At 41.3% G+C, this 143888-nt stretch overlaps 5 protein-coding genes and 1 long non-coding RNA gene across 19 annotated transcripts in view; 2 read left to right on the top strand and 4 right to left on the bottom strand.

Annotated features, from left to right (window-relative positions):
• The first annotated feature begins 38078 nt into the window (after positions 1-38078).
• SEPTIN8 (septin 8) lies at positions 38079-62644 on the top strand. 11 transcript variants are annotated; one of them, XM_081292372.1, is made up of 10 exons: positions 38079-38324; positions 48937-49057; positions 50353-50548; positions 50903-51083; positions 52064-52225; positions 52793-52889; positions 53046-53214; positions 53419-53551; positions 53669-53859; positions 62344-62644. In XM_081292372.1, exons 1-10 carry the CDS (start codon positions 38295-38297, stop codon positions 62507-62509), a joined length of 1446 nt encoding a protein of 481 aa, XP_081148498.1. In that variant the 5' UTR covers positions 38079-38294; the 3' UTR covers positions 62510-62644. The 11 variants fall into 11 exon arrangements, with proteins under 11 accessions (XP_081148498.1, XP_081148497.1, XP_081148496.1 ...); XM_081292371.1 differs by having other exon boundaries at positions 48934-49057; XM_081292370.1 differs by having other exon boundaries at positions 48934-49057; positions 50897-51083; positions 62347-62644.
• Positions 57711-62318, bottom strand: LOC308647962. Its single transcript, XR_014021746.1, has 2 exons — positions 62102-62318; positions 57711-61747 (listed from the first exon to the last, which is right to left on the bottom strand). It is a non-coding gene; the product is annotated as an uncharacterized lncRNA (long non-coding RNA).
• Positions 62645-62700: 56 nt separating the features above from the next.
• On the bottom strand, positions 62701-66837 carry CCNI2 (cyclin I family member 2). Of its 2 annotated transcripts, none has more exons than XM_081292501.1 (4): positions 66382-66837; positions 65879-66007; positions 65120-65194; positions 62701-63643 (listed from the first exon to the last, which is right to left on the bottom strand). In XM_081292501.1, the coding sequence occupies exons 1-4, from the start codon at positions 66793-66795 to the stop codon at positions 63383-63385; spliced, it is 879 nt and encodes a 292-aa protein (XP_081148627.1). In that variant the 5' UTR covers positions 66796-66837; the 3' UTR covers positions 62701-63382. The 2 variants fall into 2 exon arrangements, with proteins under 2 accessions (XP_081148627.1, XP_081148628.1); XM_081292502.1 differs by having other exon boundaries at positions 63501-63775.
• A 7566-nt stretch (positions 66838-74403) lies between these two features.
• On the top strand, positions 74404-119029 carry KIF3A (kinesin family member 3A; the record flags this gene model as incomplete). Of its 3 annotated transcripts, XM_081304296.1 has the most annotated exons (18): positions 74404-74649; positions 78241-78514; positions 90216-90360; positions 90496-90580; positions 93461-93566; positions 96508-96647; positions 97048-97245; positions 97679-97853; positions 102049-102147; positions 103788-103859; positions 109718-109874; positions 110266-110446; positions 110808-110918; positions 111396-111521; positions 112714-112767; positions 113112-113180; positions 113757-113881; positions 115710-119029. In XM_081304296.1, 18 exons carry the CDS (start codon positions 74404-74406, stop codon positions 115756-115758), a joined length of 2412 nt encoding a protein of 803 aa, XP_081160422.1. In that variant the 3' UTR covers positions 115759-119029. The 3 variants fall into 3 exon arrangements, with proteins under 3 accessions (XP_081160422.1, XP_081160424.1, XP_081160423.1); XM_081304298.1 differs by lacking the exon at positions 103788-103859 and having other exon boundaries at positions 74518-74649; XM_081304297.1 differs by lacking the exon at positions 103788-103859 and having other exon boundaries at positions 74518-74649; positions 102049-102156.
• Positions 119030-124403: 5374 nt separating this feature from the next.
• Positions 124404-131952, bottom strand: IL4 (interleukin 4; the record flags this gene model as incomplete). Its single annotated transcript, XM_081302650.1, has 4 exons — positions 124404-124514; positions 126760-126918; positions 131503-131550; positions 131824-131952. 4 exons carry the CDS (start codon positions 131950-131952, stop codon positions 124404-124406), a joined length of 447 nt encoding a protein of 148 aa, XP_081158776.1.
• An 11707-nt stretch (positions 131953-143659) lies between these two features.
• IL13 (interleukin 13) overlaps positions 143660-143888 on the bottom strand; it is a gene marked incomplete at its 3' end in the record, with an annotated part of 1904 nt that continues 1675 nt past the window's right edge. The window contains exon 4 of the mRNA XM_081298408.1: positions 143660-143767. Within this exon, the coding sequence (XP_081154534.1) occupies positions 143660-143767 (108 nt within the window). The remainder of the gene's footprint in view (positions 143768-143888) is intronic.

Raw genomic sequence — 143888 nt, 5'->3', positions numbered from 1 at the left:
AGTGCCAAAATTCCACACTTGATGGACTGGGATTGTGGCTCAGTGAGTAGAGTGCTTGCCTAGCATGTGTGAGGTGCTGGGTTCCATCCTCAGCACCACATATACATAAATAAAATAAAGTTCCATTGACAACTTAAAAACATTTTTAAAAAATTCCACACTTGAATCCTAGAAAACCCTAGACCTCTCTATGCCTCAGTTTTCATACCTGTAAAGAGGGTGTATGAGAATAGTACTTACCTTGAGATTATTGTGAGGATTAGGTGAGATATAAGTACTTAGAACAATGTTTGACATGAAGTAATCATTCAAATTATCATTAGTAGTGTAGCCAGTACTATTACTTACTGAAAAGAGAGAACAGTAAAATGTGCGGAGTCCCCCACTTTCTCCAGTCCTTGTCCCAGAGGCAATTTTCTGTCTTCAGCATGCATAAAATTTAAACTTTTCTTCCCAGCTTATATTGTATTTTAAGCATTTCTCCCAATGACAATAGCCTTCAAAAATATATGATTTTAGGGGCTGGGGGGTAGCTTAGTGGTAGAGAGGAATTTGGCATACCCAAGGCCCAGGAGTCAATCCCCATCACCTACCTATATATGGAGGTAGATATAGATATTTAAACATGATTTTAATGATAGCATTATATATATATATTTGGTTTTTTGTATATAGTTGATTTTAACGATCAAGGAGGTGGTATAGTATTATACTTTTTAGAATTATTTTTAAAAAAATATTTATGTATTTCTTTATAGTTGGACACAATACCTTTTATTTTATTTATTTATTTTTATGCAGTGCTGAGGATCAAACCCAGGGCCTCACACATGCTAGGTGAGCACTCTACCACTAAGTCACAACCCCAGCCCCTACTTTTTAGAATTCTTGATTGTCTATATTGTTTCTCTTTTAAAGTTTTATGATTGTGCTTCTTTTTAAAAATTTTTCAATTCTACATGGCAGTAGAATGCATTTTGACACATTGTACACAAATATCACACAACTTCTCATTCCTCTGACTGTACATGGTGTAGAGGCACACTAGGAGTATAATTGTACATGTATATAGGGTAATAATGTCTACCTCATTCTACCATCCTTCCATCTCCACAGCCCCACCCCTTTCTTGACTCCCCTCTGCACAATCAAAGGTTCCTTCATTCTTCCCTCCCATCCTCCACTATGGATCAGCATCTGCTTATCAGAGAAAACATTTGGCCTTTGGTTTTGAGGGGGATTGCATTATTTCACTTAGGCTGATATTCTCTAGTTTCATCCATTTACCTGAAAATACCATCATTTTATTCTTCTTTAAGGCTGAGTAATATTCCATTGTGTATATATACCACAGTTTTTTTGTCCGATCATCTGTTGAAGGGCACCTAGGTTGGTTCCATGAGTAGCTATAAACATTATTGTGGCTGCGTCACTGTAGTATGCTGGTTTTAAGTCCTTTGGGTATAAACCAAGGAGTGGGATAGCTGGGTCAAATGGTGGTTGCATTCCAAGTTTTCTGAGGAATTTTTATACTGCTAAAGTATGCTTCTTATATATAAAAATTGTTCACCTTTCTGATGAACTCCTGAACTTAGAACTATGAGTTGAACTACTAGGTCAAAGGAAATTGTTTCAACTTATTGCTAAATTGTTTCCCAGAAAAGCTACTGCTGAGGGCCACTGCCAAGTAGATATGATGCATCGATATTTCCTTGCCAGCGTACCCCATGTTAAATGGACTTGCCTTGGAAATTTGCTGTGACCTTGCATGTGTGTTTGAGAAAGGTGACCCTGCTCAATGACCAGGGTGGATCCAGGATTAGGGTGTATCCTGCAGTTTGAGGAAGTATCCCGCTCCTTGGGTTAAGGGTGTTCCCAGTTTAAGACCTTGGATTTTAGGGAAGTTCAATGTTGAGGATTATTGCTGCTGGAATTAGGGCGTTCCTGCTGCCTGAGCTCCCGTTGAGTTCTCGTGAGATTCAGAGAGCATTTTGGGAAAAAAGCCTCGTGGAGGAGGTGAATTGGGTGGCAGCAGAACTGGGATTGTCCCAGAACGTGTGTGGAGGCCTGTGTGAGTTCGGGAATAAAGAATTGCTGTTTGAATCTACAAAGCTGTGTGGTGGCTCGTGATTCTGTGCCCAGCCAAGACTGCGGCATTTGGTGGCCCGTACGCGGAACGTCTGAAACTTGGAGGTAAGTGAAATTGCTCGCCCCTGAGGGAAGGCGAGAGAATGGATGACCATTTCAAAAAGCAATGTGTTCTTGTTTTGATTTATTTCGTTTTTGTTTCAAGCTGCCTGTCCCTAGAAATATCTCAGGCAAACTGGGAAAAATGGATGGCTCAAGGTTTGAAGTTTGTCAGCCCGGAGAAAGAGAAAATTGATACAGCGAATTTTTATCCAGTTTTTGTTTCATTCAGTTGCGGTTTTGTTTTGTGTTATCTTATTGGGTTGCATTATTTTTATAGAAGATTAGAAATTAGTAAAAAAGAAACCGAAAAGGTGTTAAGCAAAGTGTTAGAGATTCAGACCATGGAGAAAGACATTTTAGATCAAGCAAAAGAGAAGGTCTCTCGAGCTAGTCAGACAGAGGAAGAAAATTTAAAGGAAAAGGGGTTATTAGGAAAAAGGCCACAACAAGAGGCTGTTACTAACTCCGTTTTATTACCAGAGGGCGTAATTCAACCAACAGCCCCACCGATGGAAACAGCTGAGTGGCCCTCAAACCCCGTAGTTGATAAGTGGGATCCTGAGACAGGACCTCAAAGATTAGCATGCCCTGTACTTGAACAGGTAGGAGGGCAGCGAATTCACCGTGCTTTAGATTTTAAAACAGTGAAGCAGTTAAAGGAGGCTGTAACAACCTACGGTCCCCAAGCTCCCTTCACGGTAAGCAAGGTCGAATCCATTACTAACTTGGACATGACGCCAGCAGATTGGGCTAGCATGTGTAAATCTGTGCTAAATGGAGGACAATATTTGTTATGGAAAGTTGCCAATGAGGAATTTTGCACGGAGGCAGCTAGGCGAAATGCAGCAGCCGGTTACCCTCAAAGAAATCTAGATATGCTTTTAGGAAAAGGACCTTATGAGGGTCAACGGCAACAAATTGAATATGATCCTGCTATATATGCACAAATTGCTGCAGACGCAGTTAGGGCATGGAAGACTTTACAAGGACATGGAGATTCACAAGGTCAGCTATCTAAGGTAATACAGAGACCTAATGAACCTTACGCTGACTTTGTAGATAGGCTTATTCAAACAGCCGCCAAAATTTTTGGGGATACAGATCAAGCAATGCCATTAATAAAACAACTTGCTTATGACCAAGCGAATCGTTGCTGCAGAGAGGTTATTAGACCATGGAGACATGAAGACTTAAATACATATATTAAACTATGTAGAGATATTAATGAACAAGGGCAAGTCTTGGCAGCTGCAGTACAACAGGCTTTAGATGCCAGGCCAGAAACATGCTATAATTGCGAACAAACAGGACATTTTAAAAGGAGTTGCCCTATAAGAGGAGGTTTTAACAAAACTAGAAATCAAAGGAATAGAATACCGGGTATTTGCCCACGATGCCGTAGAGGGAGACATTGGGCTAATGAATGCCGTTCTCAAACCACCATAGAAGGTACTCCGTTATCAAAAAATGGACAAGGATCAGGTATTTACCCACGATATCGTGGAGAAAGGCATCAGGCTTCATTGCCAAAAAACAGACTGAGGGGCCCAATGCTCCGGGGCCCACAACCACAAATATACGGGGCAGTGGAGGAACCCAGCAACACCATCAGGGTGGTGCCCAGGACACATTGTCCATTAAATCCCTCATCAGACAAACCCAAGGGAGCGCAGGGTTGGACATCTGCGCCTCTGCCAGGGCAGTATTAACTCCAGAGATGGGAGTTCAAATCATTCCTACAGGAGTAAAAGGACCTCTTCCCCAAGGAACAGTAGGCTTATTATTGGGACGTAGTTCATCTACATTAAAAGGACTTATGATAAGTCCTGGGGTAATTGATCCCGATTATGTAGGTGAAATAAAAATTATAGCTAGTTCTCCAGGAGGTATATCAGTAATTTCACCTGGAGATAGAATAGCACAGTTGTTAATAATACCCAGCCTACATAATAAGTTCTCTAGTCATAATGTAGAAAGAGGTTCTAAGGGATTAGGCTCCACAGGTGTAGATTGGGCTATGTTGTCTTTAAATTTAGATTCTCGCCCGATGCTAAAACTAAATATTCAAGGTCACGAGTTTAATGGGCTACTGGACACAGGTGCTGACCTTAGCATCATATCTCGTCGAGAATGGCCAAAACATTGGCCATTACAACAAGCCACTCAAACGCTTCGAGGCCTAGGAGTGGCGACTAATCCCCATAGAAGTTCTATGGTATTAGATTGGAAGGATCCTGAAGGATGTGAAGGAACTATACAACCATATGTTTTGGATCACCTTCCTATTAATTTATGGGGACGAGATGTCCTGGATCAACTAGGTTTGATGTTAACAAATAACATCAATTCTAATGTGCCCACTACTAGGGCTAGACAAGGTGTTAAGAAAGAAAAAAGATTAGGAAAACAAGAACAAGGTTTAGTAGCACCAATTCAATTAGATCAAGGAACAGACAGACATGGGTCGGATTTTCAGAAAGGGCCACTGAGACAATCAAAATTACTTGGAAATCAGAAAGACCAGTGTGGGTTCCTCAGTGGCCCTTGACTAAAGAAAAGATACAAGTAGCCCACGATCTGGTCAAACAACAATTAGCGGAAGGACATTTACAACCTTCCGTATCTCCCCATAACACTCCCATTTTTGTCATCAAAAAGTAAATGGAGATTATTGCAAGATTTAAGAGCCATTAATAATGAGATGGTTATTATGGGACCTGCTCAATCAGGGATTCCTCAATTGTCTGCTTTACCAAAAACGTGGCATGTTTTATCTATAGATATTAAAGATTGTTTTTTTTCGATTCCAATTCATCCCGAGGATAGTCCACGTTTTGCATTTACTATCCCTGCATTAAATCATGAAGGTCCTGATGAGAGATATGAGTGGAAAGTACTCCCTCAAGGTATGGCTAACAGTCCAACTATGTGTCAAATCTATGTAAATAAAGCAATCCAGCCACTTAGAAATCAAAATCCTGAACTAAAAATATTTCACTATATGGATGATGTATTATTAGCACATAAAGATAAAAACATATTGCTGGAATATTATGCCACACTTACGAACTTATTAAAAAATTATAATCTAGAAATAGGAATAGATAAAGTACAATTAAATTTTCCAATTAATTATTTAGGAGTTCTATTATCCTCAACCATGGTCCGTCCGCCGAAAATTCAAATATGAGTAGATCAACTCAAATCACTCAATGATTTTCAAAAGTTATTGGGAGACATAAATTGGATAAGGCCTTATCTAGGCATACCAACAGGAGAGTTGGGACCTTTATTTGATATTCTAAAGGGTCCATCAGATCCAAATTCACCCCGAATGTTAACTCCTAAAGCTAGAAAGGCATTAAAAATTATTGAAACATATATGGAAAATATGCATCTAGATAGAATTGATATAAGTTTGCCTTTATTATTTATTGTACTACCAACAAAAAATATTCCTACAGGAGTATTTTGGCAAGAAGGTCCATTATTGTGGATACATTTATCTTATACTCCTAACACTATTCTTACTAGGTATCCTGAAGCTGTAGGACAATTAATACTCAAAGGAATAAGAGCAGCAAAGGGAGTGTTTGGAATTTCTCCCAATAAAATTATTACTCCATATACTATGGATCAAATTGATGAGTTAGCTAATGAGTTAAATACTTGGGCAATAATCATGTGTAAATCTAATGTTTCATTTGATAATCATTTGCCACCGAATCCTTTGTTGTCTTTTTGGTCTAAGCATCCTGTAGTTTTTCCTAAAATGACAAGGAAAACACCTATCATGAATGCTCCAAATATATTCACTGATGGGTCTAATAATGGTACAGCAGCTGTAGTTACCCCTGATCAAACTTTTACATTTTTAGTACCCAAACAATCAGCTCAAAAGGTAGAGCTTAATGCAGTTTTACAAGCTTTTGTGATGTTCAAAGATTCTGTATTTAATTTATTTTCCGATAGTCAATATATAGTTAATGCTATTAATTCCCTTGAAGATGCTGGTAGGATTTCCCCTTCCTCTACTGTTTTTTCTTTGTTTTCCACTATACAAAGTCTAATATGGGACAGAAAAGATCCATTCTTTATAGGACATATTAGGGCACATACAGGATTGCCTGGAGCCCTTAGTTTGGGCAATGATTTAGCAGATAAAACTACACATGACGTACATATTTTCTCTACATTAGAAGAAGCTACAAATTTTCATAAAAGGTTTCATGTTAATGCTAATACTTTACAAAAGCGTTTTAAAATAACTAAGGAACAAGCCAGGCATATAATAAAACAATGTCAAAATTGTGTGACCTTTTTACCACAAGTTAATCTTGGAGTCAATCCTAGAGGACTGATACCTAACCATATTTGGCAGATGGACGTCACACACTTGCCAGAATTTGGAAAATTAAAATATTTACATGTTACAGTTGATACTTCTTCTGGATTTTTGATGGGCTCCCTTCATGCCGGAGAAAAAACTAAAGATGTTATAGCTCATTGCTTACAAAATTTTGCCACTGTGGGTGTTCCTAAACAGTTAAAAACTGATAATGGTCCTGGTTATACATCTGCCTCTTTTAAACAATTTTGCTCATCATTTGGTATTACTCATATAACAGGAATCCCATACAGTCCACAGGGACAAGGCATAGTTGAAAGAGCTCATCAAACTATTAAAACGTACCTATTAAAGCAAAAAGAGGGAATTGGTAAGGGGTATATATCCCCCAAAGATAAACTTAAAATAACCCTTTTTACTCTAAACTTTTTAAATTTGGATTCATTCTGACTTAGTGCTGCGGAAAGACATATGTACCCGAAAAATATTCGTAAGCCTAAGGTACTTTGGAAAGATATTCTAACAGGACAATGGAAAGGTCCCGACCCAGTTATTGTCTGGAATCGGGGTTCCGTTTGTGTGTTTCCACAGGGAGAACAGCAGCCGATTTGGATTCCAGAGAGATTAACTAAAGCAATTTCTACAGAAAAAGAAGATGATTTGACTCAAATCCATAACAGCTGATATCCAGAGCTCCAGCTTGGCTATTCTTACATCTGCGACAGTGATTAACCACGGTGCTTTTTTCAATATCTATTTTATTATTGCACTTTTCCCACATCGTAAAGTTCTATTTTATTTTTTGAGCTCATACAAACCTAGGTTAATGTTTTTCTGATCAGTTTTATTTTTTGACTATGTTTTATTTTTTGACTGTGGAGTTTTTAAACATTGCAATGGAGATTTCACCTAGGTATAGCTACAAGGCCTTTATTTACTATTGTCTTATGTGTTGTATGTTGTGTGCACATTTCTGTTTTGTGTTGTATGTCTGTATGTGTGTATGTCCATATTTCATTTATGAGGAGCGCTCATGAAAAAATGGATCCGAATTTTTTTTTATTCACGTGATTTAAATGGTTTAATTTAAATTAGGTAAACAGCTGTTAATGATTATCTTTAAAGGTGGTTAACAGATCTGTTTGTTTACTAATTTAAATTAGGTAAACAGCTGTTAAGGATTGTTTTTTAAGGAGGTTAACAGATCTGTTTGTTTACTTTCACCTTTCCTTTTCATTATATTTAATAATTCTGTTCAGGATAATGTCTCTTTAGCGTCATTGCCAGAATTCCCATCTCCATCCCAGTGCCGGTGAAGACTAAGATAAAACCAAACTACAGCTTCTATGATAGTCATCACAGTAAACTGTATAAACTGATGCATCAATGAATATAACTCAACAAGTAATGCTCAATCAAGGACTCGATTTACTTCGGGAATAAATGGACATATTGATAGACTCTTCCACTTTGAACTGCTTGCAGAACTTGCCTGGACTATATATCAGTTGCATGCATTGTGAAATATCATCTGATGCAGCGAATTGTGGTACTGCTGGCATATCTTTGCTGATGGTGTCGCCAGTGATGCAATTTCCTTGCCAGCGCACCCCATGTTAATTGTGGTAATGCTGGCATATCTTTGCTGATGGTGTCACCAGTGACGCAATTTTTCCAAAGGAGCCGTCAATTGGCTTGGTGTCTTGGCATTTCTGTATCCTCCTCCCTTCTACTAGTGATGGTCTAAAATTTGGGGGCCAACAGAGGTGAGGCAAAGAACCTCACCCCCCCACGGGCACCAAGGCTAAATTTGGGGGCCAACAGAGGTGAGGCAAGAACCTCACCCCCCCACTGGTGCATAGGCCTATCCACAAGCATGGCTGAATGCTGGACCGGTAGTCAGTGACGGGTTGATCTGATTGCAGTGGATTCAACCTAAGACAGGAGGCTGACGCCTAAAGGTCAGTTTTCCCATGACGGGTAAGAACCATATGTTGAATTGGACAACCTACCAGGCACGGTCCTTAAGCCACATTGCTTGTTGTTTAATTAATCAGAAGGGGGGAGATGCTGAGGGCCACTGCCAAGTAGATATGACGCATCGATATTTCCTTGCCATCGTACCCCATGTTAAATGGACTTGCCTTGGAAATTTGCTGTGACCTTGCATGTGTTTGAGAAAGGTGATCCTGCTCAATGACCAGGGTGGATCCAGGATTAGGGTGTATCCTGCAGTTTGAGGAAGTATCCCGCTCCTTGGGTTAAGGGCGTTCCCAGTTTAAGACCTTGGATTTTAGGGAAGTTCAATGTTGAGGATTATTGCTGCTGGAATTAGGGCGTTCCTGCTGCCTGAGCTCCCGTTGAGTTCTCGTGAGATTCAGAGAGCATTTTGGGAAAAAAGCCTCGTGGAGGAGGTGAATTGGGTGGCAGCAGAACTGGGATTGTCCCAGAACGTGTGTGGAGGCCGGTGTGAGTTCGGGAATAAAGAATTGCTGTTTGAATCTACAAAGCTGTGTGGTGGCTCGTGATTCTGTGCCCAGCCAAGACTGCGGCAAGCTACCCTCCCAGTTTTTCTCTCCTTGGTATTGAGTAGTATCTTTTAGGTTGTTGATTACAATGTTATTACCCTGTGTGCATATGTGAACACACTACTGGTGTGATTCTACATTATGTTCCACCCGAAGAATTGGAAGTTTATGTACAATGAGTCAAAGTACATTCTACTGTCAGGTGTAACAAATTAGAATAAATAAAAAATGTATTATGCTCTAATTTGCATTTATTTTATTATTGTGATATTGAATATTCCCTGTCTTATTTATTGTCTATTTGTTGTTGTTATTTTGTGAATTACCTTTCCCATTTTATCCATTTGTTAAAATTGTTCTTGTTGATATGTAGCAATTTACTCTTTACTATGTTGTATTTTCTCAGCTTGTCATTTGTCTTTTAATTTTGTTTTCTGATGACATATTCTTTTTTTTTTTTTTTTTTTTTTGAGCCACATCCCCAGAAATTGTTTTTGGAGACAGGATCTCACTAGTTACTTTGAGTCTTGCTAAGTTGCTAAGGCTGATATGGAATTTGTGATCCTCCTGCCTCAGCCTCCCAGCTCGCTGGGATTACAGGTGTGCACCCCTGTACCTGGCACTTTCATTTTCATTTTATTTTTTAATATTTATTTTTTAGTTTTAGGTGGACACTGTGGGAAGCCATTCTGACGCGTGATTGGGTGACTCCCGTTAAGGGCCTGAGGCGCTTTGGCTGTGTCAAAGCTTTCCCGACCCTTTCCTGATGAGAGAGCCCATCCGTGTGGGGGTGTGCCTGACCACTGACCCTGGGGACCCAATCACTGACCCTGACCTTGGAGTGCAGTCCCCCCTCAACCTTCATTGGATGGAATTCTCCCCTGAATCTCTTGTTCCCCAAATAAAAGGCTACTCCCCTGCGTGTTCACTCTCTCTCTCTCCTGCTAGCCCTGAGTAATCCTCGCTGCCCTGCTGGGCGGCTAGAGGTGGGAACCAGAGAGGGGAGCCGTCTCCGACCTAGCAATAGAAATAAGGTACTGTCTGTGTGTTTTATTTCGATCTCTTCTAACTAACTTTATGCCTAGAACCTCATTAATGAAACCACTGCGCAGGCCGCAATATTTTTGTGTGGTGCTAAGAATCGAACCCAGTGCCTCACACATGCTAGGCGAGCGCTCTTACCACTTGAGCCACATCCCCAGCCCCTGGCACTTTCATTTTTAAACAACTTGTTTGTTTCAGTGTTGGATTGAGCCCAGGGCTTGCACATGTTAAGCAAGCTCTGTACCACTGAGCAACATCTCAAGCCCTTTTCTAAAATTTAATTTTGAGACAAGATCTTGCTAAATTGCCCAGGCTAGCCTTGAACTTGTAATCCTCTTGTCTCATCCTCCTGGGTTGCTGGGATTACAGGTGTGCACCACTGTACCTGGTGACAACTAGATTTTAGTTGTAAATATTCTCTTCTTTTCACTTAGGAAGTAAATGCAAAATAAGAAGGCATTTTTCTCATTTAAAGAAGAACTTTAAGGATCAGTATACCCTGTAGTATTAAGCAGTTAACATCAAAGTGATGTTGGGAGGAGTCTGTGTGTGTGTGTGTATGTGTGTGTGTGTATGTGTGTGTGTATGTGTGTGTTTACATTTTTAAAAATTTTTTGATAGATCTTTATTTTATTTATTTATATGTGGTGCTGAGAATTGAACTCAGTACCTCACACATGCCAGGCAAGTGCGCTACCACTGAGCCCCAGCCCCAGCCCCTGAGTCTTCATGTTTTATCATACAGTGATACCATGATCAGTCATCATTTCTGTCTAAATATTACCCACTTCAAGTCCCACCTCTGTAAACCCTGCAGCTGTATCATGCTCTGCCCTTCTATAATTGATGTCAGCAAACATCTATTGGGTGCAAGGCTGTGAGCCAGGTACTCCGTGAAGGAGACATGAGCTGCCTTTGAAGAACTTACCACTCAGTAGAGGAGAGAAAAACAGCCACCTAATTATGTTCCCTAGCCCTGGGAAATGGAGGCTGCAGGAACTTAGCAGAGGGTTGGTTCTAGGGCAGGGGTTTGGGGGAACCAGGGAAGTCCTCAAGAAGCAGCTCTAAGAACAAGCTAGGCCAAGGCTTGGAAGTGGGACTGGGAAGGCTGAATCAGGGCAGAGTGTCTCGTTGTTTGTAGTTTAGGGTGTGTGCCAGGAATATAGAAGAAGATAAAGTTGGTCATGGGTGGAGGACCTTAAATGCTGGTTTGGACTTTTATCCTATTTGCAGTAGAATTCCATGGAAAGCTTTCTTCCTTTAAGAAGTAGCTTTAATTATTTTGTGATTATACAATTAATAACAATATTTCCCCAATCCTCAGTAGTGTCCAAAAATATAATAAGAGTAGATCACATGTTAGAGAGCCACTTTTAATCTTTTTTGTGTTTTTCTATATATATCTGTGAGTGTCTCCATAGCCCTGTACGTGCCATTCTATGCAGGTGGAACTAGACCACCATGCATCATCTCATAACCCACATTTCTCCCCTGACTGCCATGACCAGTGTTGGTGTTACAACTGAATGGAGGAAGTGAACTTAGGTGACGGCAGGGCCCCTGTGAGAGATGCCTTTGGTCATGGACCAGGGCAGTGGGATGGGTGCCAAAGATATTTTTAGAAGCAGAATTACATTGCCTTACTTTCATTTTTTTTAAGTCACAATCACGTTGTTGTGATTTTCATTTCAAAAGCTACTTTCTGTATTTTATTTGGCCTTTTCAGGACAAATTTGCTGGGGCCCTTGAAATTTCTTTCCATGACCTCATGGGTACAGGAACCCATGGGTACTGGAGTCTCCATCAGTGTGGACCCTAGCTCCAGGGGAAGGAGAGTGAGGACTCCCCTGTAAAAGAGCATCACTGATTTCTATGGTTTGAAATCATTTTGACTGTGATCACCAAGAACAGACAGGATTAAATTCTGATTGAACAGGAATTGCTGGTACAAGCAAAGTTTATTGACAATGCTTAACAGGCTTCAGGCTCTGGGCTATACAAAGAAACTTGCCCAAGGTCACAGTTAATAATTGGCTGAGCTCAGAGTCGCCTGGGTTCATTTATTATGCAAAGTTAGATCACCAATTATTCAAAGTCAACGTTCCGCATGTTAATAAAGTATAGAAAATGCCTTATAAAAATCAGACTTAAACCTTTTTGATTATGCATCTGAATATACTTGACTTTAATATTTTCAAGTGATTAGTTTCTAGTTTGCGCAAACATCAGGGCAAGGATGCCAATGACATCCTGTTCCCCACACTGCTCTGTAATTTTGGTGCCCTGCTGCCAGTGAGGCCGCTGAATCAATTCTTCCAGTGACCCAGCAGTCTGCCCTTAAACATTAGGAAAATCAAATGCAAAATGTATATTTATAGCAATGGTAAAATTCCATAATGCGTCTTGAATATAGAGAAGGCAGCAGGAAGGCCATTTGTTTTTAACTCAGTATGTCAAACTTGGAGGTCAGGTTGGAAGGCCTCTTGTAATTGTTAAAGCCACATTATTAAATAAATGCAAAATAAAAACCTGTTCGTAATCATATTATATAATATCAGATTAGCTATTTCAACCCAAACTATCCTCTGATCTTCTTGCCTGGGTCCACTGAAGCACAGTGGATGCTTTATGTTTGTGACGGTCTTGTCCCCTGTCATGGTAGTGCAAACCAGCCCCTTCGGTGTTCAGACCATCACATCAGCCTCTTCTGCTTCATCCACAGAGGAAGAGGAGTATCTGAGGCCCTGGGAGGCAGGAGCTAAGGGACTCAGGGGGATGGGCTGCCCCACAGTGGTTGTAAAGGGACTTTGCCCAGATAGCAAGCTTTTGTACTCATGATTTCCTTCCGGAACAAATCATGTTTTGTTCTTGCTTACCAGCCCAGGGGAAGCAAGAGGGGCCTCTTCTTTCTCATGCCTGCAGCTCGTTAAGCCAGGTCCTCTCTGAGGTCAAGGAGACTTTATTTCCAAGTCTTAGTGACAAATGTCAGATCCAGTGCCTGTGTTATAAACTGAGTTTTAGTAGCTGTGATTCATTTCTCAGGCTGCTTTTCTGATTGTTGAGACTGTTGCTTGGTTGCTAGGTAGGGAGCTGGCAGACCTGGTCCATGGAGACTTGCAGAGCTGTGTCCTGGTTAGGTAAATCTTGAGCAGACATTGTCCTTTGCTACCCTTCTTTAGTCATCCCTTCTTGGCCTGTTTTATTCTAATATGTGAGGTTTTTGTTTGTTTGTTTGGTACTAGGGATTGGACTCAGGGGCACTTTACCACTGAGCCACATCCCCAGCCCTGTTTTGTATTTTATTTAGAGACAGGGTCTCACTGAGTTGCTTAGTGCCTCACTAAGTTGCTGAGGCTGGCATTGAACTTGTGATCCTCCTGCCTCAGCCTCCCCCAGCTGCTGGGATTACAGTTAAGTGCCACAGTGTCCGGCCTAATATGTGAGCTTGGATTGAAAAGTTTCCACCTGCCTCTGCTCTCCACAGAGGCTCATTTTTGGGCTTCCTTTTTTTTTTTTTTTCACATGGGTCAAGTGTCTGAATTAGGAAGGGGCTAATTTGAGAAGCTGAAAATTGCCATTTAGCCACACCCTTAATTATAGAGTCCCTGTTTGAATGAATCAACAATTAAGGGGCCAGCTTTCCATCCCATGGTGGCTACTCACTCAGATAGGCTTGGAGATTACAGCACCCAAAGGTTAGAAATGTGGAACCCACCAAGAGCATTCAGCCGTGGGACAAAATGTGTTCTGGCTTTGAAGATGGACAGGGAGAAATAGTTACCATGTTTAACATTCCTTCCATTTAGCAATTTAGTTAAAGGTAGAAAGATTTCAGAGTTATCAGCTTATCTAGCTTCCTGTTCAGTAATTCTTAGAGCTCATTAACAGAAAGCTCAAAATAATTTGCAGTGGTAGTAAGAGACTGAAAGTCAGCTGTTGTTTGGGGGTCAAGCTAGGCTCTGGGTGGTGATGGCGGGTAGGACATGAGCTGGATGGTGGGATAGGCAGGCAGCCAATCTAGTTCCAGGTCTAGTTCCAGGTCCTCGGAAGATCTACTTGCTTGCCACTTTGAGACCATAAGCTAAGCAAATATTGAACAGTTTCATTAACAGTCCTCAGAGTAATAATTTGTGACATTGAACAATGAGCAAGAAATAGAAAGATGAACTCTACCTCTGAGGCTATGTGGTCTGGAAATGAAGTCATTAATAGCACTGGTTTTATTTATCCAACGAACTGACTATGAAATACTAGCAGTGCTAAAAGAAAATAAGGATGAGCCTAGGTCTCTTCAGTTACCTATGCCCAACATGGCTTAAGTTGCCAGAAGAAAGATGCTGTGCTGTGTCTTCATGTTGAATTTTGGCTCTAAATATGGGATAAATATTGAAAATGATAAAATGGCAATAATTTGTCACCTAATAGTGACTGTCATCACTTTGACTTTTCGTTTTCCAAATGGGATCAGAGGGTGTGTCTACATACCTTGCTATAGCTTGGGTATGGATTGTCCCCAAAGGGTCATGTGCTGGAAGCTTGGTCCCCAGTGTGGGGAATGTTGAGAGATGGTGGACCTTTAAGAGGTGGGGCCTAGTGAGAGTGTTCTGGGTTAAGGGGGAACCACTGTTAGTGGGAATTAATACTCTTTCAAGAAAGTGGGTTAGGTCCCTCAGGATTGGATTAGTTATTACAAGGGTAGATTGTTATAAAGGGAGTCCAGCCCATATGCTTGGTCTTTTTTACATAAAGCTATTTTTCCCTTCTGGTTCTCTGTCATGTTGCAATGCAGTCAGGAACCCTCACCAGATGCCAACACCATGCATTTTGGACCCTCCAGTCATCAGAATCATGAGCCAAATAAACCTCTTTATTTTTTTTTACCTCTTTTTAAATAAAGTAACCAGTCTCAGGTATTTTGTGATAGCAATATTTCTATGGACTTAGACATACCTTACATTGAATAACTACTGATAATGACAAAATAATAACAATTTGTCACATGGTAGTGACTCCCATCATTTTGATTTTTCTTTTTCAAAATGGGACTGGAGGTTATTGTCTGTGTCCCTGACTTTCATCCTGGACAGAAGGTTAGTAAACAACTTTGATATATTACAATAGGTTAAAATGATTCAATCCCCATAACTTCAGAGCCCAGGAGTGGGGTCATAGAGAGGGATGCTTTTTCTGGACCTTTTCTGAATGTAAACTTCTGGTTACCTTGTCAGATATCAACTGAATGGGCATGAACATAGAATAGTTATCCACCCAGAATAGAATCCACACTAGTTCTGTAGGGCTTCAATTCCAAATAGAGCCAGAGCAAGGAACAACAACAACAATAACAATAACAACTCAGATGGGGCTTGAGGTGTTTGGCATGAGGAAAGGCTCCATTTGCCCCATCCAGTCTCTGAAACGCACATTCTTGAAGGTTTATCTCTTAGTAGAAAGAGGCTAGAGGCTGTGCTTGGTTATTTAGCTGTGGCACTGAGCTTCTTCCTCTCTTCTTCCTGCTCCGATCTTTTTTCTTCATTAGCAATGATCATAGAATTTCCTGGGCAAAAGAATCCTTTCTTTTTTTTAACTGGAAAATTTTGGCAAAATGTCACAATGTTCTAGTGTCCTAAGAGCTCAACATACTGGGCCTTAGAAACTTTCCAGGAGAGAGACAATAAGACCACAGTCTGTACAGAGCCTTCTGTGTGGCTGGGACTGTGAAGACAAAAACAATCACGTTAATGTTGTTTGCTAGGATTGGGGCTTTTTTGCTACTGCTTCTTCGTGGTAGTTTTTGACTACAGTATTAAACCTAAATTTTTAGGGAGTATTATTTACATTTCCATAAAGAGGAATTGCTTACATCTCACAGAAAACACATCCTGTCTTGTCGTTTTTTTCCATTCAGAAGGTATAGCAAGTTGAATGGTGGCCCCCAAAAGGTATGTCCATGTCCCAGAACCTGTGAATGTGACCTTATTTGGGAAAAGGATCTTTTCAGATGCAGTTAAATTAAGGACCTAAGAAGTGAACATCTTGGATTATTCAGGTGGGCCCTAAGTCCAATGACAAGCGTCCTTAAAAGAGACAGGAGCAAAGACATAGTAAGAGAAAATGTGGCCCAAATGAAGAGGCGAAGACTGAAGTAATGCTTCCAAGGCACACCTGGAGCCACTAAAAGCTGGAGATTTGAGAGGGATCAAGTCCCTGCTGACACCTTGATCCCCACTTCCAGTCTCCAGAAACATAGGAGAATACATTTCTGTTGTTTTAAGCTACGGAGCTTGTGGCAGTTTGTTATGGCAGCGACAGGAGACTAATATAAATGATGTATTTACCTAAACCTTGCTGAAATGGATGATTCCATCTTGAAACAGTAGCAGTATACCTCCCCCTGAGAAATTCAGATGATGACCCAACATTATGCAAGATCTGGCCCCTGCATCTCTCAAGGAGAAGCCACGGCCTTGGCTGCGTGTTGGAGAGTCCTGATGTGTGCATTGAATTTTAGGAGCAAAAATTTCCCTTCAGTATAAAGGTATCTAGATGCCAAGAAAAGGTTCTTATTATAAGAGGGTTTTGTTTTTGTTGGTGTGATGAGATAGTAAGCCAGCAGGGCTTCTTACAGCCCTTGAGAAGAATTTTCACTGAACTCCTGGTCCCTGTCCTCTTCTCTATTTGTGACATTCATTTTCCAAGCACCCCACCACCACCTGGCACTGCTTGCATCCCTCTGGAAACATCCATAACATAGCGTTCCAGGTAGTTGTCAGCAAGCTGGTAGCATCCACAAACGAGACGGAAAGCCTTCAGACTTCTTTAAGAGATAAACACACAAAGGATATAAGTGCTGATTCCTGTCCTCTGCAAAGTAATCTCCCTGTGGGGAAGTTAGATATGTAAACAGATCTATGGGAGTCTGAGCTCAGGGATAGAGAGCAACCTGTGTACAGGCTGGGCACCCAGAGGAGGGAGGGCTTCTCCTTGGGAGAGTCTGAAAGTCTTCTAAGGAGATATGACATTGGAGCTGGGTCATGACCAAGAACTCTGCAGGCTGAGAAAGGAGAAGAGAGCATTCCGGCAGAGGCATCAGCATAAGCAATGACTGTTTGTGGGACAATCAGAGGCTTAGGTGACAGAGAACCTGGTGAGGAGGATAGTAGTGGAGTGTAGAAACAGGTTGGAGATAGTGGCGGGTGCCAGACCATCCAGGGCCTCAGAAGTTGTCAGGGACTCCAACTGAACTTGTCCAAGATGAACAGCTCTTCTTCCATACCCCTGCTGCCCCTCCTCCAGGGCTCTCCAGCTCCCACCCAGATGACAGAGACCTGAGCATCTGCCATGATTGTATCCTATGCTTTTTGCATCTCCTGAATCCACTTGTCCCCTCTATTTCCTGTGCAGGCCATCACTACCTCCAGCCTGACACCTGCGATGGTCCTCCCTCTCCTCCACCCCTTGCACCCTAGCTCTTGGCTTCCAGTCTGGCTCACTTTTGCTCCATCTTCTCCCTAAAGCCCAAATGTTCCGTTTAGAAAACACAACTAATCCTATCATCTGGATGGCTGTGTAAAACCATAAACTATCTTAAATTGCTTACAAGTTTCTCTACGCTATACCTTCTGATCAAAACCCTACAATGCACAGAGGAACTCATAACAGAGAGCACTAGTGTTCCCTGGGGCAGCAGGGTGCTTTCTCCCCACAGAGCTTCTTTCAAACCAGTTCTAGGTTGTAGCACTTCTGGTGCTTATTTCTATATCCATTCTAAAAGAAGAAGAAAAAAGTCAGCCGGGAAAAGGAAAGATACAGCATTCAGAAACAGTGCCTCCAACCCTGGAGGGCAGTAAAGGGAAGCCCAGGATGAGCTGAGCTCTGCAGCAAGCGAGGACAACATCCAGGTCAGATGGTCCATCCCCCCCCCCCCAACCAGAGCTCTTGGTGGGGGGTTGGGGAGGAGGAGGAGGAAGGCAGGCAATTACACTCCCCCAAAACAACAAAACAAAACAAAACAAAAAAAGTAAACAAGAAAATCTGGTGGCACATGCAGATAATCCCAGGGAGGTTGAAACAAGAGGGTTACAAGTTCAAGGCCAGCCCTGGCAACTTGTCAAGACCCTGTCTCAAAATAAAATATAAAAAGGGCCGGGAACATGGCTCAGGGGCTAGAGTGCACCTGGGTTCAATATATATATAAAATAAAACAGCACAGAGATGTCTGCAGTGAACATGGTCTTTCATAACTGTTATAAAGTCAGCTTTTTTTCCCTCCCTTTTAGAATCAATGTAGAAGGAATTAATGGAAGATTCCACTAAGGTTAAGTAGAATATAATGTTATCAAACTGCTTAATGCATGTCAAGGTTAAGGCAAGAAATAGCATAGAAGGTGGGTAGTGGGACATCTAAGGTATCCATTTTTGTTGTTTTGTTATTGTTTTCTTGTTTGTTTGTTTTGTTTTGTTTCAGTACTGAGGACAGAATCCAGGGATGTTCTACCACTGAGCTACATCCCTAGCCCTTTTTATTTTTTTATTTTGAGATAGGGTCTTGCTAAGTTGCTTAGATCCTCACTAAATTGCTGAGACTGGTCTCAAACTTGCAATTCTCCTGCCTCAGCCTCCCAAGTAACTGAGATTACAGGTGTGAGCCACCCTGCCCAGTGCTTGCTTTACCTGGTCTTCTGACCCATTGGTGGTAGATTGAGTTTCGCACAAACCTTTCCTTAGGTTTGATTAATTTTCTTGAGTGGTTCACAGAACCCAGGGAAACACTTATATTTATCAATTTATTATGAAGGATATTATTGATGAAGAGAAACATAGGGAGAGGTAGAAGAGAAGGGACCCAGAGTCTCTATGCCCTCTTCCTGTACTTTTGGGCTTTCATGGAGACTTACTTGGTTGCATAGGCATGATTGAAGTATAGACACAGTGTTGAAATGTGATTGGACAAAAAAAGTATGATCTACTATTAATTGACTGGGCCAGAAAACCCATCAAGACTTGTCTGTTGATTCTTTGGTATTCCTTCCTCCCAGATATGGGGCAGGTACCTTGTGAAACTGGAGTCCTGCCATCTACTATCAGAAAAGGTAAGTCAGAAGGAAGAGACATTCTAGTTTTTATATCCTGCCTTTGGAGGGAGTTTTGAGCCAGGAGCCATAGATGAAAACCAGAAGTTAGCTGAGGTGGTGGCTCAGTGGTAGAGTGCTTGCCTGGCATGTGTGAGGCACTGGGTTTGATGCTCAACATCACATAAAATAAACAAATAAAAATAAAATAAAGGTATCATGTCCACCTACAACTAACTAAAAATAAATGAATAAATAAACCCAGAATTTATATATTGTAGTATCATGTAAATTTGTTTACCTTTTTATTATGGAAAACTTCACACATATATAAAACAATAAAATGAATACTCATATATCCACCAACCAACCCTAGAGATTGTGGACTGTTGACCAACCTTATTTCTCCTACTCTCCTATCCATGACTTACCACTCTCAGGTTACTTTGAAGCAAATTCCAGATATCATATCATGAGAAAATATTTAAGAATATATCTGGAAAAGATAAGGGTTTTTAAAAATATATAATAATTATATATTTTTATTAGCAATAACTTCTTTTTAAAGAATTTTTAAATTTGTTTTAATTAGTTATATATGTCAGTAGAATGCATTTTGATACATCATATATAATGGAGTATAATTTCTCACTAATGTCATCTGTTGGTATTCAAATTTTTCATATATATATATATATATATATATATATATATATATATATATATATAAATGTTTGCTTGTTTGAATTGGATCCAACTACAGTTGTTTGTTACATGTGTCTGTGTTTTGCTGAGTGCATTGCTATTGTGACATTTGACATGGTCCTTTATCCCCTGTAATTCCTATGCATTAAATCTGCAGTCTTCATCAGATTCACATTGGATTCCTCCCCACCCCACTCCCTGGCACTGGGAATAGAACACAGGGCCTCATGCATGTTAGCCAAGCAGCCTACTACTGAGTCCTTTTTTATTTTCTCTTGAGACAGGGACTCACTAAGTTGCCCCGACTGGTCTCAAACTTGTGATCCTCCTGCCTCAGCCTCCCAAGTAACTGGGATTCAGGAACATACCAGCAAACCTGGCCCAGATTGGATCATTTTGGAGGTACCTTCATAGTTGAGATTGTATAGTTCCAAAAAGAGGCACAACATGTCTGCTATTGGAGGTCTTTGTGTAGATCTATTATTTTATTAGGTGTTACAACATAATGATACTGTATTCTAATTCTATCAACCCTAACTTATTAGCTGGAAGATTTCTATGGTAGAGAGAAATTTCCTCTCATCTACTACTTAGTCACCCTGAGGTTCCTATGCCAAAGGTAAGTTAAATTCTGGCTTTCTCTCTTTTATTTAAACATTTTTCAAAATAATGAGTTCTTTCTTGGCAACTTCCAAAGCCAAACTGTGAGGGTTTTAAAATTTTTTCCCCATGATACATCAAATGTGTTTCAATTCATTGCACTTATAATCCTTAACAATGCTCCCACTTTCCCTTCTATTACCAGTGGAAGCGTCTTTCAGTTAGCTCTGAGCCTCCTGCCTTGATTCGTCCTTGATATCTGGAATCATTCAATGTTCTGGTTCATTATTTCCTGCGCGTTACCTGGAATGAACTCTTTCTCTAATTTTTTCCCCCTTTGGTACTGGGGACTGAACCAGGGGCACTCAACCTCTGAGCCATATCCTAGTCCTACTATTTCTCATTGTTACTGGATTGGTCATTTTTTTCTAGGCCTTTTCAGTAGAAAGAGCTAGAAATGCAATTCTTTAAAGATATATCATCAATTCATACTCAAAATTCTAAATCCAATAGAAAACTAAAGATTTTTTTTTTTTTACTCCACTGGATCTTATTTCTCCTTTCTTCTCATAAACTTTATATCTTTGAAACTGTTTTTTTTTTTTTTTTCAGTTTTCGGCGGACACAACATCTTTGTTGGTATGTGGTGCTGAGGATCGAACCCGGGCTGCACGCATGCCAGGTGAGTACGCTACCGCTTGAGCCATATCCCCAGTCCTATGAAACTGTTTGAACATACTTTATTCTCCTTCATGGTGAATTGATAGCCTGACTTACTATAGAACTGGGTTGAAAATCAAACTTTGATGACATTGCTCCATTTTCTTCCAAGTAACCAATGTTGCTAATGAGAAATCGAAGGCCATTCTGAGTTCCTTTTCTCATATGTGTCCTACTTTTCTTTTAATTTAAGGGACCCTTTAGGGTCTTACATAGTTATCCTTGTGGTTCTGCAATATCACCATGCCATGTGAAGGTTTGGGCCTTTAAAAATTGACCTGGATCCACACTTGTCCGGGGGAGATGAGTGTTGCAAAAAATATGCAATCTGCAGGTGGTCACTCAGCCTCTGGCTTTTAGCTCCTCCCTCTTCCAATGCCCTCCATGTCATCTATGGCTTCTGAGTCTCGAGTCTGGGAGGGTCAACTGGGCAGGTGGATGCAGCCTACGTCTGTGAGGGTCACCCACTCTGCTTCATCCCTGAATACACATCCTTCCAATTTTCTGTCATCTAGAAAATTGTTGAAATCCTTTATCTGCAAATATCTCCTCCTGCTCTTTTCTGCACTAGAAAGAACAGGAATAGGGCAGGGATGTAGCTCAGTTGGTAGAGTGCTTGCTTAGTATTTGCAAGGCGCTGGGATTGATCCCCAGCACCATCTCTCTCTCTCTCTCTCTCTCTCTCTCTCTCTCTCTCTCTCTCTCACACACACACACACACACACACACACACACACACACACACACAAATAATTGTTAAGTTTCTTTCCTTGTAATTATTATAATGGAGAAGTACAGGGACTTGGAAGCCCCAGCCTTGTCTCTCACCATCTTGCCTCTGACCTGGATCTTCTCATTTCCGAAAGGGGTTTCAGCCTCTCTTACTTTTGGATATTTGCAAACTCTTCCTTCATCTGGGAATATTTCTCCTTCTCTGCCTCCTGCCCTAGCACCTACTTTGGATCTGGTTAATTCTTGCTCACCCTCTAGGCTGTGCCTCTGTCTCCTCTGACCCTCCACTAGATCAAGTCCCCTTATTTATGCTCTCATCACAGTCTGTACTTTCTCATCACATTTCTAGACCATTCTATAACAATGTCTCCCCCTATTGCAATTACTTCTTCAGTATCTGTTTCTGACTCTGGGCCCCTCGAAGGCAAGAGTTCATCTGTCTTGTTCCAGATCTCATTTACCTGCTTAGAGAAGTTCCATATGATCAGCCAGGAGTCAGTGCATGGCCACCCCAGCCTCTAGGAAGCTACCTGGAGGTAAGGAGGTGATGAGCTACAGAGATGCCTACCAGAGAGGTGGACCAGGAAGTTATCTCTAGAATCTACCAAGGGTTGAAGAAGCCCTGGACTAGGGGTGAAGAGAGAAGGGAGCCTGGTTCAGAAGATGTGTCGGAGACTATAATCAGAATTTGGTGTCCCTTCACAGAGAAACGAAGGAAAATAAGCATTCAAAGATGAATCCCCGTTTCTTTCTTTTTTTAAAAAATATTTTTTAGTTGTAGATGGACACAATACCTTTATTTTATTATTTATTTTTATGTGCTGAACCCAGGGCCTCATATGTGTGAGGCAAGCACTGGACCACTGAGCCACAATCCCAGCCCTGAATCCCCCATTTCTATCCTGCGAGAAGAGGAAAATTGTAGTTGTTTGCTAACATAAGAAAGATCAACAGGAGGCAAGATACAAAGTGAGTTTGTATAAGAAAGGTTCTAAGTTAAGAGGTGTTTGTGGGTCACCTGGGAGGGAGGTGCAAATGAGAATCTACAGCTCAGGAGAGACTTCTAGGCTGGGATGTGGGAGTCCTGAGCTTCCAGATGGTGAACCCATTTAAGGAGAAGGTTGGTGAGAAGGAAGGAACAGGTGGAACCCCTAGTCCCAAAAGGGCTGTGGAAGAACACCCATGAAGGGGAAGAGGAAGAGATGGACAGACAGGAGAGGCAGGAATACCAAGGGGAAGGAATTTCAAGAAACAGAAGACCTGGGGAAATGGCTCATTTGTGACATGACCATCCCCTTGGAACAAGCAGCAAAGTATGTACTTGAGAAATGAAGCCAGCAACTTATTAAATTTTACCAGTATTTCTTTTTTTTTTAAAAAAAATATTTTTTAGGTGTAGATGGACACAACACAATGCCTTTATTTTTATGTGGTGCTGAGGATCGAATCCAGGTCCCGCCCGTGCTAGGCGAGCGCTCTACCGCTGAGCCACAATCCCAGCCCACCAGTATTTCTTAAGGATCTATTAAGTACCAGGCCCTGGGGATTATTAAATAAACAAAACAGACAAAAATCCCTGTCTTCATGGAGGAAGACAGATGATGAATAAGATAAATAAATGAAACATACCGTATGTTAGAAGATGGTGAGTGCTAAGGAGAGAAAAAAAAGGTCTCTGAACAAGGGTATGAGATATAGGGAGGGTTGGGATTTTATAGCTTGGCCAGGGGAGCCCTTACTGAGAATGTGACTTTTGAGAAAAGGCTCAAAGAGTAAGCACATAAGCTACCTGGATGTCTAGGTAGGCCCATGCCAGGTAGGGCTAGGAGTGCTCAGGGGATAGCAGAGTCTAGTGTGGCTGGAACAGAGAAAGCAAAGTATCAGTGAAGTATTGAGGGAGCTCAGATCATATATAACTATATAACTTTGCAGGCCATAGATCTGACTTATGCTTTAATAGAATCTCTTACTGAGCTAAAACATTGACATTGAAAGTTCATTTTTTTTTGTCTCAAGGTAAAGATAGATAAGCAAAGAAAGAGAGAATTCAGAAGTTAGAGGTATACTCAAACTAGATAAAACTTTCCATGGTCCATAAAGAGATTACAAACCCAGAAACTTAGGTTAAAGTTTTGATGGGTGCAGAGTCTAGATGTGATGGAGATATCCAGGTCAGTGGCTCTTGAGAGCTTCCTATAGCTAACAATTCTCCTTACAAAGTGGGGGGCTAGAACCAGGCCCACTGTGGGGAGTTGGGTATTGAGATAGAGCTTGTAAAACCACAGGTATAGCTTTCATGTTTTAAAAATAACCCAAACTGTGCTGGGGATGTGGCTCAGTGGGTAAGTACTTCTGGGTTCAATCCTCAGTACAAAAAGAAAAAAAGAAAGAAAAAATCCAAACTAACTGGGTGTGGTGGTATATGCTGTAATTCCAGTGACTTGGGAATCTGAGCAGGAGAATTCTAGGCCAGCCTCTGCAACTTAGCAAGACCTGTATCAAAATAAAAAGGGTTGGGGATATAGCTCAGTGGTAGGACACCCCTGGATTTAATCCCCAGCACTGGAAAAAAACCAACAACACTAAATGTATATAAATTCTACTTTTCTTATGCATGGACAAATGTCTAAAAAGATGAGTTAACACAGGAAATGGTGTAGGGGGCAGGGACAGGGATCTCCTGGTTTTTCCTTTGTATATACTTATAGATTTGGCTTTTTCCCTCTCAATGAGTATATACAATGTCACAGAGAAAGTAACAGGGACTGAGTCCAGTGTGAAAGAAATAACATGAGAATTGAGCCAGGTACAGCAGAGTAGGCCTGTAATCCCAGCTACTTTGGAGACTGAGGCAGGAGGATTGTAAGTTCCAGGCCAGCCTCAGCAACATAGCAAGACTCTGTCTCCAAATAAAAAATAAAAAGGACCTGGGATGGAGCTCAGTGGTAGAACATCCCGGGTTCCAATCCCTAGTACAAGAAAAAGAAGGAGAAGGAGAAGGAGAATATGCCACTCGATTTGGTCAATAACAGGACATTGGTGGCCTCAGCAAGAACAATTTCTTCAGAGGTATGAAGACAAAAGACACAAGTCACATGAGTGAGTTGAAGAGTGGATCTCTCTTTCAAGAGGTTGCACAGGAAAGAGAAAGAGAAGTCCTGATGGAGACAGGGTCAGACACAAGCCTTCTTAGGTAGAGGAGACTTGAGGGTGTTGGCTTGATAAGAACTCAGGAAAGAGAGAGTTTAGATGTGGGGAAAAGAAGGAACAACGGAGCCTATAGGAGGGAACTACCTCCACAGAAGAGCTGGGCCACGTCTTCCTTGGGGTCCAGGCAGCTATATCTCACAAGTCTTGGGCTGGGTGAGAGGAGGGAGGTGGCCTCAGGAAGGGCTCGAAACTGTGCCTGGCAGTTCAGATATAGCACAGCATGCCCATTTTTACTTTTCTGACCCCCATTGTACTATGAGGGCAAGAACCAGGCCTGCTTTGTCCCCGTGACTCCAGTGCACACAGTAGGCCTTTAGTTAATGTTTGTTGACTAGGTGGATTTTTCTCCATAAAAATGAGGCCACCATATCAGCTGAGTGTGAAGGGGGACGAAAGAGGGATTAATATTTGGGTCAACAGCCATAGGGGGTGACTAGGAATGCAGGCAAGATTTCCAGGCAACTCCAGGAGCTCTGCTGAGCATGGCGCTGTCAGGATAGAGTGCTGTCAGGCTGCAGGGCTGTGAGACTTTTTTTTTTTTTTTTCCCCTCATGCAACTCTGGGCAGCTCAGGAACATGCCGAGAAAGCAGATGGGTTGTTTGTAATGTGAGTTGGCCTGCTGTCATTCTCTCAGTGGTGGCTTGGAAGGGTTTGTGTAGCTCCCTGAGGCTCTGGCTTCATTCCTGGAGGGTGTTTATGCCTTGGGTGGGCTCTTCCTTTGTGTCTGAAGCTGCTGCTGACCAGAACAAATTAGCATGTAAGCCTCAGTCCAAATGTCATACCCAGGGACACCTTCTCCTCCCCTCCATCACTCCTCCCATCCTCCTCTGGGTGCCTGGCAGCGGGTACCATGTCTGTGAACTTCCTGATTTGTGTTTGGCCCATCAGAACATCCTGTGCAGGGAGTGTGGATTCCCTAGCGCAGAGCCCACCCTGGGAGGGCAAGAGTCAGGCTGAGCCATCAGGTATCCTCAGCAGGACTTCAGTAGGAGGTTGTGCCCAGGGAAGCAGAAGCAATGGTGTTGCTTATGGGGTTCTCGAGGCCATTCGAAAACTGCAGTAATATCACATGAGGCAGGCTGGAAGACAGAGCCAAGGGAGAATAAGGCGAAGACAGTGAAAGATGTGAGCAGGTTGCTGGAGTAGGGCAGCTCAGGATTTGGGCTTTATAATGCTGGGGTTTGCACTCTGTTATCTGACTCATTTTGCTTTGCTGAGGGCAGACTCTTAAAGGGATGTCTAGGTGGAGCTGTATGTATTATAATTAATAATTATTATGTTTGCTCTCCTGTTGAACTCTGAACTCTGGTATCCATCCTCATGCCCAAGTACTCAGTAAACCTTTGTTGTGTAAATGACTAAATAACCTCAGTGTTCAGCCAGTCATTGTTATAATTTGAATCTAGAATGTCTCCCAAAGACCCATGTGTTAAAGACTTGGTCACCAGTCTGTGGTGCTTAGAAAGTGGGGCCTACTGTAAGGAATTTAGGTCACTGGGTTTGTGTCTGTGAATGGGGTATTAGGACCTGAGCCCATTTCTGTCTCTATTTGCTTCCTGGTGGTCTTGAGGTGAATAGGGCTCCTTCATCCAATGCTCCCACCATGATATACAGGGACAGGTAATCATGGACTGAGACCATGAGCCAAAACAACCTTTTTCTCCTCATAAGTTGATTATCTCAGCTGTTTTCATCACAGTTATGAAAAGCTGATTAACACAGTCCAGAAACTTCTACAGTCATAATAGCCTGGGCTAACAGGGTGCTGAGAAGTGAGCCAAACAATCCCCTTCCAAGAGGAATGTCACAGATAATAACAAATTCTAAAGGCCCCAATCTGTGATTTATCAGAACAAAACAACTCTTTCCTTTATTAAAATGAATGAGGCCCAGGAGTGGTGGTGCACACACCTGTAATCCTAGCAACTCAGGAGGCTGAGGCAGGAGGATGGTGAGTTCAAAGCCAGGCTCAGCAACTTAGTGAGGCCCAAACAACTTAGTGAGGCCCTGTGTATAAATTAAAAATATAAATAATAAAAGGGTAGGGGATGTGGCTCAGTGATTAAGCATCCTTGGGTTCAATCCCTGGTATGAATGAATGAATGAATGAATGAATGAATGAATGAATAAATAAATAAAAAAGAATTCAGTGAACCGGACCTGGAGTCAGAAGACTAGATGAAGTGAGCTCTTGTGCCTTCAATCTCCTACCTAACAGCCATTCTCCGTGTCTCCTGTTGAACATTAAGGACTACAGTTTTGTTAAGATAGCAATGTGCCCAGCCCCAGAGAACAGAGCTTTATCTTCATGTGTGGAATTATCTTGTTACAATGTAACCTTCAAGTTCTCCATCAGGCAAGTGTCTGGAGGTCATGAATAGACAGACTTGTGGACCAGTTTAAGATGCTTACATCACTCAATTTATTGATTCCATTTCAAATTTACAGCGAGACTAGGGGACAGGGATGGAGCAGATTAACCTAGTCAGGACATGGTATAAGTAGGGTGTAAGGAACACACTGCCTGAATCCTATGTTCACCTGCTGCTGCCCTAAGTCCCTCTTCCACATCATCTGTCCCCACCAACAATGTGGTTTTGAAAACAAAAGTCAACATTGAACAAAGTGGCTGAACAGTCAGAAGTTGCCTAGAGCTGACACGTGCTCTGTCAGAGAAACTGGTACAAATATGCCTGGCTGTAGCTAAAACATACCACTGACCACCACACAGCTAGGAAAGAGCACAGGAGGGGCCAGAAAGGGATCATAGTGTGTGGGGGAGTGTCATTGTGACAGCTGTCAATGTGACATGATCTTTACCTTGGGGTTTCAATCCCTATCTACAAGTAACCCTTGTGTGTTCTACCTTTTTTTTTAAATCATTTTTTTAGTTGTAATTGGACACAATACCTTTATTTTATTTATTTTTACATGGTGCTGAGGATTGAACCCAGGGCCTCATGTGTGTTAGGTAAGTGCTCTACTGCTGAGCCACAACCCCAGCCTTCTACTTTTTTTTTTTTAATCTATGTTTAACACCCATATGTTTCATTCATTCTGTGTCTAGCATATCTCACAAGTTAATAATTTAATATCTATACTTAACACATCTTCTGAATTTTGCCTACTACTTTGTTGTTTTTCTTGCCTTCTAGCAGATTTAAATATTCTCACTATGCAGGCAACACACATTGCATCAGTCTGGGCATACCTCTGGAGATCTTGAAACTTCTGTGCAGTCAATGAGACCCCAGGGGAAACGTTTAGGGAGGTATCTGGAAAAGCTTTTCTTCCTTGACAAATGGCTAGAGTAATCCGAGGAGGAAGTCCTTCAACACCTTTCCTCTCTTCCCTTGTCTTCAGCATCTGAAACGGTGGTTGCTACATAATAGCCGCTTGCTATGGTTGGGATGTGGTTTGTCCCCCAAAGGTTCATGTGCTGGATGGAAGTGTGGCTCCCTAGTGTAGCAAAGTGGAGGTGCTAGAATCTTTAAGAGGTGGGACCTAGCTGGGCACGGTGGCAAGTGCCTGTAATCCCAGTGGTTGGGGGGATGGTTGAGGCAGAAAGATTGTAAGTTCAAAGCCAGCCTCAGCAATTTAGCAAGACTCTAAGCAATTTAGTGAGACCCTGTCTCTAAATAAAATACAAAAAGGACGGAGATATGGCTCTGTGGTTAAGTGCCTCTAGGTTCAATCCCTTGTACAAAAAAAAAAAAAAAAGAAATGAGGTCTAGTGGAAGGTCATGGAGGCTTCCTCGCAAATGGATTAATCCTATTTTGCAAGAGTGGGTCAAGCCTCTTGTGACTGGATTAATTCTCCTTAGAGCAGGTTGTTATAAGGGGAGGCTACTCCAGGTAGCCCACAACCAGTATCTGCATCTCTACTGTGTTGTAATACATCCAGGGGGCCCTGGCCAAGATGCTAATGTCATGCTCTTTGGACCCTGCAGCCACCAGAATCATGAGCAACATAAACCAATTTTTTTTTTGAGGGTGAGTACTGGGGGTTTAACTCAGGGGCACTTGGCTACTGAGCCACTTCCCCAGCCCTATTTTATATTTTATTTAGAGACAGGGTTTCACTGTGTTGCTTAGTGCCTCACTTTTGCTGAGGTTAGCGTTGAATTCGCGATCCTCCTGCCTTAGCCTCCCAAGCCTCTGGGATTATAGGTCTGTGTCACCGCACCTGGCCCACAAACCACTTTTTAAAATACATTGCATAGTGTCAAGTATCTTGTGGTAGCAATTACAAAAAGGACCAAAGCACCCCTCAAAAAAAATGTGGCATTTATACACCATGGAGTATTATGCAGCACTAAAAAACGACAAAATCATGGAATTTGCAGGGAAATGGATGGCATTAGAGCAGATTATGCTTAGTGAAGCTAGCCAATCCCTAAAAAACAAATACCAAATGTCTTCTTTGATATAATGAGAGCAACTATGAACAGAGCAGGGAGGAAGAGTAGGAAGAAAAGATTAACATTAAACAGAGACATGAGGTGGGAGGGAAAGGGAGAAAAAAGGGAAATTGCATGGAAATGGAGGGAGACCCTCATTGTTATACAAAATTACATATAAGAGGTTGTGAGGGGAATGGGATAATAAACAAGGAGGGAAATGAATTACAGTAGATGGGGTAGAGAGAGAAGATGGGAGGGGAGGGGGGATAGTAGAGGATAGGAAAGGTAGCAGAATACAATAGTCACTAATATGGCATTATGTAAAAATGTGGATGTGTAACCGATGTGATTCTGCAATCTGTATTTGGGGTAAAAATGGGAGTTCATAACCCACTTGATTCTAATGTATGAAATATGATATGTCAAGAGCTTTGTAATGTTGTGAACAACCAATAAAAAAAAAATTAAAAAAAAGTAAAAAAAAAAAAAGCACCCCTCAACAAATACTTCATCGAATGAGTGAATGAGTGGTGTTTGCATTCAGTCTTAACCTCTGTGTCACTGAAATCAGTCTTTGTCTTATAACTGAGTTTCATTTCTGAGTCCAGGGTTGGAAAATATGAAAGCAGGGTGGCAAAAGTAAGTTTGTGATGATAATTTAAAATAACACTAATGTTAATAACAGCTAACATTTATTGGAAAGCGTATGCTGTCAGAAAGGGTTCTAAGCACTTCATGTTTAACCTTATAATAACCATATAAGGTGGCAATTATTATTATACTGACTTTGTACATGAGGAAACTGAGGCACAGAATGTAAGATAACTCTGCCAGCTAGTGGTGACCCTGGCATTAAAATTCTGACAACTTGGGTTCAGAGAGCACATGGTGCCATCTGTATTCGTTTCCTCTTGCTGCTATAACAACTTACCACAAGGCCTGTGGCTTTAGACCACCACAAACTAGTTGTCTTACAGTTCTGGAGAATTTTACACTGCTAACTGCTTACCAGGCCAAAATCAAGGTGTTGGCAGGGCTGTGTTCCTGGGAGCTCTAGGGCAGAACCCATTTCCTTGCCTTTTTCAGTTGTAGAAGCTGCTCAAGTTTCTCGACCTGCCTCTGTTTCCATCAGTGCATCCCCCTGTGATGCTCCTGTTTCCCTCCTATGCGGACCCCTGTGGTGATATCATGTCCACTCAGATGATCCAGGATAATCTCCCCATCTCAAATTCCTTAACTTAATCCCATTTGCAGAATCCCTTTTGCCACGCAAAGTAAGATACTCTCAAGTTTTGGGGATTAGGAGGTGGACATTTGGGGGGCAGCCATTATTCTACCATCCTGCCCATGGGGGGCCTATAACCCATCTGCAGCAGTAGTTCTGCCACATGTCAAGGAATAGAGGAGTATTCCCTGGAACCTTCTCCATGTTCCCAAAGGCTTCTTGTTACCCCTCCCTCACAAGCCTCTCACTGCAGCAGGCATCCTAGGAACTCTTAGAAATCCAGGAGTGTGAACCAAATGAAGAGAAAGTTCATCATCATCCATATGGCTTTCTATACATTATTCAGGTCCTTTGCTTTGTCTGGTTTTGTCCCCCAGCCCGTTGGCCCTATCCTTGTGTATGTGAGTTCTCCTTCTTGCTTATTTGCTGTTATTTCTACTCCTACTTCAAGTTAGAATAATTGCTCTTGGTTCCCTTGAATTTTCTTCCAATCGCCCCAGCCGACCCCTCGGAGCCAGGGGAAACTTGATCTCTGTCTCCTAACTCCCTCTTAGTGGTTTCCCCGTTTCCTCCTAGCAGCAGCCTTTTCCAGACCCCTTTTGTCTGTCTGAATAAATTCTCCCTAGAGACATAGTTTTCAGACATATTTTTAGCTGCCGAAGAACGTTTGTTGAAATGAGACCCTAATTTATAAAGCAGATGGAGTGGAGCTGTTTGGGGAGGGGGGTAGAGTCCCTCCCACTGGGCTCTTTCTCTGTCTCCCACAGCTCATCTGGGCCCAGTTAGAAAACCATTGCTCTGCAGGGTTTTGAGTCTTGCCTCTTGTTAGTTAAGTGACTCCTTCCTTAATGGCTTTCTTTAGTGCCTTGTACAATCTGAAGCATTCTTTCTCTCTCTCCACTTCTCATGCTCTTTGAAGGTCACATTTTCCCAAGAAAGTGAGAGATTTTAACTTTCTCATCTCTGCCCAGCAATGTCACCATGTGGGGCTTCCTCTTACCTGCATGTATCCTGCCTATTCAAGGCTGCCAGGATGGAGGCCACACTGTTGGGCTGGCCAGCCAGCTGTGCATCACCTGGTCACCTCCACAATGTGAGTATCATACAGTCCTGTATATAAATTGTGGTTGCTAGACAATTGACATATCTCCTTACCCCCCTGCCCAGGAAAGTTCTTTTTGGCTATGACTAACTTGAAAGAGAAGAAGTCTCCTACCTTAGTGAGGCCCAGAATTCCAGTGGGACAGGTCCCTGGAAAGATTCTCTGGACGATTGTGTGGAACTCCTCCTTATGAAGTTGATGTCAATCCTGTCCCGTTTCTCCAAGCCTAGCTTGGAGTGGGGTTTCTGGTCCAGAGTGGCAGCTCTGGACCGTGGAGTTGCTTCAGGGATCCTTGTAGCTTCTGGGACTGGGGATCCTTGGGTGTCTGTGTGGCTTATTTACTGAGGGTGGCTTGCACCATGAAACTTACATTTCCAGGGCTCTCACTTGCAAGCATCCCTTCCTTTCCTCGGTCTAAATAAGTAACTACTTCTATATCTGCTTTGTTTTTATAACTGTGCTTTTTTTAAACCTTCTAAATTCTATTAGATTTAAGCTCCTTAAAACTTGGATGCATCCTTGGAACCGTGGATGCATCAAGTCTCGCTCAGGGGACCCAGGGATCCATGTACAAGGAGATCCTCTTCTGTGAAAAGAGGCAGAGATTCTCATTTCCAGGGCTTTCCAAGAAATCCCTAGTATTATCTTCAGGGTCTCCATGCCAAATTCTCTGGTGGAAAGCAGGAAGGCATGCAGTCTCTCCCAGTTACATCAGGGTACACCCTGGCACTCTGAGGCAGAGGACAAATAGAAAGCCATGTGGCTAGGGAAGGGCTGTTTGCTACTGGCTACCCCGCCCCCCCCCCACACACACCTGGTGCTACACAGCTCCCACACCAAATCTTGGTGCAAATTCTGGCGATTTTCCTGGCAAAAGGTGTCAGAACATGGTCTTTTACCTCGGGCCAGCTTTCCATCAGGCCAGGACTTCTGGTCTAGGCCTCAACCTGGCAGTACTGCCATCTGACTGTAATCCCTAAATATGGGTTCTAAGAACCATATTTTGCAAAATGGGAAAGTTTGCCCATCTGGGAGGCCGTGTGGACTTGTGAACTCAGTGCCTAGGACCTAGCAGGTTCTTCAGGTCTCCCCTTGCTTTGTATTATTTTTGCAACTGTTGACACAAGTCAGACCTGGAAGTCGGAGACAGCAAATGTTGCTTTAAAAAAGTGTAGGCACTTCCAGAATAGGTAGTGGATTAGGGCCTCCCCTTAGTTCTCGTTCTCAATTCCTAACGAAATAAAAGCATATAAAGCTAAGGGGGAGATTTACTATTACTGACCAATATAGTACGCCTCAAAAATAGCATCCAAACAAAGATATGGAGGATCCCCGAGTGACCAGATGTCGCAGAGAACATCTCTCTGTGCTCCCTACCCTGTCCTCAATGCCCAGAAATTGACAAACTCCTGTGTTCTATCTACTGCTCCTGAACCTAAAAAAGAAGCAGGGATGAATCATGCTCTTATTCTTCCTTTTCTGGAAGAGTTTGGGAGACTGGATAGACAAGAGCTTGATCTACCCAGCTGTCTTGGCTAATAGAAATACAGGCTCCAGAACAATACTCCAGATAGAACAGTGATCTAAGGCCTGGGTAATCCCCCTTTTGGGGGAAAATTATAGTGTCCTCCTCTCTATCCCCAATCAGGTAGCATGAGCCTTGTACAGGACTTTAAACAGAACTTCAGGACAGGAGCATGCCTAGGTATTCCAACAAAGTCTGTACTCTGCTTTGACCAAACTCTTCCAAAGTCTTCCTTCCCTTCAGAATACTTAAAAGTGTACAGAATCCAAAGACCCAGCCTTGCACTTAGCTCAGAGGGAAAACCAAACTGGTCTCAAACAGTGGGGTGATAGTCACTAAACCCCTTTCTCTTATCACTCTGTTTCAGCAGTATAAAAAAACTCTGAACAGAGCCACACCAAAACAAATGACAAGAAAATGATTCAAACAAATGGGAACAAAATATAATGATCAATAAAAGGGAAACAGAGGACAAAAGAAGAAAAAAGTTCCTTCCTCCTACACCTGCCAAAATAAATGTGTGTGTGTGTGTGTGTGTGTGTGTGTGTGTGTGTATGTGTATGTGTTGAGGAGGTTGGTTTGACTTCTTCCTAGAAGAGAAAGGAGCAAAATCCACCATCTTTTATAATATTCTTGCAAAATGGGAAAGGTCTGCCCATCAAAAATATTATATCCAGCTAAGATATGCTTCCTGCAAAGAGGCAATAGGTAGACATTCTTAAACATACTTAATTCTTCTTGGAAAAAATAGCTAAACAATGAAATTCAGGCCATTAAGAGATTAATTGAGGGGCTGGGGTTGTGGCTCAGTGGTAGAGCGCTTGCCTCGAACATGTGAGACCCTGGGTTTGATCCTCAGCACCACATTAAAAAAATAAATAAGTGAAATAAAGGTGTTGTTTACAACTACAACTAAAAAATAAATATTTTTTTAAAAAGAGATTAATTGAAATAGAGAACTTGCAACTGAAAAAGGTTTTGTAAAAAGACCAGCAATAAATGTCTGCTAAGTAACTATAAAATAGTGTTTAACAGAGCAAAATATGATTGTTGTAAGCCTGGATATTGTAATAATAACAAATAACAAAGCCAGGAGGCAGGAGCAGGATAGATGGGAAGAATCACAAAAACTAATTTTCCAGAGCAATGAACACACACACATACACACATACACATGATTTAAATGTCTAACATAAAAACAACGTGTAACATTGTTTTTCACAATTTTTGTTTAACCTCAGAGGTATCTTTTTGGAAGTAATATTTCTTTTTTAATTTATTTTTTAGTTGTAGATGGATATAATATCTTCATTTATTTCTATGTGGTGCTGAGGATCAAAGCCAGTGCCTCACATGTGTGAGGCAAGTGCTCCACTGCTGAGCTATAGCCCCACTCTCTTAGAAAGTAATATTTCTTGTGGTCAAGAAACATTCTTTGAAGTTCAACTCCTCCTTCAGTTTCACTTCAACTTCAAGTAAAATTAAATGTAATACATTTATTTAAATAGCATCTGTATTATGGCCCACATTTCTTTAAAATATCTATTATCTTTCCTCTGGCATGTAAATATTCTCAGAAAGCTTTCTGAAATGTATTGTTCATGATGGGCATTTCTGTATGATGGCATTGGAACAATTCAAACTTTTCTGTATTGTTAAAATTATTTAAAGTGTCCATATATCATTTTTATAAAATCATGTAATTTTTATTAAAAAGGAAAGCATAGGATAAGAAATTATCTCTGATTAATTCTGAATTAATTATTTTCTTGCTTGTCATTTTTTTTGTTTTAATTCTCCAATAAATAAACAAATAAAAATTTTAAAGTGTCAGGAAAAATTTTTCAGACATCTCACCATCCAGAACCAGATATGGCAGATATTGCTTCTGTCTTCCAATATCTCCTCTCCTTTTCTAATATTTAAGGAAGTTCTAGCTGTGCATGCAATGAGCAGCAAAGAACCCTATTTCTTAGTTCTCATGAATGGGATGTAAACAGAAGCACCATGTGGCAGCTTCTGGAAAGATTTGAGAATGTTTGCTCATTTTCTCTGTATTACTTTCATTTCCTTTTGCTGCCTGGAATGCAGGTTCAGTAACACTACACTAGACCATAATAATCAAGCCATTCAAAGTCAAGCAAAAGGGCTGGGGATGTAACTTGATGGTACAGCACTTGCCTAGCATGTGTGAAGTCCTGGGTTTGATACCCAGCATCAAAGGAAAAAGAGAGAAAAGCTGGGGAAGAGAAGAATGAGGAGGAGGAGGAGGAGGAGGAGGAGGAGGAGGAGGAGGAGGAGGGGGAGAGGAGGAGGGGGAAGAGGAGGAGGAGGAGAGGGAGGAGGAGGAGGAAAGGAGAAAAGAAAAAAAGGAGGGAAAGTCTTTTATGAACTTGAGTTAGGGAAGTTTTCCACAGAAACTTTATTCTTGTATGGAACTCAATATTCCCCAAGGTTATTTGACAATGGAATCAATCTTTCCTGTTAAACTTCCCCTTGGAGTACAAGAAACACTTGGAAATGCTATTATAAGAAATAACACTTTGCAATGTGAGACATGATCGTTATACTCACCTTTGAGTCCCTATAGATAATTCTCACTCCTTCATAAGTTCTGACCAGCAGCAGCATACAAAGAGAAAGAAATCTGGGGTTTGGAAAATAGGAGTAAATTCTCCCAGTAAATTGAACATATACCAAGAAGGAAATCAGCTGGAGTCTGGGTTTTTCCTTCTCATAGCCACTGGCTGTAACTTCAAGGAGTAGGTATTTTGAGATATGCCCAAGTAGGGATAATGACCATTTTAAAAACAATTTAGGGCAGATCCCAAGAGTTGTGATGCAGAAAATGGTAGCCGGGAGTGCCTTCTTGGCACTTAAGAGGAAACAGCAAAAAAGGTCTAGGATGATCAAATCAATATTGATCGGCCACTCATTCATTCATTCTCCTTCCTTCCTTCCTTCCTTCCTTCCTTCCTTCTCTCTCTCTCCCTCCCTTCCACTTCTGAGCTTACAGAGATATATTATTAAACCCTATATTTCAACTACAGTTTACAGCCCTTTACTTTTTTTTAAAAAAATCATTTATAACATCATGGCACACAGTGACAAAACATTTGAAGAAAAATAGACTAAAAGGTCAGTGAATAAGAGAGTAGTGCCATGTTGGTGACAGGTTCTGCCAGTTCATAAGGGCTCACTAGAACGTTTTTAGGAAACTCAGAAACCAGATATAAAAATACAGCCATTATCAAAAATTAAATTGTATAAAACTACAAGTAAGTACATTATGTTAAAAACATAACAAATGCCTCAAATTCACCATTTTTACAGCCCTTTACTTATTTTACCTTATTTAATCCTGTGATATAGATATTATGGATAGTATCTTTACTTTTAGGGCAAGGCAAGGGAAGCAAAGTTAAGTAACTTGCCTAAGTAAGATTAAAAAACTCGCAAGGGGTGAAGGCAGGATTCCAACTAGGAAGGTTTGCCACAGATTCACCTCACCTAACCACTACTTATACACAAAACTGTCCAAGAAACAGCCACACAGCAAGATAGAGAGAGGAACCAAGTGAATATATGTCAGGAAAGTCCAGCAGGATGGGATGTCAGTTCACCTGGGTGATAAGCTACTGTTTTCTAGGGAGAGAAAGGAAGGGGAAGTCACCTCAGGGTGAGAAGGTCTAGGGCAGGGAGGCAACTCCTCTTAAAGAGGGGTGTGCCAAGTCCAGATTGGGATGGAAGGTTGTTTCTTAAGGGATTAGAAGGTGGACACACCTGGGATGAGGCAAATGGAGGATCAAGAAACAAACCTTGCCATGTTACCAAAGAGAAACCAGAGTAATGAAGAAAGAACGGAAAGAAAAGGAGAGTTTCAGGGGTTTTGGAGTTGTATTTAGTACGGATAGTGAGAAGAACACAGAGCCCCTTGAGGCCTCTGGCTTGGGCATAGGTGCTAGTTTTCTGAGTTTTGTGCACGTTTTGAGTGGGGAGCTTAGCAGAGAAAATGTTCATACATTGGGAGTGGTGGTCTTCTGCAAAGATCCAGAATGCCATTAATATGCTATTCCAAACTCTTGGGACAGTAGGTGATGGTCAGTAGCAACATGATGCTTTTACCGTTGAGCTCTGTTTTCTGGTCCGAACTGCGCATCCTGCGCATACATTGCGCAAGAAGCCAGAGGCTGGTCCCTTGCCTGGGAAGGCCGCCCGGCCGGCTGCGCCGGTCCTGCCCGGGTTCCCGCCCTAGCTCTGGCGCGAGCATCAGGTGGGACCCAAGATGCTGGCAGACGAGGCTGAAGCGGCCCCTCCAAGACCTAGGCGGCCGCTTGCAGCCCGTCTGCACTCTGGTGGATGGTTCCAGTACATTTGCAGGTCCAGCGTGCCTAGGCAGCTTGGAACGGGGAGCCCCCAGGAAGCGCACAATACTCCTCTCTACTCCCCACACTCCCGGCTTCCTAGCGCGGGGGCCAAGACACTTCCCACCGCGGCTCGACCCCAGGCTCCCAGGGACACGCGGCAGGCCGCTGGACACCCGCCCCAGCCCCCCAGACAGACGTCCGGGCCCCCCAAATCGCGGACTACAAGTCCCAGCAGCCCCCGCAGTTGGCACCTCCCGCCTCGTCGCGGAGACCCCCGGCGGTCCCAGCTACAGGGCTCCGCTGCGCTCGTGGCCGGGCCGGGCGGAGAGGCCGGTCCCGCGGGCGGGGGCGGGGGCGGCTCCGCGGCTTCTCCCGCCGCCGCCGCCAAGGGGAGTTTCCAGGAAGTGGCCATATTGGATCCATTCAGCCGCAGCCGCCCGGGCGGAGCGCGTCCCTCAGCCGGCTTGTCCCCGTCGCGGCCCCGGCGCTCTCTGCAGCCCGCCCGCCCGGTGCGGAGCTCACCATGGCGGCCACTGACCTGGAACGCTTCTCGGTGAGGGCCCTGGTGGCAGCGGCGCGCGCGGGAGGCGCTGAAGGGGGCCGCCCTGCAGCTGACCGGGGGGCGCAAGGCGGGCTGTCAGCGCCGCGCGGCCGGGCCTCGACGCCCAGCGGGCTCGGGAACACTGGAGCCGGCTCTCGGCCGCGCTAGCCCGGGGTCTCGGGGAGTCGGGAGGGGGCGATTCGCCCGGTGGCTGGCGAGGCAAACCCCCTTCTTGGGAAGAAGCAAGGACCCGCTTGGCTCTGGGCAGGTGTGAAGATAGACCTGGATCCCGGAGGCCAGAGGAAAGGATCCGGGGTACTCTCTGCCCCCATCTCGCAGGGTGTTTCTTTCTGCACAACTGGGGAAGATTCCTAGCCGCGCAGGTGCTGTTGGATGGACACAAACGGTGGGGATGAAGCCCTAAGGATCCAGGGAGTCCCCCCAAAGCGCTCAGGGTAGTTGCACACTTGGATCCTGAAGACCCTGCGCCCACTTTTCTTCCTCTTCTCCCCTCCACTTTCCTCCCCGCGTCGGGATCCTGGATGCGACCCCGACAGGTCAGGCCTCAGTGGTCGGGTCTGCGGCAGCCATTCCCCTGGAACGGGAGTGATTCCAGATTCAGCCCATTGGGTGTTTGGGCTCAGTCTGGGTCTGCCTTCTCTTGGGCTAACATTTTTGGTGGTCCCTGCAGGGGTCTCTCTGGACCTGAGTCAGGCCAGAGTCAACTTCCTAAAGGTTTTTATAATTCATCTGGGGGAGGGAGGCCTTTTGGGGGTTGTGTCTGTACGTCCCTTGGTGTCTAAGGCTGGATCAGGGTGTGTCTGAGAGGCTAGGCTGTGACAGTGAAGGGAGCTGTGTCCTCTTGGCCAGCAAGTGAGGCCCTGGTCGGCTGGAACGGGAGGAGGGAGATGAGAGGAAAGGGAGGGAGAGGAGGGCGGGGGGAATTCTGACTATGTGACCGATAACGAATTGGTTCTGGGGCTAAATAAGGGAGCCAGGACTTATGTAATTAATGCTATAAATACTGTCATCTGAATTTATATATGTAAATTTCCCCTTTAATCTGAAAATACATTTGTTGGTCTACTTTGGAAATATGCATAACTAAGCAGGAGCTCATGATTTCATAATTTATAGACTGGGTGTTTTATTTCCCTTGGTGGGGGGGAGGCATGTATCAGTTAAGTAAATTTAACTAGATGAGTAAAGATTCAGAGGCTGGGTGAATCTGAAATCCACTTCACCCCTGTGTAGTGAATTGGAATTTATATACTGGAGGAAGGCAGTTCCTGAATCCTGATAGACCCACTGGAGGCTGAGACCAATGTGTGCTTGTACGTGTCTGTGTGCATTTTCTGTGCCCAGCTGACCAGAAAGTTATGTCTGGTTCTTGTCTGTTGCTAGAGGTTGCTCTAGCAGTTGATCTTGTAGGTGGGAGTGGTATGTAGGGTAACCAGAATCAGACTGGCCTGATTTGAATCTTATATGCTACTTGTTGGTCATCTGACCTTGAGGAAGTTATTAACCCCTTGTTGATCTTAGCTGTATAAAAGGCTAAAAGACATTATTTCTTATTGGGCTATAGTGAGGATTCAGTGAGAGAATTCAGATGAAGAACTTGAGCAGTTTTGGGTACATGGTAAGGACACAATAAATGACACATGGTACTTACTATTTATGTAGACATAAAGACTGATCCTCTGTGTGAGAAGGCAGCAGAGAACATGTTTGCCCCATGTTGCACTTTCTGGAAGGGCTTCCTTCCATTGATGTTTGTCCAGAGATAGTTCTTAGAGGATCAACTGAGAGGCCTGCCTGCACAGCAGTGGTCTGGAAGGGCCTCTTTATGTTTGCTCTTGGACCATTCCTGTAAGGAGTTTGGGTGTTGTTATCTCTCAGTGCACGAGGCACTGGGAGTGCACTGTGAGCTAAGAGCATGGAGCCTACTGTGCCAGGCTGAACTGGAGGGATGGCTGCCTACCACACTCTCTGCTCTGGGTCATCAGCTTCTTGGGAAGACTTGGACAGGGTTGAATTTGGGTGGAGATCTTGGGTGGAGTTTGGCCTGAATTTTGGAGCCTGGACTCCATTCTCCCCTCATGTCTTGTCATTCTGGGAAAATAATCTCTTATCTTGCTTTTTCCTTATCCTGCTGCAAATTGGGCACCACCACACTGACTCTTCAAAGAGTTTGTGGAAGGTTAATTGTAGTCTTGGTGTGTTTGGAGATGTCTCAGGTGTCTTACCAGCTCCAGGGTCTGGATGTGGCTGTGGTAGGTCTGCACTGCCCCTCTGGTTAGTACAGTGGTTAGACCAGCCCTGAAGGGCTTGGGCACTGTCTTGACCTGGAGCTCAGAAGAGCATACAGAATTGTGCTTTGAGATCAAGGTGTGCTGGGTTCCTTTGAGATCAAGATGTAGCAGGATTGTGTGTCCCACATCCCCAGCAGCCTTTACCCTTGACTGGGCCCTGCTCAGCTCTAGATCAGCCATGGGGTTTGGGTTGATGCCTGAAGTATGTGCATGTCGGGGGCAGGAAACACCTCAGGAGTTTCTGTTGCCTCTTTCTCCTTGTGCATCAGACTCCTGTCCACTCTTGCTTGGTCTCTTTTCCTTACTGGTCCCTGACTCTGAAGCTAACCTCTTCCTGCCCTGAGGGCCATTTCCTGTTTAATCCTATCAGAACCTCATGATGCAAGATTCAGACTCCATGGTGAGGGACTTTATCAGGCCTGGGGAAAGTGAGATGTGGGGGGGGAGGAAGAAACGTGAGGCAGCCTCATGCTTGGCATTCTTCCCAGCCAATCACCCCCCCCCCATCTCGGCTTTATCCCCAGCACCATCTGTTGCTTCCGTTGTCACCCCTGTAATCTTGACACTTCCCCAAGAAGCAGACTATCTGAGAGTGCCTATTCTTCCCTGAAGCGAGGGATGTGGGAAGCAGCCCTCTCACCCAGGTGGTGTTTCAAGGCCTCTGTTACTGTGTTGTATCTCCCTGTCCGGTAAACATGGCCGTTGACCTCCTTGCCAAGCCTTTCTGAGGGAGAAATGAGAGCCGAGCAAGAGATGTCTCTGCAACTCTCAGTGCCTGATGACTTTGAGGGGTCACATGTGAGCACCCTGGGCAAAGCCGCAGCTCTTTATAGTGGGTCTTCCCTAGCAGTGGGTCTGCCCTGCCCTTCTCTCTCATTGCATCATGCCATGCTATGGTGCCTGCCCTAGGAGGGTCTGTGTGGGATCTTGGTTGGAATGGTTGAGGGCTGTGAGGCTGGTCGGGGAGGCAGTGACAGTTCAAGGGTGCACTCCATAAGGGACTGACCAGGGTAAGAACAGAAAGGGTGGTGAGAAGAGACTGATCTCAGTGCCAAGGAGAATGGATGGAAGCTGAGCACCCAAGGATTGGACCTGTGTCTGAAACTGGAGAAAGGGACAGCACTGGATGCTTTGTGTCCATCATCTTTTTGATACTAACAGGTGAGGAAGCCAACTTTGGTCATTGGCCAGTGAAGGGAGGGCTCAAAGCCCAGACTAGCAACTAAGGACCCCTTGAGATGACCAAGAGGGCAGCCCTCTGTGTTTTGAGTTCTAGGATTGACCAGGTGGAGGAGCATATTTAGTGCAGTGACTACTACAAGTGTCCCTGTGACTCCAGTCCAGCTACCCTGAGGCAAGGCGAGCAGCTGTAGGATGACAGAGCAAAGGACCTAAGGGACAGCTGGTCTCCATGCGTTCCTGTCTTTCTACCTCTGTGCTGCTGCTTGGGTCTGGGGATTCCCAGACACAGCCCCCAAGGCACAAGCTTTGCCAGACAATGGGATGTGGAGCTATGCAGGCAGGAGGGAGACACCTCTGCCTGGCAAAAGGATGCCTCCCAAGGTCAGAATGCCTTCATAGTAGAGCTGGGTGCTCTTGACTGGGTGCCTTAGGAGCTGTCACCTCATGGCTCTTGAGGAACCGTGGCTGGGCAGAGGCATTGGAAGACAGGGCAGGGGGCATCTTGTCAGTGATTGCAATTGCCCTGAAGGTCTTGGGACAAGTTAGATATTCTCATACTCAGAACATAGCTTCTAGGTGCTTCTTAGCCCCATCTTAGAGACTTCACAGGGTTAGAACAAGGAGAAGCGGGAGTAAGGGTCCATTTCTGATTGTAGCAGTTGGCTGTTCTCTGAGGGACCTTCTGGGCCACCAGGGAAGTTCAGGAGGAGCAGTGGTTATGGACCTAAGTTTACTCCCCAGACATGGCTATGGGGTTGATCACAAGCCTGACCCTCTGCCTGGTGCTGGGGTGAATGAACAAGCAGCAGAGGCATGTAGCAGTGCCACCCACACTTCCATTCTCCATGTTGGTGCTCATGAATTCCTCTGTTCCTTGCCAGCACTGGCATCTGTCCTGGGGTGAGAGGAAAGAAGAGGCACCTTTGCTACCCACGTTCCACCTTCCAAGTCTAGGGTCTCATTTTCTGTCGAGCAAAGACTGCCCCCTCCTTCCAGCATTGTCAGACCCCTCATGACTTTCCCTGTTGTAAGTGACATCTGCCCTGAGCCAAGTGAATAAATGGGAACACCTGAGTTTCAGTGCTTTCTGTAGCCCAGAGAGCCTTTCCCATCTGCACAGCTGTAGGACAGACAACCTCTTAGCACATCGAAGCCCAAGAATGGGGCTGTGTCCTAGGCCTGGGCACTGAAGGTGACAGGCATGGGCCCAGGAATCAGCAAGTATGCCCTTGGTTCCTGGAAACCTGATTTTGATAGGAAATCAAATCATTCCAGTTAATAAGCTGCCACCTGACTGATGTGCAGGAAGAAGGAGAACATACCTTCTGGAGACAGGGAAGCAGAGAAGACTAGTATCAGCGGAGGGATGGTCTTAGACTCCCGCAGATAGTTTTGCTCCAGAGTTCCTTGTCTTCTGAGGATGGGCGTGGGGGGGGGGGACAGCTGGTTTGTGGAGTGACTGGTGGTCCAGCTGCTATCTCCCTGTTATTATCCCGTTTGCCACCACCGTGATGCTAGGAAGGTTGATCCCTGTTTGAGTCTTCTCTGGTTTTCTGTGGTGTAGGAGAGAGACACTTTGGTTCCTAAGTGTCCTGTTGATTCCGGACAGGTATGTCCTGCCTCTGTTCTTCCCTCTCTGCCCAGGGTAGCAGCATCTCCACCCCGCCCTTCCACATGTAGTCCTTTTGGTTATTTCCCGTAACCTCTGACCTGGGCTTTAGAGGCTTATTGTGGAATCCTGGGACCAGAGCCTAAGCCTTTCCTGGGAAAATTCCTCGGATTCCTCTTGGGCTCAAGGACAGTTGTGCTTATTACCAGACCCCGTGTTCCAGCCAGAGGCCTCTGCTCTGGCTATTTAAGGCCCTAGCTCCTTGAAGTAGCTGGAAGTGGTGTAGGATGATTTGGGCCAGGAACACTGGTAGAGAAGGCCCCCAGTGGTTCAGTGACTCCTGGTTCCTAACAGGGCCTCTCCCAGGGCTGGAGCGCTCCTGAGGTGAAGGCCTCCTTTCTGTCTGGCAGGGTGCACAGGCCAGTGGATGCTAGGCATGGGAACCCAGGTGAAGACAAGTGTCCCAAGCCCAAGGCATAAAGAACTCTGTGGAAGGCCTGGGATGGGGCTATCCTTTGTTTAAGATTCAGAAGCCACATGCCACTGTGTGGGGTATCCCCTCTATTTCCACCCTAACAACTGTCTTGGTTTGGGGGTCTTTATTTACCCATAGCTTTCCTGGCTGTGTTGGTTTGGACATTGATCAGATTTCTGTTTTTTCTTTCTTTCTTTCCTTCCTTCCTTCCTTCCTTCCTTCCTTCCTTCCTTCCTTCCTTCCTTCCTTCTTTCTTTCTTTTCTGGATAAAAGGCTATTATTTGTGTGTGGCTAAGCCACAAACAGTAGTTTCTCCCCTAAATCCCATCTTGCTTCTTGGTAAAGTGGGCAGCTCCTTTTGGCTGGCAGTTAAGTTAGGGTTGATCCAGAAGACTCAGAGAGCACTTCCTGATCAGGAATAGGATGTCCTAGTTATCCGCTGGCCTGCATAACAAAATATAGTTCTCCACTTTGTTTTGGATGGCCAGGCATGGAGGAACACAGCCGACTGAGTAGTTATTATTTTGGTTGTTGTCTTTGATATGCCAAAGAAATGATGACACAGGAGCCAGGGGCTTGGCTCAGGAGCCAAAAGCTTGTTAGTGATTAGAGAGGGGATAATGTCCCCGTGGAGATTCTCATTGTGTGTGTAGAGCCCCAGGCTGCCAACTCTCACTGTCCTGGGCTTTGAAGACATTAAGAGGTCCCTGAATGAGACCCCAAGTCGCTGGGCATGTGGAAAGGGCCAGAGGCAGCAGGGTCTGCCTTTCTCCAGGGTCCAAGTTGACCATTCACCCAGGCTCCTCCCTGTGGAACAGTGTCCTGTCGGTCTCCACGATTGAGAACAGAGGCAGGTGCATTGTAGCCCCAGCTCATTCTCCTTCTAGGCCCAGGTTGCAGACGGTCAGGCCTTTGGTCTAGACCAGGCCCCTGATATGTTGTGTTGGGCCCTCCCAGGATTCTCAGATTGTATTTGTTGCCAACCTTTAAAATTTAGAGGATTTCACACAAAGATCTAGATTTATGAATTCTCTTGAAAAGTAAGGTTTGGTAACACTAGACTTGCTTTCCCACAGTTGGCTGGAGGCATGGAACTGTGACCACGACAGGCCATGTGTACACATGGGCTCTGCAGCTCCCTACTATTCTTAGTCTCCCTGGGGATCCCGCACTTGGCCATGTCAGTGGCATCTTTCCTCCAGCATCCAGGGTTGCCATGCGGCCAGGTGTGTGCGTTTCTCCATCATGTTGTCTCCATTGAGAGCCTGGCCTCACCCTCCTGAGCAGCATGTTTGTGTGCAAATTACTTAAGCTAGCGATGCCTCAGTGGTCTCATCTGTTCAGTGCAAACTATGTTACGGCCAATCTCACAGGACCGATATGTGAATTAAATGATATTAAATCAGAGCCGTTAACAGCAAGTGCCCGATGAATGCTAGCTTGTTCTTGTCATCATTATTACTGTATTGCTTCTCTTCATGCATTTACATTACCTGTCTGGCCTCTAAGCACTTGAGTTTAGAATGAGCCTTTTGAAGGCAAAGGATCTGGTGCCCTCTTTTCATTGCCAGCCATCCCAGTGTCTGGCACACAGCAGGTGTGTCCAATAGGTGTGCGATGAGTGACACTGATGTACCAGCATGGTTAGGGGCAAGGGCTTGGTTTACTCTCACATCCCTGCTGTGCCCTGATTAGTTCCCACATCATGTGCCTCAATTTCCTCACTGGTAAAGTGATGCCTGCTGCATAGACTTAGGGAGAGATCGTGTAACACACTTGGTCAAGTTCACCCATAGTGGTCCTCAGTGTGGTGCTGGTGTCATCTTTGATACCCATTCCTTCCTGTGGTTGTGAACTCTGTGACACTTGACCTCCCACATCTTTCCACTCTGAGGTCTCTCTGCTCACCGCCACCTCCCCATTCCTGTGCATCCAGAATTTCACAGCAGTAGTCAAGGTACTTTCAGTTGCAAGTACTAGAGTACTCCACCCAACTGGCTTAAGCAATTAAGGGCATATACAGCCAGGGGTAAAGGGGTAGGCCTAGAAGTAGGGCAGACATTGGCTCTTTATAGCCATCTTGAGATGGCTATAAAGGCTCCATATGGGTCACCTGCCTGTATCTGAGCCAATCATGGAATCATGCTGAGCGATTCCCACCCAATGGCAGGGCTGGTAGCCAATGGGAGACCTAATTTTATTTCTGAGACTTGCAGGAGATGCCTCGGGGGCTGCTGGCTTCTTGTAGGCTGTGATCCTGCTCAGATTAGTAGACACCTGTCTTGAGCACTTTGGAGCCAGCCATGTATCTTGGATCACATGTTGTTGATGTCAAATATATGATCAGGGAGGCTGGCATCACTGAGCACCACCATTGATAAAATTGAGAGATCACATCAGCCTCCTGAGACTGATAGGGAAGAACACTATTTCTATTAGGGCCATGTATGTGCATGTGCTCCATAAACTGAATACCCCCACTGACCCTGAAGCTCTCCAGCAGCAATTGTCCCAGGTGTGTGACCTTGGTGACAGAGTGCAGCCTGTGCAACAACTGGGGGATAACGACCTCCATCCTCCATACACTTCCAGAGAGAGCTGAGCTGAAGGAGTGAAGGGCAGGCAGGCAGGAGCCTGGGTAGGTGGGCTTATGTGAGTCCCCCAGTGCTGCTCTAAGCCTCTGAAACCTGGAACTGTATGTGGGGTGGGGGGTGGGGATCTGAGGCACAGGATGGTCTCTGTTTCTCTGCAAGTATTCTGCTGTGGAGTGTGTGTGTGTGTGTGTGTGTGTGTGTGTGTGTGTGTGTGGTTTCCAGACACAGCTGACTTGGTGGGTTTTGGCGGCAGACTACAGGATGTTGGATTGCATCCTGATTGTGTCACCCTTGGAACAGGAGGATGAATAAACACATAGCCTTCTCTGCAAGCACAGCACGCCTTAAATTTTAGAGATTTTCTGTCTCACCCAAAAAGAAGAAAGCTCCAGACTGACTGTTCTGTGTCCTCCATTTGATCCTCAAACTGCCAAGAGCAAGGGGAAAATAGACCAAATAATGAAGCCCTCTGTCAGGTGGGCAGATGCCCATAGAGTAAGTAATAAATGGGTAGTGTTGTCTAGCACTGAGCATGCTGGTGAGAAGAATGGGAAACATGATCTCCCCCAACCTGCAGCCAACTTCCGGAAGCTTATGGAATAGGTGGAGAACCAAGATGCATAAAAGGATAAATAACAGTGCAGCAGGCCAGGTGACAGCAGTACCAGGGAAAAGCTAGAGCTCTGGAGCCTAGGGAAGGGCAGAGCTTATAAAGTGAATTGAGAAGTAACCAGTGGGACGGAAGCTGAGCCTGTGAAGAAGGCCTGGAATGCCACACCAAGGGGGTTGTTACTGGCAGCCACGTCTGAGGCCCCATGCACTGTTCTTGATGTAGATGCTGCCTGGGGACTCTTTGTCAGGTTATGTTTGCAGCCCTAAAGGAGCCTGGGCTTAGTGGGGAGCTTGGGCCATGATGCCCTGGGGTTAGGGGAGGGAGGAAGGTTCAGCTTTAAGAAAAGAGGCTCCACTAAGAGAGAGTCACTGGAGAAAACAAGTTTAGGGGGTAACCTGGACTTATTTCAGAGGGCATAGTACATTGCCCAAAGAGGCCAAGGGGGGTATAGCCTGTCAAGAGACATACTTAGGAACCAGTGGTGCAGGGCTGCCATGGGGAGGTGGGTGTAAATGGGGAAGGAAGTTGGGTTTGAGTGCCAGATGGCTCTGGTTGTGAGGAAAGACTGCTCCGAGGGGCAGAGGCCACAGGCTGTTGTTGCAGAGTCAGGCACTCAGGTACAGAGGAGATCCCTCTGCAGAGCAGGAACAGGGCCCTCCTGTCCAGTCCTCTGTCCCTCTGCCCACTCTACCTGTATCTACATTTGTATGAGAGCAGCCATGGTGCTGAGCAGTAGCTCTTGTACTGACCTCCGCTGGGCCTGCTTCCTCCCCTTGGGAGCTCTGGGAAGGTGGGACTCTGAACCCATTGCCCTTTCCTGTCTTTAGCTGGTGGTCAGAGCAGAGGGGCTCAGGAAGGAGCTCCATGTTTCTGCCCAGCATGGAGTTGTGTGGGGCCTTCCCTTCAGTGGGGCTGAGCGTTTTGCCTTCATTCCCAGAGAAGCCAGAGAGATCATCTACACAAAGGGGAATCTGACCTTGACCCTCTGCTTCATATTCTCATGATTGATTTCTTGTTGTGGTGCTATGGGCCAGCTCCTGTGACCTCCTGCTCACTTGGGGCCTGCTGTCCATCTTTCTGCTAAAGCCAGGCCCCACATTCTCATCCAGAATCTTCTGTGTAAGCAACCATAGCTTGGATTGGGTTGGGAGGGTGACAGGAGCCAGAGCCTGGAGGTCTCTAGAGAATATCACTGAGAAGGAGGTAAGAGGCTTTCTCTGAGCCCAAGGGGTGGGATTGTCTTCATGGTTACCAGCCCTTTTAACAGGACCCATGTGTGCATTACATACTTGAGTGCACAAGGAGTAGGGGGTGGACGTGGAGGAACATGAGCCCAGACTGATGGGGTAGTCCTCTCTAATGGAGCATGAGTGTGAGGGGTTGGGAAAAGGAGGATCTGGGAGCGGGCAGCAGCATCACTGTCTCCTCAGAGCCGGCCACAGGAACATACATTCTGCACTCTGGACTCTTGGAATCTTTATTTAAGATCCAGGGATAATCTGGGGTCTCCTCCTAGGCAGGAGGACAGGTGAGCCCTCTGAGGTATCAGTCATAGGCCTTGGGACTACCCATGTTAAGAGAGATGGAGCCTGAGGCCCAAGTGTCCCTGGCCATGCCACATGGAGCAGAGCCTCAGAGGGAAAGGGCCTTGCCTTTCCCAAAGCCGATTCAGGGTCTCCGAGTATTGCTAGGCTCCCTTTGTGGGAGTATTAGTGTGGAGTTGTAGCTGTGGGGCCCTCAAGGTGTGCTGAGCACTGGGGGAAGTGAGGCAGGGCTTGTTTCACTCAGGTACAGCCTTCCCCCCCTGGGCTCACAGCCTTGCTTTGCTTCTCTCAGCAGAATGCGGATCCAGAGCCCCGGAGCCTTTCCCTGGGTGGCCATGTGGGCTTCGACAGCCTCCCTGACCAGCTGGTCAGCAAGTCTGTCACTCAGGGCTTCAGTTTCAACATCCTCTGTGTGGGTGAGTGTCATGGCCAGATCAGGGGCATCCTCGGACAGAGGATGAATGGGAACCTTCTAGGAGATGGGGCATTGCTGCCTTGACCACCTGTCAAACTATGTGGGGGCTTCTGAGGCAGAGGAAGAGGATTTGGTTGGTGTCTCTGCCAGAGTCAAGGAGACAGGATTGGAGTCAAGGACTGACTCAGAGTTGTCATGAAGAATAAATAGGATTAGGCACAGGAAAATGCTTTTGTAAACTGTGGGTGTCTAGACAGAGATTTAGTTTCATTTGTTCATTCACTTTTTTAAAAAAATGCACTATTCCTTCTATGTGTCAAGGACACGATGGTGAACCAGACCCTGCTCTTCACGGCAGTATCATGTAATAAAATCCCCAGCACACGCCTAAACAAACACAATCCTTAAACAGGAGCTCTGGGAGGAACCACGTGCCTCAAGACTCCCAGGAGGGCACACACACCCCAGCCCCGTTTAAACTACACAGAGCTGACTGAGTGCAGCTCATGCCTGCAATCCCAGCAACAACAGAGGCTGAGGCAGGAGGATCACAAATTCAAAGCCAGCCTCAGCAATTTAGCAAGGACCTAAGCAACTTGTTCTCAAAATAAAAAATATGAAAAAAGGCTGGGGATGTGGCTTATTTATTAAGTATCCCTGAGTTCAATCCCCAGTATTTATTTATTTTTTTTAAAAAAAGGACTACATAGAGTTGAGGTGACTCAGGGTTTGTGGGACAAGCCATTGGTGGCTTTAGATCCTGACCCTGCTGTCCTTATAATCATCTGGGACCTAGGGGGGATAGCATGCATGGGAGAATATGTGTTTGGTGATTGGGTCCCTCTGAAGCCAGCATCTGGTGGTGACCTCACAGCTGTCTGACTCTGCTTCTCCACTTTATAAGGAAATGTCGCATGTTCTGCACAGCTGTGTCTTATGTCCAAAGCTTCCTTTTAGCTTTCTTCCACACATCATTTCTTTACCTTCTGGTTTGTTTTTTGTTTTGTTTTGTTTTGTTCTTGTGGTGCTGGGGATCAAACCCAGGACCTCATACAAACTAAGCAAGCACTCTAGCACATCCCAGCCCCCACACATTATTATACTAAGAAAAGGGATAATTCCTAGGGAATAGGGTCAGAGAGGGATGGAGTGGAGTGGGAGGCCTGCCCCTTTCTCTTGTATCAGGCCTAAGTGTGCCTGAGCCTCCCCCTTCATCCCTGGCCTAGCCACTAGCCAGGGACAGTCCCCGTTCTAGCTTTCCACATTCACTCTCTCCCTCCTGTCACCTCTCCTTAGGAGAGACGGGGATTGGCAAGTCTACACTGATGAACACCCTTTTCAACACAACCTTCGAGACTGAGGAAGCCAGTCACCATGAGGAGTGTGTGCGCCTGCGGCCCCAGACCTATGACCTCCAAGAAAGCAATGTGCAGCTCAAGCTGACCATCGTGGATGCTGTGGGCTTCGGGGATCAGATCAATAAAGACGAGAGGCAAGAGATGGGAAGGGCAGCCCTACCTAGCCTCGTCCATCCCTCCCATGTTAACCCCAGTTCTAAAACTGCCTGGGCACACACATGTCACCTTAAACTGCCCCTGTTTGAGTAGTTGAGCCGCCACACTCCAGCGAGGCCAGGGCAGGGCCTCTCAGGGACTTCTGAAGCATTGTGGCCATTAACTGACCAGTTTTTACTTGGGAAGGGGGTCAGCCACCTGGACCAGATAGGGTAGAGCCTTTTATGTCCATGGAGGAAAGGAAGGGCCAGAGTATAGCGTGGCTAGGCTCTGAGCCCTCCAAGCAGCTTAGCTACCTGGCTCCCAGGTGATGGAGCTGTCTGTAGTTACAGGCCTATAGTCGACTACATTGATGCGCAGTTTGAAAACTATTTACAAGAGGAGCTGAAGATCCGCCGCTCCCTCTTTGACTACCATGACACGAGGATTCACGTTTGCCTCTACTTCATCACACCCACTGGGCACTCCCTGAAGTCCTTGGATCTGGTCACCATGAAGAAACTAGACAGCAAGGTACGTGCCCTCTCCTCGTTCCCTCTCTCATTATCCACTAAGGTGTGATATGGCAGCTGTAGCTGGGCAGTCCACTATGGTCCTTAGGGACCTTGCACGCAGCTCCCTTCGCTATCCTTTCTATATTGTATTTTGCAACTGTCTCTTCTACTCTAGTAGGTCCACACTTGCTCTGGGCTCTTTCTCCAGGACCCTGTCCCCTGAGTCAGGCCCTGAGCCCCTTCCAGCTGAATCATTCTTTGTTCCCCTGCTAGCTCATTCCCTCCTTCTAGAATGACTTCCACCTCCCTCTGATGCTCTGGGGCAGAGCCCAGGAGACCTTTGTTTCCCCTTCCCATCTCAGCCTTTTTTCTGCTTATTTTGTCTCTCATTTCCGTTTTCCTACTTCCCATTTTCACTTCCTCTTTCTTCTACAACATGGATCCTGAGCCCTCTAGGGGGAGGAGAGTGAAGCCCCAGAACTGGGATATGAACAAGCAGTGGGTATTGTGAGACTGTAAGAGCATCTTCATGGGGATGTCAGGAAGGGTTGGAGATCCTGGAGGGCCTGTGACTCCAGTCACCTGTCAGCTCTCAGGTGACCTCCCCCTCTTAGGAATTAATGTGAAAAATATGATAACCTTGTCCTGGGAGATTTTGATATCTTTCCATATCTTCTGCTGATATAAAAGTCATCTTACCTGCTTAGTGGGAAGCTTGGTTCCCCATCAGTGCTTCTGTCAGATTCTATTCTGGTTATGACCTTCAGAGCATTCTGGGTCAAAGCTTGGTATGCCCAGGAGGCTGGATGGTTGTTTCGGAGACCAGGACTGTAAGAAGCATCACAGCCAATTATGATGGCTAGATTTGGGCTGGTACTGCCTGTGGGATAGTTCCATCTTCTTGGCTTCCTGTTCCTCTATTTAGAGCTGTCCATAGTCCGGGACCATTGCTCAGACTAACTAACTTGCTGTGTGCCCCACACCCCTATGGTCTGGCAGGTGAATATAATTCCCATCATCGCCAAGGCTGACACTATCTCCAAGAGTGAGCTCCACAAGTTCAAGATCAAGATCATGGGTGAGCTGGTCAGCAATGGAGTCCAGATCTACCAATTTCCCACTGATGATGAGGCTGTTGCAGAGATTAATGCAGTCATGAATGTGAGTGATGCTCAAGGGTCTCAGGGCTCTGGGGCCAGAGGGCTTGGAGCCAGCACAAATCTCAGACAGCCCCAGTAGACCTTTGTTTCCCAGGATTCCAGCATTAGCTTCTCCAGGACAGGCAGATGAGTATTTGGCATGAGCCATTCCTATTTCCTGTGGGCAGGGGACAAGAGAACTTGGATATTGGACCCACACTGGAGTTCTCCTAGGTTTGAGTGCTAAAATATTTTTATTCAGAGTAGGAACTTAAAGCCTATAGGAGTGAGCAGACATGAGGCCAAAGTATGGGAGCCTTAAAAGGAACCAGGTCCATAGGTCCATTTGTGGAGCCCTGAAAAGAACACCCTAGAGAGTTAGTAACATCAGGGAGGGGGGTTGAGGCTTCAGCCCACTACCCTGTTTGGAAGAGAACATTTATCCAAAGAGAGCCAGGAAATGAGCCTCTGGGCCCAGGGCCTTTGTTCAGGTCTGGCAACCCCTCCCTGGAACCCAGGGGCAGTGAGGGAGAGTCTGTGTGTCCCCCTCTGTAATGCAGCACTCACACATTCTTGGGTCCCTTTCTAGGCTCACCTGCCCTTTGCCGTGGTGGGCAGCACCGAGGAGGTGAAGGTGGGGAACAAGCTGGTCCGAGCACGGCAGTACCCCTGGGGTGTGGTGCAGGGTGAGTGTGAGGAGAGAGCACATTCCCATCTGGTGATGTGAACTTAGTCCCCATCCTGTCCTGCCACCTGTGGCACTCTGACCACGTTTCTGCATGCTGCCCTTCCCCTGCCCAACTGGGTGCCTGCCACATGCCCCACATGCCCCCTGCTTTCAGTGGAGAACGAGAATCACTGTGACTTCGTGAAGCTAAGGGAGATGTTGATCCGGGTGAACATGGAGGACCTCCGTGAGCAGACCCACAGTCGGCACTATGAGCTCTACCGGCGCTGCAAGTTGGAGGAAATGGGCTTCCAGGACAGCGATGGTGACAGCCAGCCCTTCAGGTGACAGCCTGAGCTTCATAGCCAAAGCTACTCTTGCCGCGCTGGCCTCTAACCTCCATGGTCTTATGAGCCAGCCAGGCAGAGGCTATTGGAAGCCCAGCCTCCTCTTCACCCCAGCGTCCCTCTGATTGTACTTCTCTAGTCCTGACCCACCCATTCTCTCCATAATCCTACCCTGAGTCTCTCTCCTTTGGGTCTCCACAGCCTACAAGAAACATATGAGGCCAAGAGGAAGGAGTTCCTGAGTGAGCTGCAGAGAAAGGAGGAAGAAATGAGGCAGATGTTTGTGAACAAAGTGAAGGAGACCGAGCTGGAGTTGAAGGAGAAGGAAAGGGAGGTGTGTGTGCGAGGATGGGGCGGTGGTGAGGAAAGCGAGGGGGACACTGGCTAGGCCTAGATGTGGGGGCCCAGCTCCTTCCCTCTTCATGCCAAAGTGCCTCTCCTTCCGTCCCAGCTCCAGGAGAAGTTTGAGCACTTGAAGCGGATCCACCAGGAGGAGAAGCGCAAGGTGGAGGAAAAGCGCCGGGAACTGGAGGAGGAGACTAGTGCCTTCAACTGCAGGAAGGCTGCCATGGAGGCTCTGCAGTCCCAGGCCTTGCATGCCACCTCACAGCAGCCCCTGAGGAAGGACAAGGACAAGAAGAAGTAAGTGGTGGGCTCCCCCGCTACACTGGCTTCTCTCTACCCTGTGCACTCACCCTGGGATCTGGCTTCTGCTGTTCCTGCTCGTCTCTGGCTCACCTGGCCTTCTCTCTGGTTCATCCTTGTCTTGCTCTCCCTCATGTTCACTTGTTCTGCCACCTCTTCTTGCTCATGGTTCTTATTCTTGTTTCTGCACTAGTGCTCAATGCACCATAATCTGTATCTCTCTCTCATGGCCTGTGCTCTCTTGCATGGTGATCTTGCCCTCTCCTTTCCTGGCTCTGCCTTTCTTTTTCTCACCGCCCCCCCCCCACTCTTCTGCTCACTCATTTCTTTTCCTGTAGCGCCCACAGCAGCTGGGGCCTGCCTGCTGCACATGGGGAAGGCTGACCCCCGAGTCCTGGGTGGAGCTGCTGGGGTCTTGGGGAAGTCTCTGGGGCCAGGAGAGGAACCAGGCCTGGTACTGTCAGCATTTCTAGCCAGATTCCAAAACTTCTTGTGGTTTCTGCTTAGAGAGCCATAGCTGTCCGTCCTCGGCCTCCGAGATGGTGGGTGTGGGACCCATATTGGCTGGCAGATGGTAACCAAGAGCAGCCGGGACTCAAGGCCAGCTAGCACTGACCTGGACACTGTGATTTCTACTCAGCTGTTTTGAAGGGCATGTGGGGCTGAAAGGATAGCAGCTCTCTGCAGGACTCTGGTTTTGCCAGGTAACTGGGCTGTTCCTCCAGGAGAGGTTAGAGCTGTTCATATAGAGTAGGGAAGGAAGAGAAAAGGATGCCAAAATTTTTTTTTCAGCCTCCACAAGTGCTGTCAATTTATCAGCCAACTGGGGCAATTTTGAGTCACTTCTTGGCTTTTTGTTTGTTGTCTTTTTTTTTTTTTTTTTTTTTTTGAGGTACTAGAGATCAAACCCAGGGCCTCACACATATTATGCCAGTGCTTTACCACCCCTGGCTCTCCTTGGTATTTTTCATGTCCTATTTATACACCCTTAACTTGAGTCCAGATGCCCTGGCTCTCCCTCACCTACCTTACTTCATTCAGAGTCCCATGCCATGCCACACTGTGGAGCTCTTATCTGTCCTTACATCTCCCTTTCCCCAGCCTGGAGCTGGTACCATTATTTTCTTACCACCTCAGGAAATAAGCAAGTTTAACCATCTTGGACTTCATTCTGGGGGGCGGTGGGTGAAATCTTTGGCACCCAAGTTACTTTGCCCTTTTCTCTGACAGCTTGACCCAGGTCATCTTGTTAAAGAAAAAGTAGGCATGATCCCCTAGGAAACATGCTGTGGAGAAACCAGACATTGAAAACAAGGACCAGTTCAGGCCTGAGGGTCAGTGGGGGTGGGGTGCAGACTGGCTGCAGGGGACCAGCAGAGCTCTCAGTGGGGGCTTGTCCCTGGTGTCTGGTGTCCGTGATACATTGTTGTCCTGGCCGAGGCCTGGAAGACAGGCTCTTCCTGTCTGCTGGATATGCCAGAAAGCTTCAGTCGGTTTGGCCCTGGGAGAGAGAACTCCTCCCATGTTGGCCTAAAGAGGCTGGAGTGGGTGGGTGGGTGGCTGGGGGCATGTTTTCCTCTTGCCCTGGTCAAGGGGATAGGGTGGGTTGGGAGTACATTTTACGGGTGGGTATTTTTTGTGACCATTTAGTTGAACAGCTTTGATTAGTTGTACTTATTCTTCAGATTTTAATCCGTTTTTGCAAAAATTACTTCCCAATCAGATCTTGACCCTCAGCCTGGGACGTCACAAACTGAAGCGAATTCTCTGCTTTGCCCGTCACAAATGCCAAACTGACTGCCCTTTCCCAGTGTCCATCTTGCTGTCTTTTGCTTCTGTTTGATTTGGTCTGTGTATCTTTTAATGTGTCTGTTTTTGTTTTGTTTGTTTTATTTTTATTTTTCAGTTAACGCACGCACAGACTTACATGTCAAGAGCGGACTTTAGACTTTCATGTGTTAAGTTGCTTGAGTTACACCTTGTGACCCTTCTCCCATAACATGGTGTGAGGACGGACTGGGAGCTGGTACAGACTCCAGTGTTTACAGCCTTGCTTTGCCCCTACCCCAATCTGGCTCCAGGCTGCCCCTGGGCCTGGCCTGTCACCCCTCTCTATGCAAATACCTAAAAGCCATGAATGCTGGAATCCAAAACTGATGAGGTTTATTTTTTTCAGAGCCAGTGGCTGGTCTTCCATTTACAGTGTCACTATTCCTTGATGGAGCAGTTATGTGCCGCTCTAGTGAAGGCCCCTGCCGGCGATGCTAGGCCTAACTGTTCAACGTCAAGATGGCAGCTCACGTGGTGCCTAGGTGTGGCCTGTGGTCTGGTATACATGCTGCAAAATTTGCCCGATTCCCTTTCAGTTTAATTTTTCTAACCTGGAGTTTAATTTCAATAATAACTTTGAAACACTTCTAAATTTTTATTTTGGCACCAGCGTAAAGACAAATAATATACTCTCCCATTATTTTCATAAGTAACACAGACTTCCTGGTTTTTTAAAAACTAAAAATATCTCTAAACCTTCTTATGTAAAAAAGTACCCCTATAATATAAAGGGAGAGGTGGGTAATAAACTTCCTGTAATGACAGTGTTTGGAATTTCTTTACGGAATGAAAGTGAACATGAACGAGACCACGTCCAGCGTTTTTACTGTGAATGTAAATGGAACAGCAGCCCAAAGCCATTGTCTCTGAGCCCCCAAGGTGCTGTAACCAGGGACCAACTCCATGTGTGTGTGTTAAGTGTTCGACTTCAAATAAGGCTCTCAAGCCAATCCTGCGTGTTCCAAATGAGTTATTTCCAGTGGGGAAAAAGCTATTGCCCCAAACTCATTGTTTCTTTTTTCCTGGCTGAGTCACAGGACAGAATGAAGGTCTCTGGTGTATTTAGGACAATTTGAGAACAAATTAGCAGTCAAGGAGCCTTCCCCACTTCAGCTGCATTCTACAGCAGAACATTTTCTAAAGTTCGGGCAGCACTGATTCTTCTTTGCTTCTTGATGGTTTGCACCACCAGGATATATGAGTGTTAAAAATCATGGCCGGGAAAATCGGTTGGTGAAAAATGAAGAGATGAGAGGAAGACTAGCCTCAAGGTTGCTGCAGCACTGTGTAGCCTGGTGCCACCTGGAGGAAAGCCCAGCCCTCTCCTCAAGGCACTCCCTCACCAGGAGTCTTAGGAGGCTGTGTTGATTTATTGCTGGGCTGGCAGTTTTTCATGCCCCCATCTTCCATCATTCTTTCCCCCTTTCTACCTGGCCCTGGCCTGCTTGATTGATTTCCAGGACCAAGTTGGGGATTCCTCCTGCCCTTGTAAAATGATGTTTCATTCCAAGTGAGGTGGAGGTAGGGAGCTGTTGTATGTCTAACTGAGCCACAGCCAGAAAGGGGCAGTTTGTACATATGGGGGGCTCCATATGCCAAGAGTAGAGCAGGTTTTATTTATGCTGTAAATGTTATGAAAATCCTCCAAGTTTTATGCTGTGACCAGGGGTGGATTCTGACTTTTTTACTGAGCTGAAAGCTTGAACTATTTAGGACGATTGGTTTAAGAAAAAGAATGTGAATGAAAAATTAGGCATAGGGCCTTGGAAGGGACCCTGAAGGTTAAGCCTTATCAGCTTTGCAGTTAATCCACCTCTGGTTGTGAGTGGAAAGGGATACTTCATTCTGGGTATCTGAAAAGGTCAACTGCAGATCTAAGACAGATGTGGATGGTGAGCGACTCCTCCTTGGGGTAATTGTATATCTGAAAGTGTATTCAGTTGGGTCAAAGCATGACCTTTAAAATATCTTCTTGTAGCTAATATATATCTGACGATGAGGTTCAGTGACCCAACAGGTTCATTGGTTATGTAAGAAATGAGGACTCCTGGCTCATGGCCAACCTGAGGCTTCTGGAAAGGGAAGATTCTGCCACCCGTCCACCACACCTGCTGGCCACACCCCAGGCATACTGGAAGGCCATACTTGTGGCCAGTTGCTTGCCTGTAGGCCCAAGACTTCCCAACATCTCTGGGGAGACCTGATAGACTTGCATTTTCTGGGGTCTGAACTGCCCCCACAGTCATCAGCTTTAGCAAGTCTTACTGTGCTCTCCTGCTCCTGTTTGTGTTTGGGATTTTGTCATCTTTAGCTGAGACCAAATGAATCCTTGGTATACAAGGTGAGCATAATGCATGATTATTTAATCTACCCCTCATGTAATATGGCCCCCACGTGCAGATCTGATTTTCCCCTCTTTTTTATTTTTCGTTATTATTCATTGGTATTACTAGGGATGTCATATAGGATCATGTTGGCATTTACTGTTATGTCTTTCCTGAACTATGTTGGTTTGGGGTAGAATCACCATAAAATTATTGTCCAAACTAGGACTTTTGAAAGAGAAAAGGGATGCTGTCAATAATTAAGTCAGGTCAACATCCATAAACCAGAACCATCCCAGGCAAACCAGAATGTGTGGTATCCCTCATCAGCATAGAAGGCTTGTAATTGTTCAGATTGATTGCATTTATGTTTTTATTTGTCCATGTGTGGGTTCCCTGTTTGGCAATTTTTTGTTTTTGTTTTGTTTTGTTTTGTTTTGTTTTGTTACTGGATAAGAGGCCTGAGGGAAGTGTGGCTTGCTAGTCTGTTATGTTAACATGCATTTCTAAAACTGCTTCACTTGTTAATTCATTTACTCCATTCATTGACTGTTTTTGTTCTTTTCAGTTCACTTTGTACTTTTTTTCCCCATTAAATTTTGCATTTATTTGAGTTTTTATGGTGTCTTTTTTGGACAGAATTTTTGATTTAACAAGTTTCCTGAGCCTATTAATACACTACAGTTGTGTTAAGATACAGCTTGTCTTTTCTGTGAACTTCATGAGAGTTACTTCTGCAGAAGTTATGTTTCAATAGTGAATCCTGCTATTGACATCTCTGAAGGGCATTTGTATGGTGTGGAGGAAAGAATTGCAAGAAAAAGAAAATGAAGTCTGTGGCATGAATATTTATTGGGCAACTGGGTTAAGGAAATGAGACTGAAACTCCCTCAAGGAGTTTATAAGGAGCCTTGACCCGGGACAACTAACATTTGTGTGCTCTCAACTGCATCACATGCATTAACTCCTCTAATCTTCATCAGTTTCCTATAATTAGATACCATTATTCTCCATATTCCACAAGTGAGGCACAGAGAGGTAATGTAATTACCTAAGGTCACAAAGCAAGTAATGGAAGAGTTGGGATTGGAACATTAGTTGTCTGTACTCTTAAGTCCCAAGCTGTAACCACCTCTTGGCATCCCAGTAGGCTCATGTAAGAAGACTGGAAATGTGGTCATCATTATTAGGGTATATAGTTTGACAGTGTAGGCTGCTGGATCTGGGAAGTTTTTGTAGAGTGGAAAGCCCTCGGATACAGGTAAATGGCTGAGAAAGAGAAAACTGTGTTTGGAGAAAATAACAAGCACATATGGTTGGTCCATTTGTTGAGAAGCTTTCTTTCTAGGACCTAGTCAGATCCTGGAAAGACCAAAATGAGAAAATAGGGACTGAGGTTGGGGAGTTGACAGCCAATGGGAAGACTGGATGCTGACACCCCTGCTGAAGGTGTAGTTCAACTCTACCTAAGGGAGGCAAAGTCTTCACCAGACTTTGAAGGATAGACTCTCCAGGAAGCCAGAGGGAGCTGGGCCTCCTTGGTGGAAGGAGCAATATCATACAACTTGACTCACCCATGTGGGGGAAGTACCATTTGAACATGTTTAAGAAAGATCCATGACACTCCCCCCGCCACCACCTCCCTTAACCCTTTGACCTTTCCCACTGCTATGGCTTCTTCCTCTGGGCTTTCTCCCATCTCCATTTTCTGCAGCCTCAGTCCTTTACCAACCCCCGCCTTTCTGTATGGGTGGAGACAAAAGATGGATTGTGTCCATATTAATCCCCCTACAGAGGATCCCTAGTGTCTGCTCCAAAGTGGAATGTGAATTCGTAATGTCAGGAGGGGAAAATGTTAGAGGGGACTAGCACAGATCTGATACTCTGAGGCAAGGGCGACCAGCACAGACTTTTAAAAATGTACAATTGGTACTTTGGCAATGCAAGTGTTAGCTTCCCAACAAGGGTTACGTCATTTATAGAACAGCTGAACAACAAGGCGGGGATCACAGGTCTGTCTTCTTTCACTAAGATTTACATGTAGAGCCACTTGGTTACGAGGCCCAGATGCCTCCCAGCAGTTCCCCAAAGCCTGGTGTGGGTCCTCAGCATGAACTCCTGCCTCATCCACTGCAGTGCTCACTCACATTAGAGGCAAGGAGGTGGAGGGCAGTAGTGGCCATGCAGCTGCTCGGCATCTTCATCTGTAAAATGGGTCCTGGAGGTTCTGCCTCTCTGCCACCTGCCTACCAGATGTAGAACTGACCTACACCCTCATGGGAGATGTTTGCATACAAGTCTTTTTTTAGGCCTCTCAGCTCCCCAACCTCAGTCCCTATTTTCTCACTTTGGTCCTTCCAGGATCTACCTGGAGGATAGTTATGAATAGGACCCAGGAGAGTGTGTTCCTGATGTATTTGACTCTAGAAGTCTGAATGCACAGTACTCTGTAAGTGCAAGATAAGATTCAAGACAGTGTTGAAAGCAATTAAAGTCTGTTTTTTAACAGAAGCTCCAATAGGCAAACTTGTGTCAAGAAAAGATACAGATGTATACTGACTTTAGTATAGATGTGATTATAGTATATCTGGTTCTTACCAAATTGCCCCTAGTAGCAGACCATATCCCTACCCGCCATGGCTTAGCACATTCCTGAAAACAACCGTTCACAGTGGAGAGACTTCACAAACCACCTCTAAATGTGTGCCCTAGTCATTCAAATCCCCAACACTGCTTACACAGCTCCAGCTGGCCTCTGGGCCAGCTGGGCTCTACTGCCTAGAGAATGACCCTATAGTATCATGGCTTCAGAGAGGCAGCTGGTCTTTCTCTCAGCCACACAAGTAACATCCTCCTCTTCCTGGCAGCACAGTGGTTGGAGCAGGCTGGGCCTCGAAACCTGTCTATCCCAACAAAAGCGCTCAGAACTGCTGCCTTCCCCTCACAGGTGTCACCCAGTAATCTCCATTAATTAGCATGAAATTCCTCTACTTAGATTAAAAAACTACTTTGGTTCACAGTAACAAAGGGAAAACAGTGCTTAAAGCATTTTTTAGTTACTGTACCTTAAATAAGGTCTACTCTAAGATTAAGACCTTGTGGAGAAGACTTAAGCTAAGACCCATCAAAGTAAATGAGTCTGGAGAGACTGTCCCAGTTTTGAAGGGGCTGCAGGGCAGCTGAGATTAGGACACATGGACCTGGCTGGCTCTGGCATGTAGAACAGCAGGAACTGGTCAGTCAGGATCTGGACCAGCCCCAGCCTTTCAGGCTTAAGCAGGGCCCACCCTTTGGCCTCAGCTCTCTGAAGGGCCAATATCAGCCCTTGCTGGAGAAGGAAGGAAAAACAAGTGCTGTTGAAGCATGCATTTATTACCTGCTAGGTTGGGGGGAGAAGGGAGAAGGCAAGATAGTATCTGTCAGACCACCCTTGCTACTGTTGATCATGACCCACTCTTCCCCTCTCCTGAAATTTTTCTCTTAGGGCCAGAGGATCTTTCTCAGTTACTCTTCTGGGCCTTCTTCCTGTCTTGTTACAGGATTCATAAAGCCAAAGAATTTGTAAGAGTCCATGCATGGAGGGTTCCCATTATGCTGTGAAGGAACCAGGGTCGTGACAAGAGGCTGGGTGGCAGGTTGAACGGAGCTGCCTATGCGGGAGGCTAATTCAAACTTCCCAGGTGCTGCTTTACAAGTTCCTTGCAGCAGCTGTACTGCTCGGTACAGATGACCTGTGTTAAAACAGTGGCCAGCCTGTTTAGGCAATTGAGTACCCAAGCAGGATCCAACCACCCAACCTGCCATAATTAACCCCATTGGGTCAGGGACGTCCCTCTCCAACCTCAGTAAACTGTCAGGAGTCTAATTGCACAGCTCCATCCTGACCTATCTGCCTGCAGGGATTCTGACCCTCCAGGGCCTGGTGCCATAGATTCAGACAGATTGGGGTGGGGGTGGGGTCTGCAATTTACAATTCCCAATATTAAGCTTCCTTCTGAGCTGGGCATTCCCCTCCACACACACCCAATCTTCTTGGCACTAAGGATTGCCATTGAGGATAAAATTTCTCATTGTCAGGGACCCACCTGCATTGATCCAGTGAAGGTGCAGGTGTTCATACTGATGTCCACAGAGTGTGGCTAAGTGTGGAATGCGTAGCCCTTAGGCAGACTCTTGCCAGAGTTATCAAGGCCAGAGCATCTTCTGGAGCTCACAAGGGCCAAGAAGGGCCATGAGTACTCTTTCAGGGGCACAGTATATCTTCTAAAGGGGCAAAACTCAGAGCCAGGCTTGGGGCAAAGTTGATGTCTACCTGTGCTTTCTTTAGCAGATCAGATATAGGAGTCCACCAGTCGGGCATGAGCCTCTCCAACTCTAAGGTGATGATGACCAAAGCCAGTGTGGAGCCCTTGAACTGCAGCAGCTGGTGGCCCGCCATACAGTGCTGCAGCTGCCTGGTCAGGGACGCGACGTGGAGGGAAGGATTCCTCTGAGGCAGCAGCTCCACCACATGGGGCCGGCTCAGGACCACCAGGGAGTGGAACTGGAGACCATGGTTTTTAATGTTAGAACAGAAAACCCCATACTTTTCATATATCAATGACCAAAAGTGCAAACAATCTCCGTTTCCTTCAGGGAGCATCAAATGTGGCCCAACCCTTCTCATCCATGGCCCCATGAGGGGCTTGAGGCTTAATGCCCATTCTGTGGCCAACCTGAGCCTCAACCCTGGAGAGAAAAAAGACAGTCTGCTTTGTGACAGTCTTTGCAGGCCTAAAGTACTTAGATGACAATGTTTCGAATCTGAAAAATAGAAACATACTATTCAAGATCAAAGTAGCAGAAAAGTTACTTGTATCTGCTTGATACTAGAAGAAACTCAACTTGGCAACAGTGGTCAGTTTTCATAATGAAACATCCCTTAGTAATTTAATCTTCATGCTTCATAACAGACCAAAATCCCATGACATTTTCACATTGCATAATTTTGCCTTACTAACAGAATCATATCCTTGAAAATGATGATCATTCCCCTAACTAAAACAAACCCAAACTAATGTATGATATTTTTTTAAGTGCCAGATCAATATGGTCTAAAGCCTCAATAAGGATTGTGTGTAGGTGAATAAAGACAGCTAAGTGAATGTGTGTAAAGTGTAGCAAAAGCAGACAGATATTTATGTACAACATTCATAGAATGGAAAGTTAAATATTTTTGCAGTGTGTATTTAAAAGAGAAACTCACCATAATAGTGCCGTTTAAAAATCTTTGTCAAGTAAACTTAATGTCCTTCAGAAATGGGAGTCTGGTGGAATGGTGTTGGATACATTTTCACTCCCGTATGTTGTGAGCCTTGTGGGTCACCTCACCGTGGTGCATGTGCAAGGACGTGTGCACGCCTGTGCTTTGCTGTCCTATGTTGTGAACAGCTGTTCCAAAGGCACAAATGAGTCTCAGGGAGACTCGGCAAACTCCTCATGCTTACTATAGTCAAGAATTCCAGCGGCGTCCCAGTGTGTAGGTCCCAGTGCAGTCTGTCCAGAATAGCCAGCTCCATCCTCAGCAGCTCATTCGGGGTGTAGCCAAAGCCATAGTGCTTTATGAAGTCTTTTATGCGTGGAATCAACTGTAAAAAGAAAATAAAGAGGCCAAAGCCCTACATTATGTCATAGTAGCTTTTGTTTTCTTATCCGTGGGGGATTGGGCATATACGACCTGAGCAGAGTTGTCTTCCAGTGGCATGCCACAGAAAATGCTTCTAAAAGAAAAACCAAATCAGACCTTGGCTATCTATCAAGTCCCCAGAAGTTATGACACTGTAGTGCATGTCACATGGTCACCCTCTGCAAACAGGTCTTGATCCCCCAACTGCATGCCAGCTCAGACCCAAAGGTGCTTTGGAGACTGGGTGGGGCTGTTCCAGTTCCTGTGTTCAGCTACAAGAACTCCTCAAAGGTTTTCAGGAGCCATGGGTTTGGACTATTCTTGTTCCTGACCCCTACCATGGTTTCTTATAGAAAGTTTCTGCTTATGAGCTTCCTGGTCCACACCAGGCAGGCACATTGACAAAACCTCCTGTGGTTTTTGCACCACTACAGCTGGACACACTTCCCTTCAACCTGCATTGAAGGTGGTTTAGTTCTGGGAAAAATATGACTTTTCTCCAGAGGGACTTCTTAGTCCAGAGAAATAATAAAACTTGCCTATGAGTAAACACTGATGTATCAAGTGCATTAAAAACTTGGTCCTACTTTTTCAGGTATTTAAAATATTGCTATAACTTTCAGAAATACTTCTTTTAAGGGTTATTTCTTGATTTTTTTCATTGGGCAAAAAAAAGTTCAGGGAGCATAAATTATAATAAATAAGGGTTAAAAACATTTTTATTGAAAGTTTGGAACTGGACACACAAGCCTTTTGTTCCTGCTTCTTCAGACTTTGAGATCAGCTAAAGGAGACCCTTGGAAAGGACAGCAGTTTCCCCATCCCAAAGTAGAAGGGCTCAGAAGGTGGTGGGGAGGTCTGGGAAGGGTACTGAAAGACAGTCTCCTCCAAAACAGAAAAACATGGTGAAACTAAGTTGGCCAAACAAGCAAACCTGAAGCACTCAGCAGAGACTCTCCTTTACCTTCAGCCCATAGCTTTCCTGCCCCTCTCAGAAGAAGGATCCCAGAGTCCAAGGACTAAGTTTATTGGCATAACCAAGTCCTTAAGCATCAAGCAGCTTTCTTAGACATAGTTTCTGGGAGTAGACTTTAAGCCACATGGTTTTGGAAGACTTTTTTTCTCATTAGCAGATGCCTCTATTTAGTGGGCGTGACACATGGCATTTACCAATAATATCAGAAGTATGTGCCAGGAGGTCAGGCCTCTGGGTTTGCTGGGTCAGGAGAGTTCAGGTGTTTGTACTTCCCCATTTGTGAAGGTTGAGCCTGACAAGCCAAAAGGCAGGAGCGGGGGTGGGGGCCAGAAGAGATCCCAAGTGATTTTCCCAAAATGCTCATCATTCCCAAGGGCACAGCCTTTCAGGAAACCCAAGTGCTCTAGTGTCACATCTCTATCCTTCAAATGTGGCCCAGTGCAGACTTCCAGGGATGCATACCTCCTCCTCTTCATTCATTTTTACAGCAAGTCTCAAGGAGGTAATTGTGATAACTTGGAGTAACCTCTCTTTTATCTGCAGTATGAACACATTTGAGAAGACTATGAATGCCAGAAATAAACTGCAAAGCATCTGTGGGGATATTTTCTTTAATTAAAACAAACTTTTTCCCCTAGGGGAAACTCTACCACCCAGGGGCACTCTACCACTGAGCTACATCCCCAGCCCTTTTTTTATATTGAGACAGGGTCTTACTACATTGCCAAGGCTGGCCTTAAACTTGTCATCCTCTTGCCTCAACCTCCTAAGAAGCTGGAATCACAGGCCTCTACCATCAGGCACCCAGTTGGTGTCACTTTTAAATATTACCAACAAAGATGTTTCTGATTTCAGAATCACTGGTGACTAGTCAGTAATTCCTTTGTTAGGGGATGAAAGGAGTTAGGAAATATGGTACTCTTTCAGGGATACCATCCTGTCCTGCCTCAAGCCCAGCTTGACAGGTCCAGACAAGGACTTCCTACTTCAACAGGAAGCCCTTCCCCAAATAGGTCCTCAAATCCAATCCTGAGGATCACAGGACACCCAGACAAATGTCCATGGAGAGGTTCTAATCCCAGCTTTACCACTTGGGGCATGTGACTTAGTTTATATGCATTGGTTTATGCATATGGAGCACTCACTTCTCAGGTAGCAATAGGAAACAAAGGTTAGTTTCGTGTCCCACTATCTCTCACCATCCCTTAGAGGCCTCCCTACCTTCGCTGAAACCAGGAGGCGGTTGAGGATGGTGAGAGCCAGGTTAAAAGTGGTCTGAGAGAAGTGAAAGATGTTCTCACGTTTCAGGAGCCACAACACGACTTTCTGGTAGTCATTGCAGATCTCAGCCTGATTGAAAAGGTGGGCAGGGAGAGTTTGGGACAGCCCGTGTCCACCGGTAGCACGAGCTGCCTGCTTAAGGTGAACGGAGGGGCTATGAGAAGCCCTATCACCTTAATCCCGGGATGGGTGGCCCGGAGTCTCACCCATTGGTACCCCAACTCCAAGGGCACCTGCTTTTCGTTCCAATTCCCCAAATGCAATAGGGCCGGTTAGGAGGCAACTATTAGCAAAATTCCTTCCTGGTGCGGGAAGTCAGGGAATCCCGCCTAGTGCCTCGAATGGAGACGCACCTGAAGGGCCGGGCCTCCTGAGTTTTAGACACCTGATGGCGGAAGGAGCGGATCCGCCAGTGAGAAGGGCCCCGCCCCGAGGACCGGTACCTGGAGGTTGCCGCCCCTCCACAGACGTTCTTCGCGAAGCTGGGCCAGATGCAGGTGAACGAGCAGCCTGCGCTCGTCCAACAGGCCACTCCAGTCGGAGGGCACACCTTGATCGCACTGGGAGGACTGCTGTGTGGGTGGCGGGGACGCGGCCGGAGCGGTAGCAGGGACCCCGCCTGCGGCTTGCTGAGCTACCGCTGCCGGGTGCTGGGACAGCAGGGGTCCGCTCGCCGACGGCGCGGAGAAGGACGCCGCCCTAGGCTTGAGGATCGCCTGCAACTCGCTGGAGGTCGGCGGCGCGGCAGGAGAGGCTTTGCTAGGAGAAGGCGGGAGAAGGCTAAATCCCCCAGAGCTCTGCAAGGCGCTTTCCTCCGAGGCCGACCGCTCCGGTGGGAGCCGCGCATCTGAGGCCATGGCGTGGCAAGGATCCTAGGTCTGAGTCGTGGCTTAACCCAGCTTTTTATAGCCCAGTGCAAGGGACTCTGCAGCGGAAGCTCCGGGGTAGGGGCGGGCTCGGCGGGCCCCACCCCCAGCCCTCGCCCGGGAGGCGCAGGGTCTTGGCACTAGCTGGGGGGGGGGGGCATGGGCGGCGCACACCCGGCACTACTACTACCTGAGCTCACTCAGGTGAGTGAAAGATCCCCATCTTTCTTTCCCATCTCCACATACACCTTCTGTACGCCTCTTCCCCACTTGTGGCCTGAGCCTCCTGCAGTCTTCAGCCCTCCGTGTGGTGGCTAGTGACCAAGCCGACCCTGGACATTCGTGTCCGAGCACACATCCTGTGTCTTATCTCATAGTACAGATTTGGGGATACAGGTAGAGAAGCATCAGGAGCTCAGCTCCTCAATAAGACAGGTTTGCTATGGAATTTCCAACCTGCAGTGAGTGTGTGACCTCTCAGAGTCTCCTTCTCTAAAAAAGTGATGATACCTCCCTCAAAAGATAGTTCATCCATGCATGCATTTATCTTTTCAGTAGTTATTTATGGAAGAACTGCTATATGTTAGGTGCCAGAACATAACAGTGAACAAAATGTGCATGATACTTACATTCCAGTTAGGAGAGAGAGACAAAAAACAAAAATAGAATATATGGAAATAAACCAGGCACGGTGGCTCACACCTGTAATCTCAGAGGCTCTGGAGGCTAGAGCAGGAAGATCTGAGTTCAAAGCCAGCCTCAGCAAATTATCGAGGTCCTAAGAAGTTCAGTGAGACCCTGTGTCTAACTAAAATACAAAAATGGCTGGGGATGTGGCTCAGTGGTTAAGTGCCCCTGAGTTCAATCCCAGGTGCCAAAATATACATACACACACACACACACACACACACACACCCACACACACACACACAAACAAATACCAGCAATTCCCCTCTTGGGTATAGGCCCAACAGAAATGTTCATGTGTGTACCAAAAGACACATAATGCTTAGAACCACACTATTTGCTAAGGCCCAAACTCTAGCTGAACTGCTCATCAGGAGCTAAATGAGATAGATAGGTTGTGGTATATTCACACCATGAAATATGGCATTTTGTTGAAGAATAATGAACTACACTATGCTTAGCAAGATGCAAGAATCTCACAAACATACTGAGTGTAAGGGAACAGAAACACTGTATGACTGGTTTATATGAGATTTTGTTTAAGAGATGGGGTCTTGCTACATTGCCCAGGTTGACCCCAAACTCCTGGGCTCAAATAAACCTCCTGGCTCAGCCTCCCTAGTAGCTGAGATGACAGCTGCCTTCCATTGTATCCAGCCTTACAAGAAAAACTCATTACCTTGTTTAAATGGAGAAAGTGGTTACCTTTGGAGATGAATGCAATATGACTGGAAGGGGACACAAGGAGCTCATGGGGGGCTGGTAATGCTCTATTTCTTTATCTCGATGCTGAACACATAGGTATGTTTACCTTGTGAAAACAGATCAAGGTCTATATTTGTGATTTATACATTTTCTTATGCAAGTTACATGCTGTTAAAATTTAATCCCATTAAATGTATGGGATTATTAAAATATGTGGGAATACTAAAGGAGAAAAAAGAGGAACAGAAGATATATTTAAAGTAATGATGAGTGAGAATTTTCCCCAAAATAATGTCAGATGCCAAACCACAAATCTATGAAACTCACAGAACACCAAGCTGGATGAATGCAAAAAAAAAAAAAAAAAAATGTATCTAGGTGTTCACATTAAATTTGTAGAAAATCAAATATAAGAAAAAAAAATGGAAATAAGCCAGGGGCAGGGAGCCCTTATCTATAGAGGAATGATGATATGAATCACATTAGAATTGTCTTCAGAAATCATGCAAGCCAGATAGTGGAATGAAATATTTGAAGTGCTGATAGGAAAAAACCCCACCAACCTAGAGTTCTTGTATTCATTGAAATTAGCCTTAAAAAGTGAAATGCAATAAAGACTTTCTCAGGCAAATAAAGTTGAGGGAATTTGTCACAAGTAGACCTGTCCTGAAAAAAAAAATGTTAAAAGAATTTTTTTCAGGGGCTCGGGTTGTGGCTTAGTGGTAGAGTGCTCGCCTAGCATGCATGAGGCACTGGGTTCAATCTTCAGCACCACATAAAATATAAAATAAAGATATTGTGTCCACCTAAAAACTAAAAAAATAAATATTAAAAAATATATTTAAAAATATTTTTTTCAGAGAAAAAGGAAAATCATATAGATCATAGACTCAAATCTACATAAAGGAAAAAAGAACATTAAGGAATACATGAAGGTAAAATAAACTTTTTGTTGTTAACTAATCTAATAATTTATTGAAATTAAAGCATATTGGCTATATAGTTATAGATTATGGGTAAGCAAAATAAATGGCAACAATGATACGGGCATGTAAGGGCAGAATTAAGAATACTTTGTGGGGCTGGAGTTGTGGCTCAGTGGTACAGTGCTTGCCTGGTATGAGTGAAGCACTGGCCTCAAGCCTCAGCACCACATAAAAATAAATAAAATAAAGGTCCATTGACAACTAAAAAATATTTTCAAAAAAGAATACTTTGTAATAAGGTACTCACACTATCTGTAAAACAGTAAAATGTTAGTCAGAAGTAGATTAATTTTAAATGCATTAGTTTTAAATTTTTTTTAGTTGTAGATGGACACAATGCCTTTATTTTATTTATTTTTATGTGATGCTAAGGATTGAACCCAGTGCCTCACACATGTCAGGCAAGTGCTCTACCACTGAGCCACAACTCCAGCCCTAAATGCATTAGTTTTAAATGTACATTGAAAAGTCTAAGGTAACCACCAGACAATTTTTTGAAATATGTAAATAATATGCTAAGAAAGGATAGAAATGGCACCATAAAATACTAGTAACACCAGATAGTTACCTGAATCCACAGAAAAATGAAGAGAAATAAAAATAGTAAATAAGAAGGTTAATGTAACAAACTATAATTTAAGCTTAGCTCTCCTCTCAGCTTCTTTAGACCATTTAAAAGATATATCACTGAAGTTAAATTAGTATAAATCTGAAGTTGTTCATGATAAATATTATATATGTATGTATATGTGTGTGTGTATATACATACACACACACACACACACACTCATATATATAAAGCTCTAGAGCAACCACTAATAAAAATAACTAAAAAATACAGTAAAAATAACCATGGAAGAATTCAAAGGTTAAACTAGACAATATTAACTAAGTGAAAAACGAATAGCAGAGCAAAAAAGACATGACATTACAGAAAACAAAAAGCAAAATAGAAGACTTAAATTTAATAGTATTAATAATAATATTAACTGTAAGTGGATTAAACAGTTATATTAGTATATAGGGATTGTATTATTAACTGGAAGTTTGTGTCCCTTTAAAATTCATAAAATTAAACCCTAATCTCCAATTTTATAGTATATGGACATGAGGCTTCAGAGAGGTAATTAGAGTTTGATGAGGTCATAAGGGTAGAGCTGTCATGGTAGGATTGGTGCCCTTCTAAAAAGAACCTGCTCCCTACCCTCAGATTATTTTATGAGGCCAGGATCACCCTGATACTATAACCAATTAATAAATGAATGAATAAAAGATTCTTCTAAAAACAAAAACTACAAGCTTGGTTTAATTTCCCAAAATGTGTGCGTGTATGTGTGTGCGCACATGCATGCACACATGTACACCTATCTGATAAAGGACAACTGAGATGCACAAGCATCACAATAGAGCCAGAAAAAAACATTTGACAAAATCCAATACTCTTTCATAATAAAACACACTCCACAAATTAGGAACTTCTCTAACTTGATAAAAAGCATCTATGAAAAACCTACTGCTAACATCATGCCTAACAGTGACCAAATGCTTCCCAACTAAGATCAGGAAAAAGACAAGGATGTCTATTCTCATTACTTCTGTTTAACATTGTATAGGAGGCAATTAGATCATAAAAAGAAAGAAAAGTTTGGATCCAGACTAAACAGAAAGAAGTAAAACAAACACTACTTTTGGACGATATGATTTTGTACATAGAAAATCTTAAGGATAGAATACACACACAAACTACTATTAGAAGAATAAAGAAGGTGGGAAAGTTGCAAAGCATAAGATCGATATATTTTAAAAGTTTGAGCCAGGTGTAGTATACGCTGTGATCCCAGTGGCTCAGGAAGCTGAGGCAAGAGGAATACAAGTTCAAAGACAGCCTCAGCAATTTAATGAGGCCCTAAGCAATTTAGCAAGATCCTGTTTGAAAAAAAGGGTGGGGGCTGGGTATGTTGCTCAGTGTTTAAGCACCTTGGGTTCAACCCCTGGTACCAATAGAAAAAAAAAGGTCGATTTGATTTCTCTACATTACCAGAGAATAATCTGAAAATGAAATTTTTAAAAATTCCATTTACAACAGCATAAAAATAAATAAAATATTTAGAAGTAAATGTAATAAAAATGCAAATTCTGTACATTGAAAATTAGAAAACATTGCTAAAATTAAGTGGAACATTATATATATTTTTTCCATAACTAAAGGGAAAGACATGCATTGGAAGACTTAAATTGTTTTAGGCGAAACTTCTTGATATATGGATTCAGCAGAATCACTGTTCAATTTTCAGTTGCCTATTTGCAGAAATTGACAAATGTGTTCCTAAAATTCCTTTGGAGATGCAAGGTGAAAATCCCTGAATCAAATGGCCAAAACAATCTTGAAAAAGAAGAGCAAATTTGGAGACTCAGACTATGTGATTTAAAAATTTAGCTACATTCCTCTAGACAGTGTGGTACTGGCATTTGGACAGATGTATAGGTCAGTGAACTAGATCCAAGAGTTTAGAAATGATTAATTGGTTTTCAACAGAAGTGCCAGTTCAGTAGGGAAAAGAATATTCTTTTCAGCAAACTGTGCTGGGATAGCTGGAAGAGAACCATGCAGAAGAATGAAATTAGATCTCCATGTCTATCAATATACAACAGTAAGTTGAGGGCTGGGGCTGTAGCTCAATAGTAAAGCACTTGCCTAGCATGTGCAAGCCTATGAATTTTATTCCCCAGCGCCACAAACAAAATGAAACAAACAATTAAACAAACAAACAAACAAACAAAAAACTACTTTGAGATAGATCATAGACCTGAATATAAGAGCTAAAAATGGAAAACCCAGAGGAGAGAAAATCTTCACAAGCTTGGGTTAGGGAATGGTTTCTTAAATTTGCAACAAAATCACAAGGACAAAAGAAAATATATAGAAATTGAACTTGATCAAAATTGAAAACTTTTGCACCTCAAAGGACATCATCATAAAGTAAAACGACAACCCACAGAATGGGGAAAATATTTGCATATCATATATCGGAAAAGAGATTTGCACTCAGAATATATATAAAGAACTCAATGAAAAGACAAATAAAATGGGTAAAGGATTTGAACAGATATTTTTCCAAAAACGTTTTATAAATGGTCAATAAATACATGAAAAAATGCTGAACACCATTAGTCACCTGGGAAATGAAAAATTTAAAACCAAAATGAGATACTATTTTACACAGTGTTGGTGAGTGTATAGAGAATTGAAAACCTGATACATTGCTGATGGGAATTTAAAATGGTGCAACTACTGTAGAAAACAACTTGGAAGTTCTTCAAGATGTTATAAACATTAAAGTTATGAAATGATGCAAAAATTCTAGGTATACATACCCGAGGGAAATAAAAACATATGTTCAAGTGCTGGGAATGTGGTTCAGTGGTGGAGAACTCATTTAGCATGTATAGAGCGCTGGGTTTGATCTCCAGTGCCTGAAAACAAAATGAAGTTGGCATGTATAACCAGTATATATAAAATATCAGATGATGATAAGTAATATGGAGAACTATACAGTCGAGAGGGGAAATAAGAAAAACTGGAGCTAAGTTTTGAAATTTTAAATAGGGTGGTCGTGTTAGGGCTCACTGAGAAGGTATCTTGTGAACAAAATCTTTCTAAAGGAGGTGAGGGAGCAAGCAAGTGAGGTATCAAGGAGAAGAGCTTCTGGGTTGCTTAAGTTTGAAGCTGGACTTCATCATGGCCCACATGTGTGACCTTGGAAAAGTTATTTATTGGCTTTGTGCCTCACTTTCTTTATTTGTAAAATAAAGATAATAAATACTACCTATTTTGAAAGATTATTGTGTGGCTTAAGTGATTAAAAAAGAAAATAAAGCACTTAGAACATTACACTGGCAGTAAGAAAATGCTTTATAGTTATTTTCATTAGTTTCTGCTGCAAGCACACAGCCTTTGCATGCTAAGATAGAAGCATGCCTGGAATGTTCAAGGAGGCCTGGTGGGGCTGGTGAAGAACCAAGAATAAAAACGATAGGAGGTGGAGGGAGGGTTTGTGGTTTTTACTCTGTGAGATGAAAAATCAATGGAGGATTTGGAGGAGAGAAAAGATCTGATTCATATTTCAACACCATCACTCTGGCTCCTGTGTTGAAAATATAGTCATCCCTCTGTATCGGTGGGTGATTAGTTCTGTATAAAAATCTTTGGATGTTTGAGTCTCATATAAAACAGCATAGTATTTGCATATAGCCTACACACCCATATACTTTAAATCATCTCTAGATACCTAGTCCAAAGCAAATGCTATGTAAAGAATTGTTATACTATACTTTTTAGGGAATAATGACAGAAAATGTTTGTATATGTTCAGTATAGATGCGAATTTTTTTCCCAAATGCTTTTGATTTGCTGGTGGTTGAATCAACGATGCAGAATCCACAAATATGGAGGCCTGACTGTATACTAAAAGAGGTCAAGGATGCAATCAAGGACATTAATTAGTTCTGAGATGTTGTAATAATGCACATGAAAGATGTTGATGGTAAGTGATCATATTCTGGTTCTTAAATTTGAAGACAGGTCCAGTAGACTGGATATTGGGTGTGAGAAAGAGACTGCAGTTTAATCTGAGCAATTGTCTAGTTGTTGAGATGAGTCAAAGGAGCATTTTTTATTTTTATTTTATCTGTTTTTTTAGGGGCTTAAGAGTCGAGGAGGCAAGTGGAGAGGGGATGAGGATTTACATTTTTGATTGTGCTAAACTCCAAATGTTTGTTACACATCCAAGTAAACTGATGCTCAGGGGAGAGGAGAGTTTCGGACCAGAAAAAGAACAAATCATTGGTTCTTTCACAAATATTTATTGATATCCCACCTGTGCCAAATTTTATTGTTAGGTTCTGGAAATAAACGCAGGAATACTGACTCTTGTAAGATCACCTCCTAATGGTAAAACAGGTCATAAACAAGTTAGCAATCAAGCGAGGTAACGTATATAAGGTCTTTAGCTCTCCAGGTGGGACAATGTACAAATGCTATTGTTGTTTTCAATATTCGGGATATTATAAGTCTCAGAAGATAAGTGAGCCTCGCGACCTAGGAGCGCCTCCTTCTCCCAGCGGTCCCCAGCCAGGTATCCTTCCTCAGGGCTAACCGATTCTTTAGCACAGGGGATTAGCACCATTGCGCAGGCGCGGCCTCAGTCTGGCGTCCTAGGAGATGGACTTAAAACGCCTCCGCGCATGCGTAGTTCAAGAGGCCAAGGGAGCCCGAAACCTGGGATTGGGCGGGGCGAAGTTAGAGTGCGCTTGCGCACTACACACTCTAGTCGAAGAAGCCGCAGTCTCGAGAGCGCCCAGGAGGTGTTTCAGTAGACTCTGGCCAGCCTCTCCTGCGGACCCGGTGTCGTTGGGCTACACCCCGGTTGGGGACGTCTCCCGGGCACGGGAGTGGGCCACGATGCCGGTGAGGAGAGCCACTCAGCCGCTAGGGTTCTTCATCCCAGCGGCCTGGCTCGGGGGCGCGGCCGTTGCCATAGAAGCGCGGAGCAGGCGGGAGGCCCGGGTGGGGCGGGGCAGGGCCGGACCCCGTGGGTCTCGGCCGTTAAGGGAACTGGCAGGTGGGCCCAGGGCCCGTGGGGGTCCAGCCCTCTTGTGGAAGCACTCGGGAGCAGGCCCTGTTGCCTTTGTCCCTGCTGCATCCCATGGGGCCTGCGCTGTTTGACATAAAGGCACTGTGCCAGAGGATGCGTCCTGGCTCCCAGCCCGGCCCGCTGGGTAGGGCGTCTGGGGGCGGCCACCGAGGGTCGTTCGTACGCTCCGCGCCAGGTGGGGTCTGCGCAGCGGAGACACGCCCCGGAAAGTGGCCGGGCGAAGGTTGCCAGTCCCTGTTTTAGGGCCCTGACTTGCGTTTTCCTAGGTTTGAGCTGTCATTCCTCTTATGGCGCTGTAGTTACCGTGCAGAATGTAACCTGTAGGTGTCTTTGTGTGTGTATGTGGTGGATATACATAGTTACTGTTCTCTTAATAAGGTTTTTTTTTTTTTTAAGTTCAATAAAGGGTCATGGAGAAAACTTGAGCCTTGGAGAATTATTTATTGGTTATGCGGCCTCGGATAATTATTTAATCTGTCTGGGTTCTTAGTTCCTGCATAATGAAACTTTTCTTCGTGGGGTTTCTATTAGGGCGAAATAAGATAATACACAGGAGACGAAGAACAGTTTTGACATTTAGCATTCATTACTCTATATCTTTTTTTATTGTTTTCAAGTTATTAATTCAGTCAATGTTGGGCATCAACCACATGTTAAGCACTGAAGATACAGTATTGAGCAAAACCAGACGCATTTTTGAATTTGGAAAAAAAAAAAAGACTTGCTTTCTTAGGTAGAGGTGAAAATCATAGACATTTACAGAGATAATACACATTCTTAAAGCATGAAGTGAGTGGGTGGCATAAAGTAGTGTATACTAGTGATTGGAAAGTGTTCCCATGTAGGAATGCTAGCCTACATTGATATCAAATCGTGTATTTTTTATTAGAGATGGATCAACTGTTTTTTAAGAGACTTTAGAAATTGTGTGCTTGTGAAATTTTACCAACTAATATTTTAAAGTACTGTGAGATAAAAGATATTTATGGGCTGAATTCAGTCCCTTGACTATTCATTTGCATTTCTGATGTAGACAGAGGGAAAGACATTAATCAAATAAGGAAGAGAGTAACATTTTGTCCTTGGAAAAGAGAGCAGGGTGCTCTGAGAGCCTATAAAAGCATTTGACCTAATTAAAGAAGTGTTTCCAGATTAAGTGGCTATTGAGTTGAGTTCTGAAAGATAAGTAAATGTTATCTAAATGAAGAGGGGGGTAAGGAATGTTCTAGGCAGAAGGAATACCACAAGGAAAAGCCAGTGGTAAAAGAGAAGCATGGTGATTAGAAAAGACCATAAAACCCAGGGTGGATGTAGTTGAGAGCAGGTGAAGTATCTTGTGAAATAAGCCCGGAGAAGAAGTAGACATGGGCAACAGCCAGATCTTACAGACCACCTTAAAAATTTTTATCCTAAGATCTATGAGAAACTATTGAAGAATTTAAAGTAGAGGAGTCAACATGATTAGATCTGTGTTGATACTGACTGCCAGGAGTACAGACTGTAGGACAATCTAATTCGACATCCTACAGGAGTAAAGGGCCTAGATGATGGGGTCCTAGATTGTGGTAATGAAGGTAGAGATGGAGAGAAATGTGTTGTATTGGTATTATCTGTTAACTTGTCAATGACAATTTCAAAGTCAATGGCTTACATGTTTCTTTTAATGTTTATAAGAGTATCAAAGACAGGAATTTGATAAGTTTATGTTCAATGGAAATATTAAGCTTCATTTCAGTAATAGAATTGTATTTTGATTTATAAAATTTCAAAAATTGAAACTTTGTATATACAAGTTTCTTGAGTTTACGTCATTCTAAGACATGTTTCTCTGTCTGCTGTTGTACTTTTTTTTTTCACTCTTAACTTCCTGTTGTCTTATATAGAGAAGATAAGCCATGCATGGAGCTATATTTTAAAAATAATTTTACTAATATATTATAGAAAATAAAACTAGATATGTCAGGGGAACTAAGGACTGACTATATTCTTTTTTTTAAATTTTTTTTAGTTGTAGATGGACACAATATCTTTATTTTATTTATTAATTTTTATGTGATGCTGAGGATGGAACCCAGTGCCTCATGCGTATGAGGCAAGTGCTCTACCACTGAGCCACAACCCCAGGCCTGCCTGCCCCCCACTATATTCTTGAATTAAATTTATTAACCATGCTCATGCTCCTTGTGTTTTCTTATAAGCAGGAAACTCAGAACGTCAGGGACTTTTTTGTTGTTGTTGTTGTTACTGGGGATTGAACTCAGGGGCACTCAACCACTGAGCCACATCCCCAGCCCTATTTTGTATTTTATTTAGAGACAAGGTTGCTCTGAATTGCTTAGTGCCTCACAATTGCTGAGGCTGGCTTTGAATTCAAGATTCTCCTGTCTCAGCCTCCCAAGCTGCTGGGATTATAGGCAAGTGCCGCTGCTCCTGGCTGTCAGGGACTTTGTGCAGAAAGACAGTCAATAATATACTAGTTCATTTTCTGTACTTACTATAGAAGTAAATTAGTTTTTCTATCCCCTCTTTTGCATTGTAAAGAAAATATTTTTAAATTTATTTATTTTGGTACTGAGGATTAAAGCTAGAGGCATGATATAACTGAGCAATGTCCCCAGCCCTTTTTATTTTTTATTTAGAATAGGTCTCACTAAGTTGCTTAGGGCCCCCATAAATTGCAGAGGTGTGTCTTGGAATTGCAATCCTCTTGCCTCAGCCTCCCAAGTTGCTTGGATTGCATGTGTATACCACCAGGCCTAGTTTAATATCTTAAAAAAATTTTTTTAAATAGTAAAGATGGACACAATACCTTTATTTTATTTTTACATTGTGCTAAGGATCAAACCCAGTGTTTCACACATGCTAGGCAAGCACTCTACCAACAGCCAGCCCTATAGCTTAATATATTTTTTTGAAGTCTTTTTGTAGTTGTGGATGCACACAATGATTTTATTTTTACATGGTGCTGAGGATTGAACCCAGTGCCTCATGAGTGCCAGGCAAATGTTCTAACACTGAGCTACAATCCCAGCCCCACTTAATATCTTTTTAAAAAATAAATAAATTATATATATATATATATATATATATATATATATATATATTTAATTGTAGTTGGACACAATACCTTTATTTTATTTATTTATTGTTTTAATGTGGTTCTGAGGATTGAACCCAGGGCATCACTTGTGTCACTGAGCCACAACCCCAGCCCCTTAATATCTTTTTAATAAGCTTTTGCTGTATATATATGAGATCTTTAATTGCATTTAATGAAGACTTATGAAGTCCTAACATATGCAGAACACTGAGATGGCAACACAGTCCTTTTTAAATTATAAATTTAATAGGTTGATGGCAAAAGCAAATGTTCTTTTCATTATTTGTAAATATTGTCTCCACAGATCAATAAATCAGAGAAGCCGGAAAGCTGCGATAATGTGAAGGTCGTTGTTAGGTGCCGTCCCCTCAATGAGAGAGAAAAATCCATGTGTTACAAACAGGCTGTCAGTGTGGATGAGATGAGGGGAACTATCACTGTACATAAGACTGATTCTTCCAATGAACCTCCAAAAACATTTACTTTTGATACTGTTTTTGGACCAGAGAGTAAACAACTTGATGTTTATAACTTAACTGCAAGACCTATTATTGATTCTGTTCTTGAAGGCTACAATGGTAAGTGAATATATAGTTTATTTTTAAAAAATTTTATTAAGGCATAATTAATGTCCCATAAAGTTATCTCTTGTAATAGTACGGTTAGATGAGTTGTAGTAAATATATACAGTTGTGAAACCATCACTATAATACAGTTTTAGAGCACTTCCATCATCCACCAAAATTATTTTGTGCCATTTTGCAGTTCCACCCCCAGGCAACCATTGGTCTGCTTCTGTCACTACAATCTTTACCTTTTCTCAAAATTTCACATAAATGAAATGTCATCTTTTTAATCTTTTTTCTTTTATTTGGCATAATGTTTTGAAGTTCACCCATGTTTTGCATATACCAGTAGTTTGTAGCCTTTTATTACTGAATTGCCTTCCAGTGTATGAATACAACAATTTTGTTTATGCATCTAGATGTTTGGCTATGATAAATAACACAGCTATGAACATTCATTTATACATCTATGCACAAACATATTTCAAAGTTTCTCTAACATACAGTTTTCAAAATTCTCCCATGTCATAAGAATGTATCAGTATTTTATTCCTTTTTATGGCCAAATATTCTCATATGTTATATAGATATAACATTTTGTTAATCCATTCTTTTGGATTAACATTTTGATTGTTTGTACTGTTTTAGCTATTATGAATAATGTTGCTTTGAACATTCTAATGCAACTTTTGGTGTGAATATACGCTTTTAATTCTCTTGAATACATAATACATGGAGTGTAGCGTATTCTAATTAGGATCCCATTCTTGTGGTTGTACATGATGTGGAGTTTCACTGGTTAGGTATTCATATAACATTTATTTTTTCATTAATAAATGTGATATTACATATAGATTTTTTAAATAAATATCCTTTATCAGATTGAGGTAGGTCTCCCTTGTTCTTAGTTTGCTGATTTTTTTTTTAAGGAAAGTATATTGAATTTTTTCAAATGTGGAAACTTTATTTTTTTTTATTTTTTATTTTTTTTTCTGGGAGGCAAAATTAGCAATTTCTTTATTAGACAGCTAGTTAATGATCATTGTTCATTAAATACTTTTTCTGTTCAGGGCACTGTGCCCACTTCTTCATAAGCACCATTTATTTTATCTTATTAGAAATCCAGTGAGCTGAGCTCAATTTTTTTATATCTTTATTTTATTTATTTATTTTTATGTGGTGCTGAGGGTTGAACCCAGGGCCTCTCACGTGCTAGGCAAGTGCTCGGCCACTGAGCCACAACCCCAGCCCTCAAATTTTTTTTTTAATTTAATTTTTATTTTTTTTCTTTTTTTTAATTGATTATTTAAAGCATTACATAGCTCATGATATATCATCTTTCATACATTTGACTCAAATTGTGTTTTGAACTCCCATTTTTACCCCAAATACAGATTGCAGAATCACATCTGTTACATATTCACATTTTTACATAATGCCATATTAGTGACTGTTGTATTCTGCTACCTTTCCTGTCCCCTACTATCCCCCCTCCCCTCCCCTCCCCTCCCATCTTCCCTCTCTACCTCCCCTGCTGTTGTTCAATTCTCTCCCTTTTTTTCCCTCCCCCTTGCCCCTCATAACCTCTTATAATTTTATGGTGGAAACTTTAAAAAAGTTTTCCAGTACTGGGTATTGAACTCAGGAATGCTCTACCACTGAGCTAATAATCCCAGCCCCTTTTATATTTTTAAATATTTATTTAAATACTGGGGATTGAGCCCAGGGGCACTTTACCACGGAGCCTCATCCTCTGCCTCTGTCCTCCACCCTCTTTTTTGAGACAGGTCTAAGTTGCCAAGACTGGTCTTGAATTTAGTAGTCTTCCTTCCTGTCTTAGCTTCTTGAACAGCTGGGATTACAAGTGTGCACCACTATATCCTACTCTGTGCAACTAATGAAATAATCTTTTTTTCTGTGTGTTGATGTGGTCAATTACATTACTAGTTTTTCAGTGTGAAACCAGCTTTGCCACTTGGTCAGAAAGTATTACCCTTTTCAAATATTGTTAGATTTTGTTTGCCAAAATTTTGTTTAAAATGTTTGTATATGTGTTCATGAGGCATATAAGAATGTTGTTTTCTTGTAATGTCTTTATCTGGTTTAAATATCAGAACAATTCTAGTTTTATAGAATGAGGTAGGAAGTATTCCCTTCTTTTCAAATTTTATAAGAATTTTTCTAGAATTAGTATTATTTCTACTTTAAATATTCGATAGAATCCATCAGTGAAGCCATCTGGTCTTAGAGTTTTCTTGTGGGAAGATTTGTAAGTTTTGCCACAGATCAAGTTTCTGTAATAGATATAGGGCTTTTCTGGTTGTGCATTTTTTTTTTTTTTATTGAGTTTTAGTGGTTTGTCTTTCATGGAATTCCTCCATTTCATTGAAGTCAATTTATTGGCAAAAAATTGTTCGTATTATTCTTTTATTATTCTTAGTATGTTAAAATATAGTGATATAACCTTTCTTATTCATGATATTGGTATATTTGTAATTTGTATCTCCTCTCTCTCTTTTTTTAACCAATTACACTGATAAGAGCTATATCAATTTGATTATCTTCTGAGAGAAACAGCTTTTGGTTTAATTTTTTCTATTCTCTTTCTTTCTTTTTGGTTGGCAGGGGTGGCGAGTGATACTGGTAATTGAACCACCCAATGTCTCCTCCAGTCCTCTTTTAAAAATTTTGAGATAGGTCTTGTCAAATTGCCCAGGCTGTCTTTGAACTTGTGATACTTTTGCATTAGCCTCTAAAGTTGCTGGGATTATCCGTGTACTCCATGGTATCTGGCTTGTATTTATTTCATTGATTTCTGCTCTGATCTTTTTTGTTTCTTTTCTCCTACTTACTTTAGGTTTAATTTGCTCTTTATTTTCTACTTTTTAAGGTGGAAGCTGAGATAATTGAGAACTTTCTTCCTTTCTAATATAGGAGTTCAATGGCATAAATTATTCCCCAAGTTCTGTTTTAGTGGCATCTCACAAATTTTGTCATACTGTGTGTTTTAGTTAGCTATTCTATCACTGTGACCAAAACACCTGACATGAATAACTTAGAGGAGGAAAAGTTTATTTGAGGCTTGGGTGTCAGAGATCTCAGTCCGTTCTGGGCTCAAGTGAGGCAGCATGCCTTGACAGAAGGGCTCAGTAAGCAAAGCTGCTCAGCTCATGGGGGGTCAGGAAACTGAGAGGGGCTCCAGGGAAGATGCACCTTTCAGAACATACCCCAGTGGCTCATCTTCTCCAATCACACCCCACCTGCCTATAGTTACTACCCAATGAGTCCATTCAAACTACGATGAACAGGTCCAGTCATTTCACAATCCAGTCATTTCACCTCTGAATATTCATGCATTAACAGGAGCATATCCAAACTATAACTGTTTTCATTTTCATTCTGTTCAAAATACTTTTTTACTTCACCCCTGGATTTCCTTTTTTAATCTCTGACTTATTTGGAAATATGTTGCTTAGTTTTTATATTTTTTGAAATTTTCCAGAAATTTTTTTGTTGGTTCTAGTTTAATTTTATTTTAGTCAGAGAACATACTTTGACTTGAATCTTTTTAAATTTATTGAGACTTGTTTTATGTACTAGAATGTAATTTATTATTATTAGATCTTTGTGTATACTTGAAAATGCATGTATCTTTTCTGTTCTTGGATAGAGAATTCTGTAAATGTCTATTTGGTCAATTTGATAGTGCTATTCAAATCATCTGTGTACTTATCTTCAATCTACTTGGTCTGTCAATTATTGACAGAGGAGTATTGAAGTTTCTGAACATATTTTCAGATTAGCCTTTTTCTGTCAGTTTTTGTTTCATGTGTTTTTGGTCTGTCAATTATTGACAGAGGAGTATTGAAGTTTCTGAACATATTTTCAGATTAGCCTTTTTCTATTAGTTTTTGTTTCATGTGTTTTGAAATTCCAAGCGTACATGCATAGATGCTTAGGATTTTTAGGTTATCTTGATGAAAAAACCTCTTTATGAAATTATGAAATTACCTCTTCTTCTCTGGTAATATTCTTTGCTCTGGAACCTGCTTTGTCTGATATTAACATAGATACTCCAGCTTTTTTTTTTGATTAGTGTTAACATGCATGACTCTTTTCCATTCTTTTAACCTTTATGTGTTTTTATATTGGAAGTCCATTTCTATTAGGTAAGTGCAGTGGAGACCCTCATGATCACCCTAGACTCAGTGATTGTTCAGCGGACTCACAAGACGATCATATAGTTGTACTTATAAAAAGAAAAAAAAAAGATTAGAAAAGGTAAAATGTGCTTGGAGCAAAGTTTCCAGGAAACTAGATGCAAATTTTTTAGAGTTCTTTCCTATTGGTCACCCAGGATATACAGTGTGCTTAATTTTTTTGGCTTTCAGTATGAAAATACATATAAAGTATTATCTATCTGAGGAAGCTCATTAGAGACTCAGCGCTGGTCACATAGGAACCGTGAGCCCAGAACATGTCAGCATCCCAGACTTTTAGCAGGAAAGCTGAGATAGGGTCTTAGTGAGACCCTATCTCAAAAAATAAATATATAAATGATATTGTTTTGTATAAACTATTTAGGCAAGATGAGGCACTCTTTTCAGCTAGGGAATGATGGAAACCCCCTAACTTCAAATTCCCAAGGGCCAGTCTTGCAAGCAGGGCTTTCAAACAACAGCAGCCTCAGGTTGGCTTTGTTCTTTTCTGCACAACAGCATATAGTTAGTCTTGCTTTTTAAATTCAGTTTTGCTGTCTTTGTTTTTTTTTGTGTGTGGTGCTGGAGATCAAACCCAAGGCCCTCACGCATGCTAGGCAGATACTCTGCCACTGAAGTGCACTCCAGATCTATCATCTCTTTTTTGTGTTTGTTTTATTATATTTTTTGCTTTTTATTTGGGGTATTGTGGTTTTTAAGAGTATTTACATTTAGTGGGATTATGTGTTTGGGCTGCAACCTATCATCTTGCTATTTCTTTTTGTCTCATTTGTTCTTTGTTCTTTTTTTTAAAATTAAATATTCTTATCATTTTGTTTTATCTTTGTTGGTTTATAGGAATACACAATTGTTTTAGTCTGTGGTTGTGTTAAGATTTATGATATAAACTTTTAATATATTATGGTATACCTTCAAATGATATTATACCACAATGTACAAGAATTTTTTAACAGTAGATTTTATTTCTTTCCTCTCAAATTTTGTGTTGTTATTTTCACATATTTTACTTCTACTTATCGTAAATTCCATAACATATTGTTATTTTTGTTTAAACCATTAGTTATCCTTTAAAGGTACTTAAATAATAAGAAAAAAATTTTATTTATTTTTATTTTTATTTTTTTATGTGGTGCTGAGGATCGAACCCAGGTCCCGCCCGTGCTAGGTGAGCGCTCTACCACTGAGCCACAATCCCAGCCCAAGAAAAAATTTTATATAGTATCATTTTTGGTACTCATTGCTTTATGCAGATTTATATTTCCATCTAATACTATTTTCCTTCTGCTTGAAAAACTTTAACATTTATAATAGTGCAGATTTACTGCCTATGAATTCTTTCAGCTCCTATAGTAAAAAAAAAAAAAAGCATTTATTTCACTTTTTGTGTGTGTGTGTGTGTGTGTGTGTGTCTATGTTGTACAGGCATTGAACACTGGGGATTCTACACTGAACTACTTCTCAACCCTTTTTATTTTATTTTGACACAGATTCTCACTAAGTTGCTGAGGGCCTTGCTAATTGCCCAGGCTGATCTTGAACTTACAATTCTCCTACTTTACTCTCTTGAATCAAGGTCAGCAACTTAGTGAGACCCTATCTCAAAAAATAAATATATAAATGACTGGGAATGTAACTCAGTGGTAAAGCACCCCAGGGTTAAATCCCCAGTGCCAAAAAAAAAAAAAAGGAAAAATACATGTTCACTATACAATTAGGTTGACGGTTTCTTTTTTTAGTGTTTTAAAGAATTGTGCTCTTGTCCTCTCACTTGCATTGTTTCTGATCAAAAAGCTGCTTTCATTCTCATTTTTGTTCTTCTGTACATAGCATGTCCTTCTTCCTCTATTTTTTTAAATATGGACACAATGTCTTTACTTTATTTTTATTTTTTTTTAATGTGGTGCTGAGGATCAAACCCAGTGCCTCACAAGTATGAGGCAAGCACTCTGCTACTTAGCTATAACCCCAGCCCCTCTTCCTCTATTTTTTAAAAACTGTTTTTATTAGTGCATTATAGTTATATGTAAATAGTAGGTCTCTGGTTGTTTTAAAGTTTTTGTTCTTTGTTGTTGGTTATGTGGTATTTGATTATGGTATGCTTTGGTATGTTTTTCTTTGTGTTCTTGTGTGTGTGGTTTGTTAAATAGCATTTTGAATTTGTAGTTTGTAGTTTTCATCAAATTTGGACAAATTTCAACCATTATTTCTTGACATTTTTTCTTTCCTTGCCTCCAACCTTTTGGGGGGAATTCCAAAGACATGTAGGAAGGCTAAAAATTAGGCTGTTTGGGGTTGGGGTTGTGGCTCAGTGGTAGAGTGCTTGCCTAGCATGTGCAAGGCACTGGGTTTGATTTTCAGCACCATAAATAAATAAATAAATAAATAAATAAATAAATAAATAAATAAAGGAAGGTCCATTGACAGCTAAAAAAATATTTTTAAAAAGTAGGCTGTTAGAAATTATAGCACAGCTCACTAATATTCTCTCTCTCTCTCTTTTTTTTTTTCCTGTTTTCTCTCTGGGTTGTTTCTGTTAGTGTGTTTCCTAGTTTACCAGTCTTTTCTTCTATAGTACCTAATCTGCTATTAATACTGTTTATTGTATTTTTCATTTCACACATTGTAGGTTTCATCTCTAGAAGTTTCATTTGGACTTTATGTTTTCCATCCATGTTTCTACTTGGCCTATTAACCTATGAAATACAATTTTTATAACTATTTGAATGTACTTGTCTGCTAATTCTCACATCTGTATTATTTATGCATTAGTTTTTAAAAAAATTTCTTTTAGTTGTAGATGGAAACAATACCTTTATTTTGTTTATTTTATTTTTATGTGTGCTGAGGATAGAACCCAATGTTTCACAAGTGCGAGGCAAACACTCTACCTCTGAGCTACAACCCCATGCGTTAGTTTTAATTGATGGATTCATTTCTTCATTATGGCTAATATAGTTTTGCTTTTTTGCAAAGTTGGCAATTTCTGGTTGGATACAAGACATTCTGAATTTACCTTGGGTCTTGGATTTTTTTTATTCCTATAAATATTTATGAGTTTTGCAGTGACTTGAAAACAATTTGATTCATTCAGATCACTCTTTTAATACTTGTTAGTAAGTATCAGAGCAGTGTTTAATCCGAGGTTAACTGTTCCCCATTGAGGCAAAGACCCTTTTGCATACTTGTACCTAGTGTCCTGTCATGGGCTTTTCCAGTCTGCCTGTGGAAATAGATACTATTCCTGGCCTGTGTGAATGCTGAATATTCTTTTTTACAATCTGTCTAGCTGATCCTCCCATCCCCCCTATTTAGATAGTTTCCTCATATAAGCCTATCAGTTTCAGCAGAGTACTTGCGGAGGACCCTGGGCAGATGTACAGAGCTCACTCTATTCAGTTCTCTCTTCTCTGGTACTGTGTCCTCCAAACTCTTGCCTCTTTGGACTTACTTTGTAGCTTCTCAGCACCTTCTTCTTAGCTCAGGGTATCTTCTGGTCTCTGAGTTCTCCCTCCTGCTCCATGGCCTGGATTTTCTCTTAAGGCAGTAAGATGGGAAATCAAGAGACCCACCTCATTTGTGTCTCATTTTTTAGAAATCACAGTCCTTTGTTTATGAACGTTCATTGTTTTTAAAACTGTGGTTTGGGGGCTGTGTTTGTAGCTCAGTGATAGAATGCTTGCTTAGCATGTGAGAGGCACTGGGTTCGATCCTCAGCACCACATAAAAAAATAATAAAAATAAGAATAAAGGTATTGTATAAAAAATTAAACTGTGATTTTGTGTACTTTTGTATACTTTTAGTTTTAGCCAAGAAGGTAGGTTAATTTGGTCCTTGCTTATCTTGGTTGGAAACTGAAATATCACTAGTTTAATTTTGAAATAACAGAATTATGTGTTTTAAAAATAAATATATAGAGAGAATAGTATTCGACTATCAAGAGTTTATACCTACTTTTCAATGTCTGACTGAAAATTGTCATTAACAAGAGAAAACATAAAAAAAGGACCAAAATAATATGTAATGCAGTATACTCTCCATTATTGAAATATGATTTAGCTATAACTTCTTGGATTCTCAATGGCAAGTATATAATCTTTTTACCATTTTAAAATAATTTTGTCCAGGGACAGTGGCATGACTCTGTAATCACAGCCACTGTGGAGGGTGGGACATGAGGATTATTTGAGCCTAGGAATTTGAGACCAGCTTGGACAACATAATGAGTCCCAAAATAAATAAATAAAACAAAATAAATAAATAAAACAATTTAAAGAAATTAATAAATTTTATTTTAAGTGTTTTTAATTTCATAGCAAAATTCCCAGCAGAAAGTAGAGAGTTTCCATATAACGCTCATCCCCATACATTCAGTCTCCTTCTTAATCGATTATCCCCTTCCAGGTTGGCATATGTGTTAAAATGATGAGCCTCTGTCAAAACATCATTATATCCAAACTCCATAGCTCATATTAGGGTTCCCTCTTGCTGTTGTATATTCTATGGTTTAGATAAATTAATGCTAATATCTACCTACCCTTGTTTTATGCATAATAGTTTCATCACCCTAAAAATTCTCTGTGCTCTCTGCCTGTTCATCCCACCCTCCCTTTTAACCTTGACAGCCACTGATTGTTTTACTGCCTCTATACTTTTGTATTTTTCAGAATGAGATAAAATTGTAATCATATAGTATATAGTCATGTCTTTTACTTAGTAATATGCTTTTAAGTTTCCATACTCTCTTTTATGGTTTGATAATAACTCATTTTTTTAGTGATAAATAATAATTCATTGTCTGGATGGTATTATATCCTTATGCCTACTGAAGATATGTTGGTTTCTTCCAAGTTTTAGCAATTATGAATAAAGCTGCCACGAACATTAATGTTCATGTTTTTATGTGGATCTTTTACCATTTTTAATATATGACGGTAATGAGAAGACTGAGTAAAAACCTCAATCCAGTTTTAGTTTTTTTGTTTTGTTTTTTTGCGGTGCTACAGATTGAACCTAGGAGTGTTCTACCAATCATCTACCCTTTTCATTTTTTATTTTGAGATAGGGTTTTGCTAAGTTGCCTAGGCTGCCCTGAACTCACAATCCTGCTTCAGCCTCCTGGGTTTATTGATACATGTGCCACCATACCTGGCTTTTCCTCTTTTCTTTCTTTGAGACAAGGTCTTACTAATGTTGCCTAGGCTGACTTTGAGCTTGTGATCCTCCTACCTCAGCCTCCTGAGCACAGTTTTCGATATTAACAAGTAAAGTTTGAAGAGATTCATGTTGAAGGAAACTATATGCCATTAGAATTGTTTAAGTTTGACATTTTAAAACCAGAAATTCTGACTCTCTAAAATTGAGATGAGATTCTCTTATTATAGGAAATCCATGACCTTCTTTTCTCAGGTGTAAAAAGTATAGATTAATAGTTTTTTTTAATTAGTAAATTTTAAGTATTTAATGCAGTCACAGAAATTGAAATAGGAACTAATTTTGAGTTAAAAAAAATTTTGGCCATTGCATACTGTTGAAAAAATATGGGCTCTGTAGCCAGATGGACTATGTTCACACCTTGTCTCTGCATTTATGACATTGACCAAATTACTAAACTTAAGCCTCTATTTCCCTAAATAAATTATGTGAATACAATGGTGTCTATCCCTTAGAATTGGGGTTAAAAAAAAGAAATATAATTGCATGTAAAGTGCATGGCCTAGTACATAGGAAATGATCAGTAAATAGTAGCTATATCATGATAGAGCTTATTATTTAGTATTTCATTGTGTCTCTATAAGGGTTACAATATTTTCAGATCCTTTGAATGTAATAAGTTACATTCCTAATGGCAGAATTTGAAATAGCCAGTTTGAAAAAACTGAGACTTTATATTCCAATGTGTAAAAAATTATTTCTGGTGTGATTGATTTATTTTTTAAAATGTCTGAAAATGATGGTGTCCTTTGAGGTTAACTGAATAGAGTATTCATAGTTAAGGAACTTTTTTTCATTTATGCTGTACATCCTAGGCTATCTTCTCATGCCATATCATCTCCTGACTCCAGCTCTCTAACTGGAGAGACATTTAGAGACATTATTAGACATTTCTCTATGTCTACCGTTGCTTTATTCCAACTGTCCACAATATAACCATAGAAAAATCATTCTATGGCTTCACTCTGCTTCAGGATAAGGCCTAAAAACTTTAATACAGTTTTCATGACCCTGTGTGATTAGGACATTGCTAGTTTAGTTTCTCTTGCTCTCTATGTATCTACCTTACATTTTACATGTTTCTTGCTTTCTGATCTCATTTCAGTGTCTGAAAACCTCCATTCTCTTTCTTCCCTTTTGCCTCTTCTACTCTATTCCCATCTCATTTGTGTTTCAGATCTTATCTTAAACCGTACCTCTCTGGAAAGCCTTTTCTGACCGCTACTCCTATCCATTCCCTGGTCTGGTTTATATCCTACTCTCATCTGGAACAGTTTTCTCAGTACTCATCAGGCTAAAAATTGTTTTGCCAGTATCTTTTCCCTAAGATTATAAGCACTTTAAGATTAAGGATTTTATTAGTCTTGTTTGTGACTCTGGCCCTGGTGCCTAGCACAATGCCACACTCAGGTGTGTTGTAAATATTTGTGGGATGAAAAAGTTTAGGTATTTGGAAGGTTTTAAGTTGTGTCTCTAGTTAATCTGTAAGAATTGCATTGTCACTTTTTAGTTAACACCCCGTATTTCTTATAAATGTTACTTTAAAACAATTTTTAAAAAATGAATTTATTTAGGATTAATAAGGGAAAAAAACACCACCATTTACTGGTACTCTCTACCAGGCACAGGGTTGGTTATTTGTGTTTTTAAAAATATTTTTATTAGTTATTGATGGACTTTAATTGATTTATTTGTTTTATATGTGGTGCTAAGAATCGAACCCAGTGCCTCACACATGCTAGGCAAGTACTCTACCACTGAGCTACAACCCCAGCCTGGTTATTTGAATTAAATTGTTTCATTTTATTCTTAACTATCAATATAGAATATTCTTAACCCTGTTTTACCATCAGGGAGACAATCTCTGGGTAGATAAATTGTCCAAGGTCAAGTAGCTAAAAATGGGCAGAAATGGATTCAGATTGAAGTCTTTTTGCTCCAGATCCTGTGTTCTTCTGCTGCCTTCTACAATTTAATGTCTACAATAAATAATACATATTAAAATAAATTTCTTATAATTAAGAATAAGATTCTTGCATTTGGGGTTTAAGATTTTTTTATTGATTAGTAATATTTTATTGACTAGTGCTTTAGCCGTGTTTCATTTATGTGGCACGGAATTCATATTGTACATGTTGATAATAAAGATGGAATCTGTACTAGAGCAAATTTTGAATTCAGGGAAGAAATTACATCACAATATTAAAGGAATTAATTTTAAGAGTTATTGTTCTGTCACATCAGGCTGTAAAAAGTGGCTGATTATCTTGATCATTTTCAGGAACTATTTTTGCATATGGACAAACTGGAACAGGCAAAACTTTTACCATGGAAGGTGTTCGAGCTGTTCCTGAACTTAGAGGAATCATTCCCAATTCATTTGCTCACATATTTGGTCATATTGCAAAGGCAGAGGGTGATACAAGGTAAAAGGGAATTCTTTTATTTTCTATTAATAAGAAATACAAACACAAGAAAGTTTTACAGTTATAAACTCATTTTAAAACGGGTCCCATAAACATTTCACTGCTTTTTATGTGCTTAAAATATTTTATTTATAGATTTTTGGTTCGAGTGTCATATTTGGAAATATATAATGAAGAAGTTCGTGACCTTTTGGGCAAGGATCAGACACAGAGATTAGAGGTAAGGGTAACTGAAATTGGAATACTTTCCAAAGCAATAGAATATTTACTAAATTAAGAACCTTTTTGTATAAAAAATACTTTTAAGGTTTTAAATAACCTTGTACATTTATTTCTTATTAAATTTAGACAAAGGAGATGGGGAGTTACTGAAGCAAGACTTGTGAGTCAAGTAGTAAATGATGTCAGTTTGTTAGGTACTGTCAAATTTTTAACCCTGTAAAATATGAGACAAATAACAAGGAAAGAATAGCCTTTAAATATTAATATTAAAATTTTGTGTTGAAATTGTATTTTCAGTAAAATAGAGGTGAATAACATATGCAGAATAACAGTAGAATGGGGTAGAATTACAATAGCTGCCATTGTAGGATGGTGAAGAGTATATGTAGCATAGCAGCAGCCACCATTACTGAGCCTTTCCAATTGTGTAGACATTTGATATAGTCAATGGCAGTTGGTAGTAGTGATATTTCATTTCATTTAATCTTCCCAGCAGTTTATTTTTCCTGATGTGGTAACTGAAATTTACAGGGGTTTCATCCATTGCTCAAGGTCATGTAGCAAGTGAATTGTAATATCACTTAGGATTAAGAGGATGGTTTCTGGGTCCTGCTCTCTTAGCTTGAATTCTAGCTCTGATCTTGATCAAATTACTTAACCTCTGTGAGTCTTAGTTCTGTCACATGAAAATGGAAATAATAATAGGATCTACTTCATAGGATTGATGCCAACATTAACAAATTAAAGTGTTTAAGTCAGTGTCTGACATGTAATAATATTTGTTAGCATTTTTCATTTTAAGCTTATATAAATAGAGTTTTGGTACAGCATATTGGAGCATTAAGAATTATTTGTTGGGCTGGGGTTGTAGCTCAGCTTGCCTAGCATGTGTGAGGCATTACGTTTGAGTCTCAGCACCACATAAAAATAAATAAGTAAAATAAAGGTATTGTGTTCATCTACAACTAAAAATATTAAAAAATAATTATTTGTTGAATAATGAAGGCTATTCTGTAATGATAACATGTACATAGCAAATTGTAGAAATAATTTTTGTTTCTTTCTAGTTGTCATCTTTAGTTTTCTTATCTTTTAGTGTTTTTGCCTCTGAAAAGTTTGTTGTTTTATTTTTCAAACTTTTGGGAAAAAATTATTTAGAAGGAACACTTCTGTTTTTGTACTTTAAATTATAGATCAGATTTATTCTCAGGAACATTCTTGCCAGCGATTCTAAACCCTGTTAGACCTTGTGCTCTTTTTTAAATAACATTTTGACTATCCTGAAATGAAATTCACAGGTGATAAAATCTACCAACACACATAATTTTAAAAAGTTAGTATACTGCCCTACTGTAATAAAAAGGAGAATAACAGTAATTTAAAAATAAAATGCTAGTACCTCAGTGTGGAAATGCTTGGATGGGGGACCACAGTTGAGGATGTAATGAAATAGTTAGAGGCATGGAGAATCACCATGACTGCAAGAACTACAGATATAGAATATTATAACATACAGGTATGTTGCAATAGTAACCAGAATACTTGATTGGTGTCGTTGTCAATAACATGGTCTTTTAAAACAGTGAGCTTTTGGTAGAGTTTGAGAAAAATTAAGTACAAATCTTTCTTCAGTTTTTCTGTATTTTTATATTATTGTTATTACTATTATGGAAAAGACCTTTGTCTTTATATCTTAGTCTCTGATAATTATGAATAGTTTTTTAATCCATGTAAATATCTACTAGGACTTTGAAATTTATATGGGACAGTTGTTCTTTGGGTGAGCCCTCCCACCCATTTCAGAATGTTTAGTATCCTTGCTCCTTGCCTATAAATACTAATTGTGTTTCAAGTAAACCATAAACGCCCCCACTATAACTGTATTGTTATAGAAATTAAATTTTTTATGATAAATTATCAGGGGGATAACGGCCAACATCTCATTAAGGGGTTCTTCTTCCTGCCCAGGATAATCCTAGCCATCCTAAGATTTATAATCAATCTCAAATAATTAGTGAATAACAAAGCACAAATACTCAGAAATATATTTACAGAAAGTAAAGCCCCTGATCTAGTGCTCATGGGTTCTGGAACTAGACATGATAAAAATGGCTCTGGTGGTTTATTTTAGGGGGTACATCAAAAGCAGGGATAAGGTTTCAAGGGCGGAGTCTTGCTTGGTGATATCTTTCAGTCAGCAGGTTGATTGACGTCTTCGCAGGTCACACTCATCTCAGGTGCTGTGGTGGGTCACTGCAGAGCCAGATAGAGATTCACATTGTCCCTGGGTAATTGACCAGAAGAATGTCCACTGGTCATTCCCAGACACCAGATGTCTCTACCATGAGGCTTCTATGCGTGGTGACTCACATGCAATCCATGGACAGCTCCTGACAATAAAAATTTTTTTTTTTTTTTTTTTTGGTGCTGGGAATAGAACCCAAGGCCTTATGCATATTAAGCATATTTTTAAAACCTTAACAAATTCTCAGTTTTTAAACTTTAACAAATTCGAGATTGTATTTTATTTCTTCATCTTTCATAGCTAATCAGTTATTAATTGAATTTTGAATTAATATGTGATTGGAAAAGACCTTAAAGTTCATGAAGACCAATAGTTCACGAACAGATGTGAACTTGAAGAATGTTTCCAGTTGGCAGTAATGTGAACACAGAAAATGCTTAAAAACTTCCATAGCAATTTGACATTGCCATTGCATCCAAGTATTTTTGTATTTTACAAAGATTTTAGTTTGCCAGATTAGAAGTGTACATGTCCTCTACCATAGTTTTTTTTTTTTGAAAGTCAAATGATAAATAACAAATTGTGGAAGAATTATTATGATAAATGTAAGTAAAGTCTTACTTTTTTTTTTAGGTTAAAGAAAGGCCTGATGTGGGAGTTTATATCAAAGATTTATCAGCTTATGTGGTAAATAATGCTGATGATATGGATAGAATTATGACACTAGGCCATAAAAATCGTAAGTATAGTGCATAATTGTGATTAAATGTCTACGTGTTGAATAGATTGGTTGAGAGACAAAAACAGTGTGATTCTTTGCTCTATAGAGACTGAACTTTAAGGTTTCTTGAAAATTCTTTACCTTTGATGATTACTCTGTAGAGAATATAAATGAATGAAAGATATCAGATTGTTTTCCATGCTGACCAAAATTTTTCTTTTTAATTGTGCTAATCTTTGAAACTCTCATATAATTGTCTTTTATTAGTTACACTAAATATTGAGAGCATTTTTTGAGCACTTAATAAGTGGGAAGCACTTGTGCTCAGTGCTTCATGAAGATGATCTCTTAAGATGATCTCTTAAGATGATCTCTTATCTCTGTGGAGATACTAAAGTCCTACTTTTTGAATGACCAACTGAGGCTTAGTTTAAGTAACTTTTCTATGGTAGTACAGTTCCTAAGTGGCAGAGTGAGTATTTGAATGTAGGCTATTAGTATTAACCAGGCACTATATTGCTTCCCTTTTGTTGAGAGGGAAAGCAAAACAAAATCTTATCAAAATTATATTTATCTTAGTAGTTGTTTTATGTTTTTAATCTAAAGAATAAGAAACTTCAGCAATATTTAAAATATAGGTGCCCAAAGCCTAGTACTAGTGATGTTACCAATAGCAATTAGAAGTTAGAAATAAATGACAAGAACATAGAAAGTGAAAATATTAAGTTTTTGTGTCTTGACTATAGATCTAGCAAACACAAAGAAATTAAACATTATTCAATTTTTATACATAAACTAACAGAAAAATGATCAATAAGAAAATGACAAAATCTCAACAGAAAGATGAGCAAAAGATAATGTGTTATTCACAGAAAAATCATACAGAGCAATGATCACATGAAATTACTTCATAAGTAATCAGGATAATGCAGATTAAAACAATAGTAAGAGATATGCTTTTGGCAGGGGGCAGGTAGCAGGAGATTGAACTCAGTGACACCTAACCACTAAGCAACATTCTCAACCCTTATTATTTTGAGACAGAGTCTTGTTAAGTTACTTAGGTCTTTGATAAGTTGCTGAGGCTGGCTTGGAACTTGCCGTCCTCGGCCTCCTGAGCCACTGGGATTATAGGCATGTGCCACTTCTTCCCGCTCCAGATTATTTTATGCTTTGAAGAAATGGGCACTGGGGTGGGAGTGGAAATTGATATGGCATTTTTGAAGGACAATATTAACAATATCTGTTGACATTTAAAAAAAATGTTCATTTTGATCTAGTATTTCTAACTCTTGATATATAGTCTAGAAAAATATTTTTAGATGTAAACAATCTAACCATCAATAAGTCACTATTTTTTTATAATTATGGTACAAAAATACTATATACATAAGAGATAATGTTAAGTGAGGGAAAAACAAGATAAAGTGAGACCTAACACACTGTAGAAGCTTGTATATTGCTACTGACTGATTAGATGATTTTTGAAAAGTGGTATCAAATTTAATGGTTGTATTTTTTGAGAAAATTCATATTTTAATTTAAAAGAAAATAGAAAAATATAGAATCGCAGATCCCTGTGTTTTCTTTGATTAATTCTATCTATTCCTCATATAAATTATTTCTTTGTTCTTTCACTGATTTTTCATGTACTTTCTTTCATTGGACTTTATCAATGCAGTTTACATTCCAGTTATATGACTTCTAATATAGCCACACGCTAATATACTCTTTTAATGTCTCATTTCTAAAATCAATGTTTGCACAGAGAAGTTCTGCATAAATAGTAGGAAGATAGAAATTAATGCTTTAAAATACTTTGGAATTTAAGAAAAAAATTAGCACATGACTATTGTAAAAAAAAGCATGTTTATGCAATATATTCATGTAAAAATGTACAAGTACATGAATATTTTGTATATTTTAAGTGGATGCTTTTGTTTTTGCTTCATATAAATGGGATCAAACTATATATTCCTCTCTTACTTGACTTTTAAAAAGTCAGATGCTAGCTGGGCATGGTGGTGCATACCTGTAATCCCAGCAGTTTGGGAGGCTGAGGCAAGACAAGTTTCAACTCAGCATCAGCAATTTAGTGAGGCCCTAAGCAACTTAGTGAGACCCTGTCTCAAAATAAAAATAAATAATAACTTTTTTTTTTAAAAAAAGGAAAAAATGAAAGGACTGGGGATGTTAAGTGCCCCTGGATTCAATCCTGGATACGCTCCAAACCCTAATTTAAATGCTGTGGGCATCTTTCACATCATTGGATACAGTTCTGCCTATTTTTTTTTTTAATGACTGCTTAGTTGTCCAAAGTATGACTATTCTATAATTGATTAGCCATTATCCTATTTGTTGTTTCTGGTCTTTCGTTGTTGCAAACAATGTTACACTATATATTCCTAAAGCATATTTGCAAGAATTTCCATGGTTTAGTTTGCTAGAACATAATTATCTTTAGAGCTGAATCAGCAATAATTGCTCCAGTTATTTAACACGTTTCTTCTTTATGTGTAATTTTTTTTTAAGAGTGGGAGGAAGGGGGTTCTCACTATATTGCCTAGGCTGGTCTTAAACTACTGGTATCAGGGATCCTCCTCTCTCAACCTCCCAAGTACTTGAGATTATATAGGCACCATACCACCCTGTCTGGATTTGTAAATTATTTATTTCAACAAAAATTGTAAGAGAGGGATGGGCTATAGCTCAGTTGGTAGAGTGCTTGCCTTGAATGCACAAGGCCCTGGGTTCAATCCCCAGCACCACCAAAAAAAAAAAAAAAATGTAAGGGAAACTTCATATATTGGCTAAATGCACACCTTTACTTTTATGGTCTAGCCATGTTCTCTGGCTTTTATTATAATGACATTAAGTATTTTGAACTATTCTGGGTATTTAATTATTACTGTACATACTCTCTGTTACAGTTTTTAAGGATTTCCTTCCTTTATTAAAGGTTCTGTTGGTGCAACTAATATGAATGAACATAGTTCCCGTTCGCATGCCATCTTTACAATTACTATAGAGTGCAGTGAAAAAGGTGTCGATGGTAATATGCATGTCAGGATGGGGAAGCTTCATCTTGTAGATCTTGCTGTAAGTAACAGGATCCTACTTAAGGAATAACTCTTACTATGACTTACATTTATCTCATAAATAAGAATTAATGTGGAAAGGTGTGATTTACATGAGATTTTAAAATTGTGACTTGTTTAACTTACTACTTATTATGGAGTATTTCAAATGTATGTGAAAGTAGACTAGCATAATGATTCCTTATGTTCCTGTAACCCAACTTTAACAGTTATCAACTCGTGGCCAGTCTTGTTTCATCTGTTCTTGCTCACTTTTTCCTTTCCTTAATTATTTTGAAGTGAATCTCGGGTGTTATATCAGGTATATTACTGTTAAATTGCGTTTTAAAAAAATCCTTAAAGAGAATATTCTGTATTATTATTATAATTTTAGCTTGAGTTTTGTCTCTGTATATTGCTAGGGCTCAGAAAGACAAGCAAAAACTGGAGCTACTGGACAGCGCCTGAAGGAAGCTACAAAAATCAATCTTTCACTTTCCACCCTTGGTAATGTAATTTCTGCCTTGGTTGATGGAAAAAGCACTCATGTGCCTTATCGTAACTCTAAATTGACTCGTCTTCTTCAGGATTCTTTAGGAGGAAACTCAAAAACCATGATGGTAAGACTTCATTTGTGGTATTGTTAACATCCAGCAAATATAAGATTCTAATTTGTCCATAAGTAATATAAAAAACATTTTTAAAATTGACTATTATGGACTGGGGCTATAGCTCAATGGTAGAGCACTTACTTCTCACATGTGAGACGCTGGGTTCAACCTCAGCACCATAAAAAAATAAATACATAAAAAAGGATATTATATTCATTTTTAAAAAATTAACTATTTTACTTCTTTGATTTTTGATTATCCTTTTTGTAATATATCATGTGTATTAGTTTGAAGTAGTATCACTTGGAAACCCATATAATTGACACTTTCTTTTTTAAGAAAGTCAAAGTGCCTATGTACTTTAGATATCTATTCTGATATATTTGTAGTTGTACTATTAATTAATGGTAGTGTAAAATGATTTGCATTTCTAATTCAACAGTGTGCGAATATTGGGCCAGCAGATTATAATTATGATGAAACTATTAGTACATTACGGTACGCCAACCGTGCTAAGAATATTAAAAATAAAGCTAGAATTAATGAAGATCCAAAGGATGCTCTGCTTCGCCAGTTTCAGAAAGAAATAGAAGAACTGAAGAAAAAGCTGGAAGAAGGTAAATTCTTTGAAAAATATAAATCTTAATTTTGGCTAAAAGTATGTTGGTTAACGGAGAAGCATTCTAACAGAAATCACCTATTAAACTTTTTTGAGCTTCTGACATTAATATTTAAAAGAATATTTCTGAAAAACAATTGATACCTAGCATTTTCAATTAAGTATAAATTATATAACATTTGTATTTTTAAAATTAAAGCTGTCATCTTTATTCCCATGACCTTTTGTAAATTTCTTATGTTTACTTATTAAATAATAAATTTTTATCTATGTATAGAAGCACATTCTACTGTGTGTGTATTGTGAAAGTTTTGGCTTTGTGATTGGTATCACTATTATTATTTTTTTAAGATTTTTTTTCACAATACCTTTATTCTATTTATTTATTTTTATGTGGTGCTGAGGATTGAACCCAGGGCCTCACACATGCTAGGCAAGTGCTCTACCACCGAGCTACAGCCCCAGTCCTCTCACTATTGTTAAGGAAAGATAGTAGTTGTTTTTGCTATCAATAAAAGCGCATTGCATAGCCTTAAAATATGCCTTCATACTCAAATTTGAATGTGAGAGGGGAAAATTTTTTTCTTTCTTTCTTTCTTTTTTTTTTTTTAAAGCACGGGATTGAACCCAGGGGTGCTTTACCACTGATCTGTAGTCCCAGCCTTTTTTATTTTTTATTTTGAGACAGGATCTCACTGAGTTGCTTAGGGTCTCACTGAGTTGCTAAGGCTAGCCTTGAACTTGTGATCCTCCTGCCTCAGCCTCAGATGCTAGAGTTACAGGTATGTGTCACTGCACCTGGCTGGAAATTATTTTCTAACATGATAATGCAAAATGGTTGGGAAATTTAAAGATCTTATTCATCTCAGTCATCATTAAGTACCTAGTCACTCCCTGCACCTTCATTGTTAAGGACAGATAGGTCCTTCTTATTGGCAAGGAACTCCTCTGTGTATCACGTAAATAGAGGGCTTAGAAACTGCACTTGTGCAGCCTTTGGGGAAGGAAACTAGTTCCATCACAGGTGAAATTTAGAGATGCTAACCCCATCACATATGTTTGGAGAAGGTGCTAATTCAATCAACTAGAGTAAGATAATTGAGAAAAAGCAATGAGTGAACTAATGAAATTTGGTGTTTTAAATGTGACCACTAGGTGGTATTTATAGCCACTATGCTTTAAGGAGTTTAAATTTCTTGGTTATGTTGATTTTCAGTGCATACCTTTATTTTGCTGTCTTTATTTTTAACATTATTAGGAGGCAAAAATATATGAAACATAAAATGTATCATTTTAACCAGTTTAGTGGCATTAAATACATTCATATTATTGTGCAAACTATTATTACTCTTCATCTCCAGAACTTTTTTTATCATCCCATATACAGAAATTCTGTACCCATTAAATACTAATTCTCCATTCCTTTCTCCCCCAAGTCCCTGGGGACCACTGTACTACTTTCTATGAATTTGACCATTCTAGGTACCTTAGATATGTAAAATCATACAGTATTTTGTAGATTTCCTATGTCTACTTGTTAAATAATGATTTTTTAAAATCTAAGTTTAATTTTTATATAAGTTTATTCTATTGTGAGTATGTAACAGTTGTGATTCTGCAATCTGTATCTGGGGGTAAAAATGGGAGTTCAAAACCCAATTAAGTCTAATGTATGAAAGACGATATATCATGAGCTCTGTAATGTTTTGAACAATCAATAAAAAAAATAAGTTTATTCACTTAGCATAATACCTCAAGATTCATCCATGTTTGTAGCATGTCACAATTTATTTTCTTTTAAAGGCTGAAAAGTATTCCAGTGTGTGTGTATGTATGTATGTGTACACACACACACATACACACACACACACACACTGCACTTTGTTTATCAATTTATCTATTGGTGGATATTTGGATTGCTTTCATCTTTTGGCCTGTGTGACTTACTTTGTGTTCATGGATGCAGACAGTCCTTGTTTTAAATGTTTTGGGTATAAAACAACAGTAGAATTGCTGGATCATATGGTGTTACTATTTTTAGCACATTTTATTTTATTTGCTCCGAACTTTTGTTTTTATAACTTAGTTAATAGAGTTGATCATATAAACAATAAAACGTAGGCAAAAGCATTAAAGTAATTTTTAAACTTTTTATTTTAAAATTATTTTAGACTTACAGAAAATTTATGTAGTACAGAGTTTCTATGATACCCTTCATTACCCTTATCCAGCTACCTAATGTTAACATCTGTCACAGTACCATTATTGAAACCAGGAAATTTACATCAGTACAATCTCACCAACTAATCTATATGCTGTTTCAAATTTTGCCAGTTATCTTTCCAATGCCTTCTTTTTTTTTTCTTATTTTAGTCCGTGACTCAATCCAGGATCATACACAATAATTTTATTAGTCTATATTTTTTTTCTGTCTTTTAAATCTCCTCCAATTGCCTTAGTACCTTTTGTTTTTCAAAATCTTGACACTTCAGTAGTAGGAATATGGCTCAGTGGTAGAGCATGTGTCCAGCATGTTCAAGGCCCTGGGTTTGATTCTCAGCACTACAAAAGAAAAAGAAAATGAAGAATCTTGACTTTCCTGAAGAGTGCTGGTCCTGAATGTTTAGATTGTCTTTTAATTTGGACTAGTCTGCAGTTCTCTCATAGTTACTCTGAAGCCTCCTCCACTGTAAACCTACTATTTTTTTCATTTGCAATTAATATGTATCTTGTGGGGAGATACTTTGAGATTCTGCAAATATCCTGTTTCTCCTACTAAGAGATAGTAGGAGAAAATAAGTGCCTTATTCCTGATTTTAGCATGTATCAGTGGTTCTTGCCTGTGACTATAATTCTGTTGCATTTGTTCAATGATGATTTTTCTATTCTCATCATTCATTTTGTTTAGTGTTTGGAATTCTATTACTAGGAAGAGGAATCTCCATTTATTTATTCAAATTTTTATTTTATTTAGCCTGTGTGTTACAATCCAGTATTTTATCATTTATTATGTTGCTCATATTGTCACAGTTTTGGCTATTAGGAGCTCTAGTTCCTATATTCTTTCAGGGTGTTCTCATCAAGTTATTTTTAGGCATCTGCTTGTTTTTCTGGTCCTGCGAGATAATGTTTTAGGCTCATTTTGTATCTTCCCTATCATAATCTTAAAATACATTTCTCCCTGGTTCCTTTTATTGGAGAATGGTATATAGAATGGGACACTATGTATGGTCATTGCTGATAAGGCATCATTGTTTCTAGTCTCAAAGAATAAAATATTTTAAATGATTTCTTTACCTAAGACAGCCTTTATTTATAAGTATATAATCTAGTTGCAATTTGTATGTATTTTACTTTTTTCCCCCAATTACCTTTGCTTTCTTAAAAACTTCATGTATGGACAATGATGTTTTTAAATAACTAATTTGAAGTTAATTTAGTGCTTCTCTGTATTACTATTTAATGGTTCCATTTTATTGACTTTTTGTCTTTAAGAGAATATGTAGTTAACATTATCTTTGTACAGATAAAGCTGTCTTTGAAATTTTTTTGTGATATAATCCTAGATATGGGATCACTGTGTTAACTGACAGTTTTGTGGTTCAAAAAATATACAGATTGAATTATTTGAAATCTTAAGCAGGAAACAAGGAGAAGATACTCCCCAAAGAGATCACATTTTAAAAGACTGAACTAATTCTAACACATAATCTTTTGTATATGTTTAGAACTCTATTTAAAATAATTATTTGAATTTTTAAATGGGTCAGATTTTAACTTTTTTAGGAACTTTGGAAAAATAAAGTCTCTGTGTACATCTTAGCTATTTCTGAGATTAGCACAACTGATATACTATCTAGGAGCACTGAAACATTTAAATTTATATTTTGAGCCAGGCACAGTGATACACTCCTTTTATTCTAGCTATTCAAGAGGCTAAGGCAGGAAGATCACAAACTTGAGGCCAGCTTGGGCAACTTATTGAGACCCTATCTTCAAATTAAAAATTAAGAAGGCTGGGGTGTAACTCGGTGATAGAGCACCCCTGCCCAGGTTCAATCCCAGTACTGCAAAAAGTATAAGAAGTATATTTGAGTAAAAAAAAAGCTTAATGAAGAAAATTGGTATAAGTATTTCTGAAATAACCAATGACTTGTACAGACTAAAATCATTGCATTAAATTTCTATCCAAGGAGAAGAAATATCAGGCTCTGATATCAGTGGGTCAGAGGAGGAAGAGGATGAAGAAGGTGAGGTTGGAGAAGATGGAGAGAAAAGGAAAAAAAGAAGGGGTAAGTTCTGTTAAGTATTCTAATTAGTAGAAAAAATTAGGATTGCTACCTAATAATGCTTTCACATTTCTTTTTTTTTTTAATGCTTTCACATTTCTAAGACAATAGAGTGCATGCCTTCTATTTTGCTTTTATAGTTATGGTAACAATTAGAATAGAGGATGTATGCCATATACCTAGTTAACTTTGCATTGTTTTTTTCTCCACTAATCTGTTCTTAGCTTACTCAGAATAGTTTGGATTTTTTTTTTTAGAATTATAAAACTATGAGAGTGGATATAACATTTTGAAATTTTAGGTAGAGTTTTGATTTTACGTGAGGACTTGGATCTGTTAGGAACCTACATATTTAGGAAAATGTGGAATTTTTTCTCAAGTAAGGTTAATCTTTAGAATTCATTAGATTTTTAAATAATAAATTTGTTTAAGTACTGTATTTTAAAATTTAATTCCTTTTCTTTATAATATGTGCTCATTCTCACCCCAATGTGGGGCATATGTTATCATGTGTGAATTAAGACTTTGTCATGCTAAGATTATAGATAACATGCAAAAGAGATGGACATATTATAATGGCCTGCATTTCAAGCCTATTTATCCTAAATATTTATTTCAGAACTCTCTTCCATTAGTGTGGATCATTGTTTTCCAGCTGGTGCATATTTTGCTTGTCTTATTTAAATGATGTTGCTGAAAATAAACCCATCACTGTTTGATCAGGAGTCCCAAATTTAAAAACTGTAAAGATTGTATAAATTCAGAAGAGAGGAAAAGCATGATTTAGAGCAAGAGTTGGTAAAATACAACCTGCTGGCCAAGTCTAGCCCATATCTGTTTTGTAAATAAAATGTTATTAAAACAACTATGTTCATTTGTTTACATATGTTCTGTGGCTGCTTTCACATGGCTTATGGCCTATAAACACATATTATTTGTCCTTTTGCAGAAAATGTTTGCCAAACCCTGACTTAGAGAAATGTATTTTTTGTTCATATCTAGTTTTTTTTTAACAAAATGAACTGTTGTTTAGAAAGCTATAAAGCATATAATAGGTTTATTAAGAATAAAACTTTATGTAGAAAAATGCCACTATTTAATATATTAAAATATTTAATGATAATATGCCTTCCAGGCTTAGAAATTTAAATTTTTTCAGTGAGCCTTTTCAATTTTGCTGTCATACCTTAAACATAAATATTTATATTTGATAGTTTGATGCCATGAGGGGAGAGAGGGAAATTGGTGACAGACCTATAACGTTAGTTGAATTTGACTTTAAGTTTTAAAACTTCCTTTAACTTACAACCTAAATAATTTAAATAGACTTAAATGTCACCAAATAACATATTTTTTATTCTTGTCATTTCAACATGCAGTGTTTTAAATGAGTAGTAAAATTTGCACACAGTGAATCTTAAATACAGTTTCTAATCCCCCCATATGGCTTTGGGAAGTAGAGAACATTGGATAGACTACTACCAAAACTGGTTTTAAGGGAAACTAAGTTTTGATTCTTTAATACAAAGCTTGTTTGTCCTTTAAAATTCTTTCTCTGGAACTGAATTTTTCTCTATATGTGTGTTCATATTCCTGTTTTTTCTTTCTTTGGTTGGCGTTGGGCTCATTTCTTTGTCTTCCAGGCAGTAGCAGCAGCAGTAGTTCAGACTCCACATGTTCTGTCATAGAGAAACCTCTGGATAAGTTCTTGACTAGTGAGTGGTAGCTCTTAAATTCTCTAACAGAGCTTTGGCTTCTCCATAACCCATGGGCTTCATTTGAGCAATGCTGCACCGCTCCCTGTCATTATTTGAAGAATACATGTTGGACTTCTCAGTAGAACAAAGCATGTTGATGATCCCCCATGCCCCTTCATTGCTTCCAGTTAACCATAATTGTTAAAACATATGCTTTAGCTTATGTTTGAGACAATGGAAGAGAGATTCATGCTTTTGCAGTTGAGATAATGTAAAGAGAGCTAGTAAGCTGTATATAAGAAAAATTCTTACGGTTTTTTTTAATGTTTCATTATAAATGTTTAATCTTGGTCAGTATAAGGGACATGTAACAACAAATCCTGAATTTCTAAAAGTACCAATTACATTTGGCAATATACCAGTACCCATTATAACATGTCATACAGTTATAAAAATTTTACACTTTGGTGTCCTAGTCTTAGCAGTAGCTTAAGATTAAAGACTCCCAAATAAAGAAAAATGGAGTGTTTCAAGCAAGTAAAAATAAATTGAGTGGTATTTTATTTCAAATGGACTTTATCTCCATTTCTAATTACCTGATAGGTTTTAAGAATTTTTCTAAGATATGATTAAATAATTAAGAACCACATGAAGTTTACTCAGGATCTGTCTAGACTTATTTCAGACTTAAAGACTTTTTCTTAAACTTTAATTAAGTTGAAAAGTATTATTTAATTTTATCTATTCATATTTTATTCTCAGAAGGGAGATGATACCTTCTTGTACCAGCTTGCAGCTTACTGTCTTTTTAAAGCATTATCTATATTCTTACCTTTCCCAAACTAATAACAAAATAATTGCTTATTGTTCTTATGCATTTAGCTTTTTAGAGGAAGAATCCAAGAATAGCAAAAATCTGTCTATTGACGATTCTTAAGCAATTTACCAAAATGATTCACTTCAGAGGATAATTTGAAAAAAATACATGATGTTGCTTTAGAGACCATATAAAGGTTAATTTTGTTTTATAAACTGAAATATGAGAAATATCTGAGTAGGAAACATTGCATTTTTTCTAAATGCAAAACTTATCTTTGTTCTTAAAGAATAGTTACATGAACTTACAGTGTGAAATGAGTTGTACTTTGTTTAATTCAAGAAGTTTTCATTGCTATTTGCATACTTAGCACATAAAATATGTTGTTGTTGTAACATGGGTAGGTTGGTGAAGTGGAGAGATAATTGTCCCAAGCATGTGGTTGCTGTGTGTAACTTGTTATGTATGTACCCTCCCTTTATAAAACCTGAGTGGCCTTTTTTTTTTTTAGGTGTCCCTTGCTTGAATCATCAGTTGTCATTTACTTCTATAATCTACTAATAGGTTGAATGTAAGTTTGTTACTATACAGGTGTACTCCATTTTATGTAGTAAATTTTTTCCTCTGAAAACATTGCTTATAAATCAAGTTGGAAAACAGTGTATTGTGAACTTGCTGTCTTTAAAAATTCTTCATAAAATTTTTTTGTCAAATAGTGAAAATTATAAACTTTTATCTCTTGTTGATTCAGGGTTTTGAGTTGGATTTTCTTAAAATGGGGCACACCTGTAATGGATCTTTGTACTAGGAGACACATTGAATTGGGAAATTTTGGAAATGGACAATGTGAATTTTGTTACTTTCAACTTATTAATTTTAAAAATTGGCTTAATTTTCTGCTTTGTTCTTTTAGAATTTCCCAGGTCTTAACAGGTTCCCAATTCTTTGTCTACCATTTAACATAACCACATGATGCTGAATTGTTACATTTGCAGGAATTTGGGAGTCAGTGTGAGCTCTTTGAGTTGTAATCTTAGAGTAAAGTAATCTTCTCCTTGCTTAAATTGTATCTCTCATTATATTCAATATGCTTTCTTTTTACATGGGCTCTTATTTCCGTTTTGATAATGATTTGATTTATTTCTCTACTTATACTGTAAATGCTATTATACATTTTTTTTTGTTTTACAAAGGAAATAATGTTTTCCCCTTTTTTTCTTCCTCATCTCTGTGCATATGCTTCCTGTCTACGATTTGCTTACCACTTCTTATTGCAAGATCAAGCAGGTTGGTGTGATTGATTTGCACTCCACTTAGTAGTTATTTATCTTATAAAGAACTTTGTTAATTAAATAGCATTTTTTAATTTAATATTTTTTGCAAGGTAAGTATCCATTTTTTTGTATTCAAAAACTCAACTTCAACTTAAAAAAAAAAAAAAACCACTTGGGAGACTAAGGCAGGAGGATCACAGGTTCAAGGCTAGCCTTAGCAACCTTAGTGAGTCCCTAAACAACTTAGCAAAATCTGTATCAAAATGAAAAAAAAAAAAAAAGTACTGAGGATGTAGCTCAGCACTATGGGTTTCAAGCCCAGATACCAAAAACAAAATAAAACTTTCTTTTTCCTAAATTCTTAAAGTCACATTTTAGAAATACAATTATAAATGATTTCACAAACATTTTCCACTCTTTTCTTTTAAAGCCAAGAATAAAGTGCCTGTGAGTTATGCTGGTGGGTACTCATTTAATAATATGAAATGAATTCAGTTAATACTTCCCTGAAGTTCTTCCCCTCAGACTTTCCTTGCCAGTTCACCATCATAGTTTTGGTTAGAACACATGACAAAGTGCAACTGGAAAATGTTACTAGTTCTGTTTGTCTTAATTAAATACTCTTTATTCTGGCATTATTAAAATTTACTTACCTGAAATTTTGTGCTGAAATTTTATCATGTAATATTAGAAACTATGTTGTTATGGGGTGGTGGTTATTGTTTTTTTAATTAACTGGCTTTGTTTATAAGAGGCTATGTGTGTATGTTGTTAGGGATCAAACCCAGGGCCTTACCAATGCTAAGCAAGTGCTTTACTTCCCAGCCTTACTCCCATACCCTTTAAAAAAGTCTTTTAAAATATTTGTAGTTAGAAGAATCAAAGTTCTTACTTAACAGTGATGGTGACGAGGGGAGATCACCTCTGTGCTCCTGGATACCAGGCTCTTGCCCCTGGTATCCACCTTCCCCCAGACTAAAGCACCTTAACCCTAACCCAGGAGTCCACAGGCCAGCCCCCTGGAGGCTAAACCTTGTTTGTATCATAAAGAACAGGGTAAAAATAAATTAATTTAAAAAGTACATGTAAAAGTGACTATTAGTAATGCCTCATTTTAAAATGATTGTTTAGGAGAGTTGGAACATATTCAAGGTTAGCTTAAAGTATTATTTGAAAAAATATAATGATTTATCAAAGTGATTCTGGCTAGACTAACATGGTAAATATCAGACTTTTGAAATTGATTCTAGCTATACTGATTATATATGCATGGTCATCTTCATGAAAATGTTACAAGAGCAGCACAGTAGTGTTTTTTGCTACGAAAGCATCACTTTGAAAAACACTAATATAATTCAGGCATAGTATTAATTCATCAAGAGGCATGCATTTTTATATTTCTACATATTCAATCTTTTTATTTTTTCACCACTTTATAGGTTTTGAAACTATTTTTATTTGTTTTGTTTTGTTTGGATTAAAACCACTGGTGCTTTACCACTGAGCTACATCCCCAGTCAGGGTCTCACTGAGTTGCTGAGGCTGACTTTGAGCTTGAACTTGTGATCCTTCTGCCTCAGCCTCCCAAGTAGCTGGGATTACCTGTATGCCACCAGGCCCTGTAAAACCTATTTTTAACTATTAACAAAAACAATTAGAATCCTAAAGGCCTAAAAATATTCATGTTCATATGTCAAGCATCCATGTCTTCATACCTGTGTTGTTTTGCTTTTAACATATTTGCCATTTTTTTCTTTAAATATTTGTAATTCTGAGGTGGAAAGGAAGTTACAGGTTTTTAAATGCACACACCTAAATTTATCTTTTGTCCCTCAAATTTCTGAGAAATTGTATTACTTATGGGAAATTCTTTCTAAGTATTCATTGAGAAAAGGAGTTAAATTATTTTTAAAAGTTATTTTTTAACCATATAACCCAGAAGGTACCACACAGGGGACTGTGATAAACAAGCCAACAGATTCAGGTCCACATCCTGACTTTTGGAATGCAATGAATCACACCATACCAAAGCATGTAGATCAGTGCTTTTATTTAATTTGTTTTGTGGCTTAGATTTTGCTTTGAACTTACAGATCTGTAGAAATGAAGGATATTGTATTTTAAACCCTTGTTTGGGGCTGGGGATGTGGCTCAAGCAGTAGCACGCTTGTCTGGCATGCATGCAGCCCGGATTCGATCCTCAGCACCACATACAAACAACAATGTTGTGTCCTCCGATAACTAAAAAATAAATATTAAAAATTCTCTCTCTCTCTCTCCCTCTATCGCTCTCTCTTTAAAAAAAAAAAAAAACCCTTGTTTGTTTTTAATATAATTTTGGCCTGAAGAGTTAAATGAAGCTTATGAATGATTCTTCCTCTCATGGTTCTTCAAAGGATATATTCAGATATATGTTACCATCATAATTATTTTCAGGTTTTTTTCCTCATTATTAGCGAAGGGGTTGGATTGGGGTAGAGGCATTAACAATTTATAAACTCTTCTGGTTTACCCTTTTCTTCTACAGTCCTTTGGGAAGGAAGTTAAGAATGACAAAGCTTTCAGGAGAGCCTCAGATCAATTCTGTGAAAAGTTTGATTGGTTTTCTGAAGGAACATATGATTCTGAGAAATAGTTGCCAGAAATGAATTGTCATTGATTCAGTTCCATAACCATTTTAGTAAGCTAGTTTTTATTTTCTTTTTGATTTTTCATATGAATTTCATGATTTTTGAAATTCATCAGTAAACTTTCATTGAATACCTATTATATGTATATAAAACACTTTTAGACATTATAATCAAAATGATCAACTGGAAGTTATGTTCCAGCTTTATTATTTGGTAGTATTTCTGCTTATATTTGACACTTATTTAATCTGAGTTAGGGAGATTTAGGATCCTGAGTTTGACATAGTAATGAGCATTTTAGTTGCTCATTTAGGATCTGATGATAATCATGACAGCTAATCAGTTATAAAATGCTTGGTTAATACTATGTAACTTGTATAATTATTATAGAATTTCTTTCTTTAGAAATATACTATGTGGTAGAAAATACTTTATAATAATTTTATTAAACAAAAGTTTTAGAAAAACCCTGAATAATAAATTTTTAAAACTCTCAAGAATAAATTAAAATCTACCTGATACAAATTCTGATATTTTTATCTGTATTTTATATCTATATGTGTCTTTAATTTATGTTATTTGGGAGACTGTTTTTGAGAAGCCACTTGTGATTGTATTTAATTATCAGGAGAAAGAAACTGAAGAATCATTTTGCTTTCTTTTTTATCCTATATATATTGTTTGGGGACACAGAAATTTTTGCTATTTTATTTGGCTTTCCTATTACTCTTTCTTTCCCTATTTTCAGCCCATCTGTTTTGCTTCTCTTTAACCTACTTTTGTTCTTAGATATCATTGTACATTTGAACAACAATTTGAATTTAGCAGTGAATTAAAAAGTTCTTCTAGGACTGGAGTTGTGGCTCAGTTGTAGGGCACTTGCCTGGCATGTGTGAGGCCCTCCCCGGGTTTGATCCTCAGTATCACATATAAATAAATAAAGTGAAAAATCCATTGGCAACTAAAAAATATTTTTTAAAAATAAAAGTTTTTCTAGAACATAAATGGAAATGAGTGATACTATCAGTTTGATTTTCTTAAAATGTTGATATTTTGTATTATTGAGGAGTCTAGTCAGTTCTGTATCAAAGATAATTTACATGTCTGAAACACTCACTTGTTTTAGTGATTGTTGCAATTAAATGACTCAAATAGGTAAAAAGAAAGTTTCTCCAGATAAGATGGTTGAAATGCAAGCAAAAATTGATGAGGAGAGAAAAGCACTTGAAACAAAGCTTGACATGGAAGAAGAAGAAAGAAACAAGGCTAGAGCTGAATTAGAGAAGCGGGAAAAAGATCTTCTTAAAGCTCAGTGAGTTTTATTGAATTGAGATGAATTCATGATTTAAATTTCTAATAGTTTTCATAAGATATATTAGCAGGAAAATTGAATAGTAACTAAAAGCTTAATTGTTGTTTCAAGTATAGCTGTTCTGGGATAGAAAATGCCATGTATGTGATATATTTCTAAACATTAAATCTGTTTCAATTATTTAAAATCTGTGGGAGGAAAAATATTGGTGAGTTTGAATTAGAGGTTAATGAATTAAAACTACACAGAGGTATAGTTTCATAGAGATGTTATATAATTATTTTTTAATTTTGAAATTGTACACCTAAAATTCTTATCAAATTTCGGGAAATGCCATTATTAGAACAGTAGCTGATCAGTGAATTTAGAGTATTCTCATTTGAATCAATAGACAAGAGCATCAATCTTTGCTGGAAAAATTATCTGCTCTGGAGAAGAAAGTAATTGTTGGTGGTGTTGATTTGTTGGCCAAAGCTGAGGAACAAGAAAAACTTCTTGAAGAATCTAACATGGAGCTGGAAGAAAGGAGGAAAAGAGCAGAGCAGCTTCGCAGAGAACTTGAGGAAAAAGAGGTGATGTGACTTTTTGCTTTAAGTTTAATATTCGTTGCCTAAGTTATTTATCTTTTAATATCTATAATCTTAATAAAATTTTGAAATAGGGTGTATGTTGGGGGGGGGTTCTAAGGATTGAACCAGAGTGCTGAGCTACATTTCCAGCCCTTTTTATTTTTTATTTTGAGATGGGCCCTCACTAAGTTGCCTGAATTGACCTTGAACTTGTGATCTTTCTGCCTTGGCCTCCTAAATAACTGGGAGACAGGCACTAAAAGCAGATATATGGTTTATTTTGAAGATAATAGTCACTAACTTTTTAAAATAATTTAAATTTGTGTCTTAAAATGATTCTGAAGTTTACCAATTTTTATCATAGCAAGAACGCTTAGATATTGAAGAAAAATATACCAGTTTACAAGAGGAAGCACAGGGAAAGACCAAGAAATTAAAGAAAGTTTGGACTATGCTGATGGCTGCAAAGTCAGAGGTTGGTTTCTTAGAATGATCTACAAATGTAGTTCTAAATTTTTAAAAAATATTTATTGTTGTTGATGTTGTTGGTGGACCTTTATTTTATTTATTTTTATATTTGGTGCTGAGAATCGAACCTAATGCCTCACACTTGCTAGGCAAGTGCTCTATCACTAAGCCACAGCCCCAGCCCTAGTTCTGAATTTTTAAAGAAGAAATTCCTTTGATTAAGAATGCATACGTAATCATAACATGAGCTTACAGTTTTAAAGAAATAAATAAAATACTTTGCCTTTATGTGCAATTTTTAGTTTTAGCTATCAAACTAATTTTTCCCCAATTTTAACTAATAACTTGACATAGTGATAGTGTCAGTCTATTTTATTTTTATAAAAGAGCTGCATAAGGTCTGACAAGCCAATGTCCTATGTCAGAGGAACTTTTGTACTCAAAATCTTATTTATTTATAATATTTTTATGGATTTTCTGGTAGATGGCAGATCTCCAACAAGAACATCAGAGGGAAATTGAAGGCCTACTGGAAAACATTCGGCAACTTAGCCGGGAGCTTCGACTTCAAATGCTTATTATTGATAACTTCATACCTCAGGACTATCAGGTAAGCAGGAAGTTCTCTAATCTAGATGTTAGTCACTGGACTGGGGTTAAAAAAAGGAAATGAAATTTGTAATTTAATTTAATTTAGCTATTATCTATAAAAGTTTCTTGAACAATGCCAGTTAACTTCGGTTAACTTCCCTTAATATCTAAATATCTAATTAAGGTTCCCTTAATATGTAAGTATCTAAGAATTTCTCTTCCATTTGGAGAATTCAGATTCATGTAAATGCAATCAGAATCAAGGTATAGGTCCAGTAAATAGAACCCCTAGGGTATTTTGCCTTATTTATGGATGTTAAGTTTTGTGTGTCTGGTTGGTAAAATGAACATACATGAAATTTATCATTTTAACCATCCTTAATGTGTACAGATCAGCACTGTTAAGAATATTCATCTTGTTGTGCAGCCATCACCACCATTCATCTCCAAATGTATGATAATTCTTAGTCAAGTATAATTTTAAAATCTTATCCTCTTTTTCATAACCAAAAATTCTCTTTCCAATTCATTTTAACCAACTTTGTAACATGATTTTCTTAAAAATCTGTTTTGAATTCCCAATATTTGTCTGAAAATAAGCCTTAGTACTTTTTCCTTTGGACCTCAGGTGTATAAAATTAATACTGGATACATAGCCCACTCTTTTTAATTGTCCTTGGATGGTCTGCTTTAATTTAGTTAGTTATTTTGTAGTGAATTCATCACCCAAAACAAAAGCTAGGACCTTGACAGTAACCTACTTTTAACCAAATGGTTTCCCACACTCTTCCATCCATGCTTCTTCCAACCAAATGTACCCATCATTCTGATTCCTGTGTTCTCATTCTCTTGACATATGTATATATGTAAATGTATACACACACACACACACACAATAGTGTACACATACAGTATAACATATTTGTGTGTGTGTGAGAGTGTGTGTGTGGTGCTGGGAATGACACCTAGGGCCTCATACATGCTCAGCAAGTGCTGTACCACTGAATAATAATATCCCCAGCCCTATTTTTATATAGTTTAATAGTTCCTACACATGTTCCTAAGAATGTATATTTTAAAACTTAATAGAAATAGTATCATGTAATATAATGTCTCGAAATTTTGTCACTTAAGCATTCTATGACTGACTATTTTTCAATAATTTAAACGCTATTAAATATTAAAAATGAACTTTCCTTGACTTTTAAAAGGAAATGATTGAAAACTATGTACACTGGAATGAAGACATAGGAGAATGGCAGCTAGTGAGTATTATCTTCATCCTTTCATGAAATAATGTGAACTACTTTTTCTCTGGACTAGAAATTGTGCTGGCTGCCATGAGGTGGGAAGTGGTCCAGAGGATGAATCAGATGAGAATTTAGTAGGGCATTTAAGATGGTTTTCTAATTAACTGTAACAGAGATCATGTGTTGGAAATGGCCTAGGTCTGGAGATATGGAACTGATTGACCTCTGGTTCCTTTTCTGTATCAACATTCAAATCATGTTTTACTAGTGAAACATCAGGATATCTCACAGTAGTTTGCCTAATTCACAGTACTAATTACTAATTAAGACATTTCTTCCCCACCCTTTCCTTTTTTGAGAAATGTGTTGCCTATACAGGAAATAACATGAGGAAGCAAACACCAGTACCTGATAAAAAGGAGAAAGATGTAAGAATACTTTCTTTTAAAAATTACATAAATTTCTTTATAGGAATGTGGGTCATTACAGTGTGCTATTAACCTGGTATCTGTTAATCAGCTCTGCTGAAAAGTGGGCTCCTCTAGGATGGAGCGGTTGTTAGGACAGTTCTGCTCACTCTCAGGCTTATCCTGATGGCCAGCTTATTTCTGTCACAAGAATGGCCTGGAGACACTCTTTGGAATCTTCTTTTCACCTCTCTAGGTCATGGGGATATGGTGAGAGACTAGAATGCATCTGCCTTCCCTTTCAAAGCTTGTTCTAGTTCTAGGTCAACAAGAAGAGGAACAAGGTTTGGGGAAGTTAGTAACAGTTTTTCTTTATGTCTGAGGAAATTTATAGTGTTTCAGATGTTCTAATTCACCAAACTTTGGTGAATGCATTTCAGATATTGGAATTAGAAGTCTTTAAATATTTATTTAGTTTTATCTTCTCTGTTTTTTTTTTTTTTTTTTTTTGCTAGGTGTTTGTTCAGTATTTTACATCTTCCCCTAAATCTGGTTTAACTTTTTAAAGAGTATCTGGTTTAATTTTTCTTTCACTAGCCCTTTGAAGTAGATCTTTCCCATGTGTATCTTGCCTATACTGAGGAGAGTTTGCGTCAGTCTTTGATGAAATTAGAAAGGCCACGGACATCAAAGGGGAAAACAAGGCCAAAAACAGGGAGAAGGTAAGGACCATCCTTGAATCCAATAAAATGATGATTAATACACTTAGAGGAAACTAAAATTTATCTAGCATGATAAATATTTTGGTTGATAAGTTAAAAATCAAATTTCTTATGTAGTCACAATTTGAGCAAGTAAAATCTGACTAAAGAATTAAGGTCTTCCAACTTCTTTAGCCCTCTAGAATAATATAAATTATTTTTAATCCACTTTGATCTTTCCAAATGTTTAATGAATCACTATCTTTTTTAATTGCTTAATTCTTACACTAGTTTTTCTAGCAAGATGTTAATTAATTTGCCTGGTTAGACTCCCAAATTACTGTATTCAGCTGGTTAGTTTTTCTATCATAAACACAACCCCAAGAACTTTTATTTCCTCTATCATAATGGAATCTTTGATCATCTTACCCACTTCTTTGGACACTACAAGTATGATAGTAAGATAGTTGGTTATGACCATGGTAATGTTCATGTATTATCACATAAGCCCAAGGAAATCAGTCCTGGGCTGGAGTTTGTTCTCCATTTTTCCTATATCAAGTATTGTGCAGCCTGTTTAGGCTAATTGCATCGGAGCTCCTGAAATTGTAGCAGATAACGGGCTTCTTTTTTTTCTTGATTTCATGTACTTTTCTATAATAGATGAAGTTGTGTGTTTTTAATTTTTTTATTATACAATCTCATAGACATAACCTAATACTTTTAAACTTGAGGTAATAGAATTAGTGGTAGGGAAATCAGTTACACATTTAAAGTGTACAAATTTTTGCATTCTTCAGCATTTAGATAAGCAGTTTAAAAACTTTCATGTGCCCACCGAAGACACACATGCAATATTAAGGAATGAAGCAAATCAGTTCTAAGAAACAAATTCTTTTAGATCTTTTACTTTTCCACTTTTACTAGAAATATTTTCCTCTTAACTCTGCAGTTACTAGGAAATATGACACTACAAGTATGATGGTAAGATAGTTGGTCCTGGCATAGTATAAAGTAGCTAGTGGAGGGGACTGGGGCAAGCTGGAGAGCTGTGCTTTTAAAAGTTCCTAATTAGTTGTGGGAATAGAGGACCCGTTGTTTCTGGATCTTCTCTTTTCTAAGGAGAAGCAAGAAATTCAGATTACTTACATGAGATCCCTCAGTTTTTAGTTACTTTTTTATTTTGTAGACCTAAAACATCAAATTTGATGAGCTGTTTGGATATGGCTTCCATAATGTTCATTTTTAAATATGTACCTTTTTTTTTTTTTTTAGCTTAGCTTTAGGTTAAGCTAAAAAAAAAAAAAAAACAGTGTGGGCTAACATTATGTGAGCCAAAGTCAGCATATTTGTATACCAGAAATATCCTGTTGTATCATAAAAATTGTAGATATATACAATAAATGGTTCATCAATATTATATTACATGATATGTTCAATGTGATAGTCCTCATTAGAAATACGTAATTCATTGTGCTGGGCTTAATTGCATAAATAGTACAATAATATAGCATTTCCATCAGTCCCTACATAGGTATCTGTGAGTTGTTGCTCAGGATGATTTGTGTCTGATTCTTACACAATCCACCTGTGCCATTAGCATAGCCCAAAAGAGATTAGCAAGAGATTCCAAACTGGAGCGTGCAACCTACTTGACGTGGCCACATTGTCTAGTCCAGTTTTGGACACTAGCATCTCCCCAATCTCTCACTACCCTGTATACTGGGGAGTGATGTCAGCCAATTTCCAGACTCTGTAGCCACCCCATTATTTTTCTACTACATGTTGTAAAGTGTTTGCATTTTTGTCTTTTTAAAAGCATTCATGTTTTCTTTTTTTCTTCAAACAGAAAGCGTTCTGCAAAGCCTGAGACAGTAATTGATTCTTTACTTCAGTAAATGTTATAGAATCAAAGTCACAATAAAAATTAGTGATGTTCCTATGCCTGGACAAATCTTTAATTAAAACACTGAAGACTTCTGTGTAATTTCAAATAATGAAAACTATTATGATATAAGACTTGGAAACAACGATTTGCATAATTTTTAAACATATACATTAAGTTAACATATTAAAATTGTACAATTGGTGATTGTTCAGATTGTTATACTACTCTTGAACTGTACTGTACCAGAAAGTTGGGGGAGCAGTTCATGCTATAGAGTTGCAATTTGATGTAATGTAAGTCTGTTAGCTATTTACCCAACTACTCTATATTTAGATAAATAATTTCAAAGTACAGGGGAAAAAAAGTATGTCCTGTTTTGCATGTAGAAAGTAGCAGGTTGAATTACCCTATATTGTGCTGCTATATGTGAATGTTGGGCTGCACATGTAAGAAATGACTCCGTCCTAACACCAACCCTGTTGGCCTGTTCATATATATTTTATTTTTTATATTAATATTCATTGAATTTAAGTATGAGATGACTGATCTTATTCATGTTCTGTAGAAAATTTTGTAATTCAATGGTCAGTCCTCGCAAGTATACATTTTGAAACCAAATATTGAAAATATATTTCATTTCGATCTCTTCTGACCTTTTTTGCTACTTTGAGTTCAATTAAATACACTTTTTTTGTTGTTCTGGCTTCATCTTCTCTTGAAACATTGAATTGTACAAACGTAAAGGAGTATCTTTGCCTGTATTGTCTATTTTTTAAAAATTCTCTCTGAAGTATGATTTGTGTATGCTTTCCCTTGTATAAGTTTTAAATTTTGATGGAAATTACCTATATCCCAATTGAAAAGGGCTTTTATTTTCCAGAAAATGCAACTAAGCCAGAAAAATCTTTTTGAATCCCTGTCCTTTAAAACATTTTATTTTTCCAAGTGTTGTGGTGCACACCTGTAATCTCAATGACTCAGGAGGCTGCAGCAGGAGGATCATAAGTTTGAGGCCAGCTTCAGCAACCTAGCAAGACCCTGTCACAAAATTTTAAAAAGTAAATAAAAAGAGATGGGGAGGTAGCTCAGTAGTAGAGTGCCCCTGGATTAGATCCCAGTACCGCAAAACAAAAACTAAACACCACTTTATTATTTTTAAAAATATTTTATAAAAGAAAATATTTTCTAAATTTCTTCTATTGATGTGCCCAGTTGGACCATATTCCTCTCAATATAAAAATTATATTTATTCATTTCATAGTAATCTAAGAAATAGATAATTTGTTTTTGGTTGGCTACTTAACAAAATTTTAATTTTTTTTTTGTAAAAGTTTTCTATTCTTAAACCACTTAGTCTTCTGTTCTGTGAGTTTTAAAATTTCATAATCACCCCTGACACGTGTTAGTTGCAAAGGTTTTGAGACTTCTCAAGTTAGGATTTATTAAATTAATATTATTTAAATAAGTTTGATTAAACATTAGTTTACTAATTATACTGGGGTGTTAGAGTTCTGTTAGAGTGGTGGTAAGTGGAGGTAGAATACTGGTGAGGTGGTAGTAAAAATGTGTCCATATGTTTGAAGTACTTTCTGGAAGTGGAGTCCTGAATGTCCTGTGTGGTTTGCTAGGTAATTAGAACTGCATTTCACTTGGCAGCATTTTCTTTGTAGTGTGTGTGAGAGTTAGAAGTATATAACTTTGCTCCAAGGGGCATTGTTTAGGTACTGTGAAGACTTGAGGTGAGTATGTCTTGTCAAGACTTTATGTGAGTAGAATATCTTGGAAATTGTAAAATGTTTTTGATGATGCACACTTAACTTTAGTAATTAGTCTACAGATATCTTTACCTGTAGGAAAAAAGTGACCAATGCTCTTTCTTTTTAAAAGTCCATGTTTCTAGCCTTCAACAGTTTATTTAATAGGAAAGGAATACCTTTTGAATTAAGCTTAAAACATTATAGAAATTTAAGCTACAGTATGTAAAATATTTTTTCTATCCCACCCCAACACAAGAACAAAAAGGAATCTATGAAGTGTCAAATGTTGAGAAATTCTTGAGCAGCCTGCTTTAGCAATTTATTAAAAAAAGAATTAATGCTAGAATTGATTCTGCCAGATGGACATTAAATATTCAAATATACCAAAATTAGATATTCAAGCCAGGTCTGAATATCCATTTGAATATATAGGACACTGACTTCAGAGCTATTCATTTAGCTCCAGTCACAGTAGTTCTATTTTTTTCACATTTACTGTGTTTTATTTCACAAATGAAATATTTTATAAATTCAGTGTTAATTTCCTAAAATAATATACACCAACAAAATTTGCTCATTATTTGAAGTAAATGTGCAGATTTAAAATGTCACAAATATATAATAGGTTATTGAATAAATATTCTCTTTCCCTTTAATTTAAAAAGCAATATTTATTTATTAAAAGGGGCCTTGCTACCATGTTTAGTTTAAGTATGGTCTTCAGTAAACCTTGTAATTATATATATATAGATAGTTGTAATTTAAAATATAATGGTATTCCCCATTTGTGCTTAGATTCTTGTGAAGTGTAAGATTCTTTAAGGGGGGTGGCGGACTTCTGCATCTACACATTTGTTGCACAAGTAAGAACTCATTTGACAAGCTATTTCGTGTACTTTTTAGAAAAAGAATTTTTTCTTCAAAAAATTTAACATTACTTTGGGGGAAGGAAGTGTTATAATATCATCTGTAACATGTTTTTTAAATTATTATAGCTTGGGGATTTTGTTTTTGCTTCTTTTTTTAGTCTGTTTTTAATATCTTTCCCCCTTAATTCCTTTTTTAAAATTAGAACATAAGTAATTATACAGTATATAGTCATTATGTAGTGGCACATGTGTTCCCCTTAATTTTTAAGGAAAGTCCCTCTGTTTCCTACAGGGCTGTGAATTAAGGAATGGGTAGAGTTTACATTTAAGCACGCCAGTGTCTGCCCAATTTCTTAATGTATGCATTTATTTTCCTTTTTAACTTTTCTTTTTTCGTAAAATACTACAAGAAAACATAGATCTTTTCTAGTGCCTTTGAACTTAACTTTAGTGTAATTTAAATCCTTAATAACTTCAATAGCATTACTAACAATACTGTATACTGGCCAAAATTACAAATTGTACAAGTTTGTTGTGTTAAATTTAAAAGCCACACTTTCATGGTATTTCATGTATAAATTGTATTTGTTCAAGTTGTATATATCACTATTGTATGTACACATGCAGCATGGTTAGATAAGAAATAAAATCTTTTACCTTTATAAAGCCTGTAGTGATGGTCTTTTTTTCTGAACTACTTTTGTGTTTACTTTGAGCCTGACATTAATGAGCAGTTTCTTTGTGCTTAACATCTCAATTTTGTGTGGTTAAAAGAGGCCTGTGTTTTTAATTTCACACCCAGAAATTCTTAATGTTGTGGGTCTTTTAAACAGAAATCATTATGAAACAAATTTGGAAGAAATTTTTTGGGGGGAGGAATACTGGGGTTGAACTCAGGGGCACTTGGCCACTGAACCACATGCCCAGCCCTATTTTGTATTTTATTTAGGGGCAGGGTCTCACTGAGTTGCTTAGCGTCTTGCTTTTGCTGAGGCTGGCTTTGAACTCGTGATCCTTCCTTCTGCCTCAGCCTCCTGAGCCACTGGGACTATAGGAATACACCACCACGCCTGGCAGAAGTATTTTTAAATGTACTTTTTCTCATTGATAAAATTTCCTTTTCACCAAAAATATTTTAGCCAATTTTTGTTATCCTTTTCATTAGGTTTTGGAGAACAAAAACCAGTTCTTAGGTCATAATGTAAAGAAATGTGTATGTAGAAAGTATCCCATGGAAAGTCAGGGGCAATGTTGCCTGCTGGTAACAAGACCATGATCTCATTTCAAAACTCTTCATAAGCTTAGAGCATCTCCAAAATAATCATAGTTCTTGGATTATATTCAATCACATGTTCTTTTGACAAACACCAATTACTAGGCACTGTGCCAGGCAGCTATCAGAAATTCAAAGTGGGTCTGGAGGAATTTTGGATTTGTGGACTAGTTTCAAAGGAGGACTTTTTTTTTTTTTTTTTTTTTTTTGGTACCTGGTATTGAACTCAAGGGCGCTTAACCACTGAGCCACATCCCCATCCCTTTTTTGTGTTTTATTTAGAGACAGGGCCTCACTGAATTGTTTAGGGCCTAATTAAGTTGTTAAGGCTGGCTTAGAATTCGTGATCCTCCTGCCTCAGACTCCTGAGCTTCCCATGGCTAGTATCAAAGGATTTTTTAAAGTGTACTTTTTTTTTTTTTTTTGCATGTAGAGGAGGAGATTCCTCTGTCCTCTCTAGAGCTTACTCTCTTTCTTTTCACAATGGCCAGCTTATATAAAACTCCTAGATGCATGCAGAACATGACAATAAATTAAAAGCTTGCCATGGCCTTAGCAAGGTAAAAAGTAGGGCCACCTTTGCAGCTTTGCCCCTCCCCTCAATTTCAGAGCTTCACGCAATACCACGAATGTGCTCCTTTCTGCAACTGCCAGTTTTGTTAGGCGGTGGCTGAGCACATTGTCCATCATGTCATCTCATTAAATCTCTAAAAGCAAGAATTAGGTAAAATGATGAGAATTTTGCTTTGGCTGATGGGACAATAAAATTTGGTAGCCTCTTGTATCATCTGTGTGACTCTGGATCATCACTTATACTCCCTTTCTACTTCTACTCCCCTAATAACATTTTTGTTATTTTTCTGCTCTAATCTTTTTCAATAAGTCATTTTGAATCCAACTATCAAACAAGTATATCCAAATAAATGAAGACCACAGCCTTTGTCTTATGGGAACAGTTAGCACAGCTCTGAAGCCCCAGCCTGAATTCAAAGGGAGCTGGAGCAGCCTCCAAACACACTTGTTACAATATTAGCTGAATATCTTCTTCTTAAGCTCTTTCATTTGCAAAGCAAATCAGGTATTCGTTCTTCCTTCGGAAGTTGAACAAATGTGTGGGAAAATGATTATGAAGAGGCTACTTCAAAAAGAACCTGTTTCCTCTCAGCATTTATCTTGGGCTTCCTGTGACCCAATCTTCATGTTACTTCTATCAACGTTATCAGAACATCAGATTGCCTTACCCAAACACGTTTATGGCTCTGACTACAGAATATGACAGATCAGACATTCTTCCACACCTGTTCCCCTCCCCCATCCCTTTTTAAAGGGCTGGGGAAATTTTAGTTTGTAATCAAAGGCTCTTATTTCTCCAATTGTACAAAAGAATTTAACTGGGACTTTACAAACTGAATAAAATTTCTCAGGGTCGATACGTATCTTAGCAAGAGGATATTGCTTAATCCAATCCAAAAGTGCCAGAGTCATTACAGAAACTATGTATTGCCTTACAAACTGTGTTTTGCCTTACAAGTATGTATTGCCTTGATTTCTACTTAAAAGTTGCCCTCTTTTTAATGTGTCTCTTCTGCTTTGGCCCATTATGTTGTACATGTACATCTCCTCTTTACTTACTAGGCACCTGCCCTATGCCAAGTAGAATGTCTTTGGGAACACAGGAATGCCAGCCCTTGCAAAACTCAGCCTCCCTCAGAGGGCAGGTGGCCTCAAAACTGGAGAATGAACACATTGAGGGCTGAGGTAAAGGAAGGTGAATGTTCAGTGTTCTTCTCTGGCAGCTAGCTGAGACTCTTGGCAGAGGCAGAGGAAAACCAAAGTCAGAGTCCATGCATGGACAGATCCAAAACAAAGTCCCTGTGGCATTTTTATTAGAGGACAGCATTTCTAATTGTGACTCAAGAATATTTCAGGGAGACATGTAGTTATAGATATGAGCCCGATGGTTTTTTTCATTCATTCATTCAATAAATACTTACTGCCAGACTTCAGAGGTAAGTACTTCCTGGGCCAAAGGTAGAGGTAGCCTAGTCAGGGGTGGAGTTTTGTCTTTGCTATCACTGTCACAGACTGCACAGACAAGAGGTTTGTCCCATTGAGCAGGCACTGGCTGCCACTAAGTTGCCTAAGTAACTACTCAAATGCCATCTTAATCCAATTTGTCTTCACTCACTTTTTTAAAAATGTGTATCCTTGATTCGTATTCTTGGTAAATTTAAAGACATTGTTGGATGTTTAAATCCAGATTCTAGGACTTCCTGTCCAGAAGTAAATAAGAATGTTAGTTACGCCTTGACCATCCAAGTTCATCTTATCACAGCCCTGGCTCGAGCGCACGTGTCCTTTCTGTGGCCTATTCTAATTCTTTCTTTTTGACAACTTCTCCTTTATCATCCTGGCCTCATACCCAAAGTGTAACCCACAATTCATATCCTGTGGCAGACTACAGCTCACATTAGCCATTGAATGCAAATGAGCCTCAATCAAAGGAGAAAGGAAATTAAAATTTTCAGCGTGTATCTTCTCCGATTGGCCTTACAAGCCTCCATGACTCTCTCTGTTACTTATTGCCCTTGGCATGCTGGTATTTTATGTGGGCAGGGTGAAACTGGCTGTGGTCAGGGTGAGACTTTAAGCTTTTGATTTTTTCCCCTTATTTTGAAAGGGTTAAAAAGATGTTGTATATTTTGGTGTAATTTTAGAACTAGTATTAATTTTGTCACATGTGTAAGCGAGGATGAAAAGCGCTCAATCACTGTTACAAGATCCATACTCTTGCAAAGAATGCATCAAAAGGAAAATTTTGATGTCTTGACACTTGATTTTGTTTTTCTCCCTTTAATTTCTTTAAATAAAGAACTTTGTTGGGATATAATTCACATTTTCAGTGGTTTTTATTCTATTATTGAATTGTACATCCTATACCACTGTCTTATATCAGAACATCATCATCACCCCCCAGAGAAACTCCATACCTGTTAGCAGTCACTCCCCCTTCTTCCATCTACTGCTCCACCTCCTATTTGCCACTGTGTATTTTCCTGTTCTGTATAATTAGAATCTTACCAGGCATGGCCTTCTGGACCTGGGCGACTTTCACTTGACGTAATGTTTCCAGGGTTTATCCATTTTGGGCATGTCTCAGTACTTCATTTCTTTTTATCATCAAATAATCTTCCATTGTATGGATATATCACATTTTGCTTATCCATTCCTCAGTTGATGGCATTTGGGTTACTTCTACCCTTTTGCTGCTGTTAATAATGTTACTGTGAATATTTGTGTAGAGGAATTTGTGTGGACATATGTTTTCAGGTCTCTGGGGGAGGTATAGGATTGAAATTGTTAGCCCATCAACTATGTTTAAGCATTTGATGAACTGCCAAACTGTTTTCCAAAGTGGCCACAGCACTTTCCAATCACACCAGCTATGTGTTCCACTTTTTCCACATTTTCACCCACACTAGTTATTGTTAGGTTTTTATTTCTTCTTCTATTTTAAAATACATGCAATCATTTATGTATATACGTGCACACACACACACACACACACACACACACACACACACGAAAGGCAATAGTCTCCCATCTAAATAGCTTTCCAAGCGAACCATCCTACCTTTGTTTTTGTTCTAGTGGTTATCATCATAATCCAAAGATTTCTTGATTCATTATTGTTTTTTTTCACTTTTTTTAAACAAAAATTTCAAGTAGATTTAAAAGCAGACCCATATCCCCATCCCCAGCTACGATAATTGTCAACCTAGGACCACTCTTTCTATTTTTGTCAACTTCAAATATTATATATTTCCCCCATTGAAAGAATGAGGCTTTACCCCTAATTTACCCCTTCCAAGTATTTTTCTGTTTGCTTTTGTTTTGTTTTTGAGATGGGATCTCACCGTGTTGCCCAGGCTGGGCTCAAGTGATCATCCCTCTTCAGACTTTGAGGAGCTGAACCACAGGGATGCACCACCATGCCTGACTTCCTTTCCAATTTTTTTTGAGTAAGTTATTTTTAGTTCTATTATCTCTGCAGTTTTGAGCACCTTAATCTCTTGGTTTGGTTCCATCAACTTTATTATTGTTTAACTGAGCTCCTCCCTGCTGAGGCTGGGGGTGTTAGTGCTGCACCTCTTTCTTTGCTTCAGCTCTGACCATGTTGGGCTATGCCTTTTGTGTTGTCAGGTAGAGCCTGTTCTCTAACCATAAGTCTTCTGGGCTTTGTCTGTTGGTTGGTTCTTGGATTTGAAAATCGAGAGAGTGCATTATTATGACTTTAACTATTATTCACCTCAGAGCCATATATTGTGTAAGGATTACTTGTTTTTCCTACAGATTCAATAAAATGCTCCTTGTCCCAATGGGAGAAGAATGTTCTAAGCATCCCTTTGATACATTTGTGACTCAGAAAAATGTGGTAGTCAGGAGGAATCATAGACTCACTCTAATCACTTATATCTCGTGTGACCTTTTATTCTTTAGCTATATTGTGCCTTATGTCCCCAACTAGACAGGAAACTCCTTGAAAAGAAAGTGGTCTGTTTTGTTGCTACACCATTTGTTGCTTTTCAGTAAAAATTAAATCAGTTTCCCTAAAAGTTGCAAACCATAACTTCATTTGCTGAGTAAACATAGCCAATACCATTAAACGTCATTTTAGGTTCTACATATACTTTATTTTATAATGAATTATAAATATATAAATATTTTTAAAATAAAGCCATTAAAAACTTATAAATTAAAACTTGGACCTTCCACACTGTGAATATTTCTTTTGCATGGTGTTTTTTAGGCTTTCCAAGAAGTCTTTCAATGTTCTCTGCTTGGATTCACTCACGGGACAGTTGTGCTACAAAAGAAACATTACATTAGCTTGCATGAGTAGGCATCCAAGTCTCTCCACTATGTCTGTCTGCTTGGTCAAGCTCACGTGGCCTGAACAATTGACAAACTGGGACCTCCCGTCGTCTAGCTTGATTGGGAGTCCAGCAGGATGCTACTTCCACTTCCAGAGCTGGTTACTGTAGCACCAACCCCTGCCTGCCTTCAGGGTGTGCTACAGTCTCTGGACAGTGTGTCACAGCTAGCAGAGGCTCAGAGAGAGTAATGTGACGTGCCCAGTGCCACTGCCTGGCCACCTGGACAGTGACGAGACATGTCATGTTACCCTCCTGCCCACGGAACAATTGCAGCTGTTCTACCGCTCGGCCTCCAGTCCAGTATGAATCTCAGCTCTACCACTTATTAATTGCATAGCTTAGGACAAACGACTTAATTTATAAAAGCTTCAGTTCCTCCTTTTGTAAGGTGGAGACAATAGTGCTTACTTCATAAGTTAATTAAGAGGATTAAAAGAAAATGTGTGTTGTGCCAGCTCCTATTCATTAGCTTTCCTTTTAAATGCAGCAGTAGGCAGGGTGGGGGTGAATGTCCCTGCCCTTCTCGAAAGCCAGGTCCTCCACTTGGCGTTAGACAACACCCACCGTGGCTGCAAGACTTCTGGCCCCATTCTCCCTCTTTCCTGTGGCATCCATTCTCTCTTCTTACTGGATTATTCCCATTGGGATACTAACATGCTGAACAGACCCCACCTTCAAGAACCTTCCTCATTCTGCAACTGCCCTTCAACTGCGATTCCATTTCTCTGCAACCTTATAGCAAAACACCCCAAAAGAGTTTTCCGTACGCACTGTGCCTTCTTTATTACCTCTGCCCATCCATCCTCTACTGAGCTTACTCCAGGTGGGCTTTCATCTCTCCTCTCTATTTACATAAGCATCACTGATGGCCTCCATCACACCAGACCTGTGGCCATCACCCTCCCTCCATCTCACTTGATTTGTCAGGATGTTGGACATGGTCCATCCCCTGCTCAGGGGTTTTTTCATTTCCCTTCAGGGCTGAAACCACACTCTGATTTTCTCCCACTTCACTGGTGATAGTCTTCAGTCCTCCTCTTCCCTGACCTCTATATATGCCTCTGGAATGGGGCCTTGGATCTCTTGCTTTCTCTATTTTCTTTCATTTGTACTTTAGCACTTATCAGAGGACTCTCCATTTTATGTTATGAGCTCTGACTTCTCCCCTAAGCTCCAGCCTTTTTAACCATTTCCACTTTGTTATCCACTCAGTTTTGGGGGGATGAGGCATAGTACTGGGGTTTGAACCCAGGACCCTGCACATGCTAGGCAAGTACTCTACCTCTGAGCCGTATCCTCTACTCGGTACCTTGCATTCATTATGAACAATGTTGAACTCTTTCTCTGCTCAGTCTCCAACCCTGCTTTGCCCAGGTCTTCCATGTCTCTGTAAATCCCCAAAGGAGTTCAGTCGGGGACCAAGAGGGTACCTTTTACTTCTTTCCCTCAACCCTCACAATTGACCTGTCAGCAAATCCTTTGGGGTCTATTTTTCATTATACCCCACATCGAACCACCTCTCTGGTCTCAGCCTGGTCTACTGTGGCAGCCTCTCAGCAGGCCCTTGGTTCTTCACTTCCTACTCAGTGTATTCACATGGGAGCCAGAGTGACCTGCCTGAACCTGTACAGGTGTTTCCACCATACCTGGGGCAGGATCCAAAGGCCTGTGTGAGCTGATCTAGTAAACCACCCCTCGCTTGCTCTGCTGCAGCCACACTTGAAGCTTATTTTCACCTCAGGGCCTTTGCATAGCTATTCCTTCTGTATGTAAGACATGTGGCCTGTTCCCGCACTTAATTCAAGTATCTGCTCAGAATATATCACTGACTCCTAAATTAACCCCCCCTCCTATGACCTATGTTCTTTATTCCTATATTTTTGTTCATAGCCAGTATTACAACTAGACATCTGATTACATCTGATTCTTTTGTCTAATTCTCCCACTAGAATATTTCATGAATCCCTACTCTGCCCCCCCCCCCACCATCTATAACGCTTCATCCCCAATGCCTAGGCCAGCACCTGGCACTTGTAAAGCCTCAACAAATACTTGCTGAATGAATGGGTTCATTAATCAAGGGCATTACAACTAATAAGGAGAGTCATTTACAAGAGAGGCTGCTGTCCACCAGCAGCTACAGTCTCAACCCGCCAGTAGGACAGTGTAGCTTACCAACTGGGCCATGCTTCGGAGGTTCCTGTAGAGTCCTCTCAGGAGTTTGAGAATGTCAAGTTTTCCATTTTTGTTCAAACACCTAGACACCGGGTGGTCTTGATAGGTCTGCCGAAGCACAGTTGTAGCCCTGCAGAGGATTTCCTTCTCGGTTGTGTTCTAGAACGAGAAATGGCCTAGATGAGCCATGTGCTACACTATTCTGAGCATGGGAGAGAGATTTTTCCTCGTTTCCTCCTTCTAGGAAAATACATGGAGATGAATTTGCTCAACTGTGGAGCTACATTCAAGTCTTTCTATGACATGAATAAAGGCTGGTGTCAGTCATAAATCTCTATAAAGAACCTCTATTTATTACCTGGAAATGCAGCAACCTTCTCCTCTGAACCTCCAAGTTTCTCTTCCCTTGGAAAGTTTTGCTGAAGGGGTACCTGAATAAAGTCACCAAGTAGGTATATGGCAGTGGGGATTTGAATGCAGGGCCATCTGGTGCCGCGTCTATGCACCATGAGAAATGCCCACGTGAGCTCTTAGGTGCTTTCATTCTTACAAGGGGTTAAAATCCAGCTTTTCCTGGAATCCAACATACCTGTTGGATAAACAAATGCCTGTCCTTGGCCTGCACTGCATAGCCTTTTCCATGTGACCCTCCCTGTGAGATAGAGCGTGTGTGTAAAAGGCATGGTCCAAGTGAGGAGTTCGGGCATGTCCCCAGGCAGCATGAGGTAGGTGCCCAGTTCTGGGAAAGGTGCCCAGGAGTCTGGTCTGGGGAGATCAGGGAGGCTTCTTGGAAAGGCACCATTGAGCTAGGACTTGGAAAGAGTTGCTATAACAAGGCTTGGGCATAAAATGGTATAGAGTGGATGCTGGCAGTGCTGATGTGGGTCTGGCCACATGGCTCTTCTTGGGGACATTGAGCCTTAGAAAAGGGAATGTACAAGCAGCACAGAAGCTCTTGCTGGGAGCCTGGGAGAGGAACTGTGTTTTAGTCTATACCAGGCCTGAGTGTTCTCCCATTTTCCATTAAAGAACACAGGCACAGAGCCCAGAGTGGTCTTAGCTTGGGCCCAGTTTCTTTATCCGAGTCTGATGAAAAGCTGCTTCTAGCTTCTGCCAGGACATGCCTGGGGCCCCTGTTACTCAAAGTGTGGTCCCCGAACCAGCAGCATGAACATCACCTGGGAACTTTTTAGAAACACAACTCCCGTCCCCTACCCTGGACTCACTGAGTCAGAGTGGGCGATGACAAGATCCCCTCGGAATTTACATGAGAAGCATCTGAGTTCTTACAGTTGTGTTTACCCCCCTAATTATCAAGGTAATGTAACATTACCTCATTCATTAACAAAATTAAATTCATTCAACCCACCAGCCAGATATAACTACTAATATATTTTGGTAAATATCTTCCCAGGTTTTTTTTAAACACATTTTTCCCCAAATAGGAACTAACTGTTTCATAATCTTTTCACACAATATACACTAAAAACACTTTCTGAAGCCATTTAAGTCTTTTAAGAAAGTGGGATTAGGAAAGGTGCACTGACACATGCCTGTAAACCCAGCGATTTGGGAGGCCAAAGCAAGAGGATCGAAAGACGGAGATCAGCCTGAGCAACTTGGTGAGGCCCTGTCTCAAAATTTAAAATATAAAAACAAAAAGGACTCGAGATGAATCTCATTGGTGAAGAACTCCCAGATTCAAACCCCAGTACTGCATAAAAAAAAATAATAATAACTGGGATCGAGAACTGCATAGGAACCCACTGTTCCTATGTATTTGTACCATGATTTGTCAATCTTCTAAGGTAGCAGGTTTTTTGCTTCTGTAAATAATGTAGCAGTGAGTGATTCTGCATTCATCTCATTTCTGAAGACTAAATTCTAGAAGTGCAGATTATATTTTAAGGTTTTTCCAAGAAGACTTAGACCCAGACTGAGGCACCAGAACCCCAGACTACACAGGCTTCTCCTTTCCCACGTGGAGGTTGGGGTCCCAGGGGCAGGCAGATGGAAGAACCCTTAGTGAACCAGCTGCAAGTCACTCCTGGTCTCTGACTCTAGTTGCCAACTGAGAGCAGTGCCAGGGGCTCCGGGCTGTGTGGTGAGCAAGGAGGGGCAACACCCTTGCTGCTGAAGAGAGAACCTGAGATCCGAGAGGGCAGAAAGAAGAGCCCCTCCGCTTATTTCCTCATCAAAATCTAGTGAGACTTTTCTGGAACTTTGGCTTGGAACCTGGGAATTAAACTGCCTATTAGTTTAAATCAGTCTATAGCTACATCATATAGGAAAAAAAAAAACTCTCTAACAATATTTTTCAAAGAACTTTCTAAAAGTAATTAAGATAAAATTGTAATTGAAAAGAATCTGCATCAAATGGAAAAACTTTAAAGGAACTAATTCTAAAGGCAGTTTTGGTTAAAGACCTTAAAATTTTAGCTTATTGGTTTTGCCGCCAAAGAACAACACTCCACCCCATCCCTGACTTCTTGTCATCTGCCTGTGGAACTTTCTGCCTCAGTGGGTCTGGCAGTGGCTCACAGAGCATACTTTGACAACCCAGCACACTTTGTAGCTCAGACCTGCTAAAAAAGAGACTCAAAATGTGACCACTGGCCCCAAGGGCACTTTTCCACTGAGCTACATCTTCAGTCCTTTTATTTATTTATTTTGAGATATGGTCTCTCTAAGTTGCTTAGCAACTCATTAAGTTGCTGAGTTTGACTTTGAACTTCCGATCCTCTTGCGTTAGCCTTTTGAGTTGCTGGAATTACAGGTGTGCACCATCACACCTGGCCAAACTACTGGAATTCTTGATTCCCAAAAGAAATCAAATGAATATGCTTGGTTTTGAGAAAGATATTATGTTTGGGGAACACAAAGAAGTAGCTTTTCCTACCATATACTACTTTGTGGGATTTTGAAAATAATACTCTTTCTCCATTCAGAAACATCTTAATATATAAGTAGGCAGTGCTGAGTGTCTGAGGGAAAGAAAAGAATGGAAAAGTGAGGTTGTCAATTCCAGCAGGACAAGACACAGTCTGGGGTAAGGCTGTGAGATGGGTTAGCAAGAAAGCAGCCACACAGGACACCCTGTGTGTGAGAACTAGGAGTCAGCAGGTGGGGAGGGGTCATCTAGATGCAGCCCAGAGTCACAGGGGGACCTCCTGTGACTGCTGGACCTCCTCAGAAGTGCAGATTATATTTTAAGTTTTTTCCAACTGTTGGACCTCCTCAGAATCATCACTTCTCTACAACCCAATCTGTGACTTTAATCACGGTTATATTATCTTACATTAACACTCTCTACTAACTCAAGAGCTACATTCCAATCAACCTTCAAATCACCTTCAAGATCACTTTCATATCCTTAAATGTGGAAGCTGAGGCTCTGAGAGGTGTGAAGACTTGTCACAGGCCATACAGATTGTTAATGGCAGAACTGAGGCTAAAATCTCAGGCTCTCTCACTTCCAGACCCTCCTACCTCCATGAGGGCCAGATGCTGATGAGCTGGTCCCTTTCCTTGGCTTTGGTACAGCCCTCTCCACATGCAGCAGGCCATGGGAGAACCCAAGGCACAATCCAGGGACTCTTGGCTTCCAGTGGGTACCATATGGGTTGGAAGGACTTAGAGATTTTATATATATATATATAAAATTATATATATATATATATATATATATATATATATATATATATATATACACACACACTATCCTTCAGAATCTTATCCTGCATCAGAGTTCAGAATAATCTTTAGTGAAATGAGATAGTCCAGATAAAAGGCTGAAGAAGAGTTTTCCTTGTGGAGTAGGATGGGCCCTGTTCATGGCCTGGGTGCTGAACAGGGGCTTCCCTGCTGGCCAAGTCAGCCCTTAGTTCACATGGCAAGCAGGTAGCTAAGGGACCACTGGTGAATTGAGGCTTTGGGGCTTTCCTTCTCAGTTGTGTGTTTCCATGAAAACAGGAACTGAAGTGCACAAAGCTATTGATATGGCTGTAGTCATGTGTTTGTCAGAGAAAATGCACTATCAGCTGTCACATCTATCTCCTCCCACTACAGATGGGGGGTGGTGAGACTGCAGGAGGCAGAAAGGCGAGATGCCCAAGCAGTAAGAAGCAGGAATATGTTGGACTCTATCTGGCAGGATGGAGGTAGACCAGGCTGCAGGAGCTTTGGCAGGACCAAGCAAGCTGAGGTCTTTGGAGAGCCAGCCCCAGATCCCAGCAGACTGCTAGGTGACCAGGCTGTGAGAGAGAAGGGGCTCTGGCAATACCTTCTCTGTTGCCATAGGAAGTCTCTTAGACAAAGTGAAAGCGCCCTCAACCTGTAATCTCAATATCTGTTTTTGTGAGAGTATTTGGTTCTCAAAACTGCATGGGCCCAAAAAATATTCTCCCATTCAGCAGGCATGTATTGAGTGCCTCCTGTGTTCCAGGTATTATACCCAATGCTGAGTTAAATCCTAGAGAGCTTTTCTTTGACAAGATCTGAATTAGGATTACAAACTTCAAGTTTTCTATTAGGTATCTTCTAAATCAAGTAAAACCGAAAACTTCAAAACACGCTTAAGAGTAAAAAATCAGAATTCCGATTATATGAAAACATTTAACACCCTATAATTAATTTGCACCTGTTCATTTTTCATTAAAGAAATGTTCCATTCAAACTTTTGTGGATAGCCCTCCTCTTCCAAGTCACTCATCTGCCAAAGCAGACCATGGAACAGCCTCTTACCTTGGGGACAGCAAAGACGTCTGCTACCATCAGCTCCATGCATGTAGTCTTTGGCACAAGCAGGAACGAGAGAGCAAGAGACAGAGTTAGCCTCCGAGAGGACAGAGAAATCCCTGATAAGCATTTCCCACTCCCTCACATTGGGAAAACTTCCCAGACTTCCCCAGAAGAAAGTGCCAGGGAAAAGTCTTGCTATGCTCCCTGCCTGGCCACCAACATCCACTATCAATTTCTCCCACAAACTATGTCTTTCTCATGATCTGGAACTACCCACGGCATCACCAGAACATCTGGAGAGATGGTACCAGATAGGCTACTCACCTTTTTCCCTGAGACTGTGTTCAAAGTTTTGATGATCTCTTCTAAGGTAACGTTGCATCCGTGGGTGAAGTTGCCAGGGCATACTAGGAGACACAAGAGAGTGGCAATCAGCAGGGGGGTGAGACCCATCAATAGGTGTCTTTTGGCAGTGACGATGTGAGACGATTAGTTTATCAGGGGAGGCTAACAATGCAATTCTGACAAAGATATCTCTATATATAGATTTAAAATTGCTGAAACCAAAGGAAAATAAGTTTACATTGGAAATTTTCTTTACACCAGATTGTCAGTTATTTGAGGCCAATCAGCACCTCTCTTCCAGGAGAAAAAATACTTCATAAAAACAGGTAAAATGTTCCTGTGAAATCAGACCAGTAGGAAAATGAAACCTTTTTTTAAAATTAACTACAAAGTTTCAGCATAGGAAATTACACCATAATTTGCTCTGTAGATTAATCTTATCAGCTTGGGGTTGTTGCTGGCTTTTTACTTTGCATAGAAGGAAGAGGCCACAGGTGTCCGAATTTGTGTTAGTGCCATCCTCCTGGGGAAAGATCGAGTAATGTCAGGAAAGTTTGACTTGCATGGTGTTTCTACCTGGCTTCTTCCAGGTATGGGGGGAATCTTGGAAACTCTCCTGTCATGGGAAAGCTGACCTGGGTTCTTCTCTGAGTGGAAGAATAACAGGCCCAGGCCTTCTCCTGTCCTAGTACAGCACCTGCTGTTTTTGCAAGTGGATGTCTTCAGTGAGGGACAAGTAACATCAGGTGGGGCCCAGGTTGGGTCCCACCAGGTCCTTTAAGGTCTATACCAAGAAGAAGGCCATGGGCAAGGTTGAAGGTTGTCTATCCTGAGGCTTCAGGAGTGACCACTTTTTAAGAGAAACTTGAACACATTCCCAGCTACTTAGGAAAAGGGACTATAATATTCCAAGTCACCTATCAGTTCTCTTTGTGAATACCCCATCACCCACATGCTGTCTTAATCTAATTCTTGTGGCTCTGGTGAGGTGAACATTGTCTCACGCTGTTAGTCAGCCTAAAGACTAAAATCGTGTATTTATGGCATATGAAATTGTTTTTCGATTTTTTGTGATGCTAGAGACCAAACCCAGTGCCTTGCACATTCGAGGCAAGCGCTCTACCACGGGCTACCTCCCGGCACTTTTTTATTTTTATTTTGAGACAGGGTCTCACTGAGTTGTTCAGATGGGCTTCTGAATATTTTTTTTTAAATGTGTGTATTGTGGAATTGCTTAAGCACGCAATCAACACAGTATTCATTTGTGGTGAGAACACTTCAAATCTACCTATAGTCCATGATTTTTAAGAATACAATGCATTGGGGCTGGGGTTGTGGCTCAGCAGTAGAGCACTTGCCTAGCACATGCGAGGCCCTGGGTTCGATCCTCAGCACCACATAAAGATAAGTAAATAAAATAAATGTATTGTGTCCAACTACAACTAAAAAATAAATATAAAAAATACAATGCATTGTTATTAAGTATAAGAGATATTTTGTATGTTTTGACTAATATCGCCCCTGCCTTCCCTCTCTCTCCTCCTGGTGACCACCATTCTACTCTGTGTCTGTCAGTTTAACTTTTTAGATTCCACAAGTAAAGGAGTTCATGTGGTATTTGTCCTGGGCCTGGCTTATTTCCCTAAGCATGACATCCTCCCAGGTCATCCACGTTGTCACAGGTGTCCCAGTAGCCTTCTTTATTAAGGCTGAATAGTGTTCTGTTGTGCACATGCAGCTTTGGAACTTATTGCAGTGTCTCAGGCTCTGTGAAATTGACACTCTGGAAAATGTGTCAGGAGGATCCTTAGACCTTGTTCAGGATCCTTCTCTTGGGACCATGCAATGACGTTGCTAAACTCGATGCCATGATTTCTGACGTCAGCTTCCTGCAGTTGTGCCACAATTCACAGTTAAAGGCACAGCCTTCCACAAGACCACCCTTCTGCAGATACTGGTTGCAAATTTGGGAGACCTCATCCCACCTTCACTTCTGATCATCTGGCTACAAATTTGGGGGTTCCCACTACGCTCTCAGGTTCAGTAATTTGCTAGAATGACTCAGGGAATCATGAAAGTGCTACATAAAGTCATAATTTCTTTCTTTCTTTCTCTCTCTCTCTCTTTCTCTCTTTCTCTCTTTCTCTCTTTCTCTCTTTCTCTCTTTCTTTCTTTCGTCTTTCCTGGAGATTGAACTCAGGAGTGCTCAATCACTGAGCCACATCCGCAGCCCTTTGTTGTATTCTTTTTAGAGACAGGGTCTCACTGAGTTGTTTAGGTCCTAAATTGCTGAGGCTGGCTTTGAACTTGCAATCCTCCTGCCTCACCCTCCGAGCTGCTGGGATTACAGGCGTGCACCACTGCACCTGGCACAATTTTTTTTTTCTTAGAACAAAAATGTAAATGAGAACAAGCCCAAAGAGGAGAAGTGGAGGGTGAAGTCTAGGAGGGACCCAAACTCAGCTTCCATTATCTTCTCCCCCATGAAGTCCCAGAGCCTCACTTTCTCAGCTCCTCAGTGTGTGCCAGAATTCAGAGTATTTCCGAATCAGGGAGACTCCCCTGAGTGTTGGTATCCAGAGTTTTTCGTGGGGTTGTGCTGTGCAGGCATGGTTGATTGGACCACTGGTCACTCAGTTGAATCCATTCTCTGGGCCCCCTCCACTGGCAGAGGCCAGGCCAAGACCATAGTCTCTCAGTGGTGTGGCCAATCTCATCCTGATTCGTCTCATTAGCAAAAAGTATCTCGGGGTCCATGAGGAGTCTACAGGTGGGGACATCAGCTCAGATTAACCCTTGTGTGGAGTGAGGCAGGGTAGCGGCTCAGAGTGAGCAGAGGAAGTCTGTTCAGAGCACTGCCACGCTAGAGGAGTCCTGCTAAATAACTCAGATTCTCAAGGAAAGGCCAGGCGGCAGAGCCAGAGCTGGAGGCAGTCTGGGTTCTGGAGCATCTCAGAGGCAGTGGGAGGTGAGTCAGAAAAGGAATATAATATGGGAGCCTTTAGCTCAGAAGCAGAATACTGACTGTTCTGTTTGTTGAATGAGGCAAGAGAAAAAAGGATGAACTTTGGAAAGTGACCAGAAGTTTCCCTTCTCAAGGGGAAGAAAGTGGCTGTCCTGCCCTGCAGTGACAGCACCATGGCACCTGTGAGTGTGGCCGGCCAGGCAGAGGTTGGGAAGACGGATGTCTGCACCATCACAGACAGAGAGGACAGCAGCAGCCATCACCACGAAGGAACCACCAAGCCAGCGGGAGTTGTGGGCAGTGGCAGGTGGGCAGGTGGGCACCAAAGTTTAGGAGAGAAGCGGAAAGATGCTCCTGGGCTCTGGCAGTATCCATCTCAGACCCTTGCCCTTGCCCTTGCCCTTGCCCTTGCCCTTCAGACAAGCTGAGAACCAGCACTAGCCTCTCCCTGGCCAAAGAACTTTCCACTCAGACCCTGAAACAGCAGTCACAAGCACTGGGTGGTGGAGTCCAGAAAACACGTCACTTATTGACTCTGTGACATGGGCGGATCACTAACCTTGGGCCTCGGTTTCCTCAGGAATGGTGTCGCTCTTCCTTTTGGATTCCTTTGAGGAGTGAAGGAGAGATTAGCACTTGGCACACGTCACTCTTTAAAGGGTGGCTGTTCCCAGAGGCTGCCCGAGCTCACATGGCTAAGAGAGGGGACTCAGCTCCACAGCCCATCAGGCCTGGTTGCACTGTGTCCTCCCAAGATGACCTTGAGCATGCCCTCAGCATCTTCTGTACAGTGTGGGGGAGGGGCAGCTGTACTTGGCTCTTGAGGTTGTTATGGGGAATAAATAAGTTAAAACTTAAAGTACTTAGAAAAGTGCCCACATATGTGAGCCCTCCGGGAGTGGCAAGATTGTTATCATTAGTCCTCTCTTGGTTGGCCAGATGTTAGCATATCCAAGGCTGGACTGGGCAACGGAGCCTCATGAATGCTACCCACACTTGTCCCTCCCAGGTGTCTCCTTGTTAGCCTGTGGATCCCTGTCCTTGTTTCTGGTGAGTTATGATTGTTACTCTGCAGCCCTCAGACTCTTGTTGCTGGATTCCAGACAGGAAATAGACACTGCCATGGATGCTTTAGTCAGAACAGGACTTAAGCAGGTGCTATAACTGTGTTGGGAGGGAGAGGAGCAGTCTCCAGCCTGGGCTCTGGATTCTAAAGAGCTGACCCACAGGGGGGCCCCTGCCTCTGAGGCGATGGTCATTAGCACCCCACCCTACAGGGCTACAATGTGGGGATGCTGCCCCAACAGCCTCCCATCACCTACAAAACTGCTCCAGGAGAAAATCTTATCTCCCCACAGCCCAAAGGAAAAGGAGGATGGTGATGACCTCTCCTCTCCCATCCACAGCTCGTTGGAGAAGCCAGTTTGCATCCAGACCCTCCCTTCAGGGAGTCGGAGAAATGTCACTGTGCTCATTCAAGTCTGCAGTATTGGAAGGCACCCTAGAAGGGGAGAAGAACTGAGGTTCAGCAAGGCACCTGGGCGGCTCAGGCTTGCCTAGGCAGCCATCCCCACAGCCCCTGCCCAACCTGTGCCCTGTGGCTCTCACCTTCCTTCCTCTTCCCTTACTTAGGTGGCAAGAACCCTGTTCAGCTCCTAACAGGCTTATTGAAGAAATGATAATCCTGTGCATGAATGATGTTTAAGTGGAGATTGGAATAAATGTATTTCTGCTAGGAGTAGAGGGCTGGCAGGGTGGGGACTGGAGCCATGGCAGGGAGTCATCCCTGGACAGAGAAGCTGGCGTGGCTGGACTGGAAAAAGCGCTATGGGAAAGAATACTGTGGATTTGTCAATCAGCAGTTGTATAGTGTCTAGGATTGAGGGCGCCCAGCTAGTTCTGACCTTGGAAAATCTACCCCGTCCAAGCATCTCTATAAAACTGGGCTATAATCCCAGTGGCTCAGGAGGCTGAGGCAGGAGGATCACAAGTTCAGAACCAGCCCCAGCAATTTATCGAGTCCCTAAGCAACTCAGTGAGACCCTATCTCTAAGAAAAATACAAAATAGGGCTGGGGGTGTGGGTCAGTAGTTAAACACCGCTTAGTGCCTAATCTCTGGTATGTATAAATAAATAAATAAATAAATAAATAAATAAATAAATAACCTGGCCTAATTATTGGGGTATGGGGCGATTGTGTGAGGTAATACATAGAAACTATTTGCATGGTGCCTGGCAAATCAAAAAAGCCAGCTGTTGATATAAGCAGCAGCATTTGGAATCAGCTGAATCCAGATTCACCCAGGGTGAGGAAGAGTGGGGAATCATGGGGCCCCAGGTTCCTGGTTCAGGGAGCTGCCCTTCAAAAAGATGGTGGTTTAGGAGGGCAGGTGGTGGTTTGGAATGGTAAATTGAGGGGTGACCACAGCTCTGAGCATGGAAGAAATTCTTAGTCTATAGACCAAGCTACAAGGGGAAAATGTATCATCAGGGGACAAGGGAAGAGCAAGACAAGAAATGACGTAAGATACACCAGAACACTGGGAGGTAACGAGGCAGAAGAGGGGGCAGGTGGCCTGACAAGAGGCCCTGGGCAGGGCAGGCTAAGAACCCAGATATGAGAGTCTCAGAAAGGAGAAGCAAGTGGTCAGCACATCACATGATCCTCATAGGTGAGGCAAGATAAGGCACAAGACTGTCAGCTGGATTCAGCGATGAACTGATAAGTGGTGACATCTGTGAGATGGTTTCCGAGTGCAGTGGGAACAGATGCAGGCTAGAAGGAGCCCGTGGTGTGTGAAAGGCAGACTTTGCTGGGGTTCAGGCTGCAAGGGGGATGGAGGCCTGGTTGATAGTTGCATTTCGATGGAATCTTCTGGAGCACAGGCCTCCCCAGCTCAGCAAATGGCAACTCCATCCTTCAAGTTGCTCCTAAAAATCTCACGCACCCACATCCAACCTCCTCACAGCCCCTGCACTGTGTTCAGACTTAATGATATAATATTGTTGGAGGGATATGAGGGTGTAGGGATGAGATGAAATTGGCCTTCAGTCACTAACTGATGAGGTAGGACAATGGACGTCAGGAAGTTACTTTTGTAAATGTTTTAACTTTTCTTTTTTTTCTTTCTTTTTTTGGCACCAGGACTCAAACCCAGAGGAGCTTAACCACTAAGCCACATCCCCAACCCTTTTTAATTTTTGAGGCAGGGTCTCAATAAGTTGCTGAGGCTGGCTTCACACTTGTGATCCTCCCGCCTCAGGCTCCCAAATTCCTGGGATCACAGGCGTGCACCACCACACCTGGCTTAAATCGTTCAACTTTTCTATAATAAGAGACTTTAAAGCCTTAATGGGGCTGGGAGCGTAGCTCAGTGATAGTGTGCTTGCTGAGCATGGGCCAGGCCCTGGGTTCAATCCTCAGCACCCCAAAAAGCAAAACAACAATAACAACAAAAACTTCTATGGATAGCAAACTTAAATGTATTTAATATTTCTTAATGTCATGTACACCTTTGTATGCGTTTATGTCCATAATCTCTTACATATTTATGTAAATATGTGTGTTGATATTTACATTGATCCATACACACTCTCACACACACATCTTTCAGAATGTTCCTACCTCTCACTCCTCCACCGCTATGTCTCCTCTCATTTCCTGCCTGGATTTCTTTGGAAGCCTCATGGCCCACCTTCCTTACTTCTCACAGTACCCAGAATGGTTCTGTCAAAAAGTGAGTCAGAGGGATTCCCAGCGGGGGAGGCCTGGCAGGTCTCCTGGCCCTTGCCGGCCACCTTCCTGGGCTGCAGCCACATGGAGGAAACGGGTGCCATTTGCAGTGCCCTCTCGCTGGATGCTTTTCCTCCCATATGCAAATGACTCTCTCCCAGCCTCCCTCCCTCTCCCTGGGCCTCTGTTCTCATCCCTCTCATGGGGGAGGATCTCCCGGACTGTCCTGGCCACCTCTGGAGCACACTTGGGCCACCTGACACGCCCTGTGCTGCTGCTTCATGTATTCTGTCCCCCACTAGAAGTAACCTTGCTTTGTTCATCGTGGATCCCAGCACCTAGAACAGTGTCTTCCATCTAGCAATGTCTCAGTCAGTTCTTGTTGAATGAGTAAGTGGATGGAGCTCCGATTTACAGAGGGGCAACTGAGATGTGGCCCAAGAGACAACAGCAGAAGTCAGGGTCACAGTGGGACTCCAAGTCAGGGCTGGTTTTACTGGGGAGTCCCTGCTGCAGCCTGGGCTGCATGTTCTGCCCACATCCCTAAGAAGGCAGGGGAAGAACCCCTGAGCACAGATGCAGGGAGGACCCTGCTCAAGGGCACAGGAGCTAAGGTGGGTACGGTAGGCCTCTGGCTTCGGTGAGCAGGTGGACACATAGCTGCGCAGGCTGCCGTCCTCTGTTCTTTGAGAAGCAGGTGGAAGTCTTTCTCCTGAGAGGGGAGTCTGCTGAAGAGTCAGCAGAAATCTTCTGTCTGTCCCAGGATCACTCTCAGAGCTGGACTGGCCACCGGCCCTTTCCCATCTCCCTCCCATTGGCTCCTCTGACCCAGCCTGGCAGGCCAGGGCCAGGAGAAGATCCCCAGGAATAGAGTACCCTCCTCTCTCTAGGTCAATGAAGGGTATGACTGGCCCAAGAGGCCCAGCCCAGGTAGAAGCGGTGGGCCCCTGGCCAGGCTGTAGGTGCTGCCTCTCAGGCCCCTGCAGGTCCCCAGCCCCTCTCCTGGGAGAGCCAAGGGTCAGGAGAATCCTGCTGGGCCCTTCACCTGCCCCAGTCCTAATCAGCTTCTCCAGGGATCAAATACCAATCTCAGGTTCTTGTCACTTTTTTAAATTTAAATTTCTTTGTTCCCCATTGGGAAATAAATGTATGCTTCTTATAGAACTTGTGGGAAACAAAGAGTAGAAGAAAGAAGAGTAAATCAATGAGAAATTGCTTTTCCTGGTGTGATGTTCACTTTGGGTCCTCTGGTGTAGGCCTGGGGCTGGGCAAGGGTTCATAGATCTTCTGGTCTGGGCAGCCAATAGGTCATAGGGGCCACCATGGCTGACTTGGGCCTTCCTCCCCACGTGGGTTTCAGGAAAAGCCGTGCGGCCCCCGCAGTCTTGTCCATAGTGATGTAGAGTTCAAGCTGATGAGAGTTGCTATATTTAATTTGGGTGTCTGCGTCACCTCTGACCACACAGCAGCCGAGGCAGTGCACTGGGCTGGAGGCGTTTCTGAGCGACACTGAGAGAGAACCACTTTCCACAAGAGAAGGCCCCGGGGAAGGGAAGGGAGAGAGCACAACAGAAAGTGAGGTCGTAAGTAGAAAATTGCTTCTGGGATTTCAAATGGCTTCGTCATGGGGCCCTCCCTGGCTGCTGAGAAATCAGTTGATCTGGGAAAGTTCGTTGCAAACCATGTACCCTGTCGCTTTTGGGTGGAGCTGAGAAATGAATGAAGATAATGATGCCTCATGACTTGTTATTTTTCAGGGTAGGGAGGGCATTGTGTGGGAGGCCGACTGTGGACATACGCCTTGTCCTGGCCAGCCTGGATCTCCGGGAGCTTAACATGGCCATCGTGTCCAGGCTGGGCACACCTCCTGGAGCACTGTCAGCCTCCACCGATGGCCATCCCAGAAGGGGGCCAGGCTGAGGGAGGAGCAGGGTTTGGGTTTGTTACAACTGACCAGCTCACTGACTGGAGAGACTGAGCCGAAGACACCTCCCCGTTGACCAAAATGAAAACGCGATAAGCTGATAGACTGATAACCCCAGACTTCAGGCTGATCCTCTGCCACAGGACACAAAAGCTGGCCTAGTCCCCTGGTCCTGCTCCTCCTCATCCTGAGCCTGCAGGGGCGGGCCTCAGAGAAACCCCTGAGGTGACTTGCAGTGTTTTCTGACACCTCATCTGAGCAGCAAACAGAGGTGTGTTTCACAGGAAACTCACGATCGCTTCTCACTTGAGCCCTGGCCCCTCTTCCAGTGAAACCTCCCCGGCCTAGGGTTCCAGGTGGCACCAAGGGGCTCCCCACCCTGGGCCCCGGGCTGCCATTTGCCTCCCACTCATAACTACCCTTATCTCTTCTCAACCCTTCTCTCCTGGTCCTGTTAAGGATTTGCCCTGTCTATGGAGGAGGCCAGGCCTTATCCTGAAAACTCAGCAAATACCCAGAGGTCGGTCCCCAGGCCACGATGCTCCCAGCCACTGTGGCTGACACCTGCCTTTTTTTCTCTGTTTCTTTTCTTTCTCATTCCTGATCAGGCCACCTCACTATTGTCACCAGCAGCAGCTTGGTTCTGTGCCTCTGAAAGGCATCCCTCTTCCCTGGAAGGCCCACTGCACGCCTCTGGGAATGACAGGTTCCCCTGTTTGGGGGACAAGTCTCCTGAGACTGGCAGGAGCTTTGGCAGGGCTGAGGATGTGGCAAGCTGTGGACCCCTAGTGGCAGGGCCTGGCACAGCCCATCTGCTCTGTGCACCAGCCCCCAATACCACCTGAATGGGTGGGTGGCTTGGAATGCATCCTGGGAAAAAAATCCTCAGGGACCCAAACGCCAGTCTTAGTTCTTGAGGGATTCCCATGAAATTTCACTGGATGAGTCTCCATCTTTTTGAACAGACAGGCCAAATAATTGGTCATGGAGAGGGGCGGAAAAGATAAGTTTGAAATTCATGCTACTGGAGAATGGATCACTAAGGTTCAGTTTAAGAGAGAAAAAACATTACTTTGTCATAAATATTCTTGGTCTGAAAGTCCCGGACTGTGGATGGAGAGGGACGCTAAGAGCCTGGCTTACCCACTCCACTGTGTGGTGCTTTCCAGCCTCCTCCACCTCCCAGGAAGCAGTGAAGCCTCACCTCCAGAAGGCAGGGGGGGCCTCCCAAGGGAGAGCAGCCTCCCCGTTTTTAAGTTCTCTGTAGTGCCAAGCCTCAGGCCATGTGATGCCTTGTCCTCAGCAGCCTAGGTGGCTTATACCCGTGGGGCTACAAGTGGTCCTCAGCCAATGTAATGGGACTTAGGTCCTGTGACCTCCTTGGCACCCCAGAGAGCCAGTCCCAGCCCTGTCCACACTCCTGTGTCCCTCCCCAGGCCTTCTCCCCCTGGCTGAGCATCCCCAGCTCCCAGTCCAGTTCCACTCCTTCTTCCCTCTCCTTTCCCCGCAGCAGTGAGGTAAGGAATGGAAGGGCTGGTTCCTGAGTACTCAGCTGCAGCCATCCTTTTGCTGGGAGACACACCACCCTAGGGTGCCTGCCTGCCAGTGTGAGACTGCCCTGGTAACCCTCCACCCATGCTGCAAAGCATCTCATCCTCTGGAGCCACCCTCTACTCTGGGCACCTCCCAGAGTGGCTGAGAGGCAAGGCTTCAGCTGTGAGCTGTTGCTTCCAGACTCCAGGGATGCTGGGCCCACAGGAGAGTAAAACTCTGTGGAGTGGGGCAGCTGGGACCCTTGCGCCCATTCTGGTCCATCCTGGTCCAGAGGCTGCGAGCGGATGCCTCTTTGTTCACAGAGGGGGTGGAGAGCTCTTCCTCCTGAGTGGTGTCCAGACATGGAAGGGGCTGACCCAGGAAGCAGACAGTGCACTCCCTGTCAATGGGGGTGCCCAGCAGGCTGATGACAGGGAAATAGTGCCCTCAGACCGATGGCACTCAGGCAGGCGGAGCCATTGAGAAGATGGGCTTTGGACTTGGAGTGAACTTGGGTTCAAACTCTGGCTTTGATCCCTAGTGACCCTGGGTGAGCCACCTACTCTCCTGAGCCTCAGAGTCCTCCTCTGCCCTTTAGGGTGACATGAGAGTGTGTGGGCCGTGCCGGACACAGCTGGACACAGCTGGAGTCGTGGTAGTGATTCATCTTGGAGGTCTTCCACCCATTCCACACCCTCCTTGAACCTTGACATGCCAGCTCCAGCCTCCTCTCTGCACTGTGGGTAGCCCCCAACCCCAAGGCCATGTGCCTCCAATCCCAAGGGTTTGCTTATTCTTTCCAGCTCAGGTCTTGCACCTCACTCCCCTTCCTCCCACCAGCCTGCCTCTCACAGAGCTCCTCGAAGTTCTGTAACCAGACAGGTGTCCCCAGAGGCCAAAAAAAGGCAAACATCATCAGACTTATCTGTCACCATCTTTATTTCTGGCTTCCAGTTTGGCACAATGAAAGAGCTTGTTCAGTGACCCCCCTCCCCCAGTCCACACACATGCGGCCTTCATTGTTGTAGGCCTCCTTTCCATATATTATTAACTCTTTGCTAACATATTTAATACTTAACTTTAAATATGAGGACAAAATAATAAATTACTTCTTGGCCCCAGAGCCCCAGTGAGGTAGCAGGATTGTGTGCACAGTACTTGTTACTAGGGACCCCACCAATGCCCACTGCTTTCCGCTAGAGCCCCAAGTCATAGGCACTCAGGCAGCGAAAGCCTCCCCCACCCCAACACTAATAGACACTCACTTAAATAACACACAATAATAAATAAGACTAAGAAGAAATGGGCCTGAGCTGTCTCTGCTTCAGTCAGTCACCCTGGTGAAGCAGGTCCCAGTCTGGCAAGAACAGCACCCACTGGAATGCTACAGTTTGCCCTAGGGAGGGGTCCAGGTGCAGGGAAGTATCTTCACTCCGGGTCCCTTGAGCTCAGAGCCCTGGACAAAGGAGGCCACTAGGCTGAGCCCCAGGCACCCAGGCAAGGGTTGGTACAGCTGAAGGCAGGTGGCACAGGCTGAGGTCTAAGCTAAGGCAATCTTTCCCTTCCCCCTCCTCCCCATGTCCCCCACAGTTCCTGACATTGGTAAGAAAATGAATCTGCAACTTCAATAATCAGGGCCCATTTCTGCATATCTCATGCTTCAGGGGAGCTTTCCATGGCGAAGAAGACACCGTAAATGACTGAGCAGTTTCTTCACAAACTGGCCCACTTCAATTTTGGTGTCCGGGATGGGCATGGTGGAAGCCTGCTGCAGGACAGAGAAGCCATCGAGTTAATGGATGTCATGGGCAAGGACAACCAGGGGCTTTCCAGGGACTGTCTTGTTTAATCCTCACAAAAGTCTCCCGAGGTACTTTACAGAAGTGGAA

The sequence above is a fragment of the Spermophilus citellus genome (assembly GCF_964194105.1).
Source record: "Spermophilus citellus genome assembly, chromosome: 1".
NCBI classification, from domain to species: Eukaryota; Metazoa; Chordata; class Mammalia; order Rodentia; family Sciuridae; genus Spermophilus; species Spermophilus citellus.
The sequence above is the reverse complement of the archived record's forward strand: the minus strand, read 5'-3'. Positions and strand labels throughout refer to the sequence as shown.

What these genes read in the sequence shown, in the direction of transcription:
- SEPTIN8 (XM_081292366.1), top strand. Translation starts at nt 38,295, where the DNA reads ATGGCGGCCACTGACCTGGAACGCTTCTCG. An exon ending in TGAAGAAACTAGACAGCAAG is followed by an intron (nt 51,084 to 52,063) that starts GTACGTGCCCTC and finishes ATGGTCTGGCAG; the next exon opens with GTGAATATAATTCCCATCAT. An exon ending in GGTGACAGCCAGCCCTTCAG is followed by an intron (nt 53,215 to 53,418) that starts GTGACAGCCTGA and finishes GGGTCTCCACAG; the next exon opens with CCTACAAGAAACATATGAGG.
- CCNI2 (XM_081292501.1), bottom strand. Translation starts at nt 66,795, where the DNA reads ATGGCCTCAGATGCGCGGCTCCCACCGGAGCGGTCGGCCTCGGAGGAA. An exon ending in GCCTCCTGGTTTCAGCGAAG is followed by an intron (nt 65,195 to 65,878) that starts GTAGGGAGGCCT and finishes TTCATACTGCAG; the next exon opens with ATAAAAGAGAGGTTACTCCA. An exon ending in AAATGAATGAAGAGGAGGAG is followed by an intron (nt 63,644 to 65,119) that starts GTATGCATCCCT and finishes TTCTTTTTACAG; the next exon opens with TTGATTCCACGCATAAAAGA.